This window comes from Bombyx mori, chromosome 28 (genome assembly GCF_030269925.1).
Source record: "Bombyx mori chromosome 28, ASM3026992v2".
Taxonomy (NCBI): domain Eukaryota; kingdom Metazoa; phylum Arthropoda; class Insecta; order Lepidoptera; family Bombycidae; genus Bombyx; species Bombyx mori.
The window spans coordinates 80,446-214,890 of record NC_085134.1 but is presented as its reverse complement, the minus strand read 5'-3'; the positions used below and the strand labels follow the sequence as shown (position 1 = coordinate 214,890).

At 39.5% G+C, this 134,445-nt stretch overlaps 3 protein-coding genes and 2 non-coding genes across 5 annotated transcripts; 3 read left to right on the top strand and 2 right to left on the bottom strand.

Moving 5' to 3' along the window:
* Positions 1 to 26,556: 26,556 nt before the first annotated feature.
* Positions 26,557 to 90,032, top strand: LOC101739054 (retinal homeobox protein Rx1). The gene is made up of 4 exons (XM_004933525.5): positions 26,557 to 26,960; positions 45,097 to 45,344; positions 84,591 to 84,759; positions 85,319 to 90,032. The coding sequence occupies exons 1-4, from the start codon at positions 26,576 to 26,578 to the stop codon at positions 85,483 to 85,485; spliced, it is 969 nt and encodes a 322-aa protein (XP_004933582.2). The 5' UTR covers positions 26,557 to 26,575; the 3' UTR covers positions 85,486 to 90,032.
* Mir3290 (microRNA mir-3290) lies at positions 29,714 to 29,832 on the top strand. Its single transcript, NR_107574.1, has one exon. It is a non-coding gene; the product is annotated as a microRNA mir-3290 (primary transcript).
* Positions 65,538 to 65,632, bottom strand: Mir3289 (microRNA mir-3289). Its single transcript, NR_107573.1, has one exon. It is a non-coding gene; the product is annotated as a microRNA mir-3289 (primary transcript).
* A 17,546-nt stretch (positions 90,033 to 107,578) lies between the features above and the next one.
* On the bottom strand, positions 107,579 to 108,709 carry A1 (actin A1). The gene is given in 1 exon segment (NM_001126252.1): positions 107,579 to 108,709. A coding segment is annotated over 1 exon segment (1,131 nt).
* A 16,158-nt stretch (positions 108,710 to 124,867) lies between these two features.
* On the top strand, positions 124,868 to 126,915 carry LOC134201584 (uncharacterized). The gene is made up of 2 exons (XM_062676719.1): positions 124,868 to 125,791; positions 126,375 to 126,915. Exons 1-2 carry the CDS (start codon positions 125,778 to 125,780, stop codon positions 126,709 to 126,711), a joined length of 351 nt encoding a protein of 116 aa, XP_062532703.1. The 5' UTR covers positions 124,868 to 125,777; the 3' UTR covers positions 126,712 to 126,915.
* The last annotated feature ends 7,530 nt before the right edge of the window (positions 126,916 to 134,445 follow it).

Genomic DNA, 134,445 nt, shown 5'->3' with positions numbered 1-134,445 from the left:
CCCAAGAGATGGACTCTTCCGAAAGAGAACTGTTTCACCGTCAAATGCAATAGACACTCGAACCTTGCTTCTTAAAGTGGGCTGCAGGAGCATTCGTGATGCTACCTCTATGAACTTCCGTAGTCATTTAACATCACGTACGCGAAACATAATGTATTTATAAAATGGCGTGAAGCAGTAATGCATTTCGGTTTAAAGGGTAGGGCAGCCGTTGTACTGTAAAAATTGAGAATTAGAATTCATATCTTGTTTGTTTTTTTTTATTGCTTAGATGAGTGGACGAGCTCACAGCTCACCTGGTGTTAAGTGGTTACTGGAGCCCATAGACGTCTACGACGTAAATGCGCCACCCACCTTGAGATACAAGTTTTAAGGTCTCAAGTACAGTTACAAAGTAGCTGGCAGCGTTTACGTTATAGATGTCTATGGACTCCGGTAACCACTTAACACCAGGTGGGCCGTGAGCTCGTCCACCTATCTAAGCAATAAAAAAAAAACTATTAACCGACATCGTGGTAATGTATCAACTTTCCTACTATTTATTGCCATAATATGTTCTAATGCGCTATAATATGCGTATTAGGCGATTATGAGTAATTATGAGCGATTATGAGTGGTTCACGGTTTGATGCGTACACTGTACAGTTGCAAATACCCTTTATATACAGCGTGATTGGTTTTTTTTGAAAAATATTGAATTATTTAAATTTTATAATATTTACTCACTGGTTTGTTGCAAATTTAGTGTAGGTAATTTGTTTGTTTCATATTTTATTAATTTAAATAATGTCCTGTGTGTTCATATAGCGCAATGTATTTCTAAGGTAAATGTCGTACATCGCAGCGCAGGTAGGCAGCGGCTTGGCTCTGCCCCTGGCATTGCTGAAGTCCATGGGCGACGGTAACCACTCACCATCAGGTGGGCCGTATGCTCGTCCACCTACAAGGGCAATAAAAAAAAATCTGGACAAAGTGTGAGCCAAACAACAGGCTTTGTTATGAACTCCACGATGATCAGCACTAAGGAGTATCCTTCACTCCTGGTCATTCCGCTATAAGTCGTCGTGGCCTAAAGGATAAGACGTCCGGTGCACTCGTATCGAGCGATGCACCGGTGTTCGAATCTTGCAGACAAGTACCAATTGTTCTAATGAAATATAATACGTACTTAACAAATGTTCACGATTGATATCCACGGTGAAGGAATAGCATCGTGTAATAAAAATCAAACCCGCAGAATTATAATTTTCGTAATTACTGGTGGTAGGACGTCTTGAGTCCGCACGAGTAGGTACCATCGCGCTGCCTATTTCTGCCGTGAAGCAGTAATGCGTTTCGGTTTGAAGGGTGGGACAGCCGTTGTAACTATACTGAGACCTTAGAACTTATATCTCAAGGTGGGTGGCGACATTTACGTTATGTATGGGTTCCAGTAACCACTTAACACTAGGTGGGCTGTGAGCTCGTCCATCCATTTAAGAAATAATAAAAATTATAAAAAAGAGACAGAGGGTGGAGAGTTACGTCTGCTCCTAATGTTCCACCCATAGTGACGTCACTAGCGACACTGCTGACATATCGGGAACCCAAAGACACTAGTACTAAATACCCGTTAAAAGATCACAGGTGTCTGGTGAGTCTGATGACTTAGTTGGATTTTCTTCCTTCTTTGGCTTCGGGAACGATTTATTTACATACTGTGGATTTAATGAAAACATCACTCTGTATAGATATAACGCCGAGAGCACAATAACGTGTAGCCGCAAGTAATCGTTGATCCCCCGGTGAGTAACACCCTAATGTCCGGGATTAAATAACACATTAGCGAAACTCTTTGTCATGTACTCGCCGATATTGTGTGGGTTTTTTACTTCTTTTTCGCTTCACGGCAAATATGTACACTCTGTACTTTGATATTATTGAACACATTTTGGAGTTGTAAGATCTAACATGACCGGTCGAGGTACTTATTCTGTTAGACTAACGGGTGGTAGGACCTCTTATGAGTCCGGACGTGTAGGTACCACCACCCCGTCTATTTCTGCCGTGAAGCAGTAATGCATTTTGGTTTGTAAGGGCGGGGAAGCCGTTGTAAGTACACTGAGACCTTAGAACTTATATCTCAGGGTGGGTGGCGCATTTACGTAGTAGATGTCTATGGGCTCCAGTAACCACTTCACACCACGTAGGCTGGTGAGCTCGTCCACCCATCTAAGAAAAAAAACAAAAAAGATATCGCGCTCAGGTAAATATCGCCACCTCATATCTCAATGACGCGTACTTGATCACATGTCACAATGGCGTGTAAGGACTCCGGTAACTATTTAAGATCAGAAGCTTGGTAAGCTTGTTTACTCTATCACGCAATAAATAAAACAGTTCTGAAGCTCCAAGCTGCGAAATGTAGTGAGTTTCGAATGAACAGCGGCAATTACTTAATACTGGTGGTAGGACCTCTTGTGAGTCCGCGCGGGTGGGTACCACCACCCTGCCTATTTCTGCCGTGAAGCAGTAATGCGTTTCGGTTTGAAGGGTGGGGCAGCCGTCGTTACTATACTTGAGACCTTAGAACTTGTATCTCAAGGTGGGTGGCGCATTTACGTTGTGGATGTCTATGGGCTCCAGTAACCACTTAACATCAGGTGGGCTGTGAGCTCGTCCACCCATCTAAGCAATAAAAAAAAAAAAAAAAAAAAAAAAAAAAAAAAAAAAAAAAAAAAAAAAAAAAAAAAAAAAAAAAAAAAAAAAAAATTTGATTTTCCTTCGAAACTAATTACAAAACCAATTATTTGCTTCGTTCGGATAAATTCGTATTTTATTTTCATTTTTATGCGAACAACGATTTTAGAACTTTTAATTGTTCTGAAATCTTCCGGCGGTGTCTCCTTTAGAGCCGTAAAGTCGGATATTTACCAGCGCTGAACTTCACTACGCTAGCGGTCGCGTGCTGCTTGCACTGGGACTAGTCGCTAACCAAAGAATATTTCCGAAACTCATATTATCCATATACTCTATACTAATATTATAAAGCTGAAGAGTTTGTTTGTTTGAACGCGCTAACCTCAGGAACTACCGGTCCGATTTGAAAAATTCTTTCAGTATTAGATAGCTCATTTCTTGAGGAAGGCTATTATAGGCTTTATATTATTGGCTGTTGGTTCTCCTTGTATTAAATAAATAAATAAATAGTACTAATAATTAATAATGTTTCAAAATAGGAGTTTAAATAGCTCCTTGAATTATAGAATGTCAAAATATTTTCACTTTCTACGTAAATGGAGTGGGAGAAAAATTTAGCGTTATGCCAGAGTAACTATTCCACGCGGACGGAGTCGCGGGCAAAAGCTAGTTATCTATATGTCGGAGACGGTCATTAGTTTGGTAGCTAAACGAAACGCAGCACGATTCCCGAGAGATGGCGGCACGATCGCGGTGTCGTCGGAACTCGGCTAACTTCATGTAGTCGATGGAGGCGCGTAGACGCCATCACAATTACCAACCAGTCTTCTTGAAGAGCGGTGCCTCCGTCCTAAGAACTGTCATTCGTTTTTGTGTGCTATTTTCAAGAGAAGATTTCTAAATTGTTCTAAGATAACAAACTTGATTGGTGTACTCGATATTTCTCTTAGCTCGATCATCCTATTCGCCCTTACGATGTCTGACGTTGGTGTTAATAATTGTGGCTTCTCTGACATATACAAAAATAATCTTTTATAGCAATACAAATATTAATTTAATGTTAAAATTTTACAATAAAGTATAACCTCATCACTCGACAAGTCAGTGCTTCTCAAATTCAAGTGGCTCTGAATCATAACTTTGACAGATAACTAATATGACTTTGACAATACTCAAAGAAACTGTTCATAAAAGGCGTATCATGCAAAGTTATGGGATAACATTATGTTAATCTGGTCAGATCAAGTAGGTCACTTAATAAGGAAGTGTCGGTGCGGGAGATCCACAATCGAATTTAGCCGTGCAATAACGGGGAATCGTTACGTACATCCGAGACCGGCGTGAAATACTTCGCTGTTTAGCGCCCCGGTGACGCTCAACCACTCGACTAATGTTTGTCGATAGATTCAGCCTTTGTCGAAAAGAAAAAAAAAACGGTTGTCTGTAAAGTCTGTTTACTGACGATAGTTGAACGTGACAACGTCATAAGAAAATACTGATGGAATGGTTTCATTTTTCAATTATCGCAATTAACATTGCTATAAACAATTGACACCACATTCACTTTTCACTGAACTTCATACTTGACGAAAACATGTAAATGTATTATTGTATAGCAGCTGTCCACGCGGATGCATCCTCACTCAAGTAGGAGACAGACAGATGTCGAACGCTGCCGAACGCGGAGGCCGATTTTGCCTCTTTGTCGCTCGTTGCGCGCTCTCGCTTGCACTTCAACCTTTAAATGGAACACCTCAGAGCGAGGTAACGCCGCATTGAGTCATGTTTTTTCGTGCGTGCAGCCGGCTCCATCGAATTATAAGACGTTGTCACGTCAAAATGTTCTTGTAACAAGAAGTTCTAACTCGTTGAAGAAGATTCAGCAAACACAAACTACATTCCAGAATCCCTAAACCTAACTCCGACAGTGTTTCTGACGTACGTAAAGTTAAGGAATGAAGCATCACTAGTGCTGCCAGTTAGAAATAGACACAAGAAGGCGAACGAATGATACTTTTATGAGGCAAAGAAAGTCATGGGGCCAAGCTAGTGATGACCTGGTGAGGGAGTACGAATACGTTGTGCTCATTCGAGGTTTTACAAAAAAGAACTTATTAATGCTCCTGCCTGTAGTAGTACTCTTTGCCATCCACACATAGTGTTTATGTGCTCCACAAATAAATTAAATAATAACACTTTATCGATGTGCTTGACGTTTGTCGGTATAACCTCACTAGTGGGGAGGGGGTGCGAGCGCGAAATTGGAGGAAAACTTTCGTAAGGGGAAATGAAATGGGATTGATAAAAATTGGAACCAAGCCGCCAGTGCAGAGCCGAACTCTGTGAGCAAATCAGTGACCATTTAAATACTATTATGGGAAAGGATATCACTTAAGTAACATACACACATTTTTTATAAACGATGAAAACGGTAAAATTGTAATAATTATATTTTGGGAAATATTTTCGGAGACTGCTTCAGAACATTTGACCAATATAGGAGTATCCTGCACGATAGTTTTTATTTATTAAGTTATTGGAGAGGCATATGTCCAGCAGTGGACTGCCATAGGCAAGGCAGATGATGATGATGAAACTTTATGAAACAGAGAGCAAGTAGTGGATGTAGACAGTGCACGGTTGTCCGAACTATGCGTTGTGGTGGGGGTGTCTCAAGAGTCATATTTGCAACTACTTCTCTTTAAAAGTTTTAATAGTGATCTTCCTTATTTGGTTAAAATAATATATTATAGTATAATTTGTTTTCCTTATGAGGTAGAGATTAAAATTAAAATATGACGACTCTTTTCCAAATTGAAGTCCATGACTACCTCGAGCTTCTGTTACCTTTAAACCCTTTATTCGTATCGGCACATTATCCACGGACAGTGATGGTTCCGGTGCTCACATTTCAGCGCATGTGTGGGCTCCGTTAGTGACGATGTGAGATCGAGACATCACGACGTGAATGCCATCACCCTGATATATCGGGTGCTCAAACGCGTGACTGATTGTCGGCAGATATAGGAAAAAGACAACAAATCCTCAATTTATCAAACTTGAAGATATAAATACTTACCATCTAGTATGCTTACATATGAAGCTTTGCAGATTCAAATCATGTCATAACTCACCGAACACAATACAGTACATTGTCATTTGGAGGTCAACAAAGAATTTAAGAGTTAGTCGCGAGTCCGACCCTGTATTTTCCGAGGGCACGAAATTCACTTAGCTTCGTTTGTCGAAGCTTTTCGCCTCTTGAAACTTTTCAATAGCCCGGAATCGAATTCACCTCGTCCCTCCCCTCCCGAACCTAGCCCCCTGGCCCCTACACATATGTAACTATTGTATGTACACATATGTATTATGTACTTTACTGATTTCTCACATATTTATGTGCTTTGATCAAATTATAATGCAGTCTAGCGTCATGCTTAGTCTTTCAAGTGCATAGCGTATCTTTTAATCAATCAATCAAGTAGGTATATATGTAATTACCTTATATAATATAACCTTAAATTAACCCTAAATTATTATTATTTTTTATTGCTCTTGTAGGCAGACGAGCATACGGCCCACCTGATGGTGAGTGGTTACCGTCGCCCATGGACTTCAGCAATGCCAGATATAGAGCCAAGCCGCTGCATACCGCTAGTATATAAGCTTAGTTATATAATGTTAGTTGCTAATATAAGCTTAGTTGCCGATTAGGTATCATATTAGGATAAGAATTAGATTTGCAAATTTATTTAGTGGACGACCGCAGGCTGATTATTATTTTAATCAAAACTAAATGCTTTTCAGTGTTTTCCGTTTGTAAATGGTAGATGGTTGACGTTTTAATGTTAACGTTGTTGAGCAACAAAGTAATCAACTTCGCTTATAAGTTAATAATTAACATCACCGAGTGTATGATCTAGAAAGATGTTTGAAACAACTCGTGCGCCACCGTTTGTGACTTACTGCACTTATTCTCTGAAGAGCACACATGTATTTTTTTATTTTTATTGCTTAGATGGGTGGACGAGCTGATAGCCCACCTGGCGTTAAGTGGTTACTGGAGCCCATAGACATTTACCACGTAAATGCGCCACCCACCTTGGGATATAAGTTCTAAGGTCTCAGTATAGTTACAACGGCTGCCCCACTCTTCAAACCGAAACGCATTACTGCTTCACGGCAGAAATAGGCAGGGTGGTGGTACCTACCCGCGCGGACTCACAAGCGGTCCTACCACCAGTAATTACGCAATTTATAATTTTGCAGGTTTGATTTTTATTACACGTCTTCAATGTTTTAAGTCTGTCGAAATTGATTAACTGGTATTGTTGTTGAATAGTCACGATGGAAGGTTCACCTTGGGCTACATACATTAGTTTACTGAACACCGGGTCCGCTCTTTGGCCGACAATAGCACAAAACAGCAAGATCAAATCGTAAACCACAATTAGCGGCGGTCGCGGATGTTATCACCCGATACCTCTGTCGCTAAACGTGGACAATTACAAAACAAAATACTCTGCAACATTATTGAGCACTCCAACCAGAATGTAAACACAATAATCCTCTTCACTGGTCATTTTGTGACAGAGTTTTTGTCACGACGCGTCCATTGTACTAATAGTTCAATGGAAACCAGAGACTTCGACAGATCGGTCAAACATTTGACAAAAAATGAGTCCAACATTCGTCTTATCCTTTTATGTGGCGAACAATTCATTATGTTAAAGATTCGGCACAAATCTGGCTGTTTGTTGTGGCTTATTCCTGAGCGTGAAGTGGAATAACGTGCAATTTTATTGTGTTAATGTTTTTCTTATGATTTCACACACGAATTGGACAAAGATTTGGTAAATAAACGGTACAATAAATTTATACAATTTGTTAAACATGGATCAAACATAAGCCAAAAAATCTTCTACAAATCTCGAGTTTGGCCAAGTTTATGTTGTTTTCTTTTAACAAATGATTCTGAATACGATCTCGACCTCCTCCAGCCACCAGCACCCTTTGTGGAAGGACTTTTTGTGAGTCTTCACAGATTGCTACTATTTCACTATGTCCATCATTTGCCTGACGGGACTGCTTGATATTGCGTACATTGAGATAGGAACTGAAATCGTAATTTCCATTTATGACTCGGTTAACCACTGAACATCAAAAAAGCCGTGTCTATTATTTATGAGTTCTATGTCAACATAAAAATATTTCGTAACATCTATATATCTAATGTTGTTTGCTTGATTATGCTTTATTCATACTGTTGATTTATTATCTGTATTTAAGTATATTGGAATATAAATTATATAGTGGTTTCTTATTATATTTAACGGTATATATCTATTTATTGTATTTTCTTTAATAATGTATTACTAATAAGTACACTATATCTTTATCTTTTCCAAATTTCTGTAAGTTAAGTGGTTGTCTGGAAGAGACTACACTGAGACCTTAGAACTCATATCTCAAGGTGGGTGGCGCATTTACGTTGTATATGTCTATGGGCCCCAGTAATCACTTAACGCCAGGTGGGCTGTGAGCTCGTCCACTTATCTAAGCAATAAAATAAATAATAAAGAGATCGCTTCTAGCGATAATACCGCCTATTGTACAAATGTATCTGCTTGATGACTGTTTTCTAATGTTAATTATTGTGTTTTGGTGTCAAAAAAGTATGTTCTCTCTTTCTCTCTCTCTATCTATCTTTCTATATAACTATTCATAGAAATACGGGAATTGTATAATTTTGAAACGTATAAGGTTACTGTTAACAAATGTCCTGTAGGTACATTATTACAATTGCAATGCACCTACACATTACAGTTGTAGATATTGACGTTACAATAGACCGCGGCGCGCTTTGTGCAATAATATACGATGTACCTACTCAGATCGAGACCAGAGATTATCTGGCCACTGTACCATTAGGATGTGCAAGTTGAAATTGCTTGAGGACATTGATGAGAAACCACATGTTTTTAATAGCGATTGAAATAAGAATAAAAGCTTATATGGAACACGAGGCTAACTCGATCCTCTCACTTGGGAAAAGATAAACCACTATCAGCATTTTTTCAATTTTTTTATTTCTGCCTTTGTAGGCAGAAGATCATACAGCCTCATTGTTGTTAAGTGGTTACCGTCGCTCATAGACATCAGTAATGCCACTGTTGATGAACGCAGCGGTTCCAGATAATATGGAGCGATGGATAAGCGCAAGTTTTAGTCCAGGCGTGAAATACCGCTTCGCTCTGTTGAGGACTCCCAACATTTTAGAGGCCAATTTGACTTTACCTCCCAAATGACTCCGATACTAAACAACGCTCGAAATAACGACCCCCAGAATACATTTACTCGCGGAAAGTTGCAGGGAACTTGAAACTGCGGCGCTATGAGATACTGTTGAATATTGGCTGGTCCAGTGGACCGACATCCAATGATTATTGTTACAAAGCTGTATTGACAAACTTATATTTAATTTGTTTGTATTAATAATACCTTTGTGGAGTTGGAATCAAGCATCATTTCGTTATCCGTTACTCATATATGGGACAGTAGGGTCTTGTGCAGATGCAATATATAAATGCATAGAATTATCCAGACGTCGGAAATTATACATTAAAAATTATAATATTAATGAATGCGAAATTTAAAAATGTAATAAACATTCATAAGACAAAGTATTGCCACTTATGCCTTCGATACTGAACACGTAAGAATGTATATCGGTCGATCGTTATCCAGGTGAGTACGCCTTTAGTAATAGGACAACCCGTAGTCCTTACATGTTCTATTATAAATGTTTAATCTATATATTAATACGTGAAGCAAAAACTTTGTATCCCTTTTTATGAAAATTGCGCGGACGAAGGAGTATGAAATTTTCCACACTTATAAAGAATATAGAGAAGAAGTGCACGATGGTAATAATTTTTTTAATGCATAAAAGATACATTAAATCAATAAAGAAAATATTACACACACTACATACCATGTATTTGACGCACACACGCATGCATACTATTTAATGTCAAACTTATTGCGACATTGGGTTATTCAAGAAAAGAGCATATTCTTACCTGAAGGGTAGGCAACGCACTGGCGTAAACGCTGGTGACCGTGGGCGGCGGTGAATCACTTACCATCAGATGACCCGTCTTGCTCGTTTGCCTCTCGATGTTATAAAAAAAAAAAAAAACTTTTTATAGTGTAGTCTTGGCGAAATTTGTGATTATAGAAGTATAAAATACAATCATAATAGTGTACAAACTTACAATTCCAATTAATTATAGTCGAATTTCGACTACTGCGGGACCTCTAGTAATGTCAATTTTACGATCATATTCATACTTCATGAAGAAAAAATAAAGCTATGTAATCTCAAATATCACTTTAAACATTTAAAATGTATCTCGTTATATGATAATTCACTTTTGTACCCTCTTTGAGGCGAAAATTGATCCCAATTAAAACCAGAAAAATACAATTCGGAAAGCCACCATCAGCCGCCATGTTGGGTGAACGCCTCACACAACTGTCAATGTTCAAAAAAGATACTCTCTAATTCAAAAGCAAGGAAAATTGAACTTTAAAACAGCAGTATAAGGAGTTTAAAGCCGTATATTCAAATTGGTGGGTCTGTTATTGTTTATTTTTTAGTTTATTTTCTTTTGATTGTGTTCGAAATGTGTTTTTTTTTCGCTAACGAGACCACGGGGCGTCGCGCGTGATTGTCGTAATAAAGTTTTGTTTAAAAGTCGTATTGTGCAATGTTTTTAGTTGTTCATAGGATACATATGTAGAATTGGGTTCGCGGCGCAAACTGTGGCGTAAAACTGTTACACTTTTATTGTTTTCTTCCAAAACCTTCTCTATTATTATAATTAAAAAGTCTTCACCATCTTGCTTTTCTTCTCTCATTCTTTTTCTCCCTTCCTTACTGTTTTTCTTAATCAAATTTTATCGCTTCGTTCCAATGTTAATTATTCCACACTCTTTTCATACGTTCCATTCTTATCAATCCTACGCATATATGGTAGATGAACGTCGCCATTACTGATGTGGAATAAATAATCAAATGGCGTCCAGCGGCCTAGTGAATAAAAACACAATCTTTATGATAAGAAGTATTGTGTCTACATAGACCTGACTTCTTTATGTTCCAAGATGGTCGTGGAAATATCGAATTGTACCTAATGTCGTGTATAGTGTTAGCGCTTACCAGATGAGCAGTTATACATTACCTATTTCAATACAATAAACTTTTATTCATAGACAATCGTTATAGAATCGAATAGTAATAGGCACAGCGATAGGACAAGTCCTAATTATGGTTACCATGTACCGTCAAATATACCATGGCAAAATACGACGACATTACACTGTACTAATTTAAATACTTATACTTATTATTAAACTAATAAAGTACCAGTTCTATTACAAAAGCTAAGCTACACAATGGCTATCGCTTGTATCTTTACATGTGAACATGTTATTACGTTACTATTTATCGCTGCGGGGTGTTGAACCCTAGCGAAATTTAGGGATCATATTTTAAAAAAAAACCCTTATTTATTTAGGAAAGATTTCGTTAGGAAGATTGTACCAGTAGCAACGTCCTCTCTATTTCGGTCCTAAAATCTCACAAGGAAAAATTATAGGTTCCGTGGTGAAAATAAATCGATACTCGGTGTATTCGTCAATTTACTTTATAAAATAATTTTAATTAAAATTTGATTGGTTCCATTTACGTCTTAATTTAAATTTATAATGTATTTTAAATTAAAAATAACTTTAATTGAATTGAATTTTATTTTATTTTATTATTTACTTATTTATTTATTTATGTACACACAAAAAGAAGACAAAGTACAGAGTAATAGGAAAATTATGTACAAAGACACTGCTTATTTCTTTAAGAAATCTCTTCCAGCAGACCTGCGAGAGGATTATGAGAATTATAATTAAAAGTGATGAGTTTGTGTAGAACAGCTAAAATAACAAATACAACATGATAATTATAGTAATGGACATACACATAGCAAATATAATTAAACTTGAATACAAAATTATAGAATTGTTTGATCTTGCATTTAAAAACAGAAACAGACTTAGTAAAATTAAGTTAGACTTAGTTTAACTTAATTTTAATTTTAGTTGTTGGATATTTAGCCCTCTATAGTGTGTAGTCGTGTGAGTTCACTCATACTCATACTACCTAGAACCACTGCGTTCATCCAGAGTGCGTATTTAGAGATATTATTTGCCAAGTCTCGTCCAGCTTTATAAAGCTCTTCTCTATACGATTTTCCTCGAGCGTTATTACTGCATCCAGGTTTTTATGTGTATGAGTTTCAGTAACCATTTAACATCAGGTGAGCTGTGAGGTCGTGTACCACCAAAAAAAAAATACATCTTCCAATATATATTTTTCTAGCTGTAGTGTAAATAGCCTTCGAGTAAAACGATTAATTTGATTATGGAACCCTAAAAATGGTATACAATTAAAAGAACTATCCTAACATTGAATAAAAATGAAATATAACAGTTGGAATATTTCGTATTACCGATGTTTATTTACGTAGCAGAATTGATAATAACAGAACGACTATTACATTGAATGGGCACAAATTGAGTAATGCGTCTAAATAATATCAGAATGTCATCAAAGAACAAAAACTGTTCTAAGGGCGCGCTCAGGGGTGCCCGTTACGGAATCTCGGTTGCTTCTGAAGTATTTTCTGACGTTCACTAGTCGTATTCATATGTTTATCAAAGCCCTAATCTTCATCATCTTTATCGGTAGGCAGCGGCTTGGCTTTCGGTAGGCAGCGGCTGGGCTCTGCCCCTGGCATTGCTGAAGTCCATGGGCGACGGTAACCACTCACCATCAGGTGGGCCGCATGCTCGTCTCTTAAGCTTATCGATCGTTCAATAGAGTTCTTCGTTAGTAATTATTTAGTGAAATTAAGCTGAAATACCGCCATCGTGTCTGAACTATATTACCATTTTAAAGAAGTTACTGCGAGACAAATAAATTAGATAGGAAATATAAGTTAAAGTTCAACATTCAGTTGCAAATCGTGTGTAATAAATTCGCATATGAGTTAAAATAAATCAATCAAATTAGGTGATCACATCAGTTTGTAGCCAACTTGGTATGAAGTCATTTCCAAAGTTCAACTCCTAATACCAAGTATTTTTACATAATACTGTTTGTTTGACCGGGATTCGAACCAGGACTTCGTGGTACACGGCAATTCCAGTTGACTACATACGCAACCAAAGGTTTTCTTTATTTTATAGCCAAAATTATTATAATATTATTATTATGTGTTTGGGATCACCCCTGGCCCGTCTCCATCGCGTCCACTCGCATAGCTCTGTCCCGCTCTCTCTGATCTCATTAAGCATCCATTTTTGTAAGCGTACCGAGCCCGATTCAATTTCAAAGTCATTTGTTAGAGCATAAAACAATTATTAAAAAAACGCCAGTGATTTGACGAGCAATTTCTCACCACTTACCATTACCGAGGGCTTCATTTAAAGCTTTCTGTTTTGTTTTAATGTTGTTTGAAGGCGTTTAAATGAGCTTCGTGCTTAATTTCATTACGAATAATTTATCTGTTGTACAATTGTCTGGCTGTAGGAGCTGTGATGATCAGAAACAGTTTGGCACTCCAATTTGGCGTTTCTTTTAATCGTTTTTTTAATTCTCAGTTAGAATGTTTAATAGTTAATCGATTGGATAATTTTATCTTATTTAGCAAGTCGTAAATTGTAACACTCATCCGAAAGAGTAATTCAGATAAAAGTAGGTAGGTACCACTACTCTACCTATTTCTGTCGTGAAGCAGTAATGCGTTTCGGTTTGAAGGGTGGGGCAGCCGTTGTAACTATACTGAGACCTTAGAACTTATATCTCAAGGTGGGTAGCGCATTTACATTGTAAATGTCTATGGGCTCCAGTAACCACTTAACACCAGGTGGGCTGTGAGCTCGTCCACCCATCTAAGCAATAAAAAAAACACAAGGAACAACAATAAGGCTGATACCACTGAGCAATCAACTAAAATGTTGCTTCTGCTAAACAAGATGCCCTATAATTAAAGATACCACAGAAAACCCTAAATGGACCCAAAATTGTACAACTTTCTTTTTTCAACTGAGCGATAACAATCATTACATAAATTGTCCGTCAGTTTGTACGTAAATATATCGATGGCCATACTAAAAGCACTCTAAATACCACACTTTTTGTCCAAAAAATTACCCGAAAATTAACATCACTAATAAGCTGGTATTACAACGCCTAATTCGAAATGAGCCCTCTGTGAATTTATTTTCCATACGTGAAGGGATCTAAATGGTTGGACGTTTAATTTAAAGGTTCAATTTTAGAAGGTCCGTTTTGTAATACATCATAAGGAAGTCGAGGGATCTTGTTGGCTGGCCATAATTTTTTCAAATTTTTATTTCTGAGCAGTCAGGTATTAATTTGAGTGAGTGTTATAATGATCCGCTGTGATGGATTGGATGACTCGGCAAATATTTGAATTGAGTGATTTGGGCAATGTTTGATCCAATGTTGGAAGCGACTGAAACTTATTTTTATTCGAATAATCGAAATGCGGGGTAGCGACAATACAAGTGTTACAAGATGTTTCGTAACAATATAAAGCTCCGTATACCTAAATATATCATTTCCTGAGCCTTAGAACACTTAGTCTCAAAGTGGGGGCGATATTTACGTTCTTGATGTCCATAAGTTTCCGGTAACAACTACCAAACAAGTGGGCCATAAGCTCGTTTGCCTGAGTAAGCAAAAAAGAGGAGGACATCAGTACAGATGTGAAAAGAAATTTTATTTTTTTATTACTTAGATGGGTGGACGAGCTCACAACCCACCTGGTGTTTTGTGGTTACTGGAGCCCATAGACATCTGCAACGTAAATGCGCCACCCACCTCGAGATATAAGTTCTAAGGTCTCAGTATAGTTACAACGACTGCCCACCCTTCAAACCGAAACGCATTACTGCTTCACGGCAGAAATAGGCGGGGTGGTGGTACCTACCCGTGCGGACTCACAAGAGGTCCTACCACCAGTAAAAACTGTGCCTATAGTAGTGTATTTTAGGACTCTCGTCTAGATGTAAGTCCAGTTTGTGAGTCTATACAGGGCTGTATGAGAGGAGGCCGGACTCAGTACAGCGCTGCAGAGGACTGCCTCCGTCGTGACGTTTATCCCTGGAGAGTTCGCAGCGTGTAGATAAGTTGTGAACAGGCTTCCAATCAGGCGCAGTTCAGGTAATGCTGTTTGCTGAACTACGGGCCATCTAGCGCTTGCAATTGAGTTACTGTGTTGAAATGCTTGGACACTCTCGCAGACTACACTCGAATATAGAGATTGTAATTTATTTAAGCAATAAATTGAGATAGTTGTGTGCAGTACATATGCATAAATTTCACGTGACACAGAGCCACCATTAAATATATTTGTTGTTAAATATCATGTATCCGTTTTATATTTCTTATTGTTACGACCCTCAGACACAGCCCACTGAGTTTCTTGCCGGATCTTCTCAGTGGGTCGCGTTTCGATCCGGTGGTAGATTCTGCGAAGCACGACTCTTGCTAGGGTTCGTGTTAGCAACGTCGTCAGGTTTGAGCCCCGTGCGCTCACCAACTAGTTAAGGTTATGCTGAAATAGCCTCTCAAGGCTATCAGCTTAGGTAGGAAAAAAATTTGTTACGAGTATGTTCATTGACTGAAAATCGTCAAATGTTGCTTGAATTGCATTAATATCGATTACGCTGTATATTATGATTTGCAAGTCAATGGTGGATCCAGGGGTTTGTATCAAGGTATTTCAATAATTTTGTTTTTAAGTGACTTCGAGGTTACAGATGATTGATTCGTCACACAAGATGATACCCTTATCTCCTTTTTAACATCACACCTCCCGCCAAGAGTTTATCCATATTATCTGGAACCGCTGCGTTCATCGAAAATGCATTTCCAAAGATCTTCTCTGCCACGTACCATCCGAATCCGAATGAGCTCCCCTCCACGGTGTTTCCCGCGCTTGCGAAGAGTACTTAATGGTAGGCAGCAGCTTGGCTCTGCCCCTGACGTCAATGAGCGACGGTAACCACTTACCATGAGGTGCTCCGTATGCTCAACTGCCTACAAAGGCAATAAAAAAAAGGATGCGTGTACTTATGTACGCGCGTAAGAAGTTATATCTACTATATTTTTATTAAATTTATTTCTCTTTTTTTATTTAAATTTTAATCAATTTGAAAAAAAATCGATTAAGCAACATCCTCAAACACGCATATTGGTTATCCCTTTTCTTGACATCGTATAAATTCGGTAATTCTCGGTACGGTTCGGAAAGTTCACCTGCGGCTATATTCAGACTCGCCAAGTTACGTCGGTCGTATTGTAATGAGCGATTTAGTGGGCAACTTCATTCTGTTAATTTTGTGTCACGGTGCGCGCGCATCGTAAAATTTCACTCTCATCAATTTTTCATAACGCGCCTAAAGAAGTATAACTTCAAAAAGCTTTCAAAAGATTTTACTTTAGGCCATTAACTGATAAATTATATTCAACTTAGCTGTCTCTATTCGTCGAGTACTCTGTGACCGAGCGGTCGTGTCTTCACAAGACGTCGAACAAGTAACAAACTGACCGCGGTAGCTGAGCGCTGGACACATGTAGCAACGTACATAGTGTGACTTATATGTACACTGTATACAATACACGCATAGGTAGATATAGACACTGTATCGTCAAATCGTTGTCGAGCGGTACGGAGTGTAAGCGTGTCTGTCAATCACGGGGCCGTGCCCTCAAGATTCGACGTCCGTATATTGAACATTTCTTTGAAGTCCTACAATTTTATAGTAGTTCAGCTGGTAACCATTTTTATTGTCTGCGTTGATTAAAATACTACACTAGAGATAACTGTGTTTTTATGCATAGTGAGCCTAGGTTTTGAAGCTTAGACCACACCTAAAAAACTTAACCTTAGGAGAGCGAGAGAGAGAGATGAAAGAACAACTGCTATCACACTCTCGCGTCAATAATCATAATACTATTTCAGATTTCTCATCAGATTTTTCGTTCAAAAGACATGACGCCGCTTACCCAAATTAAGGCCGCGCAAATTGGGAATTACGCAACTTACCTACGTAAGTAATGATGGCAGTCGTAAGCCCGCACGGCCAGGAATCACCACGACGCCCAGTTATATCGCCAAGCAGTCATGCATGACTCATATCATTCGATTTTAATGTTACTACTGGTCCCGCAGTAGTCGAAATTCGACTATAATTAATTGAAATTATATAATAAGTTTGTACATTATTATGATACTATTTTCAAAGACTTCTAAAATCACAAATTTCGCCAAGACTACTCTATAGAAATATTTGTTTACTCACTCAATTTAATACAATAAATAAATAGTATGCATGCGTGTGTGCGTCAAATACATGATAGTGTGTGTAATGTTTTATTTATTGATTAAATGTATTTTTTAGGCATAATTAAAAAAAAAAAAACGTTCTGCACTCCTTCTCTATATTATCTATAAGTGTGTGAAATTTCATACTCCTCCGTCCGCACAATTTTCGTAAAAAGGGATACAAAGTTTTTGCTTCATGTATTAATATATATATTTTATGAAGATCTTGAAGCGGTGATCGATCAAGTACCAGAGTATGATGTCAAGATTATTTTAGGAGACTTTAACGCACAGGTCGGGAAGGAAGACATTTTTGTACCAACTATTGGAAAATATAGCAAGCACGACCAATCAAATGATAATGGTGTAAGGATGATAAGCTTTGCATCTTCCAAATCCTTGGTTGTGAAAAGCACTATGTTTCCGCATAAAGTCATTTATAAAGATACCTGGAAATCCGCTGACGGCGTCACTACTAACCAAATAGATCATGTCCTCGTTGACAATAGGCATAAAAACTGCATAATAGACGTGAGGAGTTTCAGAGGAGCTGACTGTGACAGTGACCACTATATGCTAGGAATCAAAATTAGAGCAAGAATTCAAACATGTAGAAAAGAATCCAGAACACAAAACGAAACAATAGAGCTAAAAAACCTTAAAGATAAAGAAAAGTGTAAATCTTTTCAGATTGAACTACTCAATAGATTTGATACTTTGGAAGTTTCGGATAGTATTGATGAAGAATGGAAACTTATTAGCAACACAGTTAGGGATATTGCATTGAAAACTTTAGGGAAGCGAAAAAAGCGTAATAATAGGAAATGGTGGACAGATGAATGCACCAAGATGATAGAAGAAAGAAGAAAACTAAAAATACAGGCAGAGCAAGATAGTAAGTGGAAGGATGAGTATATGGAAGCTCAAAGAAAAACCAGACAAGTTATAAGAACAGTCAAGCGAGAACACATGAATGACATCATGAAGAATATGGAAAACCTGATAAGAACGAATGAGGCTCGAAAATTCTACCAGGAAATAAGATCGGTAAAGAAGGCATACCAACCAATCGCACAATTTCTTGAAGACGAAGACGGAAATCTTGTGACTAGCATTCGTGAGATCAGTGTAATGTGGCGTCAGTACTTTCAAAACCTTCTGAATTGCCCTCCACCGACGGAAGATTTAGATGACAACCCCCAAGATCCTGCGGAGGAAGAAGAAGTGGAGCCACTGAACTTCGAAGAAATAAAAAACGCTATTATGAGGCTTAAGAACAACAAAGCGCCAGGTATTGACAACCTACCATCTGAACTGTGGAAATACGGCGGAGAAGCCTTGCAGTCCAGATTGTACAATCTTATTAAAATGATATGGGAATCTGAACAACAACCTGTCCAGTGGTATTCGGGGGTCATCTGCCCCATACACAAAAAAGGCAGCCGGAAGAAATGCAGTAACTACAGAGGAATTGCTTTACTACCTACAGCGTACAAAATACTGTCATACGTTTTACTAAGCAGGTTAGAGCCGTATTCAGAAAAAATCATTGGGGATTATCAGTGCGGCTTCAGACGTAATCGTAGTACAGTCGACCAAATCTTTACTCTGAAACAGTTAATGGAGAAAAGATGGGAGTATGCACAAAGTATTCATTCGCTCTTTGTTGATTTTGCTAAGGCCTACGACAGCATAGATAGACCGACTCTATATAGAATCCTCACGCGCTTTAAAATCCCACAGAAACTTGTGAGAATGGTAGAGGTTGCTACTAGGGAAAGTAGAATGACGGTACGAGTTGGCGCTTCTCTCACTGATGAGTTTGACGTTGTGACTGGACTCAGGCAGGGGGACGCTCTGTCACCAATGCTGTTCAACCTGGCACTTGAACACGCCATACGGAAAGTGAACACACTTAGTGGCGGAGTGTGGCTCAACGGACAGCATAGGGTGATAGGATATGCCGATGACCTCGCTCTACTTGGAGAAAGAAAGCAGCACGTTATAGACGCACTAAACTGCCTTCAACAAGAAACCTCTCGGATTGGCCTTCGCGTGAGCCACGAGAAGACAGAATATCTTCACATGCGTCGATATAAAAACATAAGACGGAAGCGAGAAGACCTAGTGGTGGGAAATACGAGGTTCAAAGGAGTGGCTAAATTCCGGTACCTTGGCTGCACTGTAACAGACACCAATGACAGGGAAGATGAAATCGAAATTCGTATACAAAATACCCTACGATGCAGTGCAGCCCTACACCCGGTTCTCTCTTCGAAGCTACTAAGCAGGCGCACCAAGATTCGGATATACAAGACTCTAGTCAGACCGATCCTATTGTATGGATGCGAAGCATGGACGCTCACACAGAAAGAAGAGGCAAAACTTCTCGTGACGGAGCGAAAGGTATTGAGAAAAATACTAGGACCAGTTCGGAAAGAAGACGGTTCTTGGCACGTCCGGAAAAATAAGGATGTGGAGAGGCTTTTTGGTGAGCCAAATATTCTGGGGGAGATGAAGGCACGGAGGCTCGGATGGCTCGGACATGTAGTACGTATGGAGCAGGATCGGGCTGTGAAACGGGTGTACATGGGTGTACCGGAGGGACGCCGCCCCGTAGGGAGGCCCAAGTACCGCTGGTGTGACGCTTTGGAAGGAAATTTACGGGAGCTCCAAGTGTCGGACTGGCAAGGTGTTGCGCAGCGCCGGGATGAATGGCAAAGTTTATTGTCGGAGGCCAAGACCCACTTCGGGGTCATAGCGCCAGCTCAGTAGTAGTAGTAGTATTAATATATAGATTCCTTCATCTTGAAAGTGATTCACGAACTTGTATTAACTATGTACACATTTATAATGACAACAGAGAGATCCGTTTTGCTAATAATTAGTAACAAACTGTCTAATAATCAACATCGTCAAAGAATAGTTCAAAATAAATTAGTTTTAATTACAAAACAATAGATTAAATTGTTCGAAACAATTTATCGTATCAGACAACATGAAGCGCGAGGGATTTAGATCACAACCTGACAACAGCAAGTGTTGTAGGGTCACCATCACTTAACAACACGACGAGACGTTCTATCTTCTAAGTATTTTTAATGCTCACGAGCTGACCCGGCAGACTTCGTAATGCCTCAATCGATAAATAAAAGACTTAAAGGGATCCGTCCGACGGGGAGCACATCAAAGGGAAAACAAAATTGTTATTTTTATTAAATTCGGAGCATTTTCATATTTATCTATCTGTTAAACCTTCTCTGGACTTCCACAAATAATTCAAGACCAAAATTAGCCGAATCGGTCCAGCCGTTCTCGAGTTTTAGCGAGACTAACGAACAACAATTCATTTTTATATATACAGATATAGATTAGTGCTTGGGTTGTCGACTGAGTCCGCACGTGTCCATCCGCATTATTATCAGCAAAACAGTGAATTCCTACGATGGTAGCGCCGGTCGCAAAACATATACAACCAAGTGCAATAAGATCATACTTTCATTGCAAGAACACTTCTACCACATAACCAAATTGTGGTTAGGTTAGCAGGTACATCGTCTCTCTTAATAAATGTTGTAGACGTGTCTAAAGAATAACAATTTGTTTAATACCATCGAAGACAGAGCCTGCGGCATTATAAATGGCCGCTGTTGTAATACTTATAGAGAACATAGTCGATCCAATTCCTGACGGTGAAGTCATAATACAAATCGTTTTTGAAGAAGAATATACTGTATGTAGATGAGTTAGTATACCTGATGCTCAAGGATTATTAAATTGAAAATTTTAATGAAAGAAGTAACATGATGTTTTTAATTATTTTTATCTTTTGCTTAGATGAGCTGAATTATAATTTGCATAAGTACTCTTGGTAGGATGTCTTGTGAATTCGTACAGGTATGTATCACCCTGCTTATTTGTGCCGTGAAACAGTAATGCGTTTCGCCTTGAAGAGTGAGCTAGCCGTTGTACTGTAAAACTAAGACTTAGAATTCATGTTTCAAGTGGGCGACGGCATTTACATTGTAGATATTTATGGGTCCCTCTAGCCATTTAACACCATTGACCGTGAGCTCGTCCATCCAACTAAATAATAAAAATAAACGGATCCATGACTAAACCCCATCGAGCTCCACCACATCGGCTAGCCGAAACCTACGGCACCACGTAAACATAGCCACAAGACCACCAGCAAATAATTTTAATACCATTAAATAAATTCCAAAAGTTTGGTCACAGTACTCTAGATCGCCCGCAGAGTAGACTAATGATTGCGAATGTCCGAAGCTAATAATTAACTCATCTGTTTTATAGTAAGTACTCTGCGGTTATAATCGTTGTTTCGTGATTAGCTCCAACATTTAGAATTAGGGATGTGACGACGATGATTTTGTTGGTTTAAACGGGATAAGCGCTTGAGACATGAGGTCGAACTTTCGATCTGATTAGTAAGTACAGCCGCAGAATTACTTTACTCCCGATCGTTGCCAAATGTTCCTAAAGCAAAACACGTACATTTGTAGATACGTATGGTGTATGAAATATTATCGGAAGGTCGTTCGGAATCAATCAATGTTGTGTAATTAGCGCTTTACTGCTGCCCCATTCAACAATTACAGCCGCTGTCCTAAACCAGGTGCTTAGAGATGGGATGTTACTGTCGATAGTATTAGTGTATCTGAAGATATATCAGACTTATGTTAGTGTAGTGTACACAAGTGTGATGTCTGAAAATCACTGGTAATATGTTCAATGTCTACCCACTCTTCTAAACTAGAAAGCTTGCATATTCTGATGATTAGCAAAGGTAGTTGAAAATTTAGTCCTCGGCTACTATCCAGGATCACCGCTGCTTATGGACATCGACAAGACATTGGACCCAGTCACACCGTTCAGGATGTACCACGAAGGGGAGTTCACTCCAAAGCCGGACGTAACGTATATCTTCTGATCCCAAACCACGCTCAAAACCTTAGATTATTTGTTCATATCCGGACTATTATCATTTAGCTTTCTCCAAATAAACTTAGTCAAGAAATGTTCGGTAAATTCTATCGACAGCGTGACGTCGGCGCTGGTTGAGCCCCGCCAACCCTCCCCCCTCCCCCTCCTCGCCCCGCTCTCAACACAATCAATCTCGTGCTTAATTCAGCGATGGATTTGTAATTAACAAGCCTTTATTATAAGAGGCTTTAGGTCCAGTTCACACTGGTTGCGATAGTGATTTTTTTGTAAAGAAAATTATTAGAATCGTGTTGCCCTGAGCGTAAATTGTGGTTAGCACATTTAAGCCCGCGTTCACTGGTTACCGTCCTCGTCGAACCCGCCGCTTGCGACGAAGGGCTCGACGAGCGAATTAATCCATAGACACAGCCCACTGGGCTTCTCAGTGGGTCGGGTTTCCGATCCAGTGGTAGACTCTGCGAAGCACTGCTCTTGCTAGGGCCAGTGTTGGTAACATTTCCGGTTTGAGCCCCATGAGCTCACTTACAGGTTAGGGTGAAGCTGAAATAGCGTCTCAAGGCTATCAGCATAGGTAGGAAACAAAAAGCCTACCTATTGACTCTACTAAATCAATGCACTAGAAACTTTCATTGTAAATCTCAAGGTGAGTTATCATATTACAATGCTCACAGCGTCCGGTGACTTCAATTATCTGTAGAATTAGAATTGAAATGTGGAGAAATAGCTCGTGCTTCTTTTAGAAGGGAGGGACTACTGGTGGCTGAAGTTTCCCTTTCAGCCCAGTCGCGAAGTGTATCTCATGTTAAAATTGCATAAATGCTCTTAATCAAATATATTATCACCAATTTACTGGTGGTAGGACCTCCTGTGAGTCCGCACGGGTAGGTACCACAACCCTGCCTATTTCTGCCGTGAAGCAGTAACGCTTTTAGGTTTGAAGGGCGGGGCACCCGCTGTAACTAGGTATACTGAGACCTTAGGTGGTGGGTGGCGTCATTTACGTTGTAGATGTCTATGAGATCCAGTAACCACTCAACACCACCAAGCAATAAAAAAAACCAAAATTGTTGGTACAATTTTCTCGTCTGTCTGTCAACTGTTTGCTTCGCAGTCATTGACAAGTTCTATTGTTTTCAATTCTTATTTAAATATAATAATCCTTTTTTTTTTTCCTTCAAAATTTCAATAACAAAACCAAAATAAGGTAATACAGAGTGAATTTCAATCTTGAGGTATCAGTGATTACGGTCGAGTCTCGATCGTTATGAGAACGTCAGCTTATAAAATTTAGCTGTTTTCGAATCTCGTGTCCACATCCTAAGGCTAGTTAGTTCCCAGTAAAGCTATAACAACTTCGTTCGAAGTTTATTAGTTAAATTATCATTCTCCTTATCTCTGTGTTCAGTCTGGCTTGTCTAAATTTTTTTCGTTACTTCCGACAACAGTTGTAATGTTTCCTTGTAGGACTTGGTATTAAAAAAAATCGACTTATTGCACAACAGTGGACCACAACACGCGATACAGTGCTGAACTGTCATATCGTCTTTTCGCATTAAAACTGTATCATCTCAAAATTTACTAATTTTACAGGAGTGTAAGTTTAACATGTCATTGCGATATTTTTAATATTAGGTAATCATCTTTGCAACATTTACTTTTTATTTTTAACCATTTACATTATCTGTCTTTTAAACTAAGATAAAATTATGTGTTAATTTTGTTAATAGTAGTAGTAAAGTAAACATATGTAAACTAAAAAAAAAAAAAAATTAAAGTACGCTCTTTTGACAGTATTTATGAAAAAAATACTGGTGATACCAAATGATTCCGCATATTAACTCAATTTCGAATATTTTTGGAATGAGGTCCTACCATCAATAATATTGCTCGATAATATAATTGATTAGGAACATTTTTGTAATTTTAACATGAGGTACATCTCCCAACTGGGCTCTTGCTCGTTCCACTTGCCATCGTGAAAATGTACAGGACTTCAACCACCAGTAATCCCTCACTTCTAAAAGAAACACGAGATATTTCTCCACACTTCAATTCTAATTCTACAGATAATTGAAGTCACCGGACGCTGTGAGCATTGTAATATGATAACTCACCTTGAGATTTAAAATGAAAGTTTCTAGTGCATTAATTTAGTAGAGTCAATAGGTGGGCTTTTTTTCCCCTACCTATGCTGATTGATAGCCTTAAGAGGCTATTTCAGCTTCACCCAAACCGAACAAAACTGCTAACACTGGCCCTAGCAAGAGCTGTGCTTCGCAGAATCTACCACCGGATCGGAAACGCGACCCACTGAGAAGATCCGGCGAGAAACTTAGTGGGCTGTGTCTGAGGGCTCGATATCGTAAAAGTTAGCTCATATTTGTATGGAATGGGATCGTTTGCCTACGTTTATAGCTAGGGGCGCTGTTCAAACTGTATACAAAATTGGGTTAACTTTTACGCTATCGAGAACGTTAAGAAACTCACACTAAGCACACAGATGCCTGGAGCCATTGTCAGTAGCCTGTAGTAGGCGTGTGGGATCGAGTATCTCTGGCGTGAGGAGTGCGTCATTTAAGTATAGTTTTATTGTCATCGAAAAACTTCACCTTAAATATCGCGTGCCAACTGTCTCGCGACAGTGTTGCTATTAATCGACAATTTGTTAATGCATCTATTTAATTGTCATTCGTGTTCATACCAGTGCAGTACTTAAGTATCGATGGAGCCTGTCCTCCCAAGTTTGTGAGAATAATCAGTCTATTCTATCCCTTTCTTCTAATGATGCAGTTTTTGTAAAAAAATTTTTATAACAATTGGAAACTAGTGGTAGGACCTCTTGAGAGTCCGCGCGGGTAGATACCAGCACCCTGCCTATTTCTGCCGTGAAGCAGTAATGCGTTTCGGTTTGAAGGGTAGGGTAGCCGTTGTAACTATACTGAGACCTTAGAACTTATATCTCAAGGTGGGTGGCGCATTTACGTTGTAGATGTCTATGGGCTCCAGTAACCACTTAGCACCAGGTGGGCTGTGAGCTCGTCCACCCCTCATTTAAAACATTAAATCGTTCACAATTTTACAGAAATCCAAAACATTATTAATCGATATACAAAGTAATTCCGCCAATAAAACTAGTAAAATGCAAGAGAGCTACAGGAACACGAACCAATCGAAAAACACAATTACGTACGCAAACTACAATACATTTCGGCAACAAATAAATAAAGAGTCTCCAACAAAAACAAGACCAGTAGCTCATTACTGTTAAGGTCGGGCCTCACGCGGGCCGACGCACGCTGCGGCAGCAAAACGACTAACAGACGCGAAACGGAACAAAAAAACGGAATCCGGTCGCGTGATTGGTCGATATGTCTCTGCTGCGGTGACGTCACGTACGCCCCGCCCCTAACGACCGTCTCCTACCTGAGATGAGAAGCATCGCCGTCTTTACTTGTGTGAAAAAGACAATAATATATTGACGATATTGTTCTTGATTAGAATGGTTGTAACTGACGCTTGTACCGCAATACATTCTGAATTTTATTTCTAGTCGCATTAGGGTCATAAATGTTTGGATCTATGGAGATTTTGCGCTGATGGATCTGTACGGAGGTGGTCAGTTGGAAAAGCTGTTATTGTTTGGTTATGGGTTAACCGATTTGGTTAAATTTGTGTGTTAACAGGCAGATGTCCGGCTTAGTTCTGTCTCGTTCTACTGTATTGTTTTAGAGGGAGAAGTCGGCGTTTGATTGGTTGCTTATTGATTAGTTAGATTAATTCGTATTGAGTTCATTAGCATTCGGTTAATTGGAAATTTCGTGTGGGTTTGTGCACTTTTGTTTGTGTGTCGATAAATTCATTACCTAATTACACGTTAATTGAACTTTGTTATACTATTTACACATGGAGTTGAGAGCTTGAATATTTTCATGTATTTATTGATAATTGGTCACTACTTACCAAATAAATAAACGAATAATTACTAATTAAATTAGTGTTTTAACTATGTTATCTACTGAAGAGCTAAAATAAAACTTAGTACTATTTTACACCGTACAAAAAATAACCTAATGTTTCTCTTGAAAATTACCTTAAAAAATAAAAGTTTGCAACAAATCAAGGAGCTGAAACTTTCTTCAATACTCGAATAAAAAATAATGTAAGCTACATCCCCGGCTAACGCGCCCTCAAAGAACGTAACAAACTCGCGCCGACACCGCTCACAATCCACCCAATCAAACAGAAAAAAAAAAAAACTATTCATCTCAATAACCTTCAAAGGAGCGGAGAAAATGCTAATACGACGCTTCTTGCAAACAAAATCACATCGCGACCCCAAATTTCGCACTTTCAATGGGCAATTTCGCTCCCCACCAAACGGCGGCCCCGCCCCGAAGTCTGGCTCGCCCTTAACGACTCGCTCGGCGGCAGTTTCGTTTGGGACGCGGTGCAGGATGGACGCGCCCGACGAGCGGTTTTTCGCGGACCGTTCCCCGGATCGCTCCGATACCAACAGCCCCCGCTCGGCCGTCAGCACGCCCAACTCCAACTCCTCAATAAACGTGACCGACCAGTCGATATCCCTGTCGCAGCAGAACTTGGAGACTCTCAACCGCATGGGCATGTTCTTTCACGCGCAACAAATGCAATTGAATCAAAGTTTTGACGTGAAGCGGCTCGGCTTGACCCAAGTGCCCGGTGCTAGTCAGGGCCCAAGACACAGTATAGACGCGATCCTCGGCCTCAGCTCTCAGAGGCAGGCCAGACTCAGTGAGTTCGAGCAGAGGAGAGAGGAGTGCGACCCCGTCCCCGTCTCCCCGGGAGCCGTCGAAAGCGCTGGTGAGATATGCCTACCTACTCTATTACTCTTACACGTCCTCATGCAAACCTCCAAACTGTGCTCACCCGAACTGTGTACATATATTGTACTAGCGGCCCGCCCCGGCTTCGCATGGGTAGTAGCGCACGCGATGTAAAGAGAAATATGTTCACGTTGGGTTACATTATTGGAGTTCCCTAATTTTTTTGAAAATATAATAAATGTAGCCTACGTCGCCCGGGGATAGCGTAGTTTTCCAATAGTGAAAGAATTTTTCAAATCGGTTCAGTAGTTTCGGAGCCTATTCAATACAAACAAACAAACAAATCTTTCCTCTTTATAATATTAGTATAGAAGTATAGATTAGTTGTTTGGTTCATTGGTAACAAAGGTTTTACGGTATCAAGTAATAACTAAGACACACAAATGCGGATAACTCTAGATGTAATGAGACATTTCTATTCGGTTTTTCAATTAAAATTGAAAACGTTAAGTTTAGGTCCAAAATGAAATTTTATTCGCAAGACCACGGAAGATTTGAATACGTACCTGATTACAATCCAGAAATCACGTGTAGGCGCTTTTGTTAATATGGCGAGAAACTCAAATATGCTATGTAGGTACTTTCTGATTAAAAAGTCTCTACTAAGTCACGAGTTTTCTGTAGAAGTCATGTAAGCTGTAGTTGAACTTATACGGACCAAATCAAGTCCGTTGCGGCCGATGTTGAAAGCTGCTATCCTATTGTACTTCAAAGCTTAGTAAAATTGCAAAAACTGCATTAACTAGAGTCGAGTTAGTTCGGTAAAAGGCTTCGTTGGGAAAGCAAAACAAGTGATATAAAAAATAATCAATAGTATTTTAAATATTCTACATTTTGATTACCTAATTATTTTTGGATTTACAGATTTTTGCGTTCAAGATCTCTTACATTTGTAATGTTTGCACGGATTAAGAAAACTACAGTTATAATTTGTTCTTAAAACATTCAATTTACATGAACAATTTTTTTAAGACTAACTTACTATTATTAAGCATTATCATCTCGCGCGAGACACAGTAGGTATGTATAGGTAATATAATGAATTCAAAAGAGCCTTTGAAATATATTGTTACGCCGGTAATAATCATCGACTTCTCAGAGCAATGGTAGTATTGAAATACATTACACTAAGCTAAAGTAGTTGAGCAATTAAAAGCTTGCACCTAATGTTACTTCAACCCTTATTCACTATCCAAGTATAGGGTATATTATGATAAGTTTGTAAAATAAGCTTAAAAAAACATGAAATAGTAGATTAAACGTCATGGATGACGTCAATGATGGAACTATGCAGAGTAGAGCTCATCTCTACTATGAGAAACCACGGCGGTGCGATGCTAGGGACCATGTTTGCCACTGACTACGTCATCTCCTAGCTTAAGATGCGAGATCGAAATCCCAATTGTACTGTACAATGGGTGACGCGGAATGACCTCACGTCCTCCTTCGCCAATATTCATATCGCGTTTGGTCTTTTTCAAATAAGTTGAGGTATGATTTTAACAAAAGTGCAAGGCAATGGCTGTCTTAGTCATCACCAAGATTGTCTCACCCCTCCGTCACATCAGAATGTAGGATTGCGTCGCGGCATAAATAACAGCTTTTCTGGATGAAACACAGCGCGAGATAATATCTGCCGCACACCCTATGATCCTGAAACGAGCTTTCCGTCATGTCCTTCGTTAAAAAAGCTTGAAAAGAGTTTCTTTATTGCCTTTATGCCTGGACGAGCTTACAGTTCACCTGATGTTTAGTGGTTACTGGAGCTCACAGACATTAATAACACAAATGTCCCCACTCATCTTGAGACATGAGTTCTAATTCTTAAGTCGTCGTGACCTAAAGGATAAGTAAGACGTCCGGTGCATTCGTGTTGAGCGATGCACCGGTGTTCGAATCCCGCAGGCGGGTACCAATTTTTCTGATGAAATACGTACTCAACAAATGATCACAATTCACTGCCACGGTGAAGGAATAACATCGTGTAATAAAAATCACACCCGCAAAATTACAATTAGCGTAATTACTGGTAGTAGGATCTCTTGTGAGTCCGCGCGGGTAGGTACCACCACCCTGCCTATTTCTGTCGTGAAGCAGTAATGCGTTTTGGTTTGAACTTATATCTCAAGGTGGGTGGCGCATTTACGTTGTAGATGTCTATGGGCTCCAGTAACCAATTAACACCAAGTTTTCTGTGAGCTCGTCCACCCTAGCTTGGGATTGTTGTTGAAGTGACGGTAACTCTTCTCGATTAGGTGAACTTGAATACTCTTATTGATGTTAAGGGCAGTAGGAACATAATCGAGTAGGATGTACACGCCCTCCCGCGTGGGCTCTGTGTTGTGAGAGAAATGTTAAATGTGGTCATTATTATCTCAAGGTGGACGATGTCTATTGCGCTGTCACGTCTGTTGACTTCAGTGACCTCTTTAACGTTAGGAAAACCACGAGCTTGTTTGTTCAGTAAACCATTTAACTGTTTTATTGGCTAGCTCAACATATTTACGTAGATATCGCTATGGTTTCTACATGAATGTATTGTTTTGAGAGGCTCTACATAGAGTCATTAGAAATTTGGTTGATTATTCCGCCTAGAGGCAGATACGAGACCTAAACTTTCACAATTAACTTTCATTCTTAGTGTATCTCAGTGTACAGCGTGGTCTGTTAAGTGGGAACTGCGCCAAGAGTGGCACGTTATTATAAGCATTGACACTAACGTTTGCAAATATCGTCCGAATCATAGTTTGTAATTAAATTTATGATTTTGACCAGTAGTCGCAAATAGTCGCAAATGTGGGCAACTAATTGAAATCGTCCGTTTTAGTCACGATCTGGTGAGGCGGGCAGACCGTTCGACCTGACTTTTTAGTGGAGGTAAGACCTCTTGTGAGTCCGGGCGGGTAGGTACCGCCACTCTGCCTATATCTGCCGCGAAGCAGTAACTCGTTTCGCTTTAAAGGGTGGGGCAGCCGTTGTAACTATATTGGAGGATTTAGAACTTATATTTCAAGGTGGGTGTGGCCTATTAGAGTCGTAAATGTCTATGGGCTCCAGTAACCACTTAACACCATGTGGGCTGTGAGCTCGTCCACTCATCTAAGTAATAAAAAAAATTCTTGGTGACCAATTCTAGCTGCGTCCCGCTGTACCATTTGCAACAAATTAATAATAAATTGTTTTTGAGAAGTGATATTTAGTTTACATTTAGACGCGACGTTCATGAATATATCTCGTTTTTAATGACATAATCTATTTCTAAGTTTAAATCTGACTTTAAGAACAATTGAATTTTCTTCATAATCATTTCAGTAGTTTAACATAGTGTGCTAATGACATTTACTACTGCTGGTAGGTTGTCTTGTGAGTCCGCACGGGTAGGTTCCACCACCCTGCCTATTCTTACCGTAAAACAGTAATGTATTTCGGTTTGAAGGATGGGGCAGTCGTTGTACTGTAAAATCTGAGGCCTTAGAACTTAAGGGGTAAGGTAAGTGGCGGCATTTACGTCGTCGATGTCTATGGGCTCCAGTAACCACTTAACACCAGGTGGGCCGTGATCGCGTCCACCGCCCTGAGCAAGAAAAAAACATTCAAACTGAAAAATTGAGAAAATATCCCTTTGCAGCCTTATTGATTTAAAAATGCAACGGTAACGGTTTGTATTAATAAAAACATACAACCCACACGTAGTCTGAGTGAGTCCTAGCACACAGTCATTGACTTAGATGTATACTGTACTCGAGAGAGTGAACGGCCCAGCATCTACTGGAATCCATAGACACCACAGCATCCAGACCGCCACACACCCTGAGACACCTGACACACGAGGTGCCAGTCACAACTAGTGTCCAAACATCATGGCCGTCTTACCCTTCCATGCAGAATAAAACCAAAAGTCCGTAGTAGTAATACCTGTAAGTGATTAGTTATGTTTTACGAGGCATTAGCGTGTCAATAGATCGAGTGATAAATAACTCGAACTGTATCCGCTTGTGAAATACTTTACAGAGCTCTTTCATTCTGTTTTATTTATTAAGTGATCACGTTGAGAGGTCATTATTGAGTTAAGATTGTTCTGGATTATAATATGGGCCATTTGTCACGTTTCCTCCCTGGAACCTCGTTAGGACCTGGTAGCGTGGTGGTGGGGTCTGTTGTGAGCTTATGCTGGTTTGTTCCCCACATACCTATTTCATCAATTTACCTTTAAACATGGATATTGCAATCCTCCTCCTAGATGCGTCGATAATCCTCAATGCTGAGGATCGTGGCTTCCTCTAACAACTTTCTCCTGGATTATCCTGGGCCACTCCTGCCTATCGAGTGTTTTTTTTTATTGCTTAGATGAGTGGACGAGCTCACAGCCCACCTGGTATTAAATGGTTACTGGAGCCCATAGACATCTACAACGTAAATGCGCCACCCACCTTGAGATATAAGTTTTAAGGTCTCAATTATAGTTACAACGGCTGCCCCACCCTTCAAACCGAAACGCATTACTGCTTCACGGCAGAAATAGGCAGGGTGGTGGTACCTACCCGTGCGGACTCACAAGAGGTCCTACCACCAGTAATGCCCTTGTATAGCAACGTGGACTGAAGCGTTGAGAGTGGAGCTTATCTGGGTCCGATCAGCGTATTGGACTTCTGACTCTGGGCCTTCTTCTGCACACATGACATTCTGATATTGCACTAACAACACTTTAATAATTAAAAAATAACCGTAAATCAAGTGTGATTAAAACAGGTGCCCTGAAGGTTCCGAGTGATAGCTAAGACTATTTCAACGTACGTACATATCGACGCTTGAAAGGCAAACGTGACTGCGTGAACTTTACACTAAACTAACTTAAAGTTGAAATACCTGAAAAAAAATCTATTTTAACGAATCTAGCTGTAGGATTGAAATAATCTTAATAGACCTAGAAATATATATTTTTTGCGCATTGAATATGATTATTGCCTATCATTTATGTACAAAGCAGTTATTGTCGCTTAGTCACGTTTGCCTTTCAAACGTCGATATGTATTGTACGTGTGGTGGTAGCCATCATACAACGCAAGATAATTGACAGATGCCTGAATCTCGCTTATGACATTTTCAAGATAAGCTTGCGTATATACAAGCTCCGAACAACAACATTCGGACCGTCGGTCTACCGAGCAATATCACCCACCCGCTCGGTGGAAGATCTTCCCTTCGTCGTATACATCCAAAGTGTGATACAAACTAATATATACGTAATAAAAAAAAATAGCTTCAATAGTTTACAAACTTTAGCCATACGAACAGTCTTCGATATCTCTATACACGGAGGTTCAGAAATAAAAATTATTTAGTAGGATGTGTCAGGAAAAACTAAGAGTAACACAGTAACTATACGCGGTGAAGGGTATTGCAAGCCGGCGCGGGTAGGTGCCTCCGTCCCGGCGTGAGCAACAAAATAATAATAACAATATAATTTTTTTGTTAGTGGAGAAATTACAGTTGTTTATTCACAATTTCTTATATAAAAGATAGTGCGTTCAGGAGCTCTAACTTTATTACGTTTTATTATGTTCTTCGGCAATCGTAACTTTTGAATATATTATGTTATGTAAAAAAAAGTACATATTTTTACGTTCGCGATTTTAGTCCAACAGTTAATCGGTAGCGCTCGTGTGTGCAGAGGGCAGTGCTAGAGTCAGTCGGTAGTCTGTGTCGTATGTAAGACGTTTCATGTTATATTTTAATTAAATAAATAATCGTGCATGTGACATGTGCATAGGAGATGTATGGAAATGGTAGTGCAAGGTAGAGGGGGAAGAGTTCGACCGAAGAAGACATGGATGGAGTGTGTGAATGACGATATGAGAGAGAGAGGAGTGAGTGTTGAGATGACGGCTGATAGAAGAGAATGGAAGAGAAAAATTAGTTGTGCCGACCCCACCTAGTGGGATAAGGTGGAGAAAAAGAAGAAGAAGAAATAATTGAGAAGTGAGGTCTTTGTCAGAAAACATCGCTGATAAAAACGTTTTCACTCGACACCAAGGAATGATATTTTACGAGTGTTTAATGTATTAATTACGTGATCTGAGCTCTGACTTTGTGAACGAGCTCACGGTCCACTTGATATACAGTGGATACGGAACCTATAGACATTTGACATGAATTCTGCCATCCAGCCCCGCGACTAGAAGTCTCCACTGTATTATATAACAAGTGGTACACCCTTCAACCATATCCCATTTTTGATTAGTATTGTGATGACGCTGATGTCGCATCCGTGCTTTGGTATTCACCTACTAACCCCAGTACTAAACCGACAAAATTCGCCTTATCTTAGTCATTACTGCAAAAATGTATACCTACATTTTGTTTTCTTATTACCTATTAACGAACCATTTATAAATTCTATTCTTATTTTGCTCTTTGGACGAAACGGATTACTTGCTGACGTGTGGGCTGGGCTTACAGACATTAGAAATGTGAAGTCGGTCACCTACCTTGAGACATAAGATTAAGTAAGTCATTCAATAATATATTTTATAACGATTCAGAAAGTTGTAGGTAGTTGAAAATGAATCTTTATTTTTTGTTTTTGTGTGGGTCTTAATAGTCTTACTAAATGAATAGATCATACGTACGTAAATATTTGTCGTCGTGACCTAAAGGATAAGACGTCCGATGCATTCGTGTTGAGCGATGCACCGGTGTTCGAATCTCCGGCGGGTACCAATTTTTCTAATGAAATACGTACTCAACAAATGTTCACGATTAACTTCCACGGTGAAGGAATAACTTCGTGTAATAAAAATCAAACCCGCCAAATTATAATTTGCGTAATTACTGGTGGTAGGTCCTGTTGTGAGTCCGCGCGGGTAGGTACCACCACCCTGACTATTTCTGTCGTGAAGCAGTAATGCGTTTCGGTTTGAAGGGCGGGGCAGCCGTTGTCACTAAACTGAGACCTTAGAACTTATGTCTCAAGGTGGATGGCGCATTTACGTTGCAGATGTCTATCCAGTAACCACTTAACGGCAGGTGGGCTGTAAGCTCGTCCACCCATCTAGGCATTAAATAAAAAAATAATAATAATTCGGTTTATGTTCCGTATTAATTGTGAACATTAATTTTGTTCGGCCTCGACTGTTTGTAGTCTTATTGCTTAGATGGGTGGACGAGCTCACAGCCCACCTGGTGTTAAGTGGTTACTGGAGCCCATAGACATCTACAACGTAGACGCGCCACCCACCTTGAGATATAAGTTCTAAAGTCTCAGTATAGTTACAACGGCTACCCCACCCTTCAAACCGAAACGCACTACTGCTTCACGGCAGAAATAAGCAGGGCGGTGGTACCTATCCGCGCGGACTCACAAGAGGTCCTACCACCAGTAATTATAATTTTGCGGGTTTGATTTTTATTACACGATGTTATTCCTTCACCGTGGAAGTCAATCGTGAACATTTGTTGAGTACATATTTCATTAGAAAAATTGTCCGTAGTCCTACTACAGAAGGTGGTAGGGTTTCGTTAGCCAGAGTCACAAATCGTAGCCGAGGAGCACACGAGCCGATATAAAAACGAGGTCGCATTTCGTCTAAAGGTCGTTATAATTTGTGTGAAATTGTTAATTAGCTAATCGAGTAACTAGCTTATCGTAAATCGGTCGGCCCTACCACGAGTCACAGGAAGCCACTTCTAAAGTTTATACTTTAAAAATTATGAATCTGTAATTGGCAATGGTAGTTAAAATGGAAATTGAAAATTTTATTCTAGTAATTAAATTGTGGGCTCACGATTTATATTATCGTCACACCGTATTTAATACAATATAGGTATATATTATGTAATGGATAAGGCATTCGGGGTATACTGATATCGAGCGATGCGTTTATACCGCTGCTCAAATCTCGCTGACAGATAACTATTAGCGTTACTAATAATTGTTCACAGTCAAATTTCAAGATGAAACAAATTTTAGGCCTTTATAAATGAAATTACCTTGAACGAACCATTTAAAAGGTCAAACTGCAATTTGAGACTAAACATAACCTGTACAGGAGAATCTTAGTCAATCTTAATAAAATTGATTTCCCAACTTTCCTTTAACATCTAAAACTGAACAAATTCTTTTATTTTTCAAACAATTCAAAGAGTATGTACCTATACCTATTGTTCATTTTGTTTTCTGTAAAACTTTATGCGTATAAAATGTGTTTGTTGGGTGTTTAAAAATTGTGCAAAAATGCACTATTTTAAAAGATACTAGGTATATTTTTTAAAGATCGTTGAAATAAAAATTAAAATATGACATTTGTAGGTATTACATTTACATAGTAGGTATTACATAACATCTACATGATCAGATGGCATCTATTTTGTTCCACATAGTATTGTACATCGGGAAATACGTTTGTATGAACTAAGCGCAGTCCAAAGTGTCCTGTGACCAAAGGTGTTTAAGGTCTATGTTTGGATTGGCAATAGCCGACAGCTGCAAGCTATATTTTGCAAAGCATAAACTTTTTACCCTTCCTTGTCTATATATATACGAAGTTGCATCTTTTGTTAAAACTTGTCCCAATAGATTCACCAAGATGTCTAATGTGGCAAACAGAAATCGACGCGACGATAAACTATGTTTTCTAAAATCCAAAACTAAATTAAAGAATAATAGTATACTAGGTATGAGCGTTAGGATATTTAATAAACTACCAAAGAAATTAAGAGACTTAGACGATTTTCATTTTAAGAAAAAAAAAAACTAAAAGATAATCTTATTAGTGAAAATTATTATCACATAAATGATTTTCTTAGGGACGACATAGAAAATAAATGGATTTTTTAATTATTAGTATTCAACTATGGACGAATGAATGGTAAGTTATATAATATTATAATATCTTGCACTGCACTAAAATTCGCATGTCAAATAATGACAAAGCACACACGCTGCTTTTAACTTATGTAATAACTCATTTTCATTACGCTTGGCGAATAAATGATTTCTTTGTTTCTTTCTCTTAAATCTCACATATTTTTGTCTACATTATCGACGAAGCATGTTGCTGATAACTCTACTTCTGTAATCTGACGAAGCATGTTGCGGATAATAACATGTACTTTTAGGTTAGGAATATTGTGTTCTATTTTTATAATACATTATATATTGAGTACTCTATTATATAAAATCGACAAGTTTTCCCGACAGTTTGATTCCGCTAACTAAAAACTGAAGCGAGAACGTTAGATTTCAATAGTAGGGGGTCAAGTAGTGGCGTGTTCGCTCACAAAATCATGCGAGCTCTGTAACGAGTATAATTCTTCATAATTGCCCTTAAAACGTAACAGTAACTCCAGTAATTCGTAATTAATGAATTTCATTTAATTTCCTTCACGTTACCCTCAGTATTGTTGTACTATAAAAGAAAACATTTCTAACTTATAATTGACCCGGAGTAATTTTAATAGTTCGGGTGTAAGTTTCAAGATATGGCGAAACGATAATCATAAGTTGTATTAGATTCGCTCGTGGGCTAGCGGTGATAGCACTCCTTAGGCGTTTTAATGCTATTTCTTTAAACGAGCAATTCTTGTATATAAATATACAGTCAAACCTGGGTAAGTGAGAACTGGATAAGTCAGAAAACTCTATAAGTGAGAGTAATAGCCGTCATTTTAAGCTCCCAAAACCTCTATTAGCGAGAAACAGAAACCTCTGTAAGAGAGAGTCGTTTTTCCCTCATGGACCTCCGTAAGTGAGACTGCTACTTATCTATATCTCTATAAGCGACAGTCGAGCTTTATTTATTTATATTATTTAGGAGGAACAAATGAAAAAACAAATTACAAATTTAACATCTGCTATTTTATGACTCATTCTTAACTTTTGTGGAACTTCTTCCATTGTATTTGTATTATTTTCTCGTCAATATTGAACCTATTATATTTCGTGGAACTAAATAACGTTGTTATTTCATCGCATTCTTTTCGAATGGACCCGTGTGCCTGTGTACCGTCCTGTTTGTCGTACTTACTCAGTTTATCGTTAATCAATTGCGAAGGAAAGTTCTGTTCTGCATCATGTCAAAACGGAAATTTAAAGTACTGTCATTAAGTAATAAACTTAAAATAGTGAATGCGTTTGAATCCGGAAAATCGCGAAATGAAATTCAGAGGGAGCATTAGCGAGAAACTCGGGTTAGTGAGAGACCTCTATAAGCGAGAATGAGATTGTGCTCCCTTGAACTCTCGCTTATCCAGGTTTGACTGTATATGTATATAATCTGAATCTCGGAAACGGCTCCAACGATTTTCATAAAATTTAGTATACAAGGTATTTCGGGGGCGATAAATCGATCTACCTACGATTTATTTTCAGAAAACGTTGTTTTATTCGTGTTTTCAATAATCAACTTTACCGATAATCAACTTATAGATAAACTTTTTCGTATTTAAATTAAATTTAAAAAGTAATTCGTATTTAAATATAATTTCTAAAAAACACAATTTATAAAAAAAAAAATACCTACGGTCATCCTCTAGTTAAAAGAATGGGTGAAAACTGCGTTCCATATAAACAAGGAATTGACCACCGCTGATTCTCCCAGCTCGAACGTTTCTGGGGAATCCTTAGGATGAAATACATCGGCGGTAGGTACGCACAGCACGATGTCACACCTTCAGCAACAATATTCGCCTAATGCATACTAGATGATGACCGAGTTTTGCTCGGTTTTTTTTTGATAACGCCATCTTGTTGTCTTTAAAGCGGTTAGTTGCCCTCAATTAAGAAAAATAGTATTATTATTCGCCAATAGATGTCGGGAAGAGTTGATTATTGAAAACACGAATAAAACGACATTTTCTGAAAATAAATCGTAGCTAGATCGATTTATCGCCCCCGAAATCCCCCGTATACTAAATTTTATGAAAATCGTTGGAGCCGTTTCCGAAATTCAGATTATATACACATATATAAATATACAAGAATTGCTCGTTTAAAGGTATAAGATAATAATATGACAGTTATTTGCTCAAGTGTAAATAATTCAGACAAGATTAGCGAACCGACGCCGAGACGTCCCGAGTCCGTCACCAATGCAGTAATCAACGCAATAACTCGATGTCCGCCCGAATCGATTCACAATCGATATCCAATCGCCGTGACGGCATCATTCGATTACCGCCCTCGGCCGCAACAAACGATTATTCGGTAAATTACTATCGGGAACGCTGTAGGGGTGACCGGCCTTCATTTGGTGTTTCATTCGATCGTTTATAATTTAAATACATAGCTCTTCTCTAACTGTAGCGGGGGCTGGGAAGATCTTTTCAATTTTGCGCTTAAAGGTATTGATGATCTGTTTTTTAAGTATCACAAGTTTCTCTTTCTCTCTCTCTCTCTCTCTCTCTGTCTCTGTCTCTTTTCCTGTAAAATGCAAGTGTGTGCGTGTGTGTTGTTGTTGTGAGTGCGAACAGATGTCCATTGTACTCTATCGATTGTATAACCTCATTGTTTTATATTGCACTTTTATTAAATTTTTAATTCATTATTATATTTCTAGTACATATACATTCAATGCTATTTAATTAACGAATATTTACTTTGAGGATACTTTTTTGATAATAAGGCACTTCAGTCCTGTCGGGGGCCCACGGCCGCATTCCGATTTATATAAAAAAAATTAAATGTCGATGAGACATAATATATATCTGCTAGACTGTAATCATGCACTTGTACAATGTGCTTTTAAAGTGGACTATTTGTTCATATGTCGTCATTTTTAATGCAAATCAAACAAAGTGAAACCACAAAATCCAGCTCAATGTAAAATAATTTTATAAGGGTGTTAGTTATTACGTTCGCGCCTGAAAAATTACGTTTCATATCTACAATCACTAGTGATCCCCTGGTAGTCGAAATTCGACTATAATTAACATCGATATATCGATGATAATTAATTGAAATTATAAGTTTGTACAATATTATGATTCTATTGTCAAAGACTATTATACTTATATAATCACAGATTTCGCCAAGACTACACTATAGAAAAATATTAATAAAGACAAACAATATTTATTTTAATCTATTCTCAATTTGACAACAGACGTCAAGAACAAAAGTTTGACAATAAATAAATAGTATGCATGCGTGTGTGCGTCAAATACATTATAGTGTGTGTAATTTTTTTTTTATTGATTTAATGTATTTTTATCCATAATTTAAAAAAATATTAGCATTGGGCATTCCTTCTATATTCTCTATAAGTGTGGGAAATTTCATACTTCTCCGTCCGCGCAATTTTCGTAAAAAGGGATACAAAGTTTTTCCTTCGCGTATTAATATATAGATTAGAATGATATCATACAATTGGTACTGTGAAAAATGTATCCTCATTGAGTCGCTGAAAAACACATCCAAATATATTCATCCATTCTAGAGGGGAATAAGATCTAAAAACAAAAAGAAAATACTGAGTTGGGTTACCTGCCTGCGTTTCATGATAATAAAGTAGATGTAAGTACTTACTCAAATTAGGACTTGGAAGCGCTTGGTTTATTAAGAAAAACTGGATCAGGAAAAGCGTAGACAGAATTTTCGACTCCTAAAATCCTATCCAGTTCTCAGTGATCCGTACACGACACGAATGTGCTAGCAATATTGATCTTCCATCGTGGAAGTAGTTCACACTAATATAATATAATATAAATATTTAATAACAATCACGCCACGTTAACTGGTCCCGTGATAAGTTCGCAAAGAACTTGTGTTACATCTACCAGATAACGGAAATAAATATAAGATTTTTATTATACACATACATATATTTTATATACACCCATAACCCTGGAAAGACATTTATATTTATCATACAAATATCTTCGCTTGGCAGGATTCGAACACTGTGTATAATATAATCCATAAATATTTTCTTATTAATATAATTTGCATAACAATTGGAGAGTGTACAGATAGGTTATTCATAGGATCGTTACAGCCAAAACCAATTAATCTTAATCGCTACTAATTAAACAAGCGAAGGCAAGGTAATAGTGAGCACTGATAACAATAATGGCCTACCGTCTTACGAGAATGAAGGTTCTGTAGGTTTGTTTTTTTAAATTACTGAAATAGATAGGTATATATTTTAAAAACGTTTTTTTTTTTCACAATAATATACCTTCTTCAAACTAACTACTAATGCTTAGAAGAGGCAGTGACCACTCACTCAGGTTGGTCGCATTCTCGTCTATAATATAATAGAAGGCAAAGGAACTTTTGAAATAATTAACCTGTTAGCATTGAATAACGGCCAAACTCCGAGCTAAGCGCATGGTGACAATAGTCGGAATGATGGTACTGGCCCGTGCCGTCTCATTCTGTCATATCTACTCCTCAAAAAGCGCGAGTAAACAAATTAACTTAGTTAAGTTCGTGGTGACAAACCTTGTCGACTTTTGATTCAATTCAGTATTGTATAATTAATTTATCTAATAGTTGGTTATTAAGATAACACTAAAACAGAATGTACATATTTTGGAATCAACAAATAGTAATCTTTCATTGGACATTCTCATCAAAAATAGAGAAAAGGTTTCAATTGAAACCCAATAGAACCCCGAAAATCGAGTAATTCAATAATAAGATCCATTTTGTACAATCATTAAGCCGCGTTCAGTTTTAACGCGCCAAATCTGACACGTGATTAGGGTTGCCGAGCCTAAAAAACAACCAGACAGCCCATTATGGCGAGTGTTGCCAGCTTAACGATAATTATTACATAAAAAAAGAAATAAAGCGATCGTATCAATTGAAACATCTTAATGCGTTGGTAATATTTTTGTTGTTCATTTGCTTTGATTTATCTTATCGAAAATCTTAATGTTATGTTTGTCTCTCTCTATAGGCTACGTCTACGAGGAGTGCGAGAGAGATTACGATGTTGTAGAGTTACACGATTTAATACAATGTTTTGTCACTTTTATTAAGGATACATTTTATTGAGTAATCTGTGAATGACGGATGACATATTTTTGTTCGCTTAGATATGAATCTTTATTGAGATGTTGGTTTTTGATCTGCAGGGTTGCCGGGATAACCAAAACGCTTAGACCATCCTGATTGTTCAATGAAATATAGTTTTAAGGGATACACTCATCTCATGAATACTGATTTATTAGTACGATGAACAAGTAAGTTGGATGCGTACGATGAAGTAAATTTTAATGTTAAGAGCTGTGATCAGAACTTACCATTCTTTACTTTATTAATGGTGCCCAATAATAGGGTTGGCGTTCATGACATAGAATTATGGGGGAGAAATGAAATCGAATGCACACAAGCTTGTACGATATCATTCGACCCGTCTACCCAGGAGGTGCCTATTCGAAATCACACTAATATATCTCTGTAGGATTGGTAAGAACGGAACGTATGAAAAGAGTGTGGAACGGAGCGTTAAGATGTGCGTGAGAGAAAACGGAAAGAAAGGGAGAAGAGAATGACAGACAGAATGACGGAGAAAAGTAAGATGGCGAAGACGGTTGAAAAATGAGCAAGACGTAATAAAAGTGTTAATTATTAATTATTATTAGAAGAGAAGATTTTGGAACAGGGGAAGTTTTATTTTATGCGCTGCTATCCCTATTCTACAATTTTAATCAAGTTTCTATTTTAATCAATAAATAGATACAAATGCAGTTGGGAACGCGTAAATGGCGTTTCGCGCTACTGTACCAGACAAACATTAAAAATCTAAATCCAAACATTATATTTGTTTGGAGCTTTTTCGATAAAATATACAAAAACAATCAATTGAACGTACACAATTGATATTTTTTAAATCTGTAAATGTTTTAATCAACTTTGATGACTATTCTGATACCTGATACAAGACGTAGTATAGGTAATACTAGTGGTTTTAGGTATGTAGTATTAGGTAGGTAGTATTAGGCTTACTGGTGGTAGGACCACTTGTGAGTCCGCGCGGGAGGGTACCACCGCCCTCCCTATTTCTGCCGTGGAGCAATAATGCGTTTCGGTTTGAAGGGTAAGGCAGCCGTTGTAACTATACCTGAGACCTTAGAACTTATATCTCAAGGTGGGTGGCACATTTACGTTGTGGCTGTCTATGGGCTCCAGTAACCACTTAACATCAGGTGGGCTGTGATCTAGTCCACCTATATAAGCAAAAAAAAAAAAAAACTAGGCCACGTCCCAGTACTTAGTCCGAGTAGAATAGGACCCCTAGTCCCCTAGTGAACAAGCTGCGTGTGTCATACATCATACGTTATCTTTTACATCGAACACGCTGTTCCAACATATCTTCAGCAGTGGATGGACTGCTTTAGAAACACACTAACAATATCGTGCACCCAGGTGTACTATTCAGTTTGATAATAATTAAATTTACTTAAATTTTCTTTTACCGGCAGCAGGGCTTATTGTGAATCCGCAAGGATAGATTCCAATTTATAGGCATATTTCTGGTTAACTGTAATATAATGGAAGAGAAACTGGGTGAAAGTCTTCATGTTTAAAGGCCGTGGTGACAACTTAGTATCTGGTAGTCTGTGAGAACGTATCGACAATGGATATAAGCTGCCATATCTATAGGTATATATATATAGTCCGTGCAGGCAGGCGAGCATACAGCCCACCTGATGGTAAGTGGTTACCGTCGCTCATGTACTTCAGCAAGGTCAGGGGCAGAGCCAAGCCGCTGCCTACCGTTAAGTACTCTCTATAAGCCTCGTTTGAAGAAGGACATGTCATAGCGCTCGGGAAACACCGTGGAGGGGAGCTCATTCGATAGCCGGATGGTACGTGGCAAAAAAGATCTCTGATCAACTCATCTCAACTCTAGAAATTACTACGCTCTTAGAAATTGGCCTTGTTATAAACGTATTTTAGTTAAGAATTCATACATCTTTAATTTCGTACATTAAAGTAAACACAATGTGCCTTAACTAGCAAGTAAAATTTCATAACAAAACTGTGAAATATTTCATTCGTAAACGGTGAGTGAAATTTGAATATAATAGCTATGTAAATGATTGTTGTAGATGTGTAGATCACAATCGTGCAGAACAAACAGACAAATCGTTACGTTTGATATATTGTTTGTTGTCTGCGCGTTCGCTTCATAATTGTTGTGCGAGGGAATTATGAGCACGTGGCTCAGTGGTGGAGCGGGTCCGATGTGTAATACATAGTCGTATGTGGTGCTACGTAATTTTTATAGTTTAGATCAGTAGTTTAGTTTATATTCTACTGCCCACTTTGAGAATAAAAATTTGTTAGCGGCCCCCTTTTTTCATATTTTTTTTTAATTTTTTTTTTTTTTGCTTAGATGGGTGGACGAGCTCACAGCCCACCTGGCGTTAAATGGTTACTGGAGCCCATAGACACCTACAACGTAAATGCGCCACCCACCTTGAGATATAAGCTGTAAGGTCTGAGTATAGTTACAACGGCTGCCCCACCCTTCAAACTGAAACGCATTACTGCTTCACGGCAGAAATAGGTGGGGCGGTGGTACCTACCCGTGCGGACTCACAATAGGTCCTACCACCAGGGATTATGCAAATTATAATTTTGCGGGTTTGATTTTTATTACACGATTTTATTCCTTCACCGTGGAAGTCAATCGTGAACATTTGTGAAGTACGTATTTCATTAGAAACATTGGTACCCGCCTGCGGGATTCGAACACCGGTGCATCGCTACATACGAATGCACCGGACGTCCTATCCTTTAGGCCACGACGACATCGAATCTACTTAAAACCCACTATAGCGAGAGCTCAGTCGGTATCTAAGAGTCCTCCTAGATGAAATTACAAATCGCCTCCCAAGACTACACAACGCCCCCTTTATTTTCTGGGTCCCTTACCGCCCCCCTTTAGGCCTGCAGCGTCCACAAGGGGGCGTTATCGCCCACTTTGGGAAAGGCTGGTTTAGATCGTCAGTATTCACGAGTCGTAGACATAATTACAACTAGTTTTGCGTTTTAACGTCATCGTCAATTGTTGCCATTAATTGCTTTTGAGTTGTTAGGTCTAATTCAGAGGCGCTCGGGCTGATGTTAGCAAATCCCACCCCCTTCTGGCTGAGCCTTTGCTCGCCCATCTGTCCTGGTGAAACTGGAAAGGCCTCCGGGCCACCAGTTATCTTTCAATCATAAAAAAAAGTTGTCGTTATATTATTGCCAATGCTACGATGCTATATAAGCGCTTGTCTAACACCTGGTTTCTCTAATCGTGATCATGAAAACCCAAGTCAAATAGACCTGAAGACACTATTAGTTCATTCTGTCTGAAATGATATACTTTAATTAGACGGTAGTTGGCAAAATTTTAAAACGTCGACGAATAAAACCTCAGTCATCTCACCTACAGAGCAAAACTGAATGAAAGTGATGTAAGGCGTCTGCAGTAATGTATATTAAATGTCACCTCAACTTTGAGACATAAAGTTTGAATGAGGTCTACCCTACTCTATTAACTGGAACGCATTATTGCTTCGCAGTAATAGAGTTGTTATGGCAGTCCTAAACTATTACCACTCCTGATAATTATTATACCTACTATATGTTCATCCAACCTGCCTTTCTGGATCTCTGTAAACAGCAATCTGCTCAGCAGCTTTGCTCTTAGCTATGATGATGATATGACACAGGAAGACAGTTTGTGTCTAATATCGCTATAAACACACAGGTACTAACTAACTATATTTGCTCGATGAGAATAAAAATGTTTTTTTTTATTGCTAAAGAGCCTGGGCGAGCTCGCGGCCCACCTAGTGTTAAATGGTCACTGGAGCCTATAGACATTGGAATTTGGAATGAACTCCCCTCCACGGTGTTTTCTGAGCGCTATGATATGTCCTTCTTCAAACGAGGCCTGCGGAGAGTACAAGTAACAGTAAGCAGCGGCTTGGCTCTGCCCCTGGCATTGGTGACGTTCATGAGCGACGGTGACCACTTACCATCAGGTGGGCCGTATGCTCGTCTGCCTACAAAGGCAATAAAAAAAAACATCAACAACGTTAATGCTGCCACCCATCTTGACACATGAGCTCTAAGCAATAAGTATATAATTCATATATATTTCCCCCAGGCGAGGGTTCGTGTAACAGTAATGATGGCTACAACCAGAGAACTGATGACAAGTCGCCACCGGCTAGCGACGACGACACGCCACAGCAGTCCACGGACAACAAGAAGAAACACAGAAGAAATAGAACCACATTCACAACCTACCAGCTTCATGAGTTGGAGCGCGCCTTCGAGAAGAGTCACTATCCAGACGTGTACTCCAGAGAAGAGCTGGCTATGAAGGTCAACCTGCCAGAGGTCAGAGTTCAGGTTAGTGCAATTTGAAAATTTGAAAACTTTTGTTTTACGTTGCAAATGAATTGTTTTCGAATCTGAAAAGGATATACTGGTGGTAGGACCACTTGTAAGTCCGCGCGGATAGGTACCACCGCCCTGCCTATTTCTGCCGTGAAGCAGTAATGCGTTTCGGTTTGAAGGGCGGGGCAGCCATTGTAACTATACTTGAGACCTTAGAACTTGTATCTCAAGGTGGGGGGCGCATTTACGTTGTAGATGTCCATGGGCTCCAGTAACTACTTAACACCAGGTGGGCTGTGAGCTCGTCCACACATCTAAGCAATAAATAAAATAAAAACAAAAATGTGTTCGCAGTCGGGAAACGACATTCGCTTGCTAAAATAAGCATAATTTATTATGTAATGTTACTAGTGGTCCCTCTGTAGTCGAAATTTGACTATAATTAATTGAAATTATACGTTTGAACATTATTATGGTTCTATTGTCAAAGACATTATACTTCTATACTGACAGATTTCGCCAAGACTACACACCGTAGACAAATGATGTTAAAGACAAACAATATTAATGTATTCTCAATTTGACCACAAACTTTCAACAATGACAAAAGTTTGACAATAAACACTGTATATGTGTTGACTCAAATACATGGTAGTGTGTGTAATGTTTTCTTTATATATTTAATGATTTTTTTAGGCACAATTAAAAAATATTAACATTCTGCACTCCTTCTCTATATGCTCTATAAGTGTGAGAAATTTCATACTCCTCCGTCCGCGAAATTTTCGTAAAAAGGGGTACAAAGTTTCTGCTTCACGTATTAATATATAGATATTAATTTATTATATCCGCATTTCGTGAAACCGCAATCGAAAGCAAATGCTAAAGTCCCCCCTCCCCCTCACCCACCCGGCGTCGCCTGATTCATTATTGTTATTGAGTTTCATTGCGCGTAGTCCGAAAGCAGTCTTGTTGTTAGCGCTATATAGTCGCGGTTTGAAATAGATTTTACATCTGAATGTTACGTTAAGTTGTAAATCGCATTTTATTTTTAAGGATTTTATTTAATTAATCGAATTATGCAAATTCATTTTAAAAAATAAAAATTTTATCTTGAAAAAATAGCCAGTCAATTTCAATGATAAACTATTTTGTGGCTAAATTATAAATAGCAAACTAAATAAGTGTAAAAGTCCCAATTTTACGAAAAAGCCAACTAATCTTGTCTATACAACTTAATAAGTAGCTCACCCAGGGAAGGGTTAAATCGGTGAGCACGTATTTAAGTCATTCGTAATTTTCTTTATCTAATACTTCTAAAAATCTAAAAATCTTGAAATACTACCGGGTTCATAATTACACGAACGATATTGTGAATAATTTTTTATTTTTCTTCATTGCTGTAAGTGGACAGACAAGTTTACGACCTGCCTTGTATTCAGCGCGTATTGGAGCCCATGGACATGTATACCACCACTCACTCGGAGACGAAGCGCCAAATCCTCAACTGTATTGTTACGAAACAAGAGCTGCATGATTGCTTTAGCGCAGATATAAGCGGGATAGTGGTACCCACCCGTGGCCCCCCTCATGGCTGAGCCTTTGCTCGCCCACCTCACCTGGTGAAACTGGAAAGGCCTTCGGGCCACAAGTAGTCCTTTAATCATAAATAAAAAACACCCGTGGGGTCTTGGTTTTCGGGTGTGATGCTCACGGAACGCTGCTGCTCATTGGGCGGTGAATTCTTTGGTCGTATTTCCACTCGTATCTTCTACGACATAAGTGTGGTAGTAAAAGATTTTACTTCTGGAAGGACAATGTGCTCGAGGATGATGTATTGGTCCGGAGGCCTTAAATTTGTATTTATATTTTCAATCAAGCGGACTCCTGTGTTGTTTGTTCGTACACGATATTTCGATCAAAATAATGCGGACTTAAGCTTTATTAATATAATTCAATTGACTTTGTTTTATTTTTTTAAATAAAAGAAAACTTATTGCGGCATAACTATAATAGACATATGTTGTCGCGACACTTTTTGTAAATAATAATGTGTTCTGCAAAGTCGTAGTACATTATTTTCTTCTATCATCAATAGTTTTCGCAGCGCACGCGATGTAAAGAATATTTTAGCTATTTTTTTTACACCTTGGGTTACATTATTGGAGTTTTAGTAAGGATCCCTAATTTTTTCAAAAACGATTATAGCCTATGTCACTCGGAAATAGTGTAGCTTCCAAACAGTGAAAGAATTTTTCAAATTGGTTCAGTAGGTTCGGACCCTATTCAATACAAATAAACAAACAAATCTTTCCTCTTTATAATATTAGTATAGATAATCTTTTCACACTATCCACATCAAGTAGATCCTGGCTGAATTTCCGTAGGATTTGATTCAACAACGCACGGTCCTTTTCATCCTATCTTCCTACTTGAATTTTGAATTCTTGACACATCATAAAAATAAAACTCATATTTTATCTTAAATACATCTGTATTTAACAAAACTCGTAAGATGAAAGGCAGAAACAAACATTGAATGAAGAGCCCCTCGAAGGGCGAAAGGGCCAATAATGAACTGGAGAGGCTTAACCTCCCTACAGAACATATGTCAAACGGATCCCACCATGACCATCACAACCGGAACCTCAGAGCCACCCTTTCCCCACAAAAAATGTACCAAAACACCCAGATGCTGGCGTTACGAGGGACCAATGTAATCTGGACGTCACTTAATTGCTTTCTTATTGCAAAAGTAAAAATGCTTGCGGTTACGCGAATTTAATTCTTGTCGAATGGGATTAAGAGTTAGGAATACAGTTTTTGTAAGTTAGTACTCCATGTTTGCCAAATAAAGTTGTGAGCTTATTAAATATCGTTTAGTGAGAGATTAGTTGAACAAAATGAATTACATTCTGTGAGCGTCGGGTAAACGGATTTGTTCGGGTTACTTTATCGTACAACGTGCAGCCGGGCGCGGCCGGATCCTGTACACTCTACAGAGAGGAGCACTCGTGGTGTCATACACATTTATTACTGGTGGTAGGACCTCTTGGGAGTCCGCACGGGTGGGTACCACCACCCTGCCTATTTCTGCCGTGAAGCAGTAATGCGTTTCGGTTTCAAGGGTGGGGCAGCTATTGTAACAAGTTTTTTTTTTCCTACGATATCTGAGAGCCTTGAGAGGCTATTACAGCGTAACCTTCACTAGTAGGTGAGCTCACGGGGCTTAAACCTGACGACGTTGCTAACACGAACCCTAGCAAGAGCTGTGCTTTGCAAAATCTACCACCGGATCCGAAACGCGACCCACTGAGAAGATCCGGCGAAAACCTCATTGGGCTGTGTCTGAGGGTGTAACTATACTTGAGACCTTAGAACTTATATCTCAAGGTGGATGGCGCATTTACGTCGTAGATGTAACCACTTAACACCAGGTGGGTTGTGAGCTCGTCCACCCATCTAAGCTATAAAAAAAATTTTTTTTTGCTAAACCCGGTCCCACGTCCCGGTAACCAGGTCACATCGCATCTGGCATTAAGTAGCGAACCGTAACATAGATCTTATCTCGTCCTAAACACATCGATATTTGCTAAGGCGATGATGAAATATAAAAAAGGTGAGTTGTTAAAATTTAGTTTCCCTATATTTTATTTTAGCGATCGAGGCCCGACCGCAGCCGCAGGCGAAGCGTGTAGGTATATTTACATAGAGGTGTCGTGGGTCGGCCGCGCGCGGGGCGTCGGTGTGTCCGCTCCGGGCTTAAACGGATTACCGGATCCGGCACCGGGGGATCGGCGCGCGTTTACTTATACTTGCTTAGCTAGTGACTTCGAATCTTCCATTCAATTATCTAGTGTGTCTGTGAGTTGAGAATATTTACTAAAATTTACACACATTTTAGCGGTAGGTAGCGGTTTGGCTCTGCCCCTGGCATTGCTGAAGTCCATGGGCGACGGTAACCACTCACCATCAGGTGGGCCGTATGCTCGCTCGTCTGCCTACAACAGCAATAAAAAAAAACATTTTTCTATTTTCTTTTCGATATGCAAATTCGGGTTGATCATATTTTGATAATTTTGTTTTTAAATTAGGTATAAAAGTTAATATTATAAATGGAAGTGATTGCAACAAAAAAAAAAAAATTGAATATGCAATTTCGAAAAGGGCACATGTCGCATATCTTGTCAAATACGTTTTTTCATATATATACATGTAGTTTTGAGGCTTACCTACCCATTTTATAATAATTCAAGTAATTTTCAATTGCTAATTAACGCTAAAATATATCACAAAAGTTAATATTTTTAAAATTTTACACTGCTTTAGAAAATAATCAGTTTTTTTTTCATTTCCTGAACATTTTACATTTTCAGAGATGTGCCCTTTTCGAAAATGCATATTCAATTATATATTGCAACCGAGTAGCATTGTTTTTAGTAAAATTAATTCATTTTTCTGTATAAAAAATACAGTAAGAGAACCAGGCCAACAAATAGCTCCCCTGAGATCACAGGCGCACTTCAAAGATAGAAATCAATTACAGCCCCCTATAATTCCCATTAAACACTTTGAAACACATTACAAGCAACAATACAGCACGAGGTATCATTGCGTGCGATCTTTTTGTGCTCGACATTCATGCGATTTACTCTATATTGTAAATTGACTTTTATTTCTAACACGAAAAGGATGATTATTGTATTAATTGGGTTTGAGATTTGAAACATTTAATGATAAAAGTTACAATTTTGAGTGGTCTTTGTAGTATTTGATTGTACCAAGGTAATTTTTAAAAAGCCGTATTAATTTATTGAAAGCATACTCGTAATATGCTGACCCATTTTGAGTGCTAGTGATGAAATTTTGAGGTAATCAGCTATGTATCATGGGCTCCCAGCGACAGACACTTTTAAAAAGTAACCTCACTCTAAGTGGCAAATCACTTGAGAACATAATTAAAAAATAACTTCTACGGTTGATTCTTACTTTTATTAACGATAATTTGAATTTTAGTCGTCGTGGTCTAAAGGATAAAACGTCCGGTGTTTTCTTGTTGAGCGATGCACCGGTGTTCGAATCCCGCAGGCGGGTACTAATTTTTGTAATGAAATACGTACTCAACAAATGTTCACGATTGACTTCCACGGTGAAGGAGTAACCTTGTGTAATAAAAATCAAACCCGCAAAATTATAATTTGCGTAATTACTGGTGGTAGGACCTCTTGTGAGTCCGCACGGGTGGGTACCACCACCCTGCCTATTTCTGTCGTGAAGCAGTAATGCGTTTCGGCTTGAAGGGTGGTCAGCCGTTGTAACTATACCGAGACCTATATCTTACTTATATTTCTTAACTTACTTATATCTCAAGATAGGGGGCGGCATTTACGTTGTAGATGTCCATGGGCTCCAGTAACCACTTAACACCAGGTGGGCTGTGAGCTCGTCCACCCATATATGCAATAATAAAAAAATAACAAAAAAATGTCTATGATTGGTCAAAATCCAAATATTCGCTATAATTGATTCTATGAACTTCATCAATTTCAAAACTAATCTATATACAAGTATATAAAAATGAACTGCTGTTCGTTAGTCTCGTAAAACTCGAGAACGGCTGGACCGATTTGGCTAATTTTGGTATTGAATTATTTGCGGAAGTCCAGAGAAGGTTTAAAAGGTAGATAAATATGAAAATGCTCGGAATTAGATAAAAATAACAATTTTGGTTTTCCTTTGATGTGTCCCCCATCGGACGGATTCCTTTTGTTTGTTGTAAGTTTATTTTATACAAAAGCTTAGGTCTTATATTTATCGATTGAGGCACTACGAAGTCTGCCGGGTCAGCTAGTTAAATTTACACTAGGCAGTTGACATAATTTAAAACATCGGCTACTAACAGTCAACCAACCAATAATGAAATGAACATAATTAACGCGAGGTTTGCGCAACACCTTATAGAAGCCACGGTGTTTCCCGAGGGCTATGTTCATTCCAGAGCCGGATGATGTGTGGCACAGAAGATCGGAATGGATTGTGGATGAACGCAGCGGTTCCACTTAATATGAACGAACTCTACTCCGATGGCGGTGCGATGGTAAACAGGAGATGAAGGGATCGTCTGGAACAATTCCTCAGAGCCCTACCCACGGAACATACGGTATATAGCACAGAGAGAATCGAAGTCCCTACGTAGACCCAGAGGCTTAACTGGTGGTAGGGCGTTTTGGTGAGCCCGCAAGGATAGGTATCACCACCTTGCCTATTTCTACACTGAAGCAGTAAAACCTTTTGGTTTAAAGGGTTTAGTAGCCGTGATACTATAAAATTGAGACTTAGAACTCATGTCTTATGTTGGGTAGCGGCATTTACGTTGTAAATGTGTATTGTCTTCAGTAACCAAATTTAGATTATAAACTATTATTTATTTACTAGCTTTTGCCCGCGACTTCGTCCGCGTGGAATAGTTTACAAATAATGCTTTATTTAAGAACAAATTTGGTTAGCATACAAAACATTATAGTGAGCTAACCTTAACATAACAAATATATGCTGTCGCGGACTTTTTTTAGATCTTTTAAAAAGGAACAATTCTGTCATATATAATATTTTAGCGAAACTAACCGCTTCCGCAGCGCACGCAACGGAAGCTCTCAAAAGGGTTTCAACCTCGATTTTGAAACATTCTTTATTGGTGCTCTTATCTTAGCGTGATGTTATAGCCTTCCTCTATAAATGAGCTATCTAAAACTGAAAGAATTTTTCAAATCGGACCAGTAGTTGCTGAAATTAGCGCGTTCAAACAAACAAACTCTTCAGCTTTATAATATTACTATTAGTATAGATTCCTTAAGCTCGTGAAGAAGCTTACGACCTGCCCAATGTTAAGTGTTTACTAGAGCCTACAGGCGGATTAGCTTGAATACCGCCACCCACCTTGAGACATGCATGCTATTATACAGCATTCCCGTTTTTCAACCGGCACGCAAAAATGTTTCGCGACAGAAATAGGCAGAATAGTGGCCCTTACCGTGGGGGCTTACAATGTGTCCTACGCCACCACTAACGCAGTCCAAGTTTGATTTTATTACACGATATTATACCTTAGTCTCTGGAATCGTTTGTGCGCGCTAAGTATGAAAAAACATACCATATTGCAAGCTACACATATAGAAGAGAAGAGTTCATTATAGAGCCCTTTTTTCACAGTCGGTTAAGAAGTAAAGGGGCTCACTCGAAGGGCACAATAGCATTCGAGAGCGGGGACGGTATAAACTGGTGATTGAGATCAAATTTGCAACGTTTTAACGTCTAGGGTGACCATACAAATAATGGATAATGCTGTATTTTTTTTTTATTGTTTAGATGGGCATACGAGCTCACGGCCCACCTGGTGTTGAGTGGTTACCGGAGCCCATAGACATCTACAACGTAAATGCCGCCACCTACCTTGAGACATGAGTTGTAAGGTCTCAGTTTTGACAGTACAACGGCTGCCCGACCCTTCAAACCAAAACGCGTTACTGCTTCACGGCAGAAATAGGCAGGGTGGTGGAACCTACCCGCGCGGACTCACAGGATGCCCTACCACCAGTGTATATAGTTGTGTGTAATAATGGAAAGATTACTGGTGGTCCAAAGGCCTTTCCAGTTTTGACCTCGACATTCGAGCATGAGCTCAGCGAGGAGGTTTTATTCTGGCAACAGCTGCCCGGGCAACTCCGAATCGGAATAGCGATCAGCTAAAAAAATCCGGTGAGATACTCAGCGAGCTGATTGATGTATGGGTTAAGTTTTGCATCGATCTCTTTGACGTTAGAGCTGGAGGTCTGATAACAGTGCTTAGTGCATCGGGTGTACCAAACATGGTGACTAATGTATCTTACAGACATGACAAGCTAAGTAGTAGTAGTAGTAGTTTTATTTTTGCAAATGGAAAGGTACAGGTATCATACCATACAGCCTAACCTTTTATATATATATTTTAATTTTATGAAATATGATACTATGAAATGAAATGAAGTTGATTAATATATGAAACATGGCATAAAATTAAATGAGATGAAATGATAGATATAATATGGGATATTTTTATGGAAAATTATAATATGAAGTGAAATGAAATGAAGATGATTAATTTGAGACATCAATCAACTGGGATGAAATTAAATGAAATGAGATCAGATGATATGGGATGAAATATAATCTCAGTAAAATGGTGGTCATTTACTGAGATTTTTTCAGTGGACTAGGCTTTTCGGAGGATCCCGAGAAGTTGCGTCCAGCGGCTTAGTTTTATTTTCTCACATTTGTGCACTGCCACATATATTAAACAGTCAATAAACCACCGTTATTACACATTTAAACCTGAAGAAACACGAAATAGACAAAATTAAACAAATCACACAACTTCACTCCTCGCGTTCCCGCCACATGTCCCATGACAAGCTAAGTTCCTTTACCCGTCCCTAGATACATTGAAGTCTCAATTGTAGAATACCTAATCTGACCGAGTACTATGCAGCGTGGTGCTCCCTACGCGTCCCAGCACGCCGTACCACCAATACGGTGTTCTTGAGATAAGCTGGATACGAAGACGAGGGGCGTGATACGGACGTGGTAGAAACACTATCGGAGAACAGTACTAGTGAAGAATCAATTGTAGATTCAGAATTTAGTCAAAAAAGTATTATTTTTATAAAGCAAAGTGTGGTCACCGTAACCATCTCAATAGCTCGACACTTATCACAAACACGGTTCAATGAGAGAAAAACGCTTCTAATAGTCATTTTCATGGCCTAATGAACACCCCAACAAACACATACAGAGGAAAACAATCTCTGCCATGTAACAAATAACTACCACATTCCCTTGTACAATATTTCATAGGGCAATTTATCGTTTGAGGAAATAGCGGCTTTAACATTAAGTGATAAAGGTGAAATTAATGTGTATAGACAAAGACTAGATTCGGTTTAAGTTTGTTTAGCATTTTGTATGGGGAATGCTGTCTTAATGGACTTTTACAATGGAGCTTTAGATATTTTTTACGTAAATACTTTTAATAGCGCTTCATGGTAAATAATCTGCTCACAATGATTTGACATACAGACTTTCTTCATTGTTTTCTATTTTGATATCGGATCGGTATGTACCTATCGCGGCTAAAACAACGTGGTTTTACAAATAAAGTTTTAAACTTTACGAAACTATTTGAATGCAAGTATTCAATGACTTATTAACTCAATGAGTTGACAACAGCTAGTCTCTGGTCGTGAGTACCTACATGTTGTTTAACAGCTACTATCTACGGCTTGGTTCCCGAACAACCTTTTATTTTATGATTGAAGAATTACTGGTGGCAGGAGGCCTTTCCAGTTTCACCACGACCGGTGGGTGAGCCAAAGCTCAGTCAGGAGGGAGGGGGTTTGCTAATAGCAGCTCGAGCGCCTCTGAAGGAAACCTAAAAATTTAAGAAAAGCAGCTTCGCGAATGAATCTACTACCGGATCGAAATCGCGACCCACTGAGAAGAAAGATCCGGCGAGACTCAGCGGGTGATTCATGGGTTAGGTTGCACGTCGACCTCTTTGCCGAGTTCGACGAGTACGGTTACCGGGCTCCCTAATCCTAGTGCTAGAGCTGAAGGCATCTAATACAAGAGTTATTGGATCTCATGAATCCGTAAGGACGTGTCTAACAATGAGTACGTCCAATACTACATTTTTCGTCTATGTTTAACTGTGTCAATATTAATTGGTAATATTAATTGCATTATTAGGTATACAAAATATCATGTTATTAGTTAAAAGGTAAATTACATTAGAGAGAGCAGTGTAATGCTTGTACCATTACCTCTTACCGAAAGGTGCGCATTTCACACGTCTACTCATTCCTACGAGAGTAGGTTAATGTCGGTTGTAACGCTACCTCGTAATTGTTCTCGCTTATCGCTGCGAAGGGGCTGATTATCTCACTCCTTTTTCCGTGAGATTAATTATTATTGACCAAATATGTAATTACTTTTTTTTTTATTATTGTTTATGGATGGACGATCTCACAGCCCACCTGATGTTAAGTGGTTACTGGAGCCCATAGACATCTACAACGTAAATTCGCCACTCACTTTGAGATATAAGCTCTAAGGTCTCAAGTATAGTTACAACAGCTGCCTCACCCTTCACACCGAAACGCATTACTGTTTCACGGCAAAAGTAATTTTGATTACGCGATACGATCCTTTATCACGGGAGTCGGTCGTGAGCATGTGCTACCACGAGTCAACGTTCACTATTAGGTAGATATGCAAGTCGAGAAGCACAATCCGATACAATACACTTTTTTGTACTTAGGAATATCAAAATAACGATACTGTATAGAATAAGTGGATGAGGAACTTACTGGTGGTAGGACCTCTTATGAGTCCGCGCGGGTAGGTACCACCACCTCCTCTATTTCTGCCGTGAAGCAGTAATGCGTTTCGGTTTGAAGGGCGGGGCAGCCGTTGTAACTATACTGAGACCTTAGAACTTATATCTCAAGGTGGGTGGCGCATTTACGTTGTAGATGTCTATGGGCTCCAGTAACCACTTAACACCAGGTGGGCTGTGAGCTCGTCCACCCATCTAAGCAATAAAAGAAAAGATACATATACGTGAGTAATGTGTTTGTCAGCGTTCAAATTGAACTAAATAACGTTGTTGGATCCGCGACCGCACCGCACGCTTCGCATCTAGCGGATGTCGTCCGCTGCTGCTCATCACAAGCATCACCTACATATACCACTATCAGATGATCTTTCTACTGTGTACCTTTAGTACACGTGTAAGCAATGTCTCTTCCAAGGGGCTGCCTCCTTCCCATCGGTGGGATCGAACCAGCTGTGCACTATTCAGGATCGTGCGCTAATACAACGTGTTTCACGGGTGTTGCCTGTGGATTACCGTTGACATTAATAATAACTTCAGGGGTTAATGTTCCGATGTTTTTATCGTTAATGCTAAGCTGTAATAAAATTTAATGGAATAGGTGTGTATGTGTGAGAAATACATCGTCGTGGCCTAAACGATAAGACGTCCGGTGCATTCGTATCTAGCGATGTACCAGTGTTGCTCAATAAGCACAGAAACGAAGGAATTTTGAACCGCGTTATCACCTGCGATGAACAATAGATTCGTTTTGATAATCATAAGCAGTCTTCATGTTGAATAGACTCTGGTTCAACATCTAGGCAATATCCAAACGGAAAATTTCCTCTAAAAGACGTTGTCACTGTTTGGTGGTCTAGTGCAGATATAATTCATCACAGGTTCTTACCAAATGGCACCAGCATTACTGCAAATATTTACTGTAAGGAACTGGGCACAATGATGGCGAAGATCGCTAATCTCCAGCCAGTCTTGGTTAATCCCTCGTTCCCGCTGCTACTGCATGACAAGCCCTCGATCTTATACGGGTCAACAGACTGTCTCTAACCTAAAATAATTAGTGTTGGAAGTTTTGCATCACCCACCGTAATTATCAGACCTTACGCCGACAGACTTCTAATTGCTTCCATTCTGACCATCCGTTCGCCAAGCAATGGTACCCCGTGGGTGTAAGATCTTCTCTTTAAACACTAACTGTACCCACACAAACAAGACACGCTTGTAACAAATCGTCAAACATGTTAATCTAATGACATAATATTCGTACAGCATGCTGTTGGCAAAAAAGCCTGTAAAAACCGGTCCCCGTGAGAAAGGCCGCGTGTCGACAATTCTGTAGGAAATTGTTTATTATGATCACATCATTTGCGGGTTTTCTCATCTCATTTCCACCCCTCGAGGATCGGATACTTCCCGGCCGCTTCCGACACCTTAATGTTATTTTTTTCCGAAGCATTCCTTACAATATGCGGCTGTATTAAGTGTGTTACGTATATGAATGGGCTTTCTATATGGTTGTTTTGAATGATTCTAGAGGCAAATAAGATCTTCCAGTCAGAGTCTTTACTTTGTTTTGGAAAGTGCTTTTCTGCCTATCGCTATTTAGGTTATTGAGCTTAAAATTTCTAATGGGGAGAGGGGTGTTGGGCAAACCCGTACCTACCTTCCTTCCGATGCAAAGGACAAGACACTTGTTGTATCAGTGAATGGAGGCTTCAATGTAATGCGCTGCAGTGGGCAACGCCATCCACACTATCGTGTCTATCTACCAAGAGAGTCCGGAGAAGGCGACATTATACGTATTGGGCGAAGGACACTCTAATAAATGTCAAAAGAGATAGATGTTCAATTGCGGTGTGTGCAGCGGTGGCTAGCTTTGAGTAGATGTAATAATACCTACACTACAAAGGAATATTATCGCTGAGGAATTGTTCAAAAGAATGTTGTGTTTGTACAAGTTGGTACATTTTTTTTTTATTGCTTGGATGTGTGGTCGAGCTCATAGCCCACCTGGTGTTAAGTGGTTACTGGAGCCCATAGACATCTACAATGTAAATGCGCCACCCACCTTGAGATATAAGTTCTAAGGTCTCAGTTTAGTTACAACGGCTGTCCTAACCTTCAAACCGAAACACATTACTGCTTCACGGCAGAAATAGGCGGGGTGGTGCTACCTACCCATGCGGACTCACAAGAGGTCCTGCCACCAGTAAAGTACCATACCATAAAGTACCATAGAGCACTAGTTCGCGAGAGGCGTAGACATGTGTCAGACAAACGGTCTCAGATACAGAAATAGAATATCCCTGGACTTATTATTGTGTTATTGTCGACAAAAATCCAAGAAGCCGCAAAATTAGGATTCCGTGAACAAAAAAATGGAAAAGAAACGGCTACTTAGCAACTCGATTTCACATCATTGTTGCTTTGTCGAGCCGCCCTTACTGTCACAAAGGACGGTAACCTGAGCCGGTACTGAGACGCACGATTGATCCGTTCGGCGCTTTTAGTAAAATATCCTCATTCAATCTTTAAGATTAAGTTTTGGAAAAAATAGGTTTGTTTGAAATTTGTCCGTTTGCTTGTAACATTGATCTGTGAAGGGAGAGATTGCTTCAAGATTCCATTGTACAGTCATGTTCATGTGTTTGGTGCTTGCGAAGGGCACAGTTTCTCTTCTAAAGGGATTGAGGCTTTGAGGTCGGCCTGTCTCTAGATTGAATCATAAATTCAAATTCAAATTCAACAAGGTTTTAATTTACCTACTACTAAAATGGTGTATGCGATAATTACTTCCTATATGTAATAATTGATTTAAAATTCTCCGAATTTCGTCCTAAAAGTTTTTTGCTAAAAGTAGATCTGTTTATGAAATTTGCAACCGCTTACTACCAGTTGCATCGTGCACGCATTGGGCGCTTTAGTATGTACCCGAAAGTAGGGTACAGCACTATAAGGAGGAGGCTTCTGTGACTAGGTCACGATCCTTAGATACCAGGAGTCTATTTTCAGGAGGTCTGTTAGGAACGAGTTTGGTCATTGCAATATATGCAGCCCTAATACCCTGATTGATCATTATGTTATTTAACACACTTTGTTTTTTCTTTTTTTTAAACCTATGCTGATAGCCTTTAGAGGTTATTTCAGCTTCACCCTAACGTGTGTAGGTGAGCTCACGGGGCTCAAGCCGGAGTGATGCTAACACTGACCCTAGCAAGAGCAGTGCTTCGCAGAATCTACCACCGGATCGGAAACGCGACCCACTGAGAAGATCCGGCGAGAAACTCAGTGGGAGACTTTGTTAGTTATTACCTAATTTAATTAACTTGGTGACGGAATTCTCTCCTTGCTGCCTTTGGTAACCTTTGGGTCCAGTAACCCTTTAACGTAAGGTGCGCCGTGAGCTCTTTCATCACATTATGAAAAGCCGTATAATAATTAAAAAAATTCTCGTAATTTTTTTTTGTACTTTTTCATCTGATCGGATCACAGAGGGGAAATGCTTATAAGCTTGCTAATGTAGGCACCCTAGTCGACTTGTTTTCGAATTTTCCCGCAGTGTGTGTTGTCACGACGCTATAATTAATATGTCAAATTCTAGTTTCCGCCGGTTGTGTTTCTTCTTGACGAATCCAACGACCCGACGACAGCACTAATTAACGACAATTAAAAGAAAGCATAATCACTGAGCGCAGTATAATCGTAGCAACCGCTTATTATCAAGTGCACTGACAACTTGACAACAAAAGGCCCGTAAATAAACCGTATTATTTTCGCTAATAAAAACTTAAAAAACCGGAAATATCAAATTTAAAGTTCCGCTTGATGTAATCGACACCGCCATGATATGTGCGGAACCCGACCATCTTTGTTTATTCTCCAATATTAGTTGACCTGTATAGCCTACTAACTCAGTTAAACTAAGCGATCAATGTAAATTAGTCATATAATCTTTGTTATGAACCATTTTTATTTGACACGTAATGTCTGAGAATTTATTTGAATGATAGGTCTACGTTAGTTGGCATTGCCCTTAAATTTTTGTTTAGGTCGTTTTTTTTGAACAGGAAGAGGGACGTCAAATTTTAATCAAATTATTCAACAATAATAGATTTCAGTTATGATTAAATTTGATGAAAAGCCTATTATGTTCTTTATAATGGGCACCGTTCTATTGATTGTATCGACGCGACCCAGTGGTACGAGGCACGAGGCTTTACGTCCCGGTCCGGCTTCAGCTTAGAATTTATATTTATGTTAGTTCTTTCAATCTAATATATCTATTTTTTTTATTTCACATTATGTATGTGGACCTTCGCTTGTGTGAACCCGACATAAACTTAGTCATTTTTAAAAACAAAAACTTAGATTATCTTTAAGTACATCGTTTAGTACCAAAGAATATTTAAATTTGCAAATTCATCAACAGTTGTTAGCGCGTTGTGAGCCCAAACAGGCGGCACTAGCCATGTAGACCATTTCTACCACGAAGCAATCTCGAGCTTTTCTCTGAAAAGAAGGCACAGCCATCAGCTATAATTATAAAACGACCGAAGGAAGGAAATCTCACAGTACGATTACGATACCTAGGCAGACATTACACTAAGCTTCACAAAATATGTGATCTAAAAGCCTTTTTGTAAAAGGCACTAAAATACTTGAAATTTTAACATTTATAGTAAACACATCCTGCCCACCCCTCCACTAATGAAACGGTCGTGAAGATACATGGTTATATAAAGTTTACATAAGCGTTAGTACATAAGTAGACAAATCGGGCGGCGCTGTGGACGGCTTAATTAATTTATTGTGCCGACACCGAGATCACATACTATGGAGACGGCTTTTGATATTACGTGTATTGAACATTTTGTTATGAATATTGGTATTTTGCACTGATAAATAAAATATTTGATGTGTGTGTAGTATAGCATTCTAGTTTGGAGGTTAGAGCAGTCTTAATAATAATAAAGCTTACTGGTGGTAGAATGTCTTATGAGTCCGCTCGGGTAGGTCCCACCACCTTTCCTATTTCTGCCGTGAAGCAGTAATGCGTTTCGGTTTGAAGGATGGGGCAGCTGTTGTACTATACTGAGACCTAGAACTCGTAGGTGGCTGGCGGCATTTACGTTGTAAATGTCTATGCGCACCGGTAACCACTTAACGCCAGGTGGGCCGTGAGCTTGTCCAGCCACCTAAACAATAAATAAATAACGTTTGAGACTTCAGCCTAGTGTCTCAAGTCAAGTTGGGTAGGGACATTCAGGTTGATCCCTTAAACTTTTAGGGTTTCTTTAATAACATAATAACAGCTGGGTAGTAAGAAAGTTTGTCCATCATCAGTTATAAAATAACAAAACGAATCATAACAAATTCATTTATCTTTTTTTAACAGTGTTAATAGATATATCGGCATACATGTAAGTCGACCACCGTTATAACATCACATATTAACAAGATTAATCAAAATACCAGGTCTAGTTCCAAGTTTTTAAAACCCGTCCTTAACATAAAATCTTTAATTCAATTTGGCACAAGCTCCACGCCTTCTCCATACTTGCCGACCTAAAAGGTTAATTTAGTATTTGTCAGCTTAACTACCGCGGCGTGAAACGACGTAACAGGCTAAATGTTTAAGGGAGACTAAGCCTTATTAATATTGTACAAAAGTGACATCGTCGAATAATCTTCTAACTTCTCTATTTGCCAACTTAACTAATTTAATTTGAGACGTCGTAACAACCACGGAGTCCAACCAAAACCAAGCCTTACGTCTACGGAATACAGGCCATTCTCGAGAGTTCAAATATACATAAGAATTTAACAACGCTCGTCTGAATCTTTAGCACATTTTACACTCGTGAGGCCAAAGAGCGGCAAATTGTAATTAAATTTTAATTAATCGTGAAGCTTGCGTAATTAGATTATATAATTAAATGGTGATTGTTGAACCGTACTTTTAGAGTAATTATTCTATCTAATGCGTTCATTAATTATTTTGGATTAAGCATGAAGCAATCGGCATTGGACGTGCCTATGCAGCTCCACAGATGACTAAATTTATTCCTGGGGACTCTCGGACTGTGCCTGCAATACTTCAGTTTAGGACTTGGTTAAATATTTGTCGGACCTGTGAGCATCTGTGACAACTGTATGAGATAAGCTCGGGATCAGTATAGAGATGTAGATGACTTTGTCTGTAATATATAATATAGGACTAGAGGTTAAATGTATGATGTTAGCCTGATTAATTTTTAAATCTTATCTTCTTGTGGTATCTCTACTGAAATCCGGAATCGTTTAATTTCCGTAAAGATGCGTCTTGCATAGGCACATCTGTTTCATCCTTATTGAATTCCAACAAAAGTTGTCTTAATTACCTTCTCAAATAACACTTATACTTTGTGTGCGAACATAACAAATTAATCAACAAGGCTTATTGAATCTTATTTCGATGCAATATAAGTCTTAATTGTTTGCAACGTAACTCAAAAAAATAAGCAATTATTCAAAATGAAATTGAACTCAATTCCTATTAGATTAAAGTGATATTCCAACGTCGAGAGTTATAGTATTATTAAATGTACAATTTAAAGTACCCACTGTCGGCGCCGAATTCAATAGGTTTTGTATAGAATTGTATTGTTAGTGAAATTGGTCGGATAATCCGCTTTGCGCTTGCGCAACGCAACAATATGGCGGCTTGTTAATGGCGCGAAAATGAGACTTTTTCTTTGTTGGACCAAAAAAATAGGGCGGGTTTTTTGTTGTTATTGTTGTAACGTTCAATAGTGTGAAGTGGAATCGGTGTTTGTTTGTTGTTAGTCAGTGAGAGGATAAATAACTCAATTATTTAATGTTTTCTCACAACTACAAAAAATATTGTCACGAACTTTGCATTATTATAAAAGGTGTAAAGAGATGAAGATATCTTTTCCCTACATAATCCAGCTACTCACGGATCGCCCTTAGTAAGAGCAGTGCTTCTCTGAATCTACCTCTGCATCAGAATCGCGACCCTCCGAGAAGATCCGGCGAGAAATTCAGTGGATTGTGTCTGTGCGATAGATTGCACTGTAACGGTAAACGTTACAACAACTGTAGCCACTGTGGTGACTCTAATATAAGGTTTCCCAAGGCGCCATAAAAAAACAGAAGTGCAACCATTTAAATATTTACTGTCCAAAGTACACACACACATAGGTACAACAAAAATAATAATAAAGGCTTATACAATATATCAAGATTTTACATTAAAATACAGGGGATTACATTATTCAATTATTGAATGTAGACGAATGATGATGATGGTGAGACGTAACGAATTGAAATGTTAAATACTGACTTATACGTACCTATCTTTAAAATATTGTCTAACCCTTCTCATCATTTTGTTGCGCCTTATTGTTTAAATATATACCTAGCTTAAAAATTATAATGAAACACCCTTGCTTGCAGGCCGAGTGGAGGTCGAGCCAAAAATCACTATAAAATTTTATTTACCCTGGCGATCTTGGTGAAGGTCAAGGGTACACTGGTCGTACTGTAATCGCTTCTGTGTACGGCTGTAAATTTGTATATTAATTGGACATCTTAAAGTTGATAAGAATAACTGGTGGTAGGACCTCTTGTGAGTTTGCACGGGTAGGTACCACCGCCCTGCCTATTTCTGCCATGAAGCAGTAATGCGTTTCGGTTTGAAGGGAGGAGCAGCCGTTGTAACTATACTGAGATCTTAGAATTTATATCTCAAGGTGGGTGGCGCATTTACGTTGTAGATGTCCATGGGCTCCAGTAACTACTTAACACCAGGTGGGCTGTGAGCTCGTCCATCCATCTAAGCAATAAAAAAAAACAACTGATAAAAATTGGGATTAAGCTGCTTATTTGATGTAATCATTTTTTTCCGGCTTTTAGTCGCTTTTAGAACCGCCAGTGACTAAGAAGCTTGGTGTATTCGTATGATACAAATATACCAGTGCTTAAATGGCATGTATGTAGGTACATACTATTTTTAAATAAAACCAAATAACTACACGCTCACGAACGGCATCCGCGATCAAACAATTAGGTACATTGTGTTATTAAAATGAAGGCCACACATTTTATGGGAATATACACAGGTATTTAGCACAACTGATATTTTTATAGCAGGACTTTTCACGTTTTCTTTGTCTGAATGTTTCGAGAGGAGCTGTTGAGTATTGCAATGGAATTACAACTCCGACTTATGACGATTGTAAGGTTTGTTGTAAAATAAATAAAATAAAATGTATCTTGTTAAAGTTAAAGCAATTTTCGGATTGCCAAATAGCAACACTGTTGGTGGTAGCAATGCCAGTAGTGGGGGTCGTGATATAATAAAAAAGGCGGTATGTAGTTTGAAAAAACGGAACAGAAAGCTGTGTATTCGGTAGTGAGCAGATGTCTAAAGATTGTACAAGTGGAGTTACAAATAAAGTAATACAGAATTGAGTAAACTACTGCAATTTGTGTTTTTTTTTTTTTTATTGCTTAGATGGATGGACGAACTCACAGCCCACCTGGTGTTAAGTGGTTACTGGAGCCCATAGATATCTACAACTTAAATGCGCCACCCACCTCGAGATATAAGTTCTAAGATCTCAGTATAGTTACATCGGCTACCCCACCCTTCGAACCGAAACGCATTACTGCTTCACGGCGGAAATAGGCGGGGTGGTGGTACCTACCCGTGCGGACTCCCAAGAGGTCCTACCACCAGTGATTACGCAAATTATAATTTTGCGGGTTTGATTTTTATTACACGATGTTATTCCTTCACCGTGGAAGTCAATCGTGAACATTTGTTGAGTACGTATTTCATTAGAAAAATTGGTACCCGCCTGCGGGATTCGAACACCGGTGCATCGCTTCAACACGAATGCACCGGACGTCTTATCCGTTAGGCCACGACGACTTCTCAAAATTATTAAAGTATTATTTCCTGACTGTTGGAAGCGGAGTCCTATACGATATCTTTGTACCAAACGATGCTCCGTAAACTCGTCTTTTAAGGGACACAACCAATAACAAACTACATATAACAAACTCCCGTCGTCGCGAACGCCGAAGCCAAAACGCAAATAACAAAGTATCAAACGTGACCGCGTGCTGGCCGCGTGCGGGTCACGTGACCCACGGCTAATTGAGACACTCCCCCATGTCATGTACAACGGGTAATTTTGCACAAAAATATCCTGTTACAGCCTAATGAGAGCTGCGGCTGACTTCTGTAGCCATGGGAATATTCGCATACGGATATGTGTCTCCTATGTGAAGGTTGCAAGTCTGGCGGAGGTTCGATGCTGGAAATTATGTCATTAAACATGCCCGTGATAACTCTGGCTTACATTTATAGAAAAGGCTATCTTAGGTTTTCAGCGACCAACATTAAGTAATTTTATATATAAAATTCTCGTGTCACAATGTTAGTTACCATACTCCTCTGAAACGGTTTGAAATTTTATATGTATGTTCAGTAGGTCTGAAAATCGGCCACTATCTATTTTTCAAGTCCCCTAACATTTATTTTTTATTTTTTGGACAATTTTTTTTTGTTATAATGATGCATTATGTGAAGCACATCGTTTGCCGGGTTAGCTAGTATAAAATAATATTATCATATCCTTGAAGAGTAGGTAAATGAAAAATACTTTCAAAGGGAGTTCAAGTAAAGTATTTTATGGTTGGTAATGCCATGGTTTGGCTGCTGTCAACGTCCATAGAATTCTTTTCATCAGCTAGTTCGGGAGTAAGATTGTTAAATAGTGACCGCGTAACAATTACTTCAACTAAACCAGACCGTTCTTGCTGAGTAATCCCCGCAAGGCCACATACAAAACGGATATATTAGCATCGAAAATGACTTGTTTGAATTACAAAACTACCATCGAACTTGGTCCCTGTGTCTGGCGGCGCTACAATACGACTACGCACAATAGAGCATTTGGTTAATGAAGTCTGGTCGCGTCAACAGACAGGTTTGTAGCGAAGGGGTAAAATAATTAGGTTTTACAGACAAATTTGAAGTATGAAATTTGAACAAGAGTATTTTTTCGTTTGGACAGAGATATTGTAACGGCGGGGTTTTTCCTTTTTTTTGGATTGGTATTTGAGTTATTGCCCTGAGAGAAGCCGAAAACCGAAGCAAATGGAAGCTGATGGCACAAAGAGCCACGAAGGGCTTTCAGGGACACGACCTTCAGCAATGAAGTATTCGACTAAGAAGAAGAAGAAGAGATTTGAAAGGTACAAAAAGGAAAATCTCACCTTGGCTTGTCAGTCCAAAGTTTCTGTTGCAATGAAAACTCCTCACATAACGTTTTATTATAGGACGGTAGAAATAGGTAGAATAGAATATTATAGACTCCACTAGGGTTTAAGTAGTGTAAGATGTAGGCATAAAAGTAGAGGGAAATTAGGAAGGTGGTGAATTCGGGAAGGAGGTTGTAGCTGAGGTGAGGATACATACGATGAGCTGTTGGAAATTTGAACCGCGGGTAATCTACCCCCAAAACCGCAACGGTGCTGTCTAGGAGAAGTGAGTGGTGTATCTACCTCAATTAAAACCAGAACAAGTACAACTGGTGATTTTTGTTGAGGAGACGACTATTTTGTTGAAAGATCTCACGGATTGTTTGCACCTCTGACTCTATAGAGGAAGAAAGTTCAGAAGAGCGTAATCTGTGTGATGTTCCGCGTATTGTACGTTGCATGATGTGTTTCAAGATACTCAGTAACTTGGCCTTGTCTTTGGTATTACTGTTGTCCACGAGCAACAACAACGCGCAATCAGGTAAGCCGTATGTTAGTCTGCTATTCAAAATAAAACAGGCGTTTTTAAATCAGGGTGTATTTGTTCTCACCTCATGTTGACATTGAAAATACTTGCTAATGATTAATACGAGATTTTCTTCCGTATGACCGTGTATTTGGTACATTTACAATATTAAAATTATGTAAAAATTAGAAAGCTAGAACCGATTCCTGTCACATATTTTTGACAATTTTTTTTATTTTAAAGACCGTGTTGTCAGATTAAGATCTCAAAAGCTACATCCTGTGACATCCTCCCGGTCAGACCAAAAAATGGGGAAAGCACTAAGTAAATTCTGGCAACAAACTCCACAGAAAATTAGAGTAAGAATAAGTAGGACCGTACATAAATCGCACTAAAAAGTCGAAGCGGTAGCTGCGTAACAACATTTATCCGTCGATTTTGGGTTTCCCCAAAAAAAATAATTGAAACAAAACAAAGGCAAAAACAAAATGTTTAACCGCAGTCGCTGACAGTGGTTTTGTAATTAATTCACGTTTACAAAGTCTCCGGCCGTGCTTCGTTCTCGACATTGTCGCTAATGGCTCAATTTGGTGTTGTTAGGTTCGTGTTGTACTGAGGGATTTTATAGCTTGTTGTAGCTTTACAAAAATGTTTGTGTACTGGTTTTCAGGTAATTGTGTTGTGACAACGTTAGCAACAGTTTCAATTATTATTTTAATATTTTGTGAATAATCAACCTTTAACAAAATCAAGTACTCTATCGGCTTAGTGGAAATTACTTACCCTCAGACACAGCCCACTGAGTTTATCGCCGGATTTTCTCAGTAGGTCGCGTTTCCGATCCGGTGGTGGATTCTGCGAAGCACGGTTCTTGCTAGGGTTCGTGTTAGCAATGTCGTCAGGTTTGAGCCCCGTGAGCTCACCCTGTGAGCACTAGTTAAGTTACGCTGAAATAACTTCTCAAGGCTCTCAGCTAGGTAGGAAAAAAAAAGGAAATTACTTAATAATTTAATATTCTAGTGCTAACCTTAAGTCGGAATAATATTGGTTAATATAAAATAATTTTCAGAAGAAGCATAAGAAAGTATTTTTCGAAGTTAATTCGATTATACAGTAATGACATTGATATTTACCCACAAGTGAGGAAACGCATGATGAAGTCCGTCATCATAAAAAAATGTTCTATATGTGTTGGAAAGTTGAGGTGGCGCATATAGCCTTTAAATAGCTACAGCTTACATCAATCACTAAGACGCGACTTATAAAGCCTAATGTATTTACGAAGTCGGTTTTATTGAACTCTTTACTGTCAATCGTCCGCGCCGTCATCCGCAGAGGCAGTTAATCAAGTTTGCCTTTCCAATAATTACGTTAACTTTAATTGCTTTTAAAATTCAATTTATCGTTGAGTTTGTGGATTTTTATAAAGGTAGGTTTCGCCCGTGGATTTGTTCGCATCGGTTATTGTAGTTAGTTTTTCAATGAAGCAAAAGATTAGGTATCACAATTAGTTTCAAACTGGTCTCAAACCATTCGACTTCAAGCATTTTTTAATTGTATTAACGAGTGTACTAGCTCATAGCCCTAGCATAGCCTAGCCTCATAGCAATGGCGACCGCGACTCATGGTCATCGCAATTTGAATGCAGTCCCCACCTTAAGACGTGATGTCGAAATCTCTGCTGTATTGTATAACGTCAGTCTCACTTCAAGCTGGAACCCACAGCTGCTTAACGGTAAAAAATGGTAAGATCGTGCTACATACCCCGGCCTACAGTACTTAATACCACCAGCAAATGCTAATTGGCGGTCGCAGCAACTTAAGAGAATGACGTCTATATGGCGGTGTATCCTTTGGTCTTATTTGCGTCATCCACGTTAATTGCTTGTGTGATTAGAACAATGGTACATTCGTATCTCCTCATACTAGTACACCGGGTTTCATACTCTTTAGAACGGGACGACTTCAACGTAAGTTGTCAGAGGATCCTAATGATAGTGTTTTCATCAGTTGTTTGTTCAGTTATTAGTCAGGATATGCGGGGATAACCTCCGCCCCCCCCCAATACCGCCCCCCCAACATCCCCCCCCCAACCCCCCAACCCCCCGATATGAAGTTATTGTTACGAATTCCGAATCATTCGTAGCCGTATCCTCATCTATGTATGTTTTAATTCCCTAATTATTGTGGTACGGTATATTGTAAGCCCACCATTCTGACGCGAAATTATCATATTTTGTGTCGTGTATTGCAACAATGGTAATTGTAGTAACATAGTATAACCATAGTAACTGAGAGTTCAATTTCTTGTATCGGGACTACCATCACCTCTCGCCTTGTGATACTCATCAAATGCTGCTTCCACGGTCTTCTTGAACGTTCTGAAGACAATATACAAAATCTATTACAAAATCGGTCACCCCCTCGATCCCTTCGAGTTAATAGTTCTCATATTATCGGTCACGCAATTACTAAACGGTATCCTTTGTGTCAACAAATAAACCGTTATTAAGTACCAACCGAGCCTCGGATAAACATGGGGTGACGCCCTCTCCTTATGAACGGACGCTGCTGCTCAAACTTTACTAATAGCACCATTTAGATGTGTTTAAAAAAAAACTCAAATTTGTGACGCAAGACTAACATAACTCAAACTTGTACCTAATTACCAGTTTTCTTAGGCAAACCCGTGACTAGATAATATCACTGTCATAATTTTCTTACTTTGACAAACATTTCAGTAAGCAGATTGATCAAGTAAATTCTCAAACAGCGTATGCTTAAACAAAAAGAAACTTAGTGATTATAATAAACTTATTTATCTAGCTTCAGTGATGACTTAATGGAATATCAGCTACCAAGGAGCCATGTCGGTCAGAAAAAAAATAATCGTTCCAGCTTTATCAATATACCTACTACGATTGTTGAAAAGTTATTTAAGCCTTTTAATAACACACGCCGTTCTGACTTTGTCGGAGCTGAAAACTGATCATCATTACATAGACGGTTGTAAATAATATTACAACGTGAACCACCCACCTTGAAATACGCAAAGAAATTCATGACTGATTCGCGGCCGAAATAGGTGGGTGCTGACCAGTAAATGTCATTACAACCACAAAATAGCCATAAAGTTACCAAAAGTCTGCTAGACTTTGAGAGCCAATGCCTTTTTTATGCAACGTCTGTGTACCCGTTGTTTGCTCTGTCATTTTATTGAACTTGTGCACGTGTACTCACAACTAAATGACATTTTTAAATGCAAATTGTATTCAATTGAAATCAAGTTGACGGCCAGTGCTTCTCAAATATTTTCATAGTTTCAGGACCACATTAGGTATTTCCGCTATTGAACGTATTCATAATCAGTATCAAAATACATATGTAATACTATTTTTAATATATATTTAGAATTTTGACAAAAAAATAACCTTGAAATTTCTGTTCATATTAAATTGTCATACAAACTTTTATTCAAATATAAACTGAGTGTAATTAAATTTCCTCAAACTTAACTAAAACTTTAAGCTCCACAATTCGTTAGAGGGTGAACACCACAAAACTTTTCACATCCGACCCTTGACGTACGTCATTCAACCTAAATCCCAAACTAAATTAACTGCTTACCCCAATATTTATAGTGCAAACTATAAACACCTTTATTTCGATCGAGTTAAATTCAAAATTGCCTATTTCCTATTCAAACGTCACATTTATTCGGAACAATTTCAGTCTTAACTCCCTTTAGTTAAGGGTGACGTTTCCTACGAAAGAAAAACCAAATTTTCAAGAGCGTGCGAGAATAGAATTTCTTATGAAACTTGAAGCTACTAGATGAATCCAAGCAAATTTGGTACTTCCCTATACATCATTAAGGTTAAATTTTGTGCGCTTTCTTCATTTTATACCAACATTCAAAGCAATGTAATTTACTGCTTAGGGCTTACGTTTGAAAGGCGCTTTTGGGATGCTAGTTTGAAACAGGATTCCATTCACGTTGCAGTTATTTCCAATTTCGTGGAAAACAAGCGCAAGTGGCAATCGAGGTGGGGCAAATAATTATCTACAAGGTTTGTCGTTAGGTTTATAATGGTATAAAGTGCATTTATAGTGATATTCATAACTATAAGGAAAATGTTGTAGAGAAAAGATCTTCTATTTTTCTTTTAACGTTATCTCGTACCACTTTCTCTTAGAGTTGGATGGATTGTCTCGAGGTGACGGCGCTGGACCTATCGGGGCGTGGGGGTTCTATTGCATAAAATTTGATACAAGTATCGGTGTGGAATGATAATTAAAAACTCGACAGTCCCACCAAAACAAAGAAAGCCAAGATAACTCGGGTTGAATATGAAAATTTTATTTATATCTCACAAGTACGAATATATTCAGGAATTTAAGAGCTAAAGTGAGATAAAAAAATCTCACACACGCATGTGAACCTTGAAAGCCTTAAGCGGCGGTTTTGTAATAATTTACTTGATATTTTCGACAATAAACCTTTAGGAATTATTTTTATTAATTAGCTGGTAATTAACCTTTTTTACTGGACTACCAACTAGCCTATTTAATCTTAACTAGAGGTCCCGCAGTAGTCGAAATTCGACTATAATTAATTGGAATTGTAAGTTTGTACACTATTATGATTGTATTTTATACTTCTATAATCACAAACTTCGCCAAGGCTACACTATAAAAATATTAATAAAGACAAACAATATTTAATCTATTCTCAATTTGACCACAGACGTCAAGAACAAAAGTTTGACAATAAATAGTATGCATGCGTGTGTGCGTCAAATACATGGTATGTAGCTTGTGTAATGTTTTCTTTATTGATTTAATGTATCTTTTATGCATTATTTAAAAAAAAAATTAGCATTGTGCACTTCTTCTCTGTATCCTCTTTAAGTGTGGAAAATTTCATACTCCTCCGTCCCGTAATTTTCGTAAAAAGGGATACAACATTTTTGCTTCACGTATTAATATATAGATTAAAGACGCGGGCCAACCGTGAACCCTCGTTTAGTTTGACGTAGCTACGTATAATAAATTCAAGTCGAAGTCACAAGTGGAACTATGTATGTAGAAATCAATCAAGGGATGTGTGCCAAGCGAATGTCGCAGCCCGTGATAGCGAGTTTAAATTACATAACAAACCCTGTTTGATTATCTAAAACACTAATTTCTGAGATCAAAGAATCCAATCATACCTCCAAGACACCATAATTGGTTTCAAACTCAAGCTTTACCTATTGTCAAACTTCAGAAACAGGCATCCAACCCTCCTATGAAACCCTCCCGATTTAATTTTCACCTTAACGCGTATTAAATAAAACACAGTTTCTAATAACAATAAAACTCGAACTAAATCTCAGTAATACAGGCGATTCTATTCTTTAAGTCCGACACAAAAAGAACACATTTGTAAATGAATAAGACAACGCTTAAGATCGTTTTCGCATTAAGCGGCAGATGCAGCTAAGATGGCGTTGTTCCCCATCACTTTCTTACCGTACACACACATCTCGACAGAATATCTTTTCTTCGTTTTTTCGTTAAGTGCTAGAAAGAGATGGTTGTGCAAATAAAGGTATTGATCGACGACTATAGAAGGGAATGATCCAAAACGAATCGTCTGTAACATCAATTAAGGAACATTTCTGAGTGTTCCGAAGCTGTTCCAATGTGATTGTTAATTGTTAGTGAGTGATTAATTTGGAGTTTGTCGATGTCCGTGCACCACAGCAAGTGATTGTTTGCTTTAGTTGCTTTGTCTGATTATTCTACACTATACACAGACCTTAGGATACTTTCGAATCATAGTGAAGGTCGACATTCCTCACAGTCCACGGTTATCCTGCAGAAACTGGATTGGATGACCTGGAGAGAGTTAATGTGTGTACGGGCCGCGTGAGCAGATACTACACTTGCATAGGCCACGACAGAATGTATGCAGGTTTTGTAGAGTGTCACCTTATTTATAAAAAGATAATTTACTTTGCTTGCAAATTATGGGGTAGAGTTGACTGAGCAGGAACGCGACTTTGTTGTGGACTGTCTTAATGTAGAGACGTAATGTCATCCCTCTATTGAGGATACTTGGCCTTCGAGGTCCACAGTATGGGCTTAAAGATTTGGATGCCGGCAATTGAGTTACCATGCCTAATTCTAGACTAGCAGTGGTGTTGGGGGGGCGAAAAGAGGGAACAAAATCGTGTTGGTACCTATTTATTTTTATTTTTAATTGCATACCTATATGCGTGGACGAGTTCACAAGCCACCTGATGCTAAGTGGTTACCGGCGTCAATAGAGATCTACAACGTAAATGCCGCCACCCACCTTGAGATATGTGTTCTAAGGTCTCAGTATAGTTACAACGGTTGTCCCACCCTTCAAACCGAAACGCATTGCTGCTTCACGGCAGAAATAGGTAGAATGGTGGTACCTACCCGTGCAGACTAAACACGAAACACGTACACACGAAACAAGCTGAATTTATAAATTTGTGTGATTACTGCTCGTTTCTCAAAACTCATTTGCGGTAGCTAGGGCCATACATCATTATTTTTAATTTACAGATGAGTTGTAAAGTAATTAAATCGTATTAGTACACTGAATACTTGATTCAACACAAATAAGTTACCTTTCTACATATAAATACACTAGCGGCCCGCCCCGGCTCTGCTCGGGTCTTTAATAAAAATTTCAACGATATTTGAAGTTGTTTTATTTTTTTTAAATAAAAGGACACTTATTGTGCCATCACTATAATAGTTAGAAATGTGCTGTCGCGACACTTTTTGTAAATAATAATGTGTTCTACAAAGTCGTAGTACATAATTTTATTCTATCATCAATAGTTTTCGCAGGGCACGCGATGTAAAGAATATTTTGGGTAATTTTTTTACACCTTGGGTTACATCATTGGAGTTTTAGTAAGGATCCTTAATTTTTTTCTAAAAAGATTATAGCCTATGTCACTTGGGAATAGTGTAGCTTCCAAACAGTGAAAGAATTTCATCAAATCGGCTCAGTAGTTTCGGAGCCTATTCAATAGAAACAAACAAACAAATCTTTCCTCTTTATAATATTAGTATAGAAGTATAGATATTATTCACAATTATGGAAAAAAATCTGCCTACCGACCGACGATGTCGCTTCTGTTTCGCGCCAATAGAATTGTCCCGCGCATTCCTTTTTCAAATTTGTTTCGTTTCTTGATTGACGTTTAGGGGCTCAGTTCTTTGGATCTGGGATTGTTATGGCCACTCTTGTTTGTTTTATAATGTAGCTTTATATTTTTATTTCACTCATTAATATCATTTTCAATCCAATGGTCAGGGCAATAATAGTTTATGCTTCCTGATCTTAGTCAGATCAATCCATCAATGAACCAGGTAAAATCTATCTACAACCAGGCGAAATCTATCTACAAGCGGTCAATATCTACATATTATTATGTGAATATGTACGGAACGTCATAGCGTTTTGCCTACTTTTATTTTCCGAACTCCGTGTACCTACCAGTCAGTGCTTCCCAAACTATATTTCTTTTATCATATTTCTTCGATTTTCAAACGTCAGTGTTGGTGACGTCGGTTACCCAATGTCTGGACAGGTTTGGACGTCCATCCAAATTGTTTGACAACCCGTTTCAATTACGGTACTGCGGACAGCTTGGGTTTTTGATTGATTGGAAAGTTTATAAAGTAGATGTATCTCAGGCTTCAGGACACACTACATATTATTATATTTTAAGAATTTTAAAACAATTTAAGATGCTACCACCTATTTTGATTAAGGCACGCTGTCAAGGGTAGACCGAATTGCATATTTGTATGTACTATTGGTCCCCCGGTAGTCGAAATTCGACTGTAATTAATTGATTATAAGTTTGTAAACTATCATGATACAATTGTCAAAGACTATTATTATACTTCTATAATCACAGATTTCCAAGACTACACTTTAGAACAAATATAAAGACAAACAATATTGAACCTATTCTCAATTTGAGCACAGATTTTAAGCAGTATGAAAAGTTTGACAATGAACAAATAGTATGCATGCGTGTGTGTTTCAAATACATGGTAGTGTGTGTTGTTTTTTATTGATTTAATGTATTTTTTATGCACAATTTAAAAAAAAAAAAACGTTCTGCACTCCTTCTCTATACTCTCTATAAGTGTGGGAAATTTCATACTCCTCCGTCCGCGCAATTTTCGTAAAAAGGGGTACAAAGTTTTTGCTTCACGTATTATTTTATGGGTATATGTAAATAGTGGTTAACTTATATTTATATACAGCGGAGTAAACTATTGCTCTGCGACATAAATAATATATGTATATCTTCTATAATAGTATTCAACCTTTACTACCCCTGTTATTTCAGTACTCACAATATTTTAAATATCAATAATATTAATCATAATAGTTTGGTTCTCCGGTTGCCCGCTGCTTCTTCTATGACGTGTTTAGGTAAATAGTCGCATCGACGATCGCGTCGTACCAAGCGTCTCTATGCAACCATCACTATATTTTACGACTTTAGTACCTATCTTGCTCGTCTCACCTCTATTTTATTAATCTCTCCGAGGTACATACCAGTTGCCTATTAAATGTCTATACCAAGTTCCAACACCTTGATCGACATATCGTTGGATGGAGACAGGATATGGATGGGAGGGGATGGCAGACACCGAGACTTCCGATACGTAACGAGACGCGGTGTTGTCTGATTTAAACAAGAAAACGGAATAATCAAGTATTTTTTCTGAAATATAAGTAGTATCTATAAGTATGTGTATATAAGTAAGCAATAAAAAAAATGCAGTTCATAATACCAAACATAGAATAACATACTTTTTCAGAAGTCTTTCACACTTGTCAGTGTCACACTTATTCGAAAAAAAAAATATTTCCTGCCTAAGCTTAGGATAGCCTTGAGAGGATATATCAGCGCCGCCTTAACTAGTAGGTGAGCTCACAAGGCTCAAGCCTGATGACGTTGCTAACACGAACCCTAGCCAGAGCCGTGCTTCGCAGAATTTATCACCGGATCGGAAACGCGACCCACGGAGAAGATCCGGCAAGAAACTCAGTGGGCTGTGTCTGAGGGTTAGAAATTCAAAGTTTCTTATGTACTTATGTCTCTACATAGAGACATAAAGTTCTGAAATATGAATGCTACTGGGTCATCGTCCCGAGGTACAGTCTACAAACAGCACGAGGTGACGTGACTGTCTCCTGTCATTCGTTGCCCTCCTTACAGTGAGCGTGTTCTAGTTACAATGATTATATTATATGGAGTTTGTTATTAAATTGTCATGCAATTACTTCAATTGACTTGACTCGTATTCAATCTATACTTCTATACTAATATTATAAAGAGGAAAGATCTGTTTGTTTGTTTGTATTGAATAGGCTCCGAAATTACTGAACCGATTTGAACAATTCTTTCACTGTTTGGAAGCTACGCTATTCCCAAATGACATAGGCTAAAATTTTTTTGAAAAAAATTAGGGATCCTTGCTAACACTCCAATAATGTAACCCAAAGTGTAAAAAAATTTCCTAAAATATTCTTTAAATCGCGTGCCCTGCGAAAACTATTGATGATAGAATAAAATAATGTACTACTTTGTAGAACACAATAATATTTACAAAATGTGTCGTGACAGCATATGTTTAACTATTATAGTTATGCCGCAACAAGTTTATTTGATTTAAAAAATAATACAACGTCACATATCGTTGAAATTTTTGTGTGAAAGACCCGAGCGGAGCCGGAGCGGGCCGCTAGTCGTTGATAAAGTCGTAATTTACATTTTATTCCATTATTATAATTATTTAGACGAATTCGCAGTGAATCTTGTGTTAAAAAGTCTCCCGTTCTGGGTTCTTTTTGGATTCCTTGGGTAGCTCCTAGACACCAATAGGGCTAATGCCGTGAACTACCCGACGATCGAATAAAAATACCTTGATGAGACTGACAGCTGATGTTAACGTGATCATTTTTCCCATAGAGTGTAAAGTTCTATGATTAACAACAAAAAGCTGATAAGCTTATTAGACGAAACTTATGAGGTGAAGCCCCAACCAGTGAGGATTCAATTATTGGCCAAAAAAAGTCATCGTGGCCTAAAGGATAAGACGTCTGGTGCATTCGTATCTAGCGATGCGCCGGTGTTCGAATCCCGCAGACGGGTACCAGTTTTTCTAACGAAATACGTGCTTAACAAATGTGCGTGATAGACTTCTATGGTGAAGGAATAACATCGTGTTATAAAAATCAAACCCGCAAAATTATAATTGGCGTAATTACTCCTGTGAGTCCGCATGGGTAGGCACCACCATCCTGCCTATTTCTGTGAAGCAGTAATGCTTTTGGTTTGAAGGGTGGGGCAGCCGTTGTAACTATACTGAGATCTTAGAAATCAAATCTCAAGGTGGGTGGCGGAATTTACTTAATAGATCTCTATGGGCTCCTGTAACCACTTAACGTAAGGTGGATTGTGAGTTCGTAAAAGTATGCAAAAAAAAAAAAATGTATTTTTAAGTCACACAAAAAATATAATTATCACACTTTAACAACAACTCAATTCCGTGCGTGTCTCCCGGGTCTAATTAGCCGAACAATTCCGAACACGAAATGTGTAACCGAGCTAATTCCAAGCCGACTACTATCTTTACAAGCTTACACACTCATTACTCGTACTAGTTTCAAGGACTTTCATTTAAAAAAAACATTAGCAAGCGTATTTTTGTGGCTCTACATTTTCCACATCATCTATATATTAATACGTGAAGCAAAAACTTTGTACCCCTTTTTACGATAATTGCGCGGACGGAGGAGTATGAAATTTTCCACACTTATAGAGAAGAAGAAGTGCACAATGCTAATATTTTTTTAAATAATGCATAAAAGATACATTAAATCAATAAAGAAAACATTACACACACTACATACCATGTATTTGACGCACACACGCATGCATACTATTTATTGTCAAACTTTTGTTCTTGATGTCTGCTGTCAAATTGAGAATAGAATATGGTTTGTCTTTGTTAATATTTTTTTATATGTAGTCTTGGCGAAATTTGTGATTACAGAAGTATAAAAGAAGTATAAATAAAAAATTACAATCATAATAGTGTACAAACTTACAATTCCAATTAATTATACTCGAATTTCGACTACTGCGGGACCTCTAGTATGTATAAAGACGTCATGAATGAAAGGCGATTGCATGCAGCTGAGATGCGAATGTTACGACGGATGTGTGAAGTGACGAGAATGGATAGAATACGGAATGAATATGTTAGAGGAAGTCTGAAAGTGGCACCTGTGACAGAGAAGTTGAGGAGTGCGTGTTTTGGATAGTATAGACATGTGATGAGACGAAATGAAAATGAGGTTGGTAAGAGAATGTTAACTATGAATGTGGAGAGATATAGAGGAAGAAGTAAACCTAAGAAGAAATGGATGGATTGTGTGAAAGACGATATGTATAGGAGGGGAGTGAGCGAAGAAATGGTATATGATAGAGGAGTATGGAAGGAGAAAACATGTTGCGCCGACCCCAGGTGACTGGGAGAAGGGCAGGAGAATGATGATGATGTATAACGACGTCAATCCCTAAAAGCCCGGTGAACTCGCATCGACGATGTGACTGTACCACTGCTGAGCACAGGTACCACTTTTCTCCATCATGAAGGCGTAACGTTGTCTAGTAAAATTCAAAGCCGCAAAAGATTGAGCTACTAGCTCCTACTGGCAGGTACTACCATAGTGCCTAATTTTGCCGCAAATCAGTAATGCGATCCGGTTTGAAGGGTGGGGCAGCCGCTATATTACTCAACGGACATAGATCTCATATCTCGCGGCATTCCCGTAGTGACACGTGGGGGCTCCGCTAACGATCAGGCGGGGCGGGAGCTCGTTTACTGTAATACATCTCAAGTCCACGGTACGGTCTAAGGCACGGTACGAAATATGGTTTTAGGTATGTATTACATATATGTACCAGCAAACTGTCCACACTAAATATTATGAACGTACCTACTTCTATGACGTATTATTTTCTTAAACAGATTGTGAGCCTCTAGGAGTTGACTAGCGCTTTCCCAATTTTCAGAACACTTTTAATAATAATATGTTGAATACTATACTCTATTCCAATTACGAAGTGCCTTTTGACTCTTTACGTTTCGCATAATTTTAAATAATAATCATTTTTTTTAAACATCATTTAAAAAATATACAATCAATCTAAATCATTATACAATTAATTCACACACACAATGTCATAATAATAACATCTGTCAAATGGGACTTCGTAATTGTAATATAGTATAGTATACCTAGTCTTTAGAGAATTCCATTCTACCTAATCTCAAGGCAGGGGCAATACTTTGTCCTCGACGTAAAAAGCTTTGCCAAAGTCGTAATATTACTACTGCGAAAAGCATTCATAAATCCGTAAAATACCATCTGTACAAAAAATACAAATAACATACACAATCACGAACAAATATCATATTAAACACTCGCAGTTTTATAAATTAAATCATTTCGTACTCGCGTCTAGATTGAATGAAACGTAATCACAACAAACCGAATGTAACAAGACCCCGCCCGCGCCAACTGTCATCTTAAAAAACAACATCTAAACGTCACAAACATGACATCTGTCACATCTGCGAGATGTGCGCGGTGTCTCCGCTCTCTGATTGGTTCGGATTTAAATGTTATTCGATTTGTTTCGAATGCTGCCCCCCCTGAGCGTGGGTTGCCAGTAATTAAATTATTCAACGCTTGTATGAGGTCTTTACGCGCTAATCGAGTGACAAATTGACTTTTTGCGATGACATGTGTCGTATTTTTTGTATTCGCTAAATATTATTTTGTTTGATGAAATTGTTACGTATTTATTTGAGTTAAATTATTTCTACTAGTTTTCTTGAAAGTAAATCGTTATATGATAATTAAAAAGAGATAACAAGAAAGTAAAAAATAGCTCACAGCCGTTACCGGTTAAATTAATACCATAGCCTCATATCTCCAGTTGGGTTGCAGCTTTTTCATTAGATTGGCTATGGAGTCCGACAACTGCTTCACATCGGGTGGGTGGTAAGGCCAACATAAAACAACAACCTGTTTAGAATAAAATAAAATTCCCTAAAATAGTTTGATTCGATTAAAATCAAAACACGACAAACCCAACACAGAAATGCTCAATAAATTGTCGGACAAGTTATCATAACGGAACTAATTCATCTATTAAGTTAAAGTAGAGTTGAAGTCACAATCCTGAGCGGGTTGCGTGTCGCGGGCCCACTTATAATCACGAAACAGTCATTTGTACTGTTTGTGTGTCGTTTTCATTTCTGTTAATTAGAGAAACTATAATTCTAATGTTGGTGCCACTGGATTAGAACTAGCTTTTAATAAATTTTGACGTTTTCGAACAGTGTTGCCAACTTTGGCAATTATACTGAATTGCATTACCGCCGGACCTACAGTTTTCAAGTCACGCTTATTAATTGTTCATTTCAAAGCAGTTAGATGAAGAGCTAGTCAGAGAACTACACCGATATCTCAATGTAACGTTTTTTGAGGAAGGAAGGACTACGTTTAGATAAATAGGAAAAAATTTGCAAAGAAACCTAATGTTAGATGTCTCATACTTGGTAGTTGACTGCTTTTACGCCGGACATATTTCGGTCCGAATATTTTCATATGTCTCGAGAATGATACAACGGCTCGGGGGGTCTGCGTATGAACAGAACACAATCCGGATCGAGTCTGAAGCCCGCCAAACATGAACAGAAGTCTTTTGAAGTTATACTTCTTTAGGCACGTTATGAAAAATTTACGATAGTGAAATTTTACGATGCGCGCGCACCGTGACACAAAATTAACAGAATGAAGTTGCCCACTAAATCGCTCATTACAATACGACCGACATAACTTGGCGAGTCTGAATATAGCAGCAGGTGAACTTTCCGAACCGTACCGAGAATTATCGCATTTATACGATGTCAAGAAAAGGGATGTCCAATATGCGTGTTTGAGGATGTTGTTTAATCGATTTTTTTTCAAATTGATTAAAATTTAAATAAAAACAAAGAAATAAATTTAATAAAAAACAAGTATAACTTCTTACGCGCGTACATAAGTACACGCACCATTGCATCCATTCCAATTGCATTCATTCATTCGCATTTTTCATAATAATTTTAATGAAAACTGTGTCTCTTTAAAACACACGCCTCTTTAAAATAACGAGCAGATAAACAAAGGCATTCTATACACTGTAAGTTAAACTATTAATAACGAGGTGTTCCGACATGATGCATGGTGTCTGACGGTGCCACGGACCTCCACACGAAACGCGATAAAACTAATTCTATATTCACGACTTTCCAGTTGAGCGACGTAGACACAGAGGGGTCGGTCGCGAGCGACTTCTGCCGATCCTGAACGGGAGCCCATCTCCTTTTAATCTCACCGAACTGGTGATTTATATAAAATCAAACGTAAACACGCACACACATATTAAAAAGTCAAAGTTCGTGTACCCTTGCATTAGTATTCGCCCTGTATTTTTATTGATCTAGCTGATACTGCGCGTTCTGGACCTACCTAGTATTAAGTTGTTACCGAAGTCCAAACTGCACGTGAGTATGATGACGCTCAAACTACTCATCCGGAGTTAGTTCCAACTATATTGTACATATGAGGCCATCAGCGCGAAAGTGGTCTAACCCACAATTTTTTATAATCAAGAAATATAATAAATTTTGATGCAAAACCAGTCTATCTATAGTTTCACCCATAGATAACAGATAGCTTTGTAAACATAATATTTGCGCGTATTGTTTTTTTTTGCCTACTCAAATTCAAATTCGCGAAAATTCAAACCTAATTACCTCCATACTAACTATGGTAAGCTTAGGCCACTTTTGCACTGACGGCTTCATATAACAACACACTAATCGCGGAGGTGAACTTCTGTTATTTTAATTCTTTTGAAGAGCGTTTTCGACATTACATCACTATGCACTTTCTTCAACATTACCTATTCTCTCCACTTTAGTAATGAAACTTAAAGTACCTATCAACCTGTGAGGAAATTAAAAAAAAAACATTACTTTTAATGACTGTGTACTTACTACGTGTCAAATAAAAAAATACTATGTTTCGGGATTTTAGCTTCAATATAAATGAAACCAGAGATACAATATTTCAAACTTAAATTGATTGATATACTCAAGTGAATGTCGTGCATACGCGGACAGCCATAAAATAACACAATATATATAATATACTAGCTGACCCGGCAGACTTCGTAGTGCCTCAATCGATAAATAAAAGACCTAAACCTTTGTATAAAATAAACTTAAAACAAACAAAAGGAATCCGTCCGACGGGGGATACATCAAAGGAAAAACAAAATGGTTATTTTTATTTAATTCCGAGCATTTTCATATTTATCTACCTTTTAAACCTTCTCCGGACTTCCACAAATAATGCAAGACCAAAATTAGCCAAATCGGTCCAGCCGTTCTCGTGTTTTAGCGAGACTAACGAACAGCAATACATTTTGTATATATACATACATAGATAATAAAATATATTAACCAAGAATGTCATTTGATATCTTTAGCAACATCAAATCTGAATAAGTTGAGTAATGTAAACAAGGCGTGTGTTGCGATGTCGGGCGCATTCGATCGCGGAACATTTCGACTCGCGTTCTAAGCACGCGATCCTTAAACGATATAATATATCATTTCACACTATCATATTACACTCCAGTCGTCAAATTATCAATAAAACGGAAAATAAACGTTATTGTTACGCCGATAAAACTTGTATCAGCTCGTCTGCGAGTTAACGTAATAGATCGAGAGGCAGGAATGGCTGTAAGAATGACTCGATACAGCCGATAGAATTATACAATTTTTGTAGCATTTATGCCTAAATAATAATGTGTTCCCTCTTTCCCATTAAGTTTTAAATTAATCATATTTGTAAATAAATTATACTTATCTTCATTAATTCAATATAGCTAATCACATTTAAGCTTCTCTAAATTGAATCTTATGCTTCAAAGCTATTTTGAGTCTCTTACAGCTGCATTTAACAATTTTAAGTCCGACGCAGCCAAGCCTAGTCAAACAAAATTACAGCTTTGACCATTCGCAGGTATGAACTGGCATTTAATACCCTCTGTTCTAAACAACTAGTATTTAAATAGTTGGTCCTCCACACAACCCCGCTCTTCATCGTCACGAATAATGTGTTTAGTGTTGAAGAGCAGACGTTATTCCAGTTTTACTGGTAATAGGACCTCTTGTGACTTCGTACGGGTAGGTACCACCACCCACCTATTTCTGTCATGAAGCAGTAATACGTTTCGGTTCGAAGGGTGAGGCAGCCGCTGTAACTATACTGAGACCTTAGAACTCGTATCTCAAGGTCTTGTAGATATATGGTGGCGTAGAGATTTCAATGGAGTTTAGTAAAAAATCAGACCAGGGTCACCAGAGCGACTGATACTACTACCATGTCATCCGTTCGGAGATCGCCTCGTTGGTACAGTGAATTTGATACTGTACCATGAAGCCTGGGTTCCATTCTCTAAGAGTCTTGTAATGAGTACTGCTTGTTGAATACATTTGGTATCCGGGGTCTGGATGTCCTTATTCTGGTTTTGTATGTTCTGTAATCCTTGAATGTTGAAAAAACAGACTATTGTTTGTTTGTCATATCTTACGTTACGGAGCCGCCTCCGTTATAGAACGTATTGTAGGCCTAGTTGGGTTGTGATAGCGATTGGGGAGAACCTCATTACTACGCGCTCTATATTTCAGATGAAATGCTAATTTGTTTACTTCTCGTAGAATTAACATTTGTACTTTATATCTATGTGTTTTATTTGGCAACAATCAAGTGGACGTCATTCACATTGGGTTTCAGCAACCGCTATTGATCAGATTGGCTGGGAAGTCGTTTTCCCATCTAAGCTAAAAAAGTTCCTATGTAAACAAGACCAAACCTAAAATAATGTCATCCCTGTCTCTCGGACTACAGTGCAGTAGCGTTTTACGTGATCGAGTTCGTGTCTCGACGTATTCAAAGTTCGGGCCGGCACAGATCGTGTGGGCTTCTGATTTATACGTGATTTATACACCTATTGTCGATGCGACTTGGAATTGTAATCGAAACGATAAATAATAATGCATTTAGTACATATCGACGCTTGAAAGGCAAGCGTGACTAAGCGACAATAACTGCTTTGTACATAAATGATAGACAATAACCATATTCGATGCGCAAAAAGAAAATTAATTCTAGGTCTATTAAAATCATTTCAATCCTACAGCTAGATTCGGTAAAATATTTTTTTTTCAGGTATTCAACTTTATATTAGTCTACTGTAAAGTTCACGCATTGTCGCTTAGTCACGTTTGCCTTACAAGCGTCGATACTTACCTACTGTAGTTCGTAGAATAATTAACAGAAAAAATATAGGTATAATTATATGTTACATGACGGGTCTGCCATCATCAGGGGTGCTCGCCGGGTGGTGGAATTACGCCACGTAGTAATTAGTTACGTATGTGTGCTCGCGAGTTCGACGTAGATTGAACCCACACACGATCGAGTAAAATGAAACAAATATATATTCAAAGTTTATAAATTAATGTATTTCATTCAATAATCTAGCTAATTATCAATAATCTAGAATTTCCTTTTTCTGCCGCGATTCAATCATTGGTTCTGTTTAAAGGTCCCAGTATCGTATTTCTTATTTCTGCCGCGATTTAATCATTGGTTTTGGTTTAAAGGTTACGATATTTCTTAATTCCATTTTTGTTTTGTTTGTTTGTTTGTTTTTTTGTTTTTTTATTGCTTATTATTTTTATGCTATTCCATGGGGGTATATCCGAGCTAGGTGTAGGTTTGAATAAAGGTGAGCATCTGACTCAGACTAATATAGCGCTCTTGCTTCCTCAGGTCTGGTTCCAGAACAGGAGAGCGAAGTGGCGTCGACAGGAGAAGATGGAGGCGGCTCGGCTGGGTCTGTCCGAGTACGGGTGTGGGGGCGGTGGGATGCCGCGGCTCAGCGCACTAGGTCTGCCGGTCGATCCCTGGCTAGCCCCCCCGCTACTCAGCGCATTGCCGGGTAAGGCTCGCGATATCGTACCTTGACTTCCAAATGACATCTCTTTGTCGCGCTTGTGGAAGGGGGGGTGGGATTCACGCGATATGATAGGGTACATCTCACTATCTACTTTTGGAACTTAGAATGTAATATTTCGAACATCATGCGGAAGTGTTGTAGTTGGGATAAACAATTGTAATTAAAAGTTCATAGTTGTTAATAACTTAAATTGTGAAAATACTACACTATTTTTTTTTATTGCTTAAATGGGTGGACGAGCTTACAGCCCACCTGGTGTTAAGTGGTTTCTGGAGCCCACAGACATCTCCAACGTAAATGCGCCACCCACCCTGAGATATAAGTTCTAAGGTCTCAGTATAGTTACAACGGCTGCCCCACCCTTCAAACCGAATTTATTAAGCCGGGAGAAGTGGCGATTGCTCGTGAGGCGCATAACATCCGCCCACAGCAATGATACGGAATGACATACTTCGATCATCAAATACTCTCACCAAATCATCAGCTCCTCTACTGTCTACAACAACAAAAATAATCTAATTTTAATTAAATTATATTCTAGGTTTCCTCAGTCACCCCCCTTCAGGCTACCCCAGCTACCTGACCGCGGCCGGCCCCGCACCCGCGCCCCCCGCCGCGCCCGACCCCCGCTCATCGTCCATCGCCGCCCTCAGGATGAAAGCCAAGGAGCATGTCGAAAACATCAGTAAAGGACTGCAGATGGTTTAGCCGCAGGAGGAACGTCAACATCCATATTTATGAACTCTAAGCACCGATCTACAAAATATTACTTTTTTTTCCTACCTAAGCTGGTAGCCTTGAGAGGCTATTTCAGCGTAACCTTAACTAGTAGGTCAGCTCACGGGGCTCAAACCTGATGAAGTTGCTTACACGAACCCTAGCAAGAGCCGTGCTTCGCAGAATCTACCGCTGGATCGGAAACGATACCCACTGAGAAGATCCGGCGAGAAACTCAGTGGGCTGTGGTCTGTGGGTTAATTTACTCGTCGAGCCCTTTGTCGCAAGCGACGGGTTTGACGAAAACGATGACCGGTGCTTGAGGTACCTAAAAGCACCGTTAGTGGATCGGGAGGATCCGAAATGACGTGTTTGGGGCGACGTCGACTGCTTTCCATTCTGTCCGAAGGATCGGGAATGTAGTTACCGGTGGCCACGATGAGAGGGTTCTCGTGTCGTGCCGCTTTATCGAAGTGACGCATCGATGCCAACTGTAGATACTTACTGATGGAGATAAAATATTGCAATAATCAGTGATCTTTACAACCTCCACTAACACCATTGTTTTAGATTTGTGATGCTGTGACAGTCACCATTTGTACAAGACCGTTACGGAATACAGTGGCTTGGCTGGAGGAGAAACGACCACAGATATATTTTTCCTCTACCTAATCACTGGTAGCTTAAGAGGCTATATCAGCTACGCTAAGACTCGTAGGTGAGCTCACGGGCTCAACTTGAGAGAACTTGCTAACACTATCCCAAACAAGATAAATGTTTCGCTAATAATACCACAGGATCGGAATCGTGACCCATTGAAAGATCTGGTGAACTCTTGATATGACTAGAGGTTTTTTTTATTCGACGGCGGCTTTGCATTGCCCCTTCGGCTGGGTATTTAGTTAGAGGTGGTAATGAGGAGATTGTTATTTTACAGCACCGCATTTTCGAAGAAGCGTTCTGATGCTGTCTTCAGATACTTAGGTATTGTTTCTGGATGGAGGTTATCGTGAAGTTCTACATTCTTCACTAAACACAGTGCTCTGAAGGCTATCCTACAGAAACCGGAGAGAGCTTATCTGTGTTAGGGCCGCTAAAACAAATACTACACTTGCATAGGTCATGAAGTACTAGTATAGTACAACTAAAGGCTGAGGTAGTTTTCAGATGTAGTCGAAATAGAATTACATCTGCAAGCTATCTCAGAATACAGAATTTTGTACAGTTATATAGCAAAATTACTATACAGTACAGTTATACAGAATTTTGTACTTAGACGATGAATTGAAAGAAGATTAGTACTTGTTTCTATAACAGTGGAGCAGTTTATTCAATAACATCACTAGAGGACTTTCAGTCTGGGCCTGGATGCACGATCTCTCTACTGGTTCACAGAGTTTGAGACTGGGGAGATTTAAATAAAAATTTAATACAAATGGCGATTAATGGGGCAAACTCAAATTGAATTAGACGAAAATTGTTCTCAACATCAATGTGCATCAATTAACGTTGATTTTGTTTACATATAAAAATGAAAAACCCACTATGTTGCCTAAAAACTTATGATTGTAGAAACTCAATAACTCTATACGAATATGGACGAATTCTAGACACACAAGACGACGAATGGTAGATTGCTACGTGTTCTTTAATATTATCGTCACGGAAGGCACGCGGCATCACCGTAGATCACCCGGTGACGTCACCTATATCAGAGTCGCAGCCTAGCTATTGCTCAGCACAGGTATCGTGAATGGGCTTACGGTTTCGCGGTAGCGGGGGTAGATTTCGCTTTAAGCTCGAAAAGTCTTAAACGTTTTTCATGTATTTATTTGTTAATCAAGGAAATTAAGTAAAACAAAATCACAAAGTTTTATCTCTGACCTCAATTAAGTTTTTTTTTTTTTATTGCTTATATGGGTGGACGAGCTCACAGCCCACCTGGTGTTAAATGGTTACTGGAGCCCATAGACATCTACAACGTAGACGCGCCACCCACCTTGAGATACAATTTCTAAGGTCTGAGTATAGTTACAACGGCTGCCCCACCCTTCAAACCGAAACGCATTACTGCTTCACGGCAGAAATAGGCAGGGTGGTGGTACCAATCCGCGCGGACTCACAAGTGGTCCTACCACCAGTAATTACGCAAATTATAATTTTGCGGGTTTGATTTTTATTACACGATGTTATTCCTTCACCGTGGAAGTCAATCATGAACATTTGTTGAGTACGTATTTCATTAGGAAAATTGGTACCCGCCTGCGGGGTTCGAACACCGGTGCGTCGCTACATACGAATGCACAAGACGTCTTATCCTTTAGGCCACGACGACTCCACACGTATTACTCCACAAGCCACAGTCCCGAGATGAACCGGCGCAACAAGCTACAACAATATGTGTATTAGTCCAATTACGACTCAGACATCAGGAATTTAAGCAAGTTAGAGCACAGGAATTTATTACTATTAAATGATCACTGATCGTAACCCAGTAATTTAAATGAATTATAAAAATGGAGACTGAACTAATTAAATGACAATCGTGAATGATAACGGTCACATAGGGCAGTACTATCTATCACGGACAGACTACTATCTATACTCTCTATCACCCACCGCAATAGGGTCAGTACTAATTGTCAAAGACAACGTTTCACATCCAAATCTGTGCAGTACTGACTGTCGAAAGACAGTGGTCCGTACACCAAGATGCATCCGCTCAAATGCATGCAGAGCACTCCACGCAACGGCTTATATCTCGGGAATCGTGCTGCGTCTCGTTTAGCTACCAAACTAATGACCGTCTCCGATATGTTCATATATTTTTATCATCATAACAGTACTTTAAATACACAAAAAGAGATGATAATAACGAAATGAAAATGTTTGTCGCGGTCGCGGCACCCCGCGCAGCGCCATCTAGTCAAATCTATTGCACATTATAATGCGCCTTGTCGTACAAACGTTCCTTGACAGTGTTCAAACCTACCTTGGCTGCAGGGTGGTGGCGCTCTAGGAGTATTCCCATTTCCCCACTATGCCAGTCATTCTACGCACAAATAAAAAAAAAACTTACTCTATGCAGTATCTGGGAGCACTCTCGACTTCTGCTCTTATGTCCTTCCACGTTGTCACATTAGTTGTCCAGGCACATGCTGATATGTGGGGTTTTTTTTTCTTTTTCCTACCTATCCTGATAGCAATAAGAGGCTATTTCAGCTTCACCCTAACGTTTGTAGGTGAGCTCGCGGGGCTCAACCGGAGAGTTGCTAACACTGACCCTAGCAAGAGCAGTGCTTCGCAGAATCTACCACCGGATCGGAAACGCGACTCACTGAGAAGATCCGGCGAGAAACTCAGTGGGCTGTGTCTATGGGTTAGTTCGCTCGTCGAGCCCTTCGTCGCAAGCGACGGGTTCGACGAGGACGGTGACTGGTGCTTGTGGTACCTAAAAGCACCGTTAATGGATCAAGGTGGGGTGTGCGTCCTCGAGCGGATTTATAGTCCGTTGCTTAGAGTCGATAATCGTGTACAATAATTTTGTGGCGAGCTATGAACAACAAGCGAGTAATTAGAGATTGTTATCACACGCGATATATCAGTTTTCTACTAATTTCCTTTAAATATAATTATCTTTGATATATTATAACGATGAATACAAATATACAGATCTTATCGAAAACTTTCGGAATTCAAGCTAAAAACCTGAACTATTAACTATAATAAACTATTAAAATTTTTGCAAGATTCTAACTAAGTATGTAGTATTTGTCAGTGGAACTGCTTTTTATTGTGGGTCAACCTAACTGGTGTCTTTATTCTTATTGTGTAAAATAATAATCATATGTAAATAAAATTTCATTAACCTTCTATTAGCATAATTTATTAAGAAGTGATTGTTTTTAAATATCAAATTTTAAAAATCAATATCAAAACGTATTTCTTAGATTAGATAATTTATAGTTAAGACGAATAAATTTTTAATTTTGTACAAAATGTTTGTAATGTAGCCAATCCAATATTTGTGTAAGCAAGCAATATAAGTATGTGTGTAACATAGTTCAATATAATTATAACACCTAGTTATTAGTAACTAAATAATTAGAAAATGAACATAGAACATATTGATTTAAACAAGTCACTAATTTAAGTTTATTTGGAAATTTTGAAAATGTACTACAAGAAATAATTAAACTTGAAGAAGATGGTATTTTTGTTTCTTTACTCTGCATCTTCTCTCGCGACTGACTTTGTTAACTGAATCTATTTTTGTAACCGTTGAGATATTAACTATTCTTAAAATTTATCGAAAATTTTAATGAGTATTAAATTCTATTGCACTGTAATAATTGATTTTCGAGAAGTTTTTTTATATAAATTTGCAATAATAAGTACAACTCATACTTACATTTACGTAAATAATTATTGTAAAATGATAAAATATAGATTTTTATAATGTAAATATAATTAAGACCTACTTATGTAATTATAAGTCCGTGTGTGAAGCAAATAAAAAAAAAAATGTATTTTGCTGAGAGGTTCTTCATTTATTAACGTTATCTTTTAGTTTTAAACGAATGTAAATTTGAATAACCTTATCTTCCAAAAACTAGCACTAAGCTAAATATTCTAAATTCACACCTGACATGTTGAGATTGTATTATTTTTCCAAATATGATAGATAATGAATGTAAGTTGAGTACAATTGTTTCTATCAGTTAAAAAATATTTGGTGTCTCCACGACTCGTTAGCAAACTCCCGTGTAAATACCTGCGCCGCACCATTCGGTTGTGTAATGTCCGCGGACCGTCACTACACCAGAGAGGTGAATAAATGTGTTCTTATATGTCATGGAGTTTTTACTTGCACAGAGCATACGTCTTCTTGCTTGTACTGTCGCTCTGTCAACCTTCAGTTGGGGAGCAGGCTGACCTTTATCCTAAGAAATGGGCATATTATATGGCATTTACTATCAGACGAGTTTTTTTTTTTATTGCCTTTGTAGGCAGACGAGCATACGGCCCACCTGATGGTAAGTGGTCACAGTCGCTCATGGACGTCACCAATGCCAGGGGCAGAGCCAAGCCGCTGCCTACCGTAAAAAAAAAGACGAGTTGCTAGCTCGTCATAAGCAACGTACCCCACCTGGTATCAAGGACTACAGGATTCGAACGTAAGTGTCGCCGAGCACCTGCCGAGAACACGATAGTTTCACGGATATAATCATGACCCAGGGTGGCGACACTAACAGAACTTGATACTGCTAGGTACTACCACGGCCACCCGGGTGTGAGCATGGAGTTGTACACCCGTAGCTACTGACCCGCCCTGGCGGACTTACTATTCATCATTAGGATACTTTCACCTAAACAAGCATTGCTTGGTCAAGCCAAATGCTTCTTTAATTTTAATTGCGTCGATTGATGAACGAGCTCACGTTCTACCTGACGATAAGTGGTTACCAGAGCCCACAGACATCACAACGGGAATTAGTAACGGCCCACATGAGACAAATCTCAATCGATCTGTTAATAATTCAGTTAAGGTATATACGAGTGTATTGGTTCTGAATCAGCGGGATATCCTGGATACCAGTGACATCGCCCGGTCGCTGTATTGCGGAGACCGGCATCTTTTCCTGAATCAGCGGGATATCCTGGATACCAGTGACATCGCCCGGTCGCTGCATTGCGGAGACCGGCATCTTTTCTCTGGCGTCGTTATTACTGGTGGTGGGACCTCTTGTGAGTGCGCGCGGGTAGGTACCACCGCCCTGCCTAATTCTGCCGTGAAGCAGTAATGCGTTTCGGTTTGAAGGGTGGGGCAGCCGTTGTAACTATACTTGAGACCTTACAACTTATATCTCAAGGTGTGTGGCGCATTTACGTTGTGAATGTCTATGGGCTCCAGTAACCACTCAACACTGTGGTGGGCTGTGAGCTCGTCCACCAATCTAAACCATAAAAAAAGAAAGAAAAAGTGTTCGGTCGTGACGCTGCGAGTCTGGTTGTAGTGTAGTGTTGATCGCGAAAAAAGCCCTACTTTGCCTGGGACTCCGAGCAGAGATCGGACGTCAAATGAGAGAGTAAAATAGGAGTCGCTTAGTGCGGTAGAGCCCTAAAAATATCCTTGGGCCCGCGGTCTGCTTCCAACATCTTTAGATCGTCAGATCCCACATACACCGCGTGCCCCCGAGGCGGGGAAACCTCGCAGAAGGTTCGACCCCTTGCACGAAAAAAAAAGTATGAATTTAAACTTTATTAGAAAAGCCAACATTATACAAATAAATACCTACTTAAATGTCTCAATAATATCGGTTCACAAACAAACAGAAGTATGTCCAGATTTGAATGGAATTAGGCAATCACCTTTAACGACCATAAGAAAATGTTTTTTTTGTTCTACCTGTGCTGATAGCCTTGAGAGGCTATTTCAGCTTCGCCCTAAGATGTAGGTGAGCTCACGGGGCTCAAATCGGAGTAGTGCTAACACTGACCCTAACAAGAGCAGTGCTTCGCAGAATCTAACACCGGATCGGAAACGCGACCCACTGAGAAAATCCGGCGAGAAACTCTGTGGGCAAAGTATTTATTTACCGACAAACACTAATTTTTTTTGTGATAGAAATTTATAAATATATGAACAGTAATTGAATTAGCATATATGTATAGAAATATTAGATTAGTGTTTTGTTTGATTAGCGAGCTCACGAGAGGCCCGCATTAGCGAGTCTGACGTACGACCGCTCGTTAACCGACGATGTTAACTTTGATTTAACACATTCATTGTACAGTGCAACCCGCCCTTCTTATTTTTCATCGTGTGCTATCTGATTTAAAACTATAATGGGACTAAGTTTGTTAAGAAATTAGTTTTTACATTGCCTTAACAGGAAAGCTCCAGTTTGGGCACGATCCGTATTTCTTTCATTTTTACGGGAAGTGGTGATAGGTAAATGTTTATTGAGAACATTTGCCCGGCCCTCCTCCCCGCCTCCTGTCCGTACGCGTCACAAATAGAACCAGTCGTAAACTTGAAGCAGCAACAGCTCAATATACTGTTGAACATAGTAGCCGGCCGCGGAGTACGCGCACGTAATGAATATTGAATACTCGTCTAGCATTCGTTACGTTAACGGTCGGTGGTCACGTGACGCGGCCGCCGCGACGCTAATGAGCCAAATGAATAATTTGTACCATTCATCTTTTTATTTTGAAGCGTGGTCGCGGCGTGGCCGCAGGAAGTCGCTACGAAAACCGGTAAATTTTATCATGTATAATAGGTACTGGTGGTTGAAATGAATTGAGATACAAAAACAGTATCATACCGTTCTGTTGCGTTCAAGTTGGGAGCGTGGGTGACCACTCACCATCAGGTGAGCCGTGTGCTAGTTTGCCTACAAGGGCAATAAAAAATACCCAATGCAAATTTAAAAATAAAAATAACATTACATAAGGAACACATAATATAACACATAATGCAGGTTGGATACGACCAATTAGCGACAGTCCTAGGGGATGCCTAGGACTGTCGCTTTCAAGTCATGACGTACAGTTGTTTCGTGGCAGAAATAGTTAAGACGATAAATACAAATTCCTATTATTTCAAAGCAGAACTCAGATAGAATCTACTATTTTCTCAAAGATAAACGTGCTTGGAATGTCAGAACGAATGATTAGTGTGATACAAATATATTTTAATGTTTTGTGTAAGCGCCATCTATTGACGAGTGGCAAAATTAAAAATTAAACAATTTTCAGATCTTATACATTCACTTTATTTTAGATATAGTAGTATTAAAGTATTTTACAGATAATCGTACTTTTATGAATGGTATTTTTGTTGCTGTCTTCTTCGGTTTTAGCACGTCTGAGACTGATTCAAACCACCCTTTACGATAAAATTATGCATTTCTTCTGCCATTTTTACTATTCCTTACGTTTCAAACGTTTCAAACATACGTTTCAACACACTTCTCTTGGTCAGGACCAGTCAGGACGACTGGAACCTTCTTTCATGGTCGACTGTTATACTCGTTTATTGCGCTAGTCACCGTCTAATTTTATAAAAATTTCTTTAAATTTCAATGAATTAACTCATTATTACAATAAAGGCACGCGTAATCATAAATATTTTTTTAATATTTAATATACACATAAATGAATAAAAACAATTTTTTATGTTCACCCAATTGCATTCAATTAATATCAATACAATTCTTTAACTCAGATAAGAAATCTCTATTAAAATAATTTACTTCGTTAGTTCCGCTACTAGCCGTCGGGGTTCTACCGTCGCGTCTGGATTTTAATTACGGTCGCGGCCCGGGGCGGCGCGCCGCGTCACAATTTGCAAGTCAAAGCCGCTGAAAAAACCCTAAAACAGCCGACACACAGCCCTTTGGCATTCCGACGGATTATACAACCGTGGAGATGCTGTGTGAGTTTAAAGAGTCGTGTTCTAAATCATCTTAAGTATGTGTAAGTAGGTGTAAACGGTAGGCAGTGGCTTGGCTCGGCTCTTGGTATTGCTGAAGTCCATGGGCGACGGTAACCACTTACCACCAGGTATGCCGTCTCGCGTGGCCGTATGCTCGTCTGCCTACAAGGGCAATAAAAAAAAAAGGTGTATGATGTTCAACTTCGCCACGGTTCTTAGATCTATTGGAATAGTTCGTTCTGTTACAATCAGTGGGTGAAGTTGCGATGTCTTCAGGAGATTGAGAAGTAATCGTTTGTTGGCACTATAGTTAACTTCAAGCGTTCAAGTAGTCATAGAAATAAACAACCGGCTGAGCCGTATCTAGATGATTTGAACTCAAACTCTTTGGGAATAGATAACTCTGTTTTATATCAGTGTACTTGATAACAAACGTTTTAATTTTAATGAAATGATGAATACTAACAAACGTGGTGGATGATGTCGATCACGAGTCGGTGCTGTGTCCACTGCACAAGCTTCACAGGTACTTCCTTGGGGTTCGTACCGGTTTTAGTCCAATTACAACCGAACCGATTTATCGATACGTCGTTTACCAATTATTTACCTAGTATGATATAACCTTTTACCCTTGAACCTGATATAATTTGCCTCGTCTAAATTCATATTAAGAAAACATATATATTTGTCGTCTCCACGGCATTCATTAGGCTATCCGAACTCTCGCGGAGGTGAATTTCGTTAAGACTCATTTGTTTTGTAGTAATTGTGAGATATGAGCGTCCCTGCTCCCCTACCCCCCTCCCCCGGCCCCCCCCGACACGCCCCGCGACCTTATTGCGTTCATTATCTCTTTAAGCAGACATTCTATTCTACGATCACAAAATTTCAATATGAGTTACCACCCGTTCAATGTAATGCTAATTACTAGGCTCCACTTCGTTTCGTGGTAACGGTGAAACGGGAGCTATAGGTAATAAAATGTTAGCTCTCATCTGGATGCTTAGTCATAATATTAATTATTCTAAATCAAAGACGAATATAATCATAATGAAGACAATCAGTTTCTTTTCAAAGATCCACGTCCGTCTCGAGTCCCGCCCCTCGATCTTATTGCGTTCACCGACTCCTTTACAGTTTATTCAAGAATTTCACGGTTTGAAGTCTTGATTAAAATCAGCTTGTGTGCTTCGTTCGGCAGGATACAAATGTCGGCACGGCTTGACTGTTTCTTGTCTGTGAAGTAATTAATGATTTCGATAAATTGTTTTACAAACAATAAAAATGATTAACTTAGACCAAAGATATTTTACTAATTTTGTATATATGTACTTTTAATAAGTAATTTTGACGGTCTCCATCTTCGAAAAAATCGTTCAAATTTCAATAATACTATATTTTAATAATTATTTTACATTTCTTTATTTGAATATATGAAAAATGTAAAACTAGTTCTTAATAAAATTAACTTTTAAACGTTCAAATTTAGTAATTGTCATGCGTTAGTGCAAACATTCTGGGTAAAATTCAATCAGCGGTAAAATATTAGACCACGCGATGCACAGCTTTTAATATTTAAATTTCTACCAGTGTGCGTAGTGCGAGTTTTTAACGTTCTCGATAGCGTAAAAGTTACTCAAATTTGTATGCAGTTGGAACAGCGCCCCTAGCGGTAAACGTAGGCAAACGTTCCAACCCCATACAAATTGTGTTAACTTGTACGCTATCGAGAACGTTAAAAAGCTCGCATTAAGTATACAGAACTTCCTTAGCTAGTGCAGTCACTGTGAAAATATATGCGGCGTTCAATTACGGCTATTATACAATTTTGGGAAAGGAAATAGGTAAGATTTTGCATTTTTTTATGAATTGATACTGTTTTCTTTAATTTAAATGTATTTTTAACTATAGTAATATGTCAGAGAGTAATTATAAATTAGAATAATAACTTAGTTGCCCACATCGACAAATGGCATTCAGACCAGCCTAGAACCCACCTGCTGGTTTATATGTATGTATTTATATGTATGGGGCTTTTTTTTTGGTCAGGAGGAAATCGCCGGACTTCCGCCCTCCACTGGGGACGGCGGGCGGAGCTTGTCGGAGTCGAACCGACTAAAACCTCCTGTCGCTCAACAACCAACGTCCAAACCTCACATGAGACAGAACTCATGAAAAGGCATAGGGGGGAAAGTGAAGTGTTTAGTGCGGACCACATCTCTCCCATCACCCTCCCCCTCGGGACGCCGGACTGGCGGTCGTCGGCGCCACGACCACTAGCCCTCTCGGTCGGTATGTATGGGGTTACTGTCACTCCTAGCAATCAGTAATACCAAGAGCATAGTCAAGTTGCTTACGTAGTGGTTTCAATAAACAAACGATTTGAGAACATATTTTGATTACAGCGCCATCTATTGTACTTACAGGAAATTAAATGCGCTAAATTATTTGCTCATACTTGAGGTTATTTCAAATAGAATGATAGATGGCGCTTGTGTAGTTTCTTAAAATTCTACATTTATTTAATTACAGACATGTAATTTCCACATAAAGTTAATTTAAATTCCATAATATTAAGCCAAAATACAGAAATTAAATTCCAAAATATTCGTATCAAATTACAGAACATAAAAACGGAAGTTTTGAAGATTATTTCTACTCAATAGCAGATGGCGCTGCTTTTTTAATTTCATTTCACGTTCAATCTCCCTATTTTCGTGTACAAAGTAAACAAGGTCGGAACAATTTTAATTATGAAGTTGAGCGTTTATTGCTGAGAATCAGCTTCATACTAAATCGTTATTTTGTTTGATCAAGACATTGACGAGAGAAAATTGACGGGAGTTTTTGTTTGTTTGCGGGATTTTAAGAATAATTGCGTTCTTCATTTAATTTTAAGGAATTATTAACATTAGGAATTAAATTGACAAAGAATAAGTAATATACGTTTTATCTAAAGAAGATCGGTGGAACATCTTCGTCTCCTTCTATTCCTTCCAAACCTTTAGTGCTAATTGTAGCTTTATTACATACACAATATTTTTAATGAATATAATCAGGATGCGCCCGTAACACGAGGTAACCGAGAAACGCTAGTTTGATAATGCAAATGCCATTGTGTTCCCAGTTTGTCTGGCGCTCGTAGGTACGCGAAATGTTGTTCACGAGTGCTCATTGTGACCACCTGTTAGTATTGTATTCATTGTACTGTTATTAGGGTGGGATGAGCTGAATTACTTATTATTATCCAGATTACCTTATGGTAAGTGTGCAAATATCAAAGGTCGAGAATAGCGATAATCCCGATTTTATGAATAATTAATCGGCAATAGTGACTAATACTGGGAGTATTTGAAGACCTGGTTTTATTTATTTATTTATTGATTACATGGGTGGACGAGCTCACAGCCCACCTGGTGTTAAGTGGTTATTGGAGCCCATAGACATCTACAACGTAAATGCGCCACCCACCTTGAAATATAAGTTCTAAGGTCTCAAGTATAGTTACAATGGCTGCTCCGCCCTTCAAACCGAAACGCATTACTGCTTCACGGCAGAAATAGGTGGGGTGGTGGTACCTATCCATGCGGACTCACAAGAGGTCTCAGCACCGTTTGAATTGTTGCCAATCCCGTCATCTGGGGTCATTTGGAACCTCTGAGGTGTCGGTTCTCTCTGTGTACCTGTGTATGTACCGTGTGCTGCATGAATAGTGCTCTGAGTAATTGTTCAAGACGACCGCTATATCTCCTGTGTACCATCGCACCACCCACCATCAGAGTTGAAATCATCCATATTATCTAGAACTACAGCGTTCGTCCTGTGAATCCAGAAATCTCTGTTATCACTTACCATCTAGGTTTGGAATACACATTCTTCCACAGTATTTCCTGAGCGGTGTGAGATGTTTCTCTTCTATCGAGGTTTGCGAAGTGTACCTAGCAGTACCTACCAGTAGGCTGAGGCTTGACTGATGGCAGTACCTACTGAGGTGGATAATATATTGTAACCACTCATCATCAAGTTGGCCGTATGCTAAAATAAACCTTCATAATTTTGGAAGGATGGACCAGCTCCGAAGACAACAACAGCATCAACTCACGCTGGAATTAATTCATTATCATAATCTTTGAGCAATAATTAAGTTCAAAAGATATATTACAAGATCTGACATCTAGATACAAATCATGTTTGAATTGTGTAACATCTTAAAAATGTCAACAAACAAAACCGCAGTTATTCATCGCGGGCTCCGTCTGCCAACCCGTACGAAAATTTAATAAAGTAAGCTGAATCGCGCTGTAATAACGTTTGTAAAAATACTCACAGACATTCCGTTAAGGGGAAGTTCACGTTCATTTAAATATACTTTTTAAACAAACCTTATCAATTATCATTAACAATTTATCATTGCATATAGAAAATACTGTTTTCCGAGTCCTGATCACGCAGGTCACCGTCGACACCCTAGACACGTCCTTACGGATCCATCAGATCCAATCCAGATACCTTTGCATTAGACGCCTTCAGCTCCAACACTAGGAGCAAGATTCCCTACCTAACCTAGTGCAACCTAACCTAAATATCAGCCCGCTGAGTTTCTCGCCGGATCTTCTCAGCAGGTCGCGACTCCGATCCGGTGGTAGATTCATTCGCGAAGCAGCTCTCCTTGGGTTGTTAGGTCTCCTTTGTAGGCGCTCGGGCAGCTGTTAGCTAATCCCACCCCTCCTGGCTGAGCCATTGCTCGCCCACCTGTCCTGGTGAAACTGAAAAGGCAGGGCAAGGTGGCCGCAGGGCCACGAGTAACCTTTCCTTCATAAAAAAATACTGTTAAAAATATATATGAAACGATTTAGTAACAAGTACGTGTATAATACATATATGTTTACAAAATAAGTAGCTTGGTATGTAACTTGTCACGCTGATATAACGGCGAGGCGACAGCAAAGAGTGTGTCGTGGTGTGATGTGTGTGATGGAAATGACGGTTGTGTTGTACACAATGTGGTGTTCAGGATTTGAAATATGGTATCGATCTATTTTCTATTGAATCAAATAATGTAAATATATGAGACGGACTTGAGCTGTTGCCGCCGCCTCTGTGTGCCACGTTACGTTACGTTGAGGCTAACACCAGCATGTAACTATTAATTTGTCATGTGTATATTCAGCTCTCAGTCGTGACGATCTGATTGCGTGCAGGCGTGTGTTTCTATAGCTTAAAGTCAAGAGTTAAAGAGAAAACACTTGCCTATTGTGAGTGAAATATGTAGGTATTTTCGAATAATATTCGTTACGAAGGTATCAAAGAAGTAAACTACTTTTATTGAGTCTCTCGAGCCTCGAGATCACAAGCTTCCCCTTAACACCCCGAGTGCGGTTAGTCGGTAGTTTTATTTGCACGTCGCCTTAACCCCGCCGATATTAAATTCCCTGCTGCTGCCCCCGCGCCCCCGCCCCTCGCCCCCATTATTACATTATGCCGCGTATTACTCGGAACATGTGTTTTTGAAAGAAATCTTAGTGAATAGCTCGCATCTCATCTATTCATACTTAGCTAGTTTTGAAAAAAGAAGGGTTGCTACATCGTATTGCATATTGTTAATAATAATAATTATAGGTCTATGTGATTTTGTGGTTGAAGCATTCTGAATATTTTCAATATTTCTACTTTTTTTTTTCTATTTCGATCCTAAGCTTGTCAGTTTTAACTGCTTATTGTTTACTAGCTGACCCGGCAGACTTCGTATTGCCTCAATCGATAAATAAGAGACACATCAAGGGGACACGTCAAAGGAAAAACAAAATTGTTTGTTTTTATATAATTCTGACCTTTTTTATATTTTCTCACCTTTTAAACTTTCCCTGGACTTTATTTTACGAATAATTCAAGACCAAAATTAGCCAAATCGGTCCAAGCGTTCTCGAGTTTTAGCGAGACTAACGAACAGCAATTCATTTTTATATATAGATTATCTTCGTAGACAGACGAGTAGTAAGTATAGGTACTTCAAAACGATGGTTTAAAAGAATATCCTTAAAAAGCTTATTCAAAATCAGTTTTTTTTGTCTTCTTAAATATATTTACAATTTTGAATACCTCCTACCTCTTTAAATGGAATGTTCAAATTTCAAAAGCTCTGAAATGAGAGCTTACAAATTATAATGTAATAAACGACATAATATGACAAAGTTCGCACAACAGACGGTGAGTAGAATGTGCTGAATATTTTGGATGTCATTGAAATTTCAGTAATTCCTTAATATTCTATTATTTTGTGTTTAAATGCTTGCTAGTATAGGAGCAAGCATAATGATTCCTTTTGTTATCAATTTAAATAACGCGCTCTTGGTTTAGCGATTTATATATGCGATTCTGGGAAGCACTGTTCTTGGGCTAGTGTTAGCAACGTCCTCAGGTTAGACTCACGAGAGCTCACCTACTTACTTGGTGTCGCTGACATAGCCTTTAAGGCTACCAGCATAGGAAGGAAAAAATCTATATATTTGTATGTATATAGACAAACCAGTAAAATACCATCACATTATCATTTTATTATCTGTTCGCCCATTGATTTTTTTGTTTAGAGGTTGTTGATAAGCCTCAGTGTTATCAAAAAAAACATAATTAAATTTTAATATGAGAAAATGTAAATGTAATGTAAAATGTGTAATTTACGAATGTAAATTTTTAGTGGTTTGTAATTAAAATTGAGTTTCGATGGTTGGACGAACACTGGTGTAAGAACTAGGTCTCCGAACTGAAATGAGAAAATGTACAATATTTTAATGAGCGCTGTTGATCCTTTTCTTGAAGCAGGAAGATCGAAATTAAAGTAGTTATGACGACGTAAGCAATGATTTGTTTGCTACAAACAATCTTAATAAATATAAACAAATGGGCGCCGCTTATTTATCGAGAGCCTAAAGCAAACGACGTGACGTGTTAAGTACTGGAGCTCGCCGACATCACAGCGCGAGTAGGTGCGGCCGGTGGGTACGGGGGCCATGAGACACTGGTCCAAAGTCTCAATGGTAATGCACACCGTATGGATTGCAAGAACACAAACACACTCGCGTGGCACAGAAAAAGCTCAACGTCGAACCGCCTTCTTAATATTATTTTCTGTTGAGCACTATTTGCAGTCGTCAGCTAAATTATACCTCGCCATGCTATCAACACCCAGACTACCTAAATAATTATCCAAGAAAATGTATACAATGCAACTAATCTTGATATTTTTATTTCAAACACTATTCTATTCTATGATTGAAGTCTTCGTGGCCTAAAAGATAAGCCGCCTCGTGCACACGTAACAAGCGATGCGACTGTGTCGGTGTTCGAATCCCGCGGACGGGTACCTACTATTTTTTTTTCACATAATACGTACTTATCAAATATTCACAAAAAACTTCCGCTGTGATTATAATTTGCTTAATTACTGGTGGCAGGAAGTCTTGTGCATCCGTACGAGTAGATGCCACCACCCTGTATATTTCTGCCGTGAAGTAGTAATGCGTTTCGGCTTGAAGCAGCCGTTGTACTGTAAAAACTAAGACCTTGGGACTCATGTCTCAAAGTGTAACCATTTACCACCAGGTGGAAAATAAGCTCGTATACCCATTAAAGCAATAAAAATAAATAAATATATATATTTCCATTGCAATCAACTAACGAATACCACTTTACGTTAAAGTCGGCTAACAAGTGCGATTCACAAATAGTTCGTTCTCTCCTGGTCTACAGTAACCGCGTATATTTGCACACTACAATATTAGACAAGTTGTGCCGCTGTGCGCGCAGTAACGACTCCTAAACTATATTAATATAATCATTATTAACCTGCACCCCCACCGCGCGGGGAGGGCGGAGGTAAAGCAATAGGGCTGTCCTGTACTTACATATCAATTATTTGTTAATGTTCGTGGAATGACGTCACGCGTGTCTCTCGTGCGAGAAGTCACAAGTTCGAGGCTGGGCATGTATTGTATTGTTTCCATTTTTAAAGTTTATTGCTTAGATGGACGAGCTCACAGCCCACCTGGTATTAAGTGGTTACTGGAGCCTATAGACATCTACAAAGTAGAACCTTGAGATATAAGTTCTAAGATCTCAAGTATAGTTATAACGGCTGCACCACCCTTCAAACCGCCAGGCATTACTGTTTCACGGCAGAAATAGGCAGAGCAGTGGTACCCGCGCGGACTCACAAGAGGTCCTACAACCAGTAATTACGCAACATATAATTTTGCGGGTTTGATTTTTATTACACGATGTTATTCCTTCACCGTGGAAGTCAATCGTGAACATTTGTTGAGTACGTATTTCATTAGAAGAATTGGTACCCGCCTGAGATTCGAACACCGGTGCATCGCTCAACACGTATGCACCGGACGTCTTATCTTTTAGGCCACGACGATTTAGAACTTCGAACTTACTTTTATATAATGTAGGTATTTGATTTATCGATTTTTGACGTGATGAATGGCATTCTGTTCAAAGAAAGGAAGTCCATATTCTAACGTATTATTAGGCCTACTGGTTCTTATGTTGTGATGTGTCAATGAGTTTATTGTAGTACCTAATGTTGAAGTTCGCGGCGCGGTGTCGCGGGTCAGCCCTAGAGCGCGGGTGTGTTGGATTCCAACGATATCTGTCAAAGCGTGGACGGATTTAATTGATTCGTGCGCATCGACTGTGCCGCCGTCCCACCCACAGCTATGCCAAACTACGCAGCAGAGGCGCACATATTATGTTATCTATATATTAATAAGTAAAGCAAAAACCTTCATTCCCTTTGTGCCCCTTTTTACGAACATTGCGCGGACGGAAGATTATGAAAATTCCCACACTTATAGATAGTATAGAGAAGGAGTACACAATGTTAATTTTTTTTTTTTATTATGCACGAGAAATGCATTATATCAATAAATAAAAACAATACACACCTCACCTCAGCAGTCGGCTGGTGATACCAAAAAACCTGACTCGTTGAGTTACGGACGCTTTGAAATTACGTTCTCTATTACCCCATAACCAGTCAGCGGCGATTTGTATTATGTACCATACATTACGATATTTAAAGAACCATTCTTACAAAAAACTGTTTGAAAAAATCCCGTGTAAGTCAAAAACTTTAGTCACCGTACACGACCCCGCGGCCGATTATCTAGCCGTTAATTTGACAAAATAACCGCTCTAACTGGGTTGCCAGTCGCAACCGCCATTCGAGAAGCTGAGGACCGGACGAGATGGAAACAACTCACGAGACAGCCACGGTCAAGTTTCAGGGACACGACCTTCAGTAATGAAGAAAGTGACGAAGAAGAAGTCCAGAGTCAGACGGATATTACGCTTCAACATGCCCATATATCCGGCAGTCTCTGTGTGACATCGGTGCTGGTGGTAGACTGACATCTCGGCACCTCTATAACGGAACATTCGTTGTGCAGCGATGTCGTCTAAGCGTTCGCTGAGTCGACAGAGACCTGCGGGAGCTGGTTCTACAGATTCACACCTTGTTTGAACTGTGACTGATGTTGCTGCTTGTTCTGTGTGTTTGCAAAATAAATCCTTCCGTCGGTTCCGTCGTTCTAATACAGTCGAGACAACAACCTCGCGTCTCTTGGTGGGCGCTCTTCAAGTCATTCAATCCCGTTTTTGCAGAATAGCCGTCAGAGCACCATAGTTTCTAAGGAATGTGGATCACCATGATGACCTGGAGCTTGACTCAATCAGTAAGTATATGCAGTTCGCAACGATGCGCCACTTTGAGAAGGCGGTACGGCACGAAAACCCTTTTGTCGTGGCCGCCCGGAATTACTACATACCCGGAATGGTGAAGAGTCCATATCACCCTAAACACGTATTTACGGATCCTCCCGATCCATTAACAGTGCTTTTAGGTATCACAAGCACCGGTCACCGTCCTCGTCGAACCCATCGCTTGCGACGAAGGGCTCGACGAGCGAATTAACCCATAGACACAGCCCACTGAGTTTCTCGCCGGATTTTCTCAGTGGATCGCGTTTCCGATCCGGTGGTAGATTCTGCGAAGCACTGCTTTCTAGCGCCAGTGTTAGCAACACTTCCGGTTTGAGCCCCGTGAACTCACCTACACGCTAGGGTGTAGCTGAAATAGCCTCTTAAGGCTATCAGCATAGGTTAAAGAAAAGGTGGGTGCTACCCCCGCGGCCTGATGAGCTTCTGTCGACGAGCGCCTCCACTCATCCGCAGTATACACACGCAGTATTGTGTCGTGACTCAGTTTCGTTATCAGTGTGAGATCGTTTGGCACGCTCCGACGTTACTGTAAAAGTAAATGAAAAGTCCGAACTAAATATAGTTCGCGATACCTGTGCACGATCTATTCCTGTCCGCCCCCTACACGGGCGCGTGATGATTAATGATTCCAATGTGCAGCGTCGAGTATTGATGCGCGTGTGGCTTTTTCAAGTTTCACTCTTTTGGGCGCCAACAGCTATTCGCAAATTATACCAAAAACAACTTTCCCACACTTTCGATTTTACTGTTAGTATTGAGAGTTAGTTTGAAATGAGTCCATCATTTCGTTTTTACCCACGCACCACCCGCCGGCAGAGTAGAAGTTCGTCCATACTACCGGGAGCCACTGCTTCACCCACAGTGCTTTTCCAGAGATCTTTTTGCCACGTACCATCCGGCTTTGGAATGAGCTCCCCTCCACCGTGTTTCTCGTGGGCTATGACATGTCCTTCTTCAAACGAGGCTTGGGGAGAGTATTTAACGGTAGGCAGCGGCTTGGCTCTGCCTCTGGAATTGTTGAAGTCAATGGGCGATGGTAACCACTCACCATCAGGTGGGCCATATGCTCGTCTGCCTACAAAGGCAATAAAAAAAGTGTTATAATTATTTCTAATGATAAGCTATTATGAACAACTAATGAAGAGAAATCTTTCTGCAATACTCTTTCTGAAGGTCTATCTTGAGTGCCGATTAGTGGTATAAAAGGTTGGTGAGCTTAGCGTCAGGCGGGCCGTAAGCTCGTCGGCTCCTGTATAAAAATGAACACAAACGGTCTCGAACCAGCCACTGGCTGGCCCCTACTGGTCCCTACTGGCGAGCCGGTGCCTACCTTCCCAGTATATTTTGCTTCAGTTCTTGCTCAGCGTATTCCATTACATATTCTATTTATGAAATTAAAGTGAGGCTCCTTTACTGTTACATGTTCTATTTTTAGTTATCGTTCTCTAGTCAACTACGTAAAGACATGCGAGTCGTCGAGTCGTCGCTGGACTACTATCATCATTTGCTTTTTTGAAATATGTCATGGTATAGGATATGCTCACAAAACCTGTCTCCTTGTCAATAGCATTTGAAGATAAGTTGCTATGTTGTAAGAGAAGATCATCGTCTTCAGAATACAAAATGGGACGCGTTAGACACTTAGTTTCTTTTGTCAAAGTATTTAAATGTGATAATAAGTACTGAGTAGGAGAAGAGAGGAATTCATCCCATTACACTAGTTAAGTGACAAAACTGGTCTTCTGAAACGCAAGTTAGATGTCTATGGGCTCCAGTTACCACTTAACACCAGGTGGGTTGTAAGCTCGTCCACTCATCTAAGCAATAAAAAAAAAAAAATTCCGTAACGCAATTTTAAATAGAACCCTCATTTGTAGCCGGCCTAGTACAACGGTATCAGGCCGATGGTCTTCAGGATGTGGTGGAAGTGGTCTTTACTGTTGGAGCCTCGGCAATGCTAGCTTCGGAGTCGGGACGCATGAATGCCTTGTGGGCAATAGTGGCAGGACGCTGCAAGGACGGTCTATAACATTTTACAGCACGTGAAGGCCAGCTTGAATAAAAAACGTTTTGATTTAACTTGACCAGTTTGTCACAAATGCTTTACCTTCACCATAAAGAGCGTACTGCGAGCTCGCCAGCTATTCGCGCCGCCCTGGTCCTGCAATATAACTGAACTGCAATTTAGACCTCACTTCTCAAGATGGGCAGCGGTATTCCCGTTGTCACTGTGGGCTCGGGTAACCACTTTGTACCAAGCGGCCATGAGCTCGTTCACTCATCTGTGAATAAAGCTGAGCAAGTATTTATACTAAACATTAACTCATTGCTGTTTACTAGTCATTCCTGAATCATAAAGCCAATAAAGTTATTGAAAACCGAAGTCTTCCCGTGGTGATGTTGACGTTATGGTCGGCCCTGCGGTCAATGACATAGTTTATAGACGGGGCGAACGTCTCTCTCATCAATTGTCGCCTTAACAGTGACAAAACAGATTGGATTATTGCAAAGAACCTTGATAGCAAAAAGTTCTAAACTGGTAGCCGCGTGCTGAAAAACATAAAAATAGTTTTTTGTAAAATATCTCTGCGTGAGTTCGTACGTCACAGGATTGTGTCAGAGATACAGTGGACCACTTCTGAGTACTCCAGTCGATCGACTAAATATACGATTAACGTAGAAGGTCAGAAGTAACACGTGGTTTCATCGAAAAGTGCAAAATTTTCTTTAAGTCGACAGTAATTTGAGGAGTGTCAACGTATTAATAAACCGTAAAATATCGAGAGGGAATGAGGTCAGTATGCGAACAGATTTAGGTTTGATGACGCAAACGTGGCGGGCGAGGTGGACATCATCACAGTTCAAACACCCTGGGACTGGCGAAGCACAAGTCACGCTTCGATAACAACAAAGAATGGGTGATGATAATGTCTCGCTGCGTCCAAACAGCGGCCCTTGCGCTGTCGCAGACCAGGGACATGTGTTTGAGAGTAATGCGCAACAGAACGCGGCTGAGTCACTATAATTAAACCATCAGATGTGAAGTAAGCACGCGGCAATAAGTTGCAGATAGAAACCGCTCGAGACGAACTATCCGGGAGACTGGAATATTTATAGACGAGCCGACGATACTGAACCACCACACGTCCACAGAGCACGTTGTATTTACGGAAACGAGACCGTACACGCCAAACTAGTTGCTGTTACCGCACGATTAGAATCAGAATCGCCCGTCCACGTTGATTGTGAACTATATTTAGAGAATCGACTCCGGTCGACTCTTTACTATGTATGGTAGTGAGCATGGTGGCTAATTTCGACGCGTGTGGGGCAACCTCCGCTGCTATATCGGTACTGCGAGTGCGGGGCGACCAGCGCGGCGCGTCACTCGGGGACTCATTGACAACTACCTACGGGACGAGCGATCTCGGGAATGTTGGCAACCGAATTGACCCAGATACGGACAGGTGCAGCCCCACTGACTCCGATACTGACACGTCTGTCGTTGTTCGTCATACTCGTATCTATGTGAAGGGATGCAAGGGTGCGAGGAATAATTTGAATAAATCCAAAGTCAACGACTGTATAAAAAGAAATAATGTAATTAAAATAAATAAATTAACCGTTTTATTTATTAATTACATTTGGCGTTGAGATCCACAACGATCCCGTGTATATAATAAAAATAAAAAAGAAATTAAATTTATATAAAATTTTACAATAAATTACATTAGAATAGATGGCGTTAGATTAGATGTTCAGTTCTCAGGTATCACTAGGTACAACGTACTGACGGTTGCGTTCAGAACTCGGACGAGCACAACACCACACAGCACCGGGGTCACGCGGCCGCGCTGCTTAGAAGCACTTGCGGTGGACGATGCCGGGGCCGGACTCGTCGTATTCCTCCTTCGAGATCCACATCTGCTGGAAGGTGGACAGGGAAGCCAGGATGGATCCACCGATCCATACGGAGTACTTCCTCTCGGGGGGAGCGATGATCTTGATCTTGATGGTCGAGGGCGCGAGGGCGGTGATCTCCTTCTGCATCCTGTCGGCGATACCGGGGTACATGGTGGTACCACCGGACATGACGGTGTTGGCGTACAGGTCCTTACGGATGTCGACGTCGCACTTCATGATGGAGTTGTACACGGTCTCGTGGATGCCGCACGATTCCATACCCAGGAAGGAAGGCTGGAAGAGAGCCTCGGGACAACGGAACCTCTCGTTACCGATGGTGATCACTTGACCGTCAGGAAGTTCGTAGGACTTCTCGAGGGAGGTGGAGGCGGCAGCGGTGGCCATCTCCTGCTCGAAGTCGAGGGCGACATAGCAGAGCTTCTCCTTGATGTCACGAACGATTTCCCTCTCAGCGGTGGTGGTGAACGAGTAACCCCTCTCGGTGAGGATCTTCATGAGGTAGTCGGTCAAGTCGCGACCAGCCAAGTCCAGACGGAGGATGGCGTGGGGCAGAGCGTAACCTTCGTAGATGGGTACGGTGTGGGAGACACCATCTCCGGAGTCGAGCACGATACCGGTGGTACGACCGGAGGCGTACAGCGAGAGCACGGCCTGGATGGCGACGTACATGGCGGGGGAGTTGAAGGTCTCAAACATGATCTGGGTCATCTTCTCCCTGTTGGCCTTGGGGTTGAGGGGGGCTTCGGTGAGCAGCACGGGGTGCTCCTCGGGGGCGACACGCAGCTCATTGTAGAAGGTGTGGTGCCAGATCTTCTCCATGTCATCCCAGTTGGTGATGATACCGTGCTCGATGGGGTACTTCAGAGTGAGGATACCTCTCTTGCTCTGGGCCTCGTCACCCACGTAGGAGTCTTTCTGGCCCATACCGACCATCACGCCCTGGTGGCGAGGGCGACCCACGATGGACGGGAAGACGGCGCGGGGCGCGTCGTCGCCGGCGAAACCGGCCTTGCACATGCCGGAGCCATTGTCGACTACAAGCGCAGCAACATCGTCGTCGCACATCTTGAACTTTGTGTGTGTTTGTGTTGGGGACGCTGGTATTGACTCTACGGCAGCGAGACTGCGAGTGCGGCGGTTCCCGGCGCCGGTTTCTTATATAGGACGCGCGTGAGCCGCGGCCGCGCTCCATACAAGGCGAGCCGGGTCGCCCCCGCCTCTCCACGATCGCGCTCGATAATACACGCGAAATGTACACAATTACACTAACTTACCTGTCTAAAGAACTTACTGTATAAATAAATAACAGATTTGGATTATTGTTCAATAATATTTTGTACCGAAAATTGGTTAAAAACAGATTAAATCGCGAAAAGATTTGAGCGCGCCGCGAGCCATTGCGGGCGATGGGCGCCGCGCTCGACCGTACTTCGAGTTCAGAAATATGTACAATGCGAATAAAAAATATAGATTTTATTTAGGTATTTGACTTTTGTAATTCTTCAAACTGATAATAACTAAGAATTCAATACATTATAAATAAATAAAAAGCATTAAAATCAGACAACATGACCAATGCTTAATATCAATACCTACATATTATTCGGACCACAAAATTCCGTAGTATTTTTTAATGACGCCTGATATGTAACTGGAGTTGGAAAACAACCCAAAAGAAATATATATTATTTGAAAAAACACGCATAGTTTCCAGCAAAAAAAATATTATATTACTAGCGACCCGCCCTCGCTTCGCTTCGGAAACTGTAATTTATTATTGATCTCTCCACTATTTAATGGATGTTATTATACGTATAAACTTTCCTATTCAATCACTCTATCTATTATAAAAAACCGCATTAAAATCCGTTGCGTAGTTTTAAAGATTTAAGCATACATAGGGATATAGGGACAGAGAAAGCGACTTTGTTTTATACTATGTAGTGATATTATGTACCTATGTAGAGTTAACCGTGATGTGGGGTAAAAATATATGTTATACAGTAACGTGGCATATAAGAAGTGCTTTTTGCAAATCATTTCACTGGATGGTGACGTTCGCCTAAAATTTTATTTTTCAGTTTAAATAGAACGGTGAGCAGGCGGCACATCTAATGTTAAGCCAGAACCCATGAACCCTGGGGGGCTGAAGTAGGTAGGATTCCTGCCTGTCAGCGTGTGTTCAGAACACTCTATCTACAGTAGTTACGGAAATTTTTAAAGGTCTCGTATACATAACATGCATCCGTATTTGAGGAGTGAGGGAACCTGTAAACTGTATCATACAATTCAGATATTGACCTCATGTCTCAAAGAAACGACTTAGTCTCACGGGAGCTGTGTGCCAGTGCAAAAAACATCCTACTTTTTGTTACATGTGTTAAAATCGCATCGAATGTATAACTTTACTTGTTGTGAACATATGTTCCTTTATATGAAAATGTTGATTCTCGTCGTTGGCAAACTTAACTAACTCACCACCGTAAGTGGTTACCGTCTCCACGCCATCGTAGAGTCGCGTCAGGAGAGCCCGCGTCAGGTGGGCTGTAGAGCCGCGGAGATGTCAACCACCTTAAGTCTCAAAATGGGTGATGGCATTTCTAAGCTTTACTTAGCATCATGTAGTCCGTGTGTTTTTCTCGTAATAATGGATCATGTAAATTTATTTTCATACAATTATTTATACTAGTGGTCCTGCAGTAGTCGAAATTCGACTATAATTAATTGAATTATAAGTTTCAATATTATTATGGTCCTATTGTTACAGATTTCGCCAAGACTACACTATAGGAAAATACTCGTAATATTAAAGATAAACAATACTAACTTATTTTCAATTTGACTACAGACTTTAAGCAATAACAAAAGTTTGACAATACTTCAGTGCAATAAACAAAGAGTATATGTGTGTGTGTGTCAACTACATGGTAGTGCGTGTAATGTTTCTTTATTGATTTAAAGTATCTTTTATCGAATATTTAAAAAATATATTAGCATTGTGCACTCCTTCTCTATATTCTCTTTAAGTGTGAGAAATTTCATACTTCTCCATCCGCGCAATTTTCGTAAAAAGGGGTACAAAGTTTTTCCTTCACGTATTAATATATAGATATGGAATTTAAGTAATGAACATAACAAACGGATTTAGTATCAAAACAAACATTGAACTTCACCACGGATGCAGTTAGCCGGTGACAAGTCGAGTTAAATTTAACCGCCCTGTGACCTGCAATTGATTCATTGATCCGATTGCATGCCAATACCGCTAGCAGGCGATCTGCGCATTGAACGATGCAATCGACAATACTACTCATACATTACGGTTTATTTATCAATGGAAACGTAAGCAATAAATTGTGATGCCGCAATGTATTAAATTAAAAATAACGTTAAAATTAAATAATAACGAAATGTATTAAATTTACTTTAAAATGTATTAAATCATCTTTAAATGTGAGACAAGTAGATAGTAATGTAATTGTTTCTGAGGAATCATTGGAGCTTGTTGAGTCAACCGTATTTCTTGGTATAACAGTGGACTCCAAACTGCAGTGGGGACCTCATATTCATAAATTGGCGAGTAAGCTTAGCTCTGCAGCATACGCAGTAAAAAAAATTAGAATGTTAACAAATGCGGACACGGCTCGTTTAGTTTACTTTAGTTACTTCCACAGTGTCATGTCCTATGGCATTTTGCTATGGGGCAATGCGGCCGATGTAGAAATGATATTTATTCTGCAGAAAAGAGCTATACGTGCTATTTATAACATGCACTCAAGGGAATCCCTGAGGGAAAAATTTAAAGAAATTAAAGTTCTCACTATGCCATCCCAGTACATCTTTGAAAATTTGATGTATGTTCGTAAACATATTGAGGAGTTTCCTAAGATGTCGGACATACATAATAGAAATACTAGGAACAAACACAAGCTTATTGTGCCGATGAGTAGGTTACATAAGATACGAAATTCATTCGGGTGTTTGTCTGTGCGCCTGTACAACAAAATCCCACAAGATGTTCAGAACCTACATATACATAGGTTTAAGAAAACTATTAAAGAACATCTGTGCAATAAAGCTTACTATAAAGTCAATGATTATCTAGAAGATTGCACAAAGTGGGAATGAGTTGCTCGCTCCGGGAATTTCAATATTGTAAAATTGTTATGTTATAATTACTTATTGTAATATGAATATTTAAAAAAAATAATATTTAAAATAAAAATAAAAATCTAATATTAAAAAAAAAAAAAAAAAAACATGCCCGCTGAGTTTCTTGCCAATTCTTCTCAGGACGGAGGCTAATTCTTGTGAATTGGCGGTAATTCCTTTGACGTTCAATAAGTATGTACTTTCATTTATGTTGAATAAAACTTTTTTGATTTGATTTGAATTTGATTTATATGCTGAAAAATGTGTTGAGTATAATAGTTAAATTGTTTTTGTTGGGAAATTCATGAAAGTAAGATTAAGCATTTTATCCTGCTATAGATGCGCGTTTCTCACTTTATAACATCACATTAATAGAGTGTCACGTAAAATTCATTAACTTTCCCGAAATAATGCAATAGTAATGTATAATAAATTTTAAATGTATGTATTACAATTGTTGAAATATTAATTAGTTGAGTATAATTATATATAAGGTCGATTACCGTTGCTAATAATGACGGTAACCACCTACCATCAGTTCGTTTATCTCAGAGTCTGTATTTTTAAACTGACATTTGACCAGAGTCAAGTCGGCTGGCATCTGCAGTGTGTGACTACAGATGTCGGGCCACGCAGCGGGCGCAGTCCTAAAGATCTCTAACTAATATTTTTGGTTCTTTTAAAAGCGTTTTTGATCACATATTTAAAAATTATCTTTATCAGTTCCTTAGAGTATTAAAATTCTGATTTTTTCAATGCAATATTAAGTCACGGTGTCAAGAATAAACTATTTCAATTTTTTTTTGTTGCTTAGTTAGGTGGACGAGCTCACAGCCTACCTAGTGTTAAATGATTACTAGAGCCCATAGACATCTACAATGTAAATGCGCCACTCACCTTGAGACATAAGCTCTAAGATCTCAGTACAGTTACAATGGCTGCCCTACTCTTCAAACCGAAACGCATTACTGCTTCACGGCAGAAATAGGCAGGGCGGTGGTACCTACCCGCGCGGACTCACAAGAGGTCCTACCACCAAAATGGTATTAATCACTACTACATTACTTTTTTAGAGCGAGGCGACCCTGAGTCGGAAGTTGAGCTGCACATGCGCAGGACTAATCCACATTAAGCTCCTTAATTAAGTAAGTCCTCATTAAGTAGCCGGGAGAAATATATGCGAAAACTTTGTGGAAGGGAAAGGATTGTATAACAGTTACATACAAAAAACTATGAACCAGGCACGAAATACTAAGAATTATGATAATGATCTTAGCGAGAGCATGTGAGCTGTTTGGGCACACAAACAAGGCCTCTCATCTGATCAGGTCTGAAGGTACGTCAAGGCAGAAGAAAAGCCTGAAATTGTGACTCCAATGCTTTAGGCGGTTATTCTTCGGAGAGAACATTCATTATCCAGAGATGGTCAAAAACATCTGCCCTAAAAAGTCTAGCTAAACAGAATAGAAAAAGATACAACTCGCTGGATGCGACCGCTACAATCATTCGATTATTCTACTGCGCTATGAAACTTGCTAAATTTCGATTCTTTAACAACTTTTATCAGAATGTTTTGGAAGTTCGTGACCTCCTCATAGTTTTGACGAACATATTACTGCTTTAAGACCTACCTGTAACAGAGGTGCTAATAAAACGATAATGCAGAATAGCAATGTATGCCGAAAGCCGCTGGTTGTATGGCTCTACGCTTACAGTATCGGCTGTGTTTCGGCAGTGAACTTGTGTGTGCTATAAATATACTGATGTAGGTTTTGTTTTCAATAAACTTTACTCAGCATTGACTGACTGCTAGTGTAAACATACCGCTGCTCAGTATTGGGAGTGCTCAAACTGATTGGGCCAGGGTTTTAGTCTTGTATTTTTTGCGCGTTGCTCTTGAATACTTAGTATCTCCCATAGTACCTACTCCTAGTACCTAGTTAGTACCTACCTACCACCATAGTACCATAGTACCTACTCCTAGTACCTAGTTAGTACCTACCTACCACCATAGTACCATAGTACCTACTCCTAGTACCTAGTTAGTACCTACCTACCACCATAGTACCATAGTACCTACTCCTAGTACCTAGTTATCACCCATAGTACCTAATTGTACAAGCGTAAGGTAGGAAGCGACCGCCAGGACCCAGAGATGCCATATTCTCTTGTTTCCCGCTAAGGCTTTCGAGCCCATCACGCCTGCGAATTACAGAATTATTTAAAGTTAATTCAGACTAAGATATTGGAACTCAGGCCTCAATAAAAAGATTACGTCTTTTTTTGCTTTTAGTAAAAATAAAGGGCTGCCTACCCCTTAGTGAGCGCACGGCACTTACAATATAATTGACTATCATTACACGACTCGTTAAACCGAAATAATCATTTTTATTGAACGCCCGATCTCCCCTAATTGCCCTACAAATTGATATGAACCAAGTTTTTAATCTGTTTCTCCTTTTGTGCACGACAGCCCTACACACAAGGTTTTACTCATTCTAGAATGACGTATATTACACAACAAGATTATGTATGTTATTCTTTACCTCTATTAGACATAAAGGCTATTCTTTTAGAATCTACATTTTATATTTATTACAATTCGTGACTATTGTAATTACGTTCTCAAATAAAAAATCATGATTGAAAGCCTAAAAAACATTAAACTGATTTTTATTTTTTGTCCGCTAAGAGCGAAAATCACTTGAATTGTTTGAGTCAGTATTTTTCAACGGTATTGTGTCATTTGCAGATATGATTTATGATCATTTTTGATTCGAGGTTTGATTGTTAACGAGACACCGGAAGCCGTATGGGGTGTTGATGTGTTTGACTACCTGACATCGAGAACTTATGTTTGTTTTGATCCGAGGGTCCAGTCTAGCATTGGACTAGTACTCTATGACTGAAGAATCGGAACTTCATTGTCGCTCTAGAACGTATTAGCATCTTGTTTCTGAAGAATCTGTATGAAGTCTTTTTAATAAAACCTGCATTGTTTACAAAATTAGCGTAAACTCTGGTAGGGTAATTTTCGGGCCACAAGTGTACGAGCCGCCCCAACTATTTCTGATGTAACATGATCTTAGCGTGACTGTCCTACAGCTAACCAGCGGTCCACGAGGCTAGCGGGCTGCCGTCGAGGACATTGTAAGTATCTTCATAGCAACAAGACACTTCGTGGTTTTAAAAAACCTAAAGATGTCGTGCGACATGACTAGTCTCGAACATGTGGCTCCGCAGACGTGAGTAGTAGGGTTGACTAACCGTCACTCCACACACTGGATGCTACTACGATCTGGTGTCTCAATCTTATCCTGGTGAACGGTTGTCAGCGCAAGCTTGTAAGGACAGAAAATCCACTAATAATAATGTAAAAATATATTCTGTGTAGATGATTATCTGGAAGCTGTGTGTCGTCTGGGGGGTGCACAATAATCGACCAAATTAAATCTCTATCAGTCACGTGTCGGACTAATTTAGTGGGACGCATAGAGTATGCGATGTAGAGCGGCAGTCGATGATTAGTTATTGCCTACGGTTTTGTTCTTTCGTTGATTCCAATTCAGACTTTGGAGGAACATCAATAACAAGGTTATTTGATTTCAGTTTTTACTTTCATTTGTAGATCATTCTTATCTGTATTGTGTTTTTGTGTCGTACGCGGGAATTCCGTGTGGTGTAAAATAGTAATATTTTTTCTTACTCATGAAATTTTATAATGTTATTAGGAAGTTAACGGTTAAGCGAAGATCTTCCACCAAGCAGCTAATATTGCTCGGTAGACGGACGATCCGAATGTTACAAATTATATAAGTAAGGGTTATGCTATCGCTCTCACAGAGGTCTGTGCAACAAGGGTACATTATGGATGTTTAGAAAGTTATAACTGTATGATATTTAGAGGAATCCAATTCTTAAAAATCTGTAAATTCCAATTCTTAAATCTCTGATCTTAAAATTCTGTTTGTTTGTTTAATCATAGATTTGTTCAATCCAGAAGTGTATGAGATTCAAAGAAAATAGAAACTATTGAAGTTTCATCTATAAGCGTGTATTCTGTGTGCCTATAGCAGATATCCCACGCGATGCGAAGTGCGCATCGCGGCGGTGGTCGCGTGCCGCCCGACGCAATACCAACGCTAATTGACGACCGGCAGACAACTAACTAAACACGGGGGACAATTATTGTATCGTTGGCTGGAGGCACCGGCACGGCTTCGTTTCATTAACATTTTATTGATACTCATGACGCGAAATCAGCTTATCTATTTATAAATAGGCGAAGAAATATTGTTCCGTACCATTGTCGTTTTCGTTCGCTAAGTATCCAGTGGCGAGTTTCACTAATGTTATAAAGCTGAAGAGTTTGTTTGTTTGAACACGCTAATCTCAGGAACTACTGGTCCGATTTGAAAAATTATTTCAGTGTTAGATAGCTCATTTCTTGAAGAAGGCTATAGGTTATATAACACCACGCTAAGACCAATAAAAACGGAGCACCAATAAATAATATTTCAAAATCGGGGTTTTTTTCCCTTTGAGAGCTTCCGCTGCGTGCGCTGCAGAAACGGTTAAAGTTTCGCTAAAATAATGTATGACAGAATTGTTCCCCTTTAAAAGATCTAAAAAAGTCCAGGACAGCATATGTCTATATGTTAAGGTTGACTTACTATAACGTTTTTATGCTAACCAAATTTGTTCTAAAATAAAGCATTATTTATGAACTGTTCCACGCGGACGAAGTCGCGGGCAAAAGCTAGTTAGTGTTATTAATAAAACTATTTTGGAAATAATACGTATTCAAAAAATATAAAAACAAAAACAAAAGAGCGTATGTGATACACATAATGAATCTAAATCTAGAGGTGTCAGTGATTACGGTCGAATTTAGATCACTAGTTCGTTTACAATAAATTTAGTTTTTTTTTCTGCTGTTTTACAACTGTATTGCTGAGCAGACAGAATGTAAATTTATAAAGCATCGTATGCTTCTACGATCAGTCTAGGAAATTTAGTGTGTAACTGAATTAAATGAAAATAGAGCAAGTCCTGAGGTTCCTACCGACTCTATCTTCTTCTTGTTCGGTGATGATGTCGATTTGAAAGTACCTGTAAAGGTCTACTTAATTGAAATAGCATTTCATTTGTAACTACAAACTGTATTTTTCTAAACACTGAAGGTTAAGTTTGATTAAGTTTCCTTGTTGCTATGTGTATTCGTTCCTACGGTGCTATTACTAGAATACTAGCGCTCTGAGGAGTTGTTCGAGATGATACCATCCTCTCGTTTTACCATCGCACCGCCCGCCACCGGAGTAGAGTTCATCCACACTACCTGGAGCCACTGCGGTCATCCACAGTGCATTTTCAGAGATCTTTTTTGCCGCGTACATCCGCTATGGCATGTCCTTTTTCAAACGGCGCTTATGGAGAATACCTACTTAACGGTAGGCAGCGGCTTGGCTTTGCCCCTTGAATTGCTAAAGGCCATGAGCAACGGTAACCGCCCACCGTCAGGTGGGCCGTATGCTCGTCTGCCCACACAGGTTATAAAAAAAAAAATGCCACCGCGGCCGTCTTCGGGGTTTGACGACCATAAAGATAGCAGTGTAGTCTGTCCAATGATTAGAAGATCTAGATACAGCCCTATCAGTCTGTAGTAACAGTATTACTTTATCTCGTCTCCTACCTAGCTTTTTAGTGTTTGTCTTAGTCACTAATAGATGAGTTCCTACCACCGACTTGACAATTTCTGTTCTGAGCTGGTCTGCTGGATGGACGTGACGGTACAGCTGTGTGCGTGTGTCAGGGTGCGGTGTACTATGAGAGAGCTGGTTACTGCGTTGGTACGGGCTGCGCGGGCCGCCCTGTATACTTAATTTGTCCTTTATTGTGTTGATTTAACTGGAACCCTCAACCCGCAGGGGATTTACACAAAGAGCCGACCATGTTTGGTGCATTTGGTACCCATGTTGATTTGGCCCTCGTCGGAGGATGCCACAATATTGAGTGTTTAGGCTAGCTTTTCCCAAAGTGGGCGATAATGTCCCCTTGAGCGCGCTGCAGGCATAAAGGGGGGCGGTAAGAGATCCAGAAAAAAAATGGGGGCGTTGTGTAGAGGCTTGGAGGCAAATTGTAATTACATCTAGGAGGACTCTTAGACACTGACTGAGCTCTCGCTGTAATGGTTTTTGAGTAGGTGAAAAAATGGGGGCGCTTAAAAAGAATTTATTCTCAAAGTGAGCAGTATACCAAATTAAGTTTGGGAGCCCCTGGTTTAGGCAGTACTACAAGCCTTGCCACGTACCAACTCGAAATTAAGATCTCGCGTCTTAATGAGACGAGCAATAAAACTAAACGGTAATATAAATTGAGTCTAAATTATCAAAATTTTGTAATATTTTTAATAGTTGATGGTAAACGTTCGACAGTGGACCGTGGTGTGTCCTGCAGCTGCTCCTCTAGACCGCTGCCTTGCTCACTTGGAGCAAAATCCTCCGCTGATACACGAACTAGCCGTCAGTCTTATGCAAGCCTCAATGTATAAATCTAGGGTAATTGAATGTTGACGACGTCCTTCGGGATTTTGCCGGGGATGAGATCTCGTCTTACCATTAGTACGGGTACCGCCGAAGGCGAGACTTTCGGCGCGCACTGCAGTACCGTAAGTTTCGTGTAGTCGGTGTGGTGGAGCTCGATGGGGCTTAGTCGGTAGTCGTTCTGCGGGGCAAGTGCTTCGCGCGCCTTTTTCAAGGCGTAGTCTCCTGTGAGAAATTGGGGGAGGTGAAGGACCTCGGCCTTTCTCTTCTCCCCTACTTCCTCTCAGGAGGCGCCGGAGTCCGACATAACCCGGTCCGTTACCCCTCTCGACCGGGTACCTGTAAATTGATTCCCCAGCGTTAAAAAGGGTAATTGAATGTTGCATTCATCATATTGATTCTATAAGGTCCAGGAGCCCGTTGAAACCGCGACCGTCAAAATGGGTTACAGACAGCCGAAGGTGTTCGAGTGTCAGTGTATACCTGCTGCATTGCTTATTTTTCTTTTACGGTGTTGTAGTAGAGAAGGCAGCCAGCTCCGACACTACAGTAACGAGGCCCGGTAACGTATGCAGCAAATAACCGTACACATCTCTCTTACAATAACAGCGCTCCGCTTGTGCTTCGGTCTCATTACGGTTCGCCGCTACGAACTGATTTATTTAACAATTCATCTTGTTGTTGCATATTGCGAAAAAAAAAAGATGTGTGGTGTCGTGGGACACCGGATAGGAACGAAGTTCCTTATTATAAAAATATTAATTTTAAGTTCTAGTCGAGATATAAAGAAAATAAAACTGGAGGTTTCGCGGTAACGCGCGAACTTATTGTGGTACACTTCATTCACGGTTGTTTGCATAAGAGTTAGTGTATTGCGCATAGCGCTCTGAGATCATGGTCAATGATAGATAAAAAAATATGTTATTTTTTGTACGTTATTATAAAGTTAAGTCGTACACTGTGTGCATTACTAATAAAAATCTTACGTTACGGACGTTTTTTCCCGGTTAGGGTACCCCTCCGCATCGCCACTGGCAGGCAACATCGGGTGCTGTCATCAGGGACATACAGTTGTCCGCAGTAATTATATATATGTACAAATAAAGTCAAAGGTAAATGAACTAAGGTAAGGTAGAGTTTGTGAGTTCTAATGCGTCAGATGATCGGTGTATATGTATGTGCCGCGGCATAATCAAGTGTCAAAGTCAATTATAATTTCGAGCTCACGATTCAAGGTGGGTGGCGGGTTCTACTTTCTGATGTCCAGGGACTCTGGTGGCCATTAATACAGAATGTGAATTTGGTGACAAATTTTCAGTGGTTGTTATTATTTATTAATCTAATAAACATAGTAGTCGTCGAGTCGTAGTAGAGTGGCAGTAATAGTAGAGTTGCCATCTAATGTAGTCGTCGTGGCCTAAAGGATAAGACGTCCGGTGCATTCGTGTTGAGCGATGCACCGGTGTTTGAATCTCAGGCGGGTACCAATCTTTCTAATGAAATACGTACTCAACAAATGTTCACGATTGACTTCCACGGTGAAGGAATAATATCGTGTAATAAAAATCAAACCCGCAAAATTATAATTAGCATAATTACTGGTGGTAGGGCCTCTTGTGTGCCCGTACGGGTAGGTACCACCACCCTGCCTATTTCTACCGTGAAGCAGTTATGCGTTTCGGTTTGAAGGGTGGGGCAGCCGTTGTAACTGTACTTGAGACCTTAGAACGTATATCTGAAGGTGGGTGGCGCATTTACGTCGTAGATGTCTATGGACTCCAGTAACCACTTAACACCAGGTGGGCTGCGAGCTCGTCCACCCAACTAAGAAATAAATAAAAAAAATGAAAATTACAAATTAAATGAATGAGATTTAAGAAAAAGTAAGGTAGTCCCTAATCCACCCCAGTAACTCTACTACTAGGGCTACTCGCTACTGTACTGGTCGTAGGCCTCCGCAAGCCTCGGTGCTCCTGTACCAACTAGTATTTGAATTTCAAAATAAACGCTATTTATCGCTAAACGCTTTTTTCTAGACATTTTATTACTATTTAAAAGATTTACAGTTAGTATTATCTTATATCGAGTGCCCGCGCGCTTGCGATACTAAATATAAGATTCTTGTTTAATAATAATTATCGTTATTATCGACAAGAATTCATCCTAGTTTTAAGGTCGGACAAAATATGAAGGTCTCGACCTCAAGCCTCAGTGTGGACATGGTCATCAGGACATCACATAGCAACAAGGGGCCGTGAGTTCTTCTTACTTTCCTCAGACGACATCGCTTACTGCGGGTACCATTATAAGCACTTCTTTCCAAGTGGAGGGTATCCCGCAAACTCTTTCGTACTGAGCATGCTGCAAATATCTATCCCAATTTTAGTACGCTATTTGGGTATGCTCAGACGTATTGTTATACTCTGCATCAATTTGTTAAATTCATCTTAAATTTCAATTTAGGGGAACTGACGAAATGTATCTCATTCGTCATGGCTTTCATCAACCAAAACTAGTCCAGTGCATGGCCCTCGCTGACGACCGACCCTGCGCAAAATGATCTATGTTTGATTGAGCAGTAAATGTGACCTCATGAGTATAAAACTTCTTAACCCTTTTATCGCTCTTTACAGATTAACAAATTTAAGTGCACGTTCCAGAAACACGAAACAGCAGCGAATGAACGCAACAACGCTTAGTCTTATCGCTTAAACTAATATCTTCCGGACAACCCTAAAAATGGCCCATCTCTACCCTCTACCTCTATTGAGGACTTTAATACGCAGTTACATTACTATCGCGAGCGACTCCATCCACTAACCAAATAAGCCGCTTCGCACGCGCATTTCTGCATCTTTCTATTAATATTCCACTCAACTGTGTTGCTAATGTACTAACGATCTTAACTTTAGCTGTTACAGCATAAATTACTTTGGCAGTAAGCTTTGAAACTTTTTTTACCTGCGTGTTATTATAAATCGTACCCCACGGCCGTGCCGGTCTTTTCCAACTACGCATACTGTGTTTTAGTGTGTCAAAATAGTAGAAGCTTGAGATACATTTTGATACACATTAATTCTGTGTCATCTCCACGAAATTCAGCTTAAACCTCGAACACGGTGGAATTCATTGCAATATTTATTTTATACTTTAAGCTTGGCGAGATTGAAATGAAATTTGTTTAACGGCTCTGTGTAAATCCAGAAATAACTCATTTATACGTTGCTACACAAATTTCAGCAGTTTTCTGCAGGTCAGAGAAATCATTTTCTCTTACCAGTTTTTGTGGCATGTAGGTCCTCTCTAGCGACTTACAGTCCACAGTTTCGCCTGAAATGGAGTCACGATGCAGTATTTCTATCTCGTTCTCGCCTATATAATTTAGTACATCGTCGTGTTTTTTCTCTGTCTGTCTAATTCAGAGTTCGCCACGTGTACTATTTTGTCGGTAGAGTATTTCGAGAGTAAGTCACTGTTTACGTTGAGCTGTAGTTCATTAGATAATAATAAATGTTGTACGGATGAGGCGTTGTTCGTCCTCGCTACGGTTACTGCGACAGGTGACTCATGCCTGACACAGGCTGTCAGTTTTTATTGATATTGACAGAATTGCAACAAGCCATTGTCTTTTAATTTTTTGCCATCTTGCCTTCCTAAGCACCGCTATCCGGACTCTGGATACCACGATAGCGGGAAATACAGTCTCTCTTCGATGTGGTCGGGGGTGCTTTTAGGTACCACAAGTACCGGTCACCGTCCTCGCCGGATCTTCTCAGTAGGTCGCATTTCCGATCCGCTGGTAGATTCTGCGAATCACTGCTATTGCTAGGGCCAGTGCTAGCAATACTCCCGGCTTGAGACACGTGAGCTCACCTTGATGTTAGGGCGAAGCTGAAATAGCTTCTCAACGCTATCAGCATAGGTAGGGAAAAAATGTAGTCGGCGTCCGATTGTAACATTCCTGAAAAAACTACACGAAAATCCACAGAACGATGATATTCAGGCATGGATAGACAGCGCAACGAGCTTTATGAGGGAACTCTAGGAGACATAGGAGCTTATACATATTTCGACCTCCGTGAGGCAATAACATCTGTAATGCTATCCTGTCAGAGACTGTCTTAGTCAACAGGAGCACTTACTGCTTTTTCATATAGAACGGAACCCTTGTTTTCTTCATGAGATTTTTATTTATTTCGTATGTGAATTAAGTGGTTACCGGAGCTCATAGACATCACAGCGTGAATGCTACTTTGAAATATGAGACCGAAGTACTAACTAATTGTTAAATTTTCAAATGAATACACAGTGGCAAAAATACGCTAGCCAGTATAAATTTTGCGGTTTTTTTTTTTTTTTTGCTTAGGTGGGTGGACGAGCCCACCTGGTGTTAAGTGGTTACTGGAGCCCATAGACATCTACAACGTAGACGCGCCACCCACCTTGAGATACAAGTTCTAAAGTCTCAGTATAGTTACAACGGCTGCCCCACCCTTCAAACCGAAACGCATTACTGCTTCACGGCAGAAATAGGCAGGGTGGTGGTACCTACCCGTGCGGACTCACAAGTGGTCCTACCACCAGTAAAAATTTAGCACCAGTAAATTTCGGGGCAGAATTAGGCACAGCACGCCTAACAGCCTCTGAAGTCCTTCTATCCTCCAGGTACATGTTCGGAGCGGTGTCAGCCCACAAATACATCATTGCTTTCTGCATCGGAGTTGAACTGTTAGCGGCTGGCACGAGAAAATGGCTGTCTCTCGTCTACATCTTTACGTTTTCGTTCATGTCAGCGTTGGGTATCGGCATTGGGATTTTACTGGTCGGAGGGTCAGGTGCCGCGGCAGCTATTTTAGTAACGTCACTAAACGATGTCATTCATGAACACATGGACACATGATACCTAATCGTTGGTAGCTATGAGGTGAGCTATGAGGCCATTCCAGCCACTCAACGACTGGTAAGTAAGCTCACGGACTCAGTCCGAGAGAGTTTGCTAACAGTGGTCATAGCAAGAACAGTGCTTCGCAGAATCTATCATCGGAGTGAAATCGCAACGCACTGAGAAATTTCGGCGACAAACTTAGTGAGTTGTGTTTATGGATCAGTTTGCACGTCAAACTCTTGAAGAGCCTAAAAGCATCGTGTCGCGCCGTTTTGTAAAAGTGGCATTCTGACACTTTCTTAAGATACTTATGTATCGGTTCTAGATTTAGGTCGTCGTGAAAATCAATATTCCTCGCATACCACGGTGCTCCGATGGCTATTCTTCAGAAACGGGATCAGATGATCTGAAGACAGATAGCGTTAGTGAGCGCGTCGCGTAAGCAAATACTACACTTGTATAGGTCATGACAGAACGTATGCAAGTTTTATAGAGTGTCACCTTATTACAAAGAGACAATTTACTTCGCTTGCAAATTATGGGGTAGAGTTGACTGAGTAGGAACGCAGCTTTGTTGTGGACTGTCCTAATATGAAGAAGTAATGTCATCCCTCTAACGAGGATTACTGGCCTTCGAGGTCCACGGTATGGGCTGGCCAAAGATTTTGATGGCGGAGATAGAGTAATCGCGCATAATTCAAGTGATGATAGTATGGTAGGACGTCTTCTGAGTCCGCCCCTGTTGATACCACCACCCTCTCTGTTTCTGCTGTGAAGCAGAAATGCGTTTGGGTTTGAAGGGTAGGGCCGCCGTTGTACTTTAAAAACGGAGACCTAAGAACTCATATTTCAAGGTAGGTGGCGGCATTTACGTTGTAGATGTCTACAGGCTCTGGAACCACTAACACCAGATGGGCCGTGAGTTGGACCTCACACTTCTATACTAATATTATAAAGAGGAAAGATTTGTTTGTTTGTTTGTTTCGAATAGGCTCCGAAACTACTGGACCGATTTGAAAAATTCTTTTTCCATTAGAAGCCGACATTGTCCCTGATGAACATAGGCAAATTTTTTTTTTTTTTTTTGTTTCATGTGTGTTTTAATGTTTCCGAAGCGAAGCGAGGGCGGGTCGCTAGTAAGCAATAAAAAAAACAAAAAAGTATTTCATTAGTTAAAATTGGTATCTCCCTGTAAGATTTGAACAGCGACACAGTAACTCGGCAATACAAGTGCACCGGGCGTCTTAACATTTGGGCCACGATGACTTCAAAACAAACTTCACGATTATACTCAAAAGTTTGTACACTAACTTATCATCATATCGATATCTGTTAACTTGTTCTACACGAGGTTTTCTTCACTGTAAGAGGACCCTGGGTGTTAGGTGAGCAGGCTCCGTGCTCTCGATATTTCCTCGTTTTCGGAAGGCATTTTTTTTACTTTTTACTGCCTTGCAAAGAGTGACTTGTCATACCATACAACCAAGACTTAGGTCTCAACTCTCAAGCGGCATTCTCGTGATGATATCTATGAGCTCACGCAAGCAAATGTTGTATTTTTAATTTAAAAAAAGTTTCTCTATGAGCTTTGAACCCTGAACATGACTTAGAATTGGATTTGAATGCAATAAAATGTCATTTTTTTTTTGTTTATTTATTTCTACGTAAGAATGTGGCATATAAAAAAATGTTTTCGGATTCCGTCAGAAATTAAGAAGTGATTCCATTATTCCCGCTGTTGAGTGCAAATTCACAGACTGTAGCTTTGATAGCTCAGTCATTCTTGACATCCTTGCCTGTTCTACGCAAATGTTTTCATTCAAGGATTACTCAAGGATAAATTTACGTATGTGACCAGCGTCACCCAGTTGCTCTCTCGCGGGGGGTGTCTCTTCTTGGGTTTCCCTTGCTAGTCTCCTAACCGGCACAGGGACGGGATCCGAAGTACTCTAGAACCCTGTCCCCAGGGGGCTCTGCAGTGACGAATTGGTGCAGAAAGAGAAGGAGCGTTCTCTATCGCTCTTTTTCTAGGAAGAACCAGAACCCATACGGAGAAGAACTTCAATATTGGATATATCTATAGAGGGCAATCATGCGTTTCAGTTTCAGATGGAATAGCTGTTAAATGTGTGCAGAATTGACGTTATATAGTTTTAGAAAGTTCCATTTAGTTCTCGTAACTCCTTAATACCAGGTGGGCCATGACCTGGTCTGTCCATTTACTGTAATACCAGAGTAAGTCCGTCAGTCCATCTAGGATACGACACGTTGAGACTCTTGCGAGGAGAGTGGACGCGCGTGAGGCGAGTGGGTCGGCGCACATCGCATGCGCTTAATAGGAACGTTCACTTCTTATCGGTTATTTCGGTCGCAGAGCGTGGGCTTGTGTGCGCCCGTGTGCTGTGTTCCTTGTGCGTGAGTGAGTGATGGTCGGTTATACTGCGGTCGGTTATCAGGGACGGACGAATTAATCAATGTTCAAACTCCTTCATTGATTTAGTCAAATGTACTTTTATTCTTGTGATAAGTCATTTTTGACACGAGAAGCATAAAAATGGATCTATGGCGGTAGGGTATAACCGAGATACTTGAGTCTCGCTTTCAACATTTTCAAGATAAACTTGCATAGATATAAGTTCTGAACAACAACGCGCGGATCGTCGGTCTATCGAGCAATTTCAGCCGCTCGGTGGAAGATCTTACCTTTGTTTTTAACCTACCAAAGATCTGTTTAATGCAAGAATCTGGACTTTAGAAATTTATATTTTTTTGTCACATTGTTAGCGCATTACTGATTCAGTAATGATCAATAATAATTTAAAATAGTAAGTCTTTATCTATGAGGTAGAGTATTGTCGTGTCTAGTTCCTGACGGTACACATGCGCAGTAAGGCTGGTGCCGCTTGGTAAGAATATGTGATGAATTATATCGGTACTACCAAACAATGACCATTACTTTTTGGGCTAAGTTTCCGTTTGAGGCATTTCCTGGGTGCTGAACTAGGGTATAACCAATATGACAACCCCTAAAGATTCTAAAAAGATTTAAAAAATAATGTACAATTTTTTATCGCAAGTGACAATGTGTTTCAAAATCCTTTCGATTCTGTGTTTTTTAAGCAACTCAAGGCATTTTTTATCTTTCGGGCAGGAGCCGAACCCCATACGAGGTGTCCGCGTCTAGGGGGCATGTGGGGTATGTAGTGATTGACGGTTTGCAGATGTTGGGAGCTGACCGCGGGCCCAATCATGTTGTTATGGCCCTACCCATCAAACGACTCCTCTTGCACCCAACATTTGATTTCCAAGGTCAGAACCCGATCAGACTAGAGAGGGTTCCCGCGATCAGCCGCCGCCTTTGCGATACGGACTTCGCAGAAGTGGCGGCCCGGCTGCACGCTGTCTGCCATCAAAAGAAGGAAACGCTGCGGCTGGCCATCTGTGAGGCCAAATCTCAGGGTATAAAGACGCTCGACCAGGATCCCTGAGGGCGCCCGTAGAAAGTTGTCCGCAAGAAAGTGTGGCCGTGGGCGCCTCCGATTATTAAGCGACTCCGGTCTCGGCAGTTGCGGGAACATAGTTTCTGTACTGTTCTCGCGGGGAGGGGGGTACTTCCAGCCCCTTTCCACGGGTCCGCAAAGTACTTACAAAATATATTATCTATATAATAAAACTTATTATAAAGCTGAAAAGTTAGTTTGTTTGAACGCGCTAATCTCAGGAACTACTGGTCTGATTTGAAAAATTCTTTCAGTGTTAGATAGCCCATTTACTGAGGAAGGCTATTACTAAGGAGAACTATAGGCTATATAACATCACGGTAAGACTACTCGTAATATAAGCGGAGAACCAATAAAGAATGTTTCAAAATAGGGGTTTAAATAGCTCCTTAACATTCTAAAATATAATTCAAAAATATTTTCACTTTCTACGTAAATGAAGTGGCAGGTAAAATTTAGCGTTATGCCAAAGTAACTATTCCACGCGGACGAAGTCGCGGGCAAAAGCTAGTAGAAAATGTAATTAATCAATCACTACCACTCAAGGATTGAATTACGAAGTAATGCCCTGACTGCTGGTACAGCTGGCCGTTTACACGCTTCTCATTGATGGTGTGTGAACTTCTACAATCGAAAAGCTTAACCGAAGCGTTCGTTGATTAAAGTTAACCTCTGTGCGTGGCACCGGTTCTCTCGTGACGTCATCGCGCGACTCCCGCGCGCTTTTGAGCTTTCAGCCAGACTTCAGTAACGCTTCTAATTTGGTGAGAGAGGGACGCGCGCTTGCTTGTAATTATCTAATTATCGTTCTGTGTACGAAACATTCAAAACATTATTAATATACGCATTAACTATATTCTGTTGTGGTTTTGTATACTATGTAGGTAAAGTACAGTAAATAATAAAGGTAATATATATTATACTTCTACTCAGAATCAATTTACTTTGGACGGGACGAGTCGTACTGCCAGCTACTAACCGATTGATAAGAAGTTTATGAGATCACAACTTTCATGATTAACAGGTTTTATTATTATATTAAGAAGGTTGTATTAACAGGCTTATTAACGAATGCATTTTTTGAGTTGGTTTTTAATTCGTATTTTTAAATCTATAGATGGCCAGAGGAGCTCAAGGAATTGGTGCTTCCCCCTCGTCTGTCGAGGTTAGCTGATATTTGGACAGTCTATGCGTCGTCTATGAGCCGTCTAGGGGTCGATAAGCGCTTAAGCAAAAAAAAAAAATACGCTGAATCACATCACGAGGTTCACGAGCGCGGAAAATTATATACCTACTTAATAAATAGGTACAAAAAAAAATCTCCACAATTTCCATACAAAAGAACAACAAAGAATCGCAAAATAGAGCAAAGCGACAAAAAATATAATAAAATGTAATCCGGACGAGTAACCTTATACTTTGTACACATCGTATTATGTCAGCTTCACCTCAATTGAGTCTTTGTGTCAGTGCGGTCTCACACCGCTCTCCGCGTCGCAGTGAACGATCTCAATCATATGTGGGTTAAGAGACCGCGAAGTGATCGACCGCTTTTTGCACCAATTGATCCCAAAATGATTAACATTATATACTTGACTAGCGACCCGCCCTCGCTTCGCTTCGGAAACTGTAATTTATTATTGATTTCTCCACTATTTAATGGATGTTATTATACATATAAACCTTTCTCTTCAATCACTCTATATATTAAAAAAAACCGCATCAAAATCCGTTGCGTAGTTTTAAAAATTTAAGCATACGCAGGGATATAAGGAGAGAGAAAGCGACTTGTTTTATACTATGTAGTGATAGGTACCACACCTTTCAACTCAATTGAGACATCGACCTCATAGTTCAGGGTCGCGTTGTAGGAACATTGTAAGTCGAGGAACATTTTCTTGTTCGGAGTCCATAGATGAACGAATCCAGTATGTGAATACCGCGGTACTCGAGAGGTGAGGTCAAGAGTTAGTTCAATTTATCTATAATTGCTGGAACCCTTTGAGCTTGAGCACGTGTTCGTAAAAGTGACCTGGACGGTGGAACCCAGCCCGGCCAGCACCACTGAGCGTGTGGGTGTGTGTATGGGAGTGTTGCCAACAGAACATGCGAGTCTGTGCTTATACATATTAAAATTAATAAATTTTTACATGTTGTTGGGTTTATTTAAACAAAATGTTTATCTGTTAAACAATCGTTTTTGTATTTAATTCTTTTAATTCTTTAATAAGTCTGATTGCTCTATAATGTTATTCAATACTTTGTATTAATGTCAATGTTTAAGCCTTTGCCTTTTGTATCGTGTCGAAGCTAATTTTTGTAGGTCTAAAGAACCAAATTTTTTTCCTACCTAAGCTAGAGAGGCTATTTCAGCGTAAACTTAACTAGTAGGTCAGCTTACGGGGCTCAAACCGGAGTGATGCTAACACTGACCCTAGCAAGAGCAGTGCTTCGCAGAATCTACCACCGGATCGGAAACGCGACCCACTGAGAAGATCCGGCGAGAAACTCAGTGGGATGTGAAGAACCATGGCAACAACCCTATGTACACATATTTTACAATAAAAAATTGTAATCCCAGAGCTGGTTGCACGGGCGGGTCCTCCTCGTCCTCGCAGACACCTCGGATGCAGAATGCATCCTGTCTCTTCACTCGTAACTTCTGTAGTTCAGTGTCGACTCAGTTATTGTATAGCTTAATCTTTTTTATTCATCTTTTAAATGAAATTATTATTTCAGCATTCAACATTTACAAACTTCAATTAGATACTTACAATATATTAAACGGGGAAGTGATTCAGAAAGGATCTAACCCGCTCGATCTATTCAGTCGGCAAGCACTCACCATTGTGCGACACGTAATGTTTGTTCAACAAAAAGCCTAATTACAGAAGCGCAGACGTTTTTACGAGTAAAAAGCTCAATAAATACAATAATCCTTTGATGTAATCCATTGTGGCGGCCGCGGCGGCTCGGGGGGCTGTCGATATTGTAACTGCACGCTTCATGACTCTCTATAGCTCGCTACTGAACACTTAGAGATCGGCAGTCACTTACTTGACTACTGAAATAAATATTCATTCACTTTTATATCATTAACGTGTGAACGAGCTAACCGACCACGGGTCTAGAGTATTATTTTTATTTTTTTTTGTAGCCAGACGAGCGTACGGCCCATCTGATAGTATGTGGTAACCGTCGTTCATGAATGTCAGAAATACAGATTTGGAGTGCTGTACGCTAAGGTCATGAGTAATGTCTTATGCATTGAATAATAAACTTCTAATTATCATTTTTAAGTATTTTTATCATCTATACTAATATTATAAAGAGGAAAGATTTGTTTGTTTGTTTGTTTCGAATAGGCTCCGAAACTACTGGACCGATTTGAAAAATTCTTTTTCCATTAGAAGCCGACATTGTCCCTGATGAACATAGGCTACTTTTTTTAATTTTTTTTTATTTTATTTTTTTGGTTTCATGTGTGTTTTAATGTTTCCGAAGCGAAGCGAGGGCGGGTCGCTAGTTTTTTAAATAAAATCGGTAGCTAAAAAACAAATTGTTTTAACTACAAGGTTTAAACTGGTTTTAAAAAATTTGTAATTGATTGATATCACTGGTAGAAACATTATTTGCACGTACTTCAGTGATAGCTCGGAAATGCAGACTATTCTTGTAAAACGCGTAATACAAGCATGGTGCAAGATAGAAAATGAATAACTCTCGAGCTTAGAAACTTTAAAGTTTAGTAACTTATTATTAAATAAAGATAGTATGATATTTTTAGAGAAGATATTTTAAAATATTTAGAAAGAGTTACCTAATAGTTCTCGGATATAGTTTAATTAACACTGATTTTGTGATCTTCAATGGCTTCTCTCAGATTCCAATCAGTAGCTGGGGGCTCTGTCCAGCATTTTGTTCAGTACTCCTGAAGAAGAGAAGAATTAGTAGAACGTTCTGAAATATACACTTTTAGGATATTTATAAAACCAAATTACTTAGTGGTTTTTATTCGTGTGGAGACATTACTGGAGACTTCTCGATTGGATTTTAGCAAAGTGCCATATCGATTAGAAGGATTAGGATCAAAGGAGTCACCTCCCAGATACCACTTCAAATATCCCACTCTGAGAAGATCCGTCGAGACACTCAGCGGGCTGATGCATGGCTTAGGTTGCACGTCAAACTCTTTGTCGAGTTCGGTTAGCACCGTTGTACGTGAGCAATGTAGATCTGCACCACAATCTTATATTAATTAATTAGAGCCGATAATTGAGTATCAGAAGACAACGTCGAAACGTGGACAGCGTGGCTGCCAGTAGCTACGTACCCCATTCAAAAAAGTAAATGTTATAGCATATCATTTCGTATTCTCCCGATTTATTCTCGGTGCTTTTAGGCCTCTCAAGCGCCGGCCACCGTTTTCGTCGAACCCGTTGAATGCGACCAAGGTTCGTCGTGAAACTTAACCCACAGACACAGCCCGATGAGTTTCTCGCCGGATATTCTCAGTGAACGAAGCACTCTCTTAATAGGGTGCTAGGGTTAGTGCTAGCGGAGTCACCAGGCTGAGCCTCCTGAGATCGCCTGCACATTAGGTGAATCTACGATACACCTCGAATTTACCAGATTTGGTAAACAACATTTTTTTTTGTGTAAGTGCGATAAGTCATCTACGATCTTTAAATTGTAGAATATGTTGTATTTATTATCTACGACTAAGCAACCACCCAGCTCCCAATCATTCCCCGTGCCCCTCCTTGCCGCCCCGCTACGACTTCTCTCACTATTTTGTCGCGCCTCAAAGACCTGTCGCTGTCATTCAAGGACAACAGCAACGCCAGGTGCACAGCCGGGCCGTCACCAAGAACTTCTTTCACAGGACGTGACATGTCACTACATGCTCAACCACCACACGCTCTTAATCGTTATACTCACTGGGTTTCTTAAATGGCTTTCATATGCACCGCACATCGATCCCACAAGCCATTACTGGTCCAGCTGGGTATCCTAGAAAGCCAACCGTACTGCCTGACTGGCTATTGGCTGCGATGGGCGACGTAGTAACGATGTACAGGTGGTAGGACCTCTTGTGAGTTCGCACGGGTAGGTATCACCACCCCGTGTATTTCTGCCCTGAAGCAGTATTGCGTTTCGGTTTGAAGAGTGGGGCAGCCGTTGTTACTATACTGAGACCTTAGAATTCATATTTCAAGGTGGGTGGCACATTTACGTTGTAGATGTGTATGGGCTCCAGTAACCACATAACACTAGGTGGGCTGTGAGCTCGTCCACCCACGCAATAAAAAACAAAAAAGTAGCTGACGACTCTTTCAAATCATTGGGTAAGGCGTCTCCGGGTGGTCGCGCGGTTAGTTGCAGTGTTGTCGGCGGTCGCCACTCCTCCCTCCCCTGGGTCCTGTTGGGAACGAGGCTCTGACACTCTAATGAAGAGTACAGTAGAGTCGGATCTTGTAGAATACTAGTCTCCGAACAAAAAAAAGGATACTATTCTTTATATAAGAATTATTTTGTGTAAAATACCTACAGAACCATTTACTAGTAGCTTGGCACTTATGTTAATAACTATGTCAGCGGGCGGTCTTCAACACATGGGACTGTTACAATATGTACTCCGTAATACTGTAATGATGTAGTTATTACTGGAATACACTACCATTGTTGCAAGTGACTAAATCGCGCACATAGTTGGTCATTTATTATTTTGTTAATAACTAAACCATTACTTTAGACTTAGAAATCCGAACTTATTAACTGTAATTAAATGTACTTTGTACAGTTAAATGTAACTTTGACAGCCTCATTTGTAGGATATCTAACACATGGGATCCTCTAATCATGAAAATGAAGACCCGAACGAAATAAACTGCCAGACACTTCCTGCCTTCAAGACACTAGTGCTTCGTTCTGTGTGAAATGAAACATAACGTAACGTCCAGAAATAATTGAAGTAGAATGACATGACGGTAGTTGGCACAATGTTCACGACATGTCAACGAATAACCCCTCGATTTGGCGCGATCTCCGTCACGGTACAAGTACTCGACACTAAGGAAATACTTTAATGACAATAAACGCGAAACTGCATCATAATGTGGTAATTTTTTTTATTGCTTAGATGGGTGGACGATCTCATAGCCCGCCTGGTGTTAAGTGGTTACTGAAGCCCATAGACATCTACAACATAAATGCGCCACCCTCCTTGAGATATAAGTTCTAAGGTCTCAGTATAGTTACAACGGCTGCCCTACCCTACCCGTGCGGACTCACAAGAGGTCCTACCACCAGTAAATTGGTCATTGCAATGCGCCAATAGGAGATGAACGTAGCATGGCTCTTCGTTTAGTTAAGCTAAATTATTCTAAAGCTGTAACTTTTCTAACATTTACAATGTCACATCCAGAAGTAATATATCCGTGCTACCTTAAAAGGGTCCGTACTCCACAACCCACATCGAGACCTCAAAACATTGTGTCGCACAGCGCCGCAGCGCCGCAGCGCACTTCCGTCCACCGCCAGCCACACAACAAATTGTAATCTGAACCAATTTCATTGTAAATCTGTGTCATTTCGCGAACATATTGTTGCTATACAATTTATTGTGTAATTGATATGGGAAATGGACTTTTTTTTTTGGTTTTAAAGTAAAAATGTATTATTATGAAGTCTCTTTTCGGATGTAGGAGGCTAATGAATACGTTAAAGGTTTTATTGTACGTGAAATATATCCGATCCTGGATGATTTAATACAGGACTTGTCAGCGAGAGCGAGACGGAGAGACAGCGAGTGAGGGAGAGAGCAAGAGACTATTGTTGTGGTGTTCAGGTTGGAAGCTGGTAGCACCGTTCTCACTCAGGAGTCTTCACGTTGTAGAGCCACGTTAGATAATGTTCTCATAATATTCTGTTTCAAGGTGTGCACCTGCAGTCACGTTGTCTTGTGTATCTGCTGCGGTGCCCGCTTAACATTGTTAGAGCCGTAAGCTCGTCTGCAAATCCTATATTATAAAAGTGAGGAGCTTTGTTTGGCGCCAGACTATCGCCAGGCTTATTGTGATTGTATCCGCTGCTTGGTGACGAATTTTAATCTGCTCCATGTAACAATGATGTTTGACAAACAAAACAAAACCTGCTTAAATTTACTTTCTCCAAGAGTGGAGTTCGTCAACAAAGCTGTAACTCTATTCACAAACGCTTTTAAAAACAATTATTAAAAAATTACGGATTATGGCAAATTTGTAGGAAAAAAATGAAGGGACATAAAAACTCCTAAAGATGTCATCCAGATTGTAAAATAATTAGCTTCCTTTGTCAAAACAACACTTTAGCGATTGGCAACAATAGGGGCTGACCGCGGGCCCCTCCCGGTAGCGGCGGCCCGCGCTCGACCACCCAGCCTGCTTCACTTTAATCCTGGCACGTTTACCTGGTGGAAGCCTTCCTTCACACTTAACACGGATAATAACTTTTAAATGTTAAATTACTATAAAGAAAACGAAAGTTGTCCCGGTGAGAATAGTATGTAATCACATTGTTATCATTTATGGATCTACATTAAGGTGGATACTAGCATAATATACGTAGGTGGAATGGCGCATGGTTCTCCCGGTATTAAGCGGCTACCTGGGCTCATATATAACAAATAACGAACTCCGTCAGCTTGAAGAATGTTTGAGTCAACTAATTGTCAGATTTTGA

Excerpts from the sequence above, each read along its gene's own strand:
- LOC101739054 (XM_004933525.5), top strand. The coding sequence starts at position 26,576 with ATGGACGCGCCCGACGAGCGGTTTTTCGCGGACCGTTCCCCGGATCGC. Across the intron at positions 45,345-84,590 it reads TGCCAGAGGTCAGAGTTCAG|GTCTGGTTCCAGAACAGGAG; the intron begins GTTAGTGCAATT and ends TTGCTTCCTCAG. Across the intron at positions 84,760-85,318 it reads GCTACTCAGCGCATTGCCGG|GTTTCCTCAGTCACCCCCCT; the intron begins GTAAGGCTCGCG and ends ATTATATTCTAG.